Below are 144179 nucleotides of genomic sequence, written 5' to 3'. Positions count from 1 at the left end.
GATGTCCGCCAGTGTCGTCGTGTTTTAAGGCCAGTAGTGGCAGATCGCACAGCTTGAAACGTCCGCTTTGAAAAATTATGAATGACAGTGCTGGAAAAACTCCTACGTTATTTGATTTTCAAACAGCTCAGCAAAAATCAACGTACTCAGGCAGTTTTATCTTTACTTACTCTGATCATCACTAAACTGACACAATATTTTTTAGCGCAACGCAATCTGACTTTCAAAAATCCCTACAAAAGAATGGCCCTGACTAACAATAACCCATACTATTCATTAATTACTTACCTCACAAAAATCTTCGTTACTCGAACTATACATCGAGCGCCAATACTGCCAGCTAAATAAAAGATTCTAACTACTGAAGGCACTAACTACTGATAGGCATAGCTAGCAAATGAAAGATTTTGACAGAGAACAGACAATGTATTTACCTTAATAATGTTAAAAAGTGATCATATATGTATCAGTTCATGATATCCAGTCTTACAAATTTCCTCTTTCTGACGGACACACGTGCAGATCGTCCGCTCTCAAAACTCTGGCATCTCTCTCTCTCTCTCCCCACATCCACCACTGCTGGCGGCCCACCTCCAACTGCGCAACGCTACGCGCTGTTCACATCCAAATGCCCAGCACTACACAAGCGAATATTCCAACAATGAGTCCAACCAGCCACAGACTGCACACAGCACAGTCAGTGATTTTCATACAGAGCGATACGCGGTGTTACCAACATAAAAACCTAAACAGCCTACTTACAAGATACCACAGCACAGATAAGCGGACTTGTGAGCCCAGACGTGTTAACACGAACTGTTGCGAACCTGTTATTAGCAGAGGGGTTATGGACATGCACACCTCTAGCCCGTCTTCCACTCACGCCACAGCATCGACGAGCACGGCTCGATGGGTGCTGTCAGAGGATCACTTGGAATGGCGCGTCATGCTATTCGGCGATGAAAGCAATTTCTGTCTGGGTGTAAGTGATGGTCGTTTGTTCGTACGCCGTAGAGCTGCTGAGCGCTGTCTCGCATAGTGCATTCGTCCAAGACACACTGTTCCCACCCAGGCCTTATGGTCTGCCGTGCGATAAGCTACAACTCTCGTTCATCTTTGGTGCTTCTGGAGGGGACGCTAACCAGTGCTCGGTACGTACAATATGTTGCTAGACTCGTGTTTTTTTTTTTTTTAACTGGAAGGTGATGTGTTGTTCCAACTATAAATGTTCACCCGCACGCTGCCCGTGAAACTCGAAGTGCTCTGCAAGACATGAAGCAACTTCTCTGGTCAGCACGATTACCGGACTTGTCTCCAATCGAACACATGTGTGATATGATGGGTCGAGCAGTGACTCATGTGAGTCATCAGCCAAGAACTATTACGTAACTAGGTGAACAGGTCGAGCAGGCGTGGCACAACGTATCCCAGGACAGTATTCAGCATCTGTACGATCGAGTGGATGCCACCAGAGTCAGCATCTGCATTGGCGCCCGTGGCGGCTACACCACGTACTAATATCGGTATTTCAGCATCGGTCAATACCTGGTACCTCAGAACCGCTTGTGCTATTGGCTCTACAGCTGTAATAATTTCATGTTCTCCACATCACTGTTGCAACAATAAATCTTGGGTGCACTGCGCCTCTAAAAGGGAGTACAATTTTTTACACACCCACACACACCCACACCCACACACCCTATATATATATATATATATATATATATATATATATATATATATATATATATATATAGCTAGATTAGGCCCTGTTGGATCACGCAAAGCTTCTTGATTCTTTTCCTTTCTTTTCCACAGTGCTCTCATTTTTCTGCTTCAACTCTCTTCCTTTCCTCTGTCCATTTTCTCCCTGCTTTCTTCGGAGCTTCGTTGTCTGACTTAACTTCCCATCTGTCAACTTTCTGCTTGAATACCTTTCTGTCCAAAATATCTAAATAATTTATCTGATCTTTTTTGTAGGTCCGTTTTGACCTCTTGTATCCACGGTATTGTTTTAAGTCCTTCTATGTATTTAAGAATTTTGTGCGTACCTTTTGTTTTGGGAAGCCTATAGCCGTGCCCACAAAATTTAATCGCATTTTTCTAATGTCTGTTGCAAGGCTGGACAATTTCTCAGTTGTTTGACGAGATTATAGTCTGTAGCCTTCTTCTGTTTTCTTTGGCCCTAGTATGTTTGTGATGATTTTACGTCCTTACTTTAATAAGTTTCATAGGTCACTTTTTATGTGGACTGTCAGGGTTTCACTGCCATACAGAACTTCACGTTTTAATACTATATTATAGTGCCTAATTTTAGTGTTTTTGGATAAGCATTTTTTATTGTACACCTTGTAGGTTCTTCCATAGGCTCTCTTTAGTTTTTGGAGGCGAATGTTTTGTGCTATTTTCTCTCGCCCATTAGGTTCAAGGCCTTCAACTAAGTATTTAAAATATGGGACTCTATTGATATGACCCTATTTTGTAGTCAAGTTTTGGGTGTCACTTTTTGTGGCGGTGAACTCAGAATGTAGGAAAGATATTTGCTGACCAACTTTCTCTGCACATTCTTTAAGGGTTTCAACCTGTTCGATTGCTGTTATCTCATCACCCGCTAGTAAGGCTAAGTCGTGAGCAAAAGCTAAACATGAAATCCTTATGCCATCCTTGACTCGCCCTATCTGTACAGGTTTCCAGAAGTTTTTATTCCTCAATTCCTTTTCCATTTCGCAGATGACCTTGTCCAGCACAAGGTTGAATAGGAGAGGAGACAGGCCATAATTTTGTCAGACGCTAGTTCCGATCAGGAAGGGCTCGGATATTTCAACCATGAATCTCATCTTAGAGGTAATATCGGTCAATGTTTCTTTGATGAGGTTAAGGGTTTTTGGATCTAACCCTTGTTCTTCAAGGATATCAAAAAGTGTTTGTCGGTAAACTGAGTCGTATGCTTTTTTAAAGTCAACAAACGTGCAAGTTACTAGGCTGTTTCTGACTGCTTTCTATTTTAATAAGGTCTTTAGATTGAAAATTTGACTGTGCAGGACCTACTTGGACGAAGGCACCTTGGTATTCACCAATTTTGTTTTCCACTTGCACTTGTGCTGTTTGAAGAAGACAGACTGATAGTACTTTGTATGCGACCTGAAGTAGGGATATGCCTCGATAATTATTTACATCAGATTTGTCTCCTTTTTGTGTAATGGATGAATAAGCGCATATTTCCATTCCTGGGGTATTTTTTCTGTCTCCCAAATATATGCAATGTTTTGGGTTAACTCTCTCAGAGAATTTGGTCCTAAAGTTTTCAGTAGCTGAGAAATAATCTTCACCAGATGTTTTATTATTTTCTAATTGAATAATGTGTTTGTGGATTACTCCTTGTGTTGGTGTGGATGATTCACGGTGCGTATAAGTAGATCTTTCTTTAGGGAATCTCGAAGGTGGTTCCGGTCAATTGGAGTGTTGAAAAATAATGTGCCACTTCCTTACAGTTTTCCGTCAGATTTCTTGAAAAATAAATTTGTCGGCTGCATCCGCAAATTTTTTCTGCAAAAGTTCTGTAAAAATCTTGTGTACTGAAGTTGTGGAAGTTTTCTTCGATTAAATTCAGTTGGTTTTTCAGTATTTTCTTTTGGTCTGCCTAATAATTTTCGCCACTTGTTTCCTAGTTTCTTAAAAGTATTGACGATTTTCCGGTGTTTTCTTCCTGTTGTAGTTAAAAACCTTTTTCGTTTTTCCAAAGTTTTATCACAATCTGTATCCCACCGTGGTTATTTTGTGTTTTTCTTCAGGGGGACTAAATCTTTACCCTTCTGGATTATTTTACTGTGAAATTTTTTCTAAGTATCTGGACTTTTTCGAGTTCTTCAAGCTTAGTTTCTTTGATTCTTCTGGTGTCGAATTTCTACTGGTACACTTCCTTGCGATGGACTCTCTTTGGGGTAAATTTAATTTTTATCCGTGATAGGTAGTGGTCTGAATCTATATTTGCAACTCTACGAACTTCATTCTGTAGAGGATACGAGTTGCTAACATGATCAATCTGATATTCACGGAGCTCTTTTATTCGGGATTTCCTGGTCTTTTGTTTTCGAGGATTCTTCCTCAACGATGTTGACATGATTTTAAGATTGTTTTGTTGGCATAGTTCGATAAGCCTTTTTCCGTTTCTGTTGGTAAATTTATGGGCGGGATATTTTCCTGTAGTTTTCCAGTATTGGTTTTCTTTGCCTGTCTGAGCATTGAAATCACACAATAAGATTTTGATGTCCTGCTTTGGAATTTTAGCCATTACTTTCGCAAGATCGGTCCAGAATTTGTCCACAGTCTGTGGATCCTTTATGTTAGCAATGGTTGTGGAGGCATGAACATTAAGGAAGGTATATTTCTTGTTAGCGCAGCGCATGCGAATTGTCGTAAGGCGCTTGCTTATGGGGCATACATGTCTTATGGCGTCTGTTATATTTTTGTTATATTTTTATGTATGACAACAGCCATTCCCAGAAACGGGTTATATATATATATATATATATATATATATATATATATATATATATATATATATATATATATATAAGAGACTAATGTTTTTTTACGCACACACAAACGCAAGACATATACACTGACAGGAAAAAAGGCAACCCCAAAAAATGATTAATATAGAGTAATGAAGTTTCGGGAATACGTTTATCTAGCGCGAGATAAGCCACTGACAAGGTGAAATTCTAATACATTAATAACTGGTGTTATCACCAGAGTGTTGAATACAAGCATGCACACGTGCATGCGTTGTGTTGTTAGGTGCTGGTTGTCAGTTTGTGGGATGGAGCCTCATTGCTGTTACACTTAGTCGGTCAGTATAGGCAGGCTTAATGCTGATTGAGGATGATGCTGGAGTTATCGTCCGATGATATCCCATATGTGCTCAATGGGAGACAGATCTGTTGATCGAGCAGGCCAAGGCAACGTGTCGACACTCTGTGAAGCCCGTTGGGTTGAAACAGCGACAATTAGAGAGCGTTATCCTGTTGGAAAAAAACTAGCCGCACTACTGTTCACGAAAGGCAGCAAAACAGGTTCAATCACCGGATTGACAAACAAATTTACAGTCAGCGTGAGGGTGATAACGACGGTGTGTGCTACTCTCATACGAAATCGTTCCACAGACCATAACTCGAGGTGCAGGCCCACTGTGTATAGCTTGCCGACAGGTTGGCTGCAGGCCCTCAACTGGCCCCCTTCTAACCAGCACACGGCCATCACTGGCACCGAGGCAGAACCAGTTTTCATCGGAAAACACAACAGACCACCACCCTGCTGTGCAATGTGCTCTCGCTTGACTCCACTGAAGTCGAAAATTGTGGTGGTTTGGGGTAAGTGAAATGCACGTTACACGGCTTCTGCCTCGGAGCTGTCCTTGAAGTAATCGCTTTGTAACAGTTCGTTGCGTCACTGTGATGCCAACTTCTGCTCAATTTGATGCTGCAGATACGTCAGAGCCCTAAGCCGAACACGATGGCCTTCACTCTCGGTAGTGCCACGTGGCCATACGGATCCCGATCTTCCTGCGACCGTACATTCTCTACATCTACATATATACTCCGCTAGCCACCAAGCGGTGTGTGGCGGAGGGCACAATTCACGCCAAAGTCATATTCCCCCCCCCCCACCCCCCCTCCCTCTGTTCCACTCGCGGATCGCACTAGGGAAAAACGACTGTCTGAACGCCTCAGTACGAGCTCTAATTTCCTTTACCTTTGAACGGTGATCATTGAAACTTGCTCTACATCCTCGGCGAAGATCGGATTTCGGAATTTAGTGAGCAGCCCCTTCCGTTTAGCGCGTCGTCTATCTGCAAGTGTATCCCACTTAAAACTTTCTCGCGATGGCTATATGTACCAGTCACAAATCTTGCCGCTCTTCTTTGGACATTTTCAATCTCCTGAACGAGACCCAACTGGTAAGGGTCCCGTACATATGAACAATACCCTAAGACTGGACGAACTAACGTATTGTAAGCAATTTCCTTTGTTGAAGGACTGCATCGCTTCTGGATTCTACCAACAAACCGCAATCTAGCGTTCGCCTTGCCCGTTACTTGTGTAATCTGATCATTGTAATCTGATCATTCTATTTGAGATCATTTCGAATAGTCACACGCAGATACTTGACGGATGTTACCGCTTCCAAAGATTAGGCATTTATTTTGTACTCGTACATTAATGGGGATTTTCGCTTTGTTATACGCAGTAAGTTACACTTACTAATATTGAGAGATAACTGCCAGTCATTACAACACGCATTTATTTTCTGCAAATCCTCATTGATTTGTTCACAACTTTCGTGTGATACTACTTTCCCGTAGACAACAGCATCATCGGCCGCTGTCAATAACATCAACCAGATCGTTTATGTAAATCGTAAAAGCAGCGGATCTATTACGGTGCCCTGGAGCACACTTGAAGTTACCCTTGTTCCTGTTGAAGTCACCCCGTTCAGGACGACATACTGCTCTCTGTCTGTTAGAAAACTTTCTATCCAGCCACATATGTCATCGGATAGACCGTAAGCGTGCACTTTTTGGAGCAAGCGACAGTGCGGAACTGAGTCGAACGCCTTTCGAAAGTCGAGAAATATGGCATCAACCTGGGAGCCGGTATCTAGAGCCTGTTGTATATCATGCACAAAGCTGTGTATCGCATGACCGCTGTTTCCTAAAACCGTGCTGGTTTCTGCAGATGAGCCTCCCGGAGTCTAGAAAGGTCATTATGTCTGTACACAAAATATGTTCCATGATTCTACAACAAATCGATGTCACTGAAATTGGCCGGTAATTATGTGCATCCGATTTTCTACACTTTTTATAGATTGCTCTGACCTGGGTCTTCTTCCTGTCCCGTGGAACTTCCCGCTGTTCCAATGATCTCTGATAGATGATGGATAAGAATGGTGCTATATTTGTAGCATAGTCAGCATATGATCTTACGGGAATACCTTGTGGGCCAGATGCCTTCCTGGCGTCTAAGGATCTTAACTGATATGAAACTTCCTGGCAGATTAAGACTGTGTACCGGACCGAGACTCGAACTCGGGACCTTTGCCTTTCGCGGGCAAGTGCTCTACCAACTGAGCTACCCAAGCACGACTCACGACACGTCCTCACAGCTTTACTTCTGCCAGTACCTCGTCTCCTACCTTCCAAACTTTACAGAAGCTCTCCTGCGAGCCTTGCAGAACTAGCACTCCTGAAAGAAAGGATATTGCGGAGACATGGCTTAGCCACAGTCTTGGGGATGTTTCCAGAACGAGATTCTGACTCTGCAGCGGATTGTGCGCTGATATGAAACTTCCTGGCAGATTAAAACTGTGTGCCGGACCGAGACTCGAACTCGAGACCTTCGCGAGCAAGTGCTCTAACACTTCATATCGGCGCACACTCCGCTGCAGAGTGAAAATCTCATTCTGGATCTTAACTGTTTTACAATCCCAGATACACTGCAGCCAGCAGTCATGTACAGTGTCTAAATTACCGCCAAATCTTGCTGCAGTATCGCAGTTGGAATACTCAGCCTCTCGTAGCCGTATTAAGTGACCTCGCTCAAACTCAGTGAGGTGTTGAAAGTTGCCTCTTTGTCGCCTTAAAGGCGTTCTTGACTAAAGACAACTCACCGCGTCCAGTCTCAAAGATAATTAACACTCACGATCGTTACAGCGTGTGTTTAAAGCAAGCCTGATTTGCATCCTCATAATGGCACTACTAGCGCCACTCGTAAGCGATTGGCGCGAAATCTGAATAGACATCGTCTTTGAGATGCAGAAACCTGTCTTGGAATGGCGATGTTTTTCGTCCACTGCTAACGAATCAAGCATTATATTGATATATAAGAAATGTCATGTATAATAGTTGTTTATTTAGGCAGGTCGGACATTTTTTGACGTTTCAACTTGCACCTGAGAATGGCTATAAACCCAAAATCATGACTGTGTCCAGTAAACGAGTGGTAATGTACAGTCTAATCGCAGAAATTTCTTTCAGAGAAGTTGCGTGTATAGCGAGGACGCCGGAAGTCCGCAGTTATACTTGCGAACTTGTGTTCTCGTTGTCCTTTGCACCCGACGGCAGACGCAAGTGACAAGTGGGCAGCGGTGGAGGCTCACGACTCGGGTGGACGAGCACCCTAGGACGACGAGTACGAAGGACACGTAGGACCGCTGGCGAGCTTTAAGCCAGTATACGGAGCTCATTCCTGACCTCTCCTAGTGGGCAGCAACTCTACCATGACAGCAGGGGTTCTGAAGCACATGTTGGATGTAAACGTACAAGAAGTCTCAGCAGGAAACAGCACTTTCCAGAGGAGTGCTACTAGTGGGAGCGGGAGGTGAGCATTGGAATTGCCTGCGCTTGTTCCTCGGACTGACTGCCTGGAAATACTGAAAGAAGTTCTTATAGATGCAAGAGGTTCGCAACAGTTTGGTTGGGATAGCAGCCCTCTTACCTATAGGGAGCAAGTCGTATGACTTCCGCGGCAGATATGATGTTCAGTAGATTTTTCGGAAGCTAGGAATTAGTGTTCCTTAAAGATCAGAAAAGCTATTTTTTCACTTGAGAAAGCGTGTAAGAATTTTGAAGTGTCTTCCTGTGTGCCGACGTGAAATTACGATTAGACGTTTTCCAGCTTTCAAGGTGTGTGTTAAGGTTTCGTGGGGCAGTGGCTTTATATCATAGCGTGGAGACATTCGCTAACTGGAGGTGTTTAGTGAAAGAGACGGACTAGGCCAGGGATAACTGGAGCCAGGAGAAGGAGCAGCCTTAAACCACATATGTATTCGAAACTGGGGCATGCAGTGCATCGATAATAGTGGTCGATACTATACGGAGGAGTCTAGAAGCAAGTCGGCGTAAGAGACTACAGCATGTCCACTGCGGTTACCCACCTGATTAGTGGAGCAACGTTGGCAGCCCTCGCCGTGAGGTGTGAAGGGAACGCAAGGCCGTGTGCCAGCAGCTCGCTCTAGGTAGCCAATGAGTGAGCAGCAGGTAAACGACGTGTTTCATAGCAATGAGTGGAAGCAATAGCATAAAATGCTTGCGGCAACACAGAGACGAAATGCGCGATGACCTCGGAAAAGGAAAAGCTAGTGCCGTCCTAATAACATAAGTAAAAAAGATAATCATCATATAAAATAAATTTGTGACACACGGTATACGAGTACAACGGACATGACAATGCAACGTAATGTGACAAATAAGTAGTTTCTAATCACTGGTGCATTTTGAAGATTGGAAAGCTGCCAGACCAATATTCAAGAAAGGTAGTAAGGAGTAATCCTCGATATTAACATCGATACGCAGCACAATCCGGGAACATAAATTGTGTTCGGGCTTTATGAATTACCTCGAAGAGAACAATCTGTTGACACACAGTCAACATGGATTTAGAAAACATCGTTCTTGTGAAACCCAACTAATTCTTTACACCACGAAGTGTTGAGTGTTATTTACAATGGATTTCAAATTGATTCCATATTTCTAGATTTCCAAAACGCATTTGACACTGTACCACACAAGAGGCTTGTAATGAAAATGCATGCTTACGAAATATCATCTCAGTTATATGACAGAATTTGTTATTTACTGTCAGAGAGGTTTCATTTCGCAATAATTGGCGGAAAGTCAATGAGTAAAACATGTGATTTCTGGTAGTCCATTTTCACTGACGAACATAGGAATATGTAACGTTGCTGCAACCATGCCTATGTTCGTCGGTGAAAATGGACTAGCCGCGCGGGATTAGCCGAGCGGTCTAGGGCGCTGCAGTCATGGACTGTGTGGCTGGTCCCGGCGGAGGTTCGAGTCCTCCCTCGGGCATGGGTGTGTGTGTTTGTCCTTAGGATAATTTAGGTTAAGTAGTGTGTAAGCTTAGGGACTGATGACCTTAGCAGTTAAATCCCATAAGATTTCACACACATTTTTTTGAAAATGGACTTGATAAGCAACCAAGCTATCAGTAAATGGAATCTAACCTGCATAAAACTGTGTGCGTGTTGTATGAGTGCTAGTTTCACCGTCTTTTAAGCGCTCAAAAGAGCGTTACGTGAAAAACTTAGAATTAACATTGGATAAGCTATCTGACTGCGTATTTGAATATGGAAAATTGCAGGAACAAATGTACCTAACAATTTACAAGTGATATAGAATCCGACTTGTGCAACGGAATTTACTGAATTAGAGTACATGAATGTTGTGGTGTGTCAGCGTCTCTGTTTTGACCCAAAGTTCTGCACTCACCTCTTTAGATGACTCCCTTTTTCCATGTGGTTTACAGCAGCATGCAGCAGCAGCGGCTAAAGCTTATTGTTACTAACAATGATTTTAATAAAACGGAGTTTTCTTGGGTTCTGTTAACTACTAAATAACTTGTGAGAAGGGATTTCATAAGTTAAGTCTATTTAAAATGTCAGAAACATCATAACCCATAACCAGTGACAATTAAAATGACGTAGCTATCAATAATGGGTGAATGCCAGAGTAACAAGTTATTTCAATTTCAGAGTTACATTAACATTTAATTACCACAGCATATTTATTAATTAGATGTGGAGGATAATAATTATTATTTGGAGGATAAGGAGGCATCTTTAACTGACAAGCAAAATATGGGATTACTGCAAACTCGGAATAACAATCACGAGCCTAACCCTGCAATTGCTTTTGCACTATACTTGAGAATTTTACTTTGATTTCCATCTTCAAACGCAGTTAAGCCATCTAAATCTCTCCTGGCTATATAAATGAAATCAGGCCTTGAGTGTGGCCATCTGCCATGACCGACTTGAGGGTAGCGTGACACGTCTTCTGTCTCCGAGCTCTCCACCGACACTACTACTTCCACTGTCGCAGACAGACCACATCTCACAACAATGCTTAGAATCGCGCTCCCATGTTTCGCCCTCAGATTGTTACTATCGATATCTGAGTGCTTACACAATGCAAAGAATAGCCTTAGTTTGGATATATTGTTTTCAATGTAATGGAGATTTCTGACACACTCCTTACATCATCCACATGAGCACTAAAAGAAATCCGTTAAACTTCGGTTACACGATAAATCAGTCAAATCTAAAGGCCGTAAATTCAACTAAATACCTAGGAATTACAATTACGAACAGCTTAAATTGGGAGGAACACATAGAAATTCTTATGGAGAAGGCTAACTAAAGACTGAGATATATTGGCAGAATACTTAAAAAATGTAGCAGATCTCCGAAAGAAACTGCCTGCACTACATTTGTCGGTCCTCTTTTGGAGTACTGGTGCGGGGTGTGGAATCCTTACCAGATAAGAATAACGGAGTACATTGAGGAAGTTCAAAGAAGAGCCTTGAAATGGGGGAGAGAGTGTCACTGACATGATACAGGATTTAGGGTGGCCATTATCAAAGCAAAGGCCTTTTTCTTTGCGGTGGAATCTTCTCACGAAATTTCAATCACCTACTTTCTGCTGAGAATGGGATAAAATTTTGTTGTCACCGACTTACATTCGGTGAAACTATCATCATAACAAAATAAGGGAAATAAGAGCCTGCATGGAAAGATATAGGTGTTCGTTTTTCCTGTACGCTGTTCGAGATTGGAATAATAGAGAATTATTATGAAGGTGGTTCCATGACCCCTCTGCCAGGCACTTAAGTGTGATTTGCAGAGTACCCATGTAGCTGTAGACGTAGAATAAGTGGTTCCCCACATTGACTTGCGATTTATTGGCAGGCGAAATTGGCCCTGGTGGGTTCGCAGGGGATCTACAGTGGTACCAGAGAGGTGGCGGCGCGATTTTAGCGGAGTTACGTAAGGGCCAACAGTGCAACAAAATTTGTTGCGCTAGCACCACAGCTTGAAGACTTGTGAATGTCATAGAGAAATATATGTGTAGTCATTTGTAGTTATCCATCGTCTTCTGTTCACTGGTCAACAAAATTGTCACAAAGAATACGAAACATGTTCTTTTGAGCATACATGTGGTTCCTGTATCTATACTAAAAACAGATTCCCGCTAATCAGGCTCAGTTTTCTCTCGACACATTACCTCCTGTCTACGGATATTCTTGGAAAAACTTCACTTTGGTTATACTGACGGCACTTAATTTAATGATACTGCATGTGTAACTGTTGAAAAACCGTCGTATTATTTGCAAGGAATTTTCGTAATGATCTATTTTTCGGTAATCTATCTCCAGGAAATGGTGGAGGTTTTGCCTGTTTCCTGATTAATCACATTCATATGTTTTGTACCTCTGTAAATAGCGTAATGTCTTCTTTTATATATCAGTGGAGAGTTAACTCTTAGAAGAAAACTTAAATCTCTTCATTTTGGTCGTAAGGCTGGCGATCAGAAGTGATAAATGTTTCAGAAGGTCCAGGCCCGTGATGCCTTCGAGGGAATCATCTCATTGAGTCGTCTATTTCCGCGACGAGTTTAATTAAAATAGATGGAGGGGTAGGACTGATCATAGACGTACCTGCAGTTCGGTCACTCCTTCCAGCAGTTTCACAGGCAAATCAGACCTTACGTGCAATAATTCCTGTCTCTTTGACCGTCAGCGTTGGGTCTCGCAAAGGAAAACAGGAGTCTGAACCGAGATGTGATTAAATTATTATTTATTGGCAGGCGGATGGGCTACAGAAGTAACTGAGATTGCTGCAATTCAAACAAAACTCTTACACTGCTTAAGAACAATGAAGAAGCTGAGAAAACCTCTACAATATGGTAATAGCCAAGGACCCATACTTCCACAATGATACTGACACAAGCAATCTATTCGCGAAAAATTAATACAGGAGTTATATGAAGAAGTAATAATGAGAGTTTGTCCAGTCTTTCGATGGAAATTTTCTTAGTACTATGAGATAACCAGTCCCTTTGTAAGGCTGAGCGAAACGGATATTGGCGCTTCTCGGCATGGATGCGTGAGTATGTTTTGGAAAAGTCACTCATTTTAAAGGAGAAGATATGGGTCTCACACGTATGCTGTTTCTTCCGTGTCACATTTCTAACGGGCTGTATAAAATGCTCGTGTCTCTTGTTCACATACGTAACCATCATTTGGAGAGAGTCAACTGATCGCACAACAGGCTGCTGTTTTCGCGCTACAAAAAATTTGGAATAACCTCAAAGGCGAAACAAATGCTGTGGAGTTTACTAATTCCTCATCCCCTATGAGGCCTGTTTGTGACTGAATAACTGGCAGCAATGGCTATTGAGAATATGAAAGTAAATGAAAATGAATGCCATAATGAACATGCAAAAGAGAGAGAAGGATGTTTGCAGTATGGTCCAGTATTTGAAAACTGTAGCTGTCCGCAGAGACAGATACGATTACGGGCAGTGATGGCCTGTTAGGAATGAAATAATACCTGCGCACAAGAATTAATATTATAAACTCAACCAGAAAATGAATGAAGACAGGAGGGACTCATTTATATGTGACATGTTTGGTCTCAGATCAGAAACTATAGTCATCAAGCTAAAATATTATCTGTTAATGGCAAAAAATTCATCAAGGAAACATGCTGGTGGATGTGTGACAAATTTAGGATACCGGTATAAAATACATATGTTCCTCCACAGATTTATCAAGATGAAATGAAAAACGGTTTTCTATTTTTTATACTGGGTGAAACACCTAAACCTTTCACCGCAAATATTGCTGAAATGAAAATTGCTATTGATGTGCGGTTTTCACAGGTTGATTTGGTATTCAGGGGCTAGTATTGTTAGTTAATCAACAGATTGTAATAATACTCCGAAAGCGTATTTTTGTGCAGATATACACTTTTTAAACCGAACAATGTCTGTTGACGTTAACAAACTAAATGTAGGGTAAATCAGAATGTCAGTAGTGTTTATTGTAGGATTCTAGTGTGAGCCGTTTACGTGAAATGGTATTTTGAGAAGTTCCCACATCGAAACTTGTGCAATATCTATGGAAGTACATACTAAAGAACAACACAAATGCATACACTAGTTATATGTGGATTCTGACCTGTAACGAGACAACTGACCTTCACAGGCTGTGTTCAAATGGCCACCGGCAGCGGCAATACACGCTTCCAGCCTGCTACGAAACGACTGCTGCACACGTTCTAGCATTTCAGGGGAGATGTCCGGGTAGGCTGCAACAGTACATCGTTGCACATTATCGGGCGAAGTTGGTATGTTCTTCTAGACAGTGTCTTTCACTTTTCCCCACAGAAAGAAGTCTATAGGCGTCATATTCGGGGAACGGGCCAGCCAGTTCGACGATTTGGAAAAAAATCATGAAGACATGCAGTGATACTTCGTGCACTGCGAGCTGGACGGCCGTCGTGTTGCTACCAAAGGTTCCCCCTAGTCTGCAGAGGTGGAGTTGTAGCATCCGTGGAAGATGGTCTGTTGCGAGGCTGCGATACTTGTGCACGTTCTGTGTTTCGTCTACGAAAAACGGGCCTGTGAGCTGATGGTTCACTATCTCACTCCACACCTTTACACTCCAAGGACGCTGATGTTCCAGCTAACGAATCCGATTGGGATCATCAACTGACAAATAATTTATCTTTCGGTGGTTTACCTAGCAGTGATTGGTAAATGTGGCTTCATTACTAAGTAAGATACATGATATATCTGGAGTATACTCTCTTATGGTCCATGTGCAATAGTTGATACGATTCTCATAATCGGTTCCATGCAGCTCTTGCAGAGAGATGTGATAGGGATGGAACCTATGTCGATGAGGATGCGTAAGTCACTTGCCTGACTCGAGCCACTTCCTCGTGCGACTGCACTGGAGCTAACATGCCGATCAACTGCAACAGCAGCAGGAACATTAATCCCCCCCAGTTTCTGTCGTCACTTGGTTCCTTCTGTTTTGTTGCCTTGGTGCTACGCTACCACTTTCAGGTAACCGGTTGAAGGGGTTGATAAGTAACTGCCGAGATGGCTGACGTCTATTGCGGAATCTTGCCGCATGCACTGTATAAGAATGAAATGCATTATTCCTACACACTTCATACACCAAGAGCATGTAGATTTTTTCTGCATTGATAAATCCCATCGTCCACTCTCGACCTACTGCTTGGACTGTCACACACTGACTGGCTAGTAAGTCGCAGTGCACTCAAGGAACACACTGTAAGCGAACATAATAACGTCGTACCTAGCAACTAAGCTAGTGGAATGGAACAAAAAAGCGTCGGTGTGGAAACTTTTCAAAATTCGACGTCTCGTAAACGACTCGCACTACAATCCTGCAACGAACACCACTGACATTCTAATGTACCCTACTTTTAGTCTGGTAATTTCAGTAGGCATTGTTCCATTTAAAAAAGTGTATGTCTGCACAAGAAATTATTACTGTCTGTTTATTTGCTAACAATAATAGCCCCTTACTACCTATCCATTCTGTGAAAACGTGCTAGATTTTTGTACACAGTATTTTCACTGACTCTAAATATATTTACGTTTTCATGTTGCATAGGTCCAGTGCCATCTCCTAGTGGACGTACCCAACGTAAAAACGTGAATGTATTTCGTGTATATGGAAGTGCTGAGTACAAAAATCTAACAAGTATGTATAGAATAACGTTAAGAATGAATGATAACAAAATGCTTTAAAATAAAGCAAACCGCGTATGGTGTAAGTAAGACTTTTATTACTTTCGCCAAAGACGGTGTATATATTGTAGCTATTACTTGCATAACTGTGACTGTAGAAAAAGAGACTAAAATACAAAGAAGACAATAGGTTTTGAGCCAGTGTATGTAACGGCAGTGTACGTTTCCTTGCCGTGCCGCTGCTGTCCGGTAAGGCATGTAGTTTTGACAGCTTTCTTGATTGTTGGTGGTTCTTCTACTCTGGTGGTAGGTTCCTTTCTCGTTCCGGGCGCTCTAAACACAGTACTCTGGGGATGTAGTGCAGACCGCTGGTTCCGGCTTTGGCGTATTGTTCCATCGTTGGATTTGGTTTATTGGACGTCAAATGGTTCAAATGGCTCTGAGCACTATGGCACTTAACATCTGAAGTCATCAGTCCCCTAAAACTTGGAACTACTTAAACCTAACTAACCTAAGGACATCACACAGATCCATGCCCGAGGCAGGATTCGGACCTGCGACCGTAGCGGTAGACTGAAGCGCCTAGAACCGCTCGGCCACACCAGCCGGCTATTGGACGTCAGGTAGCTTCAGCAAGGTTATCGTTAGTAATTCGTTAGATTGCCGCTAGTCTGAGTTACCATCTTGTGAAGTGGCTGCAACTCTTGGCTGCCTATCTCATCACTCGCGAAAGTGTATGTTGCCGGCCCCTCTTAGAGGTCGATTCCTGGATCACCGTCTGTGGCCCCTCGGTTCTTGTAAGACATTTGTGTTCTAAAAGGAAGTCTGATGTTCAGTAGTTCAGTATAATGCTCCTTCAGTCCACGCCTTCTACGGGTATAATCTGCCTCAGTACCCTTTAAGGAACTTATGTACTGGTCCTTGTGCTTTATTATTGTGTTATTTATTACAATATCTTGTAACGCCTGCATTAAAGATTATATATGTCTAGTTAATCATTCTGGTCACCTTCTGGAATAAATCTAGCAGTGTCGTGTTCAGTGGATGTTAAGGGTTGTGTTACAAAGTTTACCATCATCTTATTTCACCCGTTGGGTGATCAATTGCTTGTTTTTTAATTAACCTTTGCTATTGTATTTGCTGTTCCGCAGCAGGTTTCTAAATTTTTTATATTTTGCCGTTCCTGGCGTGTAAGACCTTCAGCATGATTATAGTCATTTGCCTTAAAATTCTAATTTGATATTTGTATTTTAGCAGTAAGCCTTAAAACCATATTTACTGCCGTTCCTGGTGTCTGATGCCTTCTGCAGTGTTTGTGGCGACTTGTTTTTAATATTTCAACACCAGTAATTTGTAAGTTGCATCGAGTTTTAAACAATTCTTAATTTATCATCATTCCTGGCGTGTAAGGCCTCCTGCCCAGATCGCAGTGGCTTGCTTTGAAAACATTATCTGCTATAACTGTATTTAATGGTGGTTTAATAAATTGTAACTCACTGAAAACACTTTTATTTACACAATTGTTTATTCCTCCATTAATAACGTGTGGTATTTTTATTTATTGTTGAATCTGGAATTACTGGTTTAAAATAAATTGTGTGCAACTGTAAAAGGCAACCAATAGTAACTGATTACGGCCTCGTCCACTATCGTAACCGAATCCTACCTTCCCTTGACAATCAGGTTTCAAGTTTTATATTTACTTCAGAATGAGCTGCGATTGTTTTACTTCAGCTTAGAGTCTTGTTAAGAACGTTGTAAACAGAATGCAGATAAACATGATACAATTAGCCGTGAATCTATAGCCTAAAAACAATAAAAAAGAAACAAATGCATAAATGAACATTGCATCACTTTGAATTTCTATTACATCACTTACAAGGGGAGGCCGCCAATTGTAAAATTCAGATTCGATTCATACTGCGCATAATAAAAGCTCATGGCCAGAGATGTAATGTGGCAAAGTAGCAAGATGCACTTCTCAGCCGTTGTCGAGAAAATCGACAGTTAAAAGAAACCGTTGCGGTGAAATATTCTCTACGATTAATAGTTTTCCACAGCGTCGTGGCGCAGAGGTAAGCGCTCGGGTTTGAAATCCGAAGCTCGCCGGATCGAATCTCGCACCATGCAACTTTTTTTTTTGTATTTGTTTTTTGTAATTCAAATGTGTATGTATACACACACACACACACACACACACACACATATATATATATATATATATATATATATATATATATACAATTCCCGGCAATCAGTTGCAACAATTATGCATATAATAAGTTGTTGAAAGTCGTTTGTCGTGGAAAAACTGGCGACTTCGAACATCATTATCTTTTCCGCAAACAAAGTTGTATTTCACAAATGTTATTAATTGTCTTCATGATGTTAATCACGTATAGTTAACGGAAGACGTAGAAACGATATTCCGAAACGAATACTTATAGCGCAAGTCAAACGTTCGAATTAGAACAGAGACCCCACGAACACAAACTTGCTGTGGCAGGTATGAAATATAAACTCCGTTACTCGCTCGTTACACTTGAAGGACAGATGTTGAATGGGCCGAAACGAGCCGCCGCATAACAGCGTAATTGCCTGCTAACTTCGAAAGAAGGTAGATGCGGTCCCTAGCGCAACTTATAACATCGTCGAAAATCAGTGCGGACGGGAGAGCTTTGGTACACCCTGTTAAAAAAACGGAAAAATGGAGGCGGTACAATTGGAGAGCGATCCGCCTTCACCAACATGCATAAGCAATTCATCAATAGTTTATATATATATATATATAAAGACTGGAACAGCACATTACGTCCACATGCTAACACCTTTTTATTGGTCTTTTTCACTGACGCACTTGTACATTACCATGAGGGGTGAGATACACGTACACACATGGTTTCCGTTTTCAATTACGGAGTGGAATAGAGTGTGTGTACGTGTACCTCACCCCTCATGGTAATGTACATGTGCGTCAGTGAAAAAGACCAATAAAAAGGTGTTAGCATGTGGACGGCTCTTCTGTACCTAAGGTCCATCACCGTTCCCTTTGGATCCCTACGTAATTCGGTGCTCTCCGATACACACGATCGAACAGCGGAGGAGTGGTACTCAAGCGTCAACTTTAGGTTACAATATCTCCGGATTTAATTAACATTTTACAATGCAACAAACGGCACTGATCACGTATTTGTTTCTATGTTCAGATGTGCTAACAAAACTAACGGGATTCCATTTTAAAAAACGTAGGTTAGTGTTAAAAAACATACTTCCGTGCATTTTTATATGGTTTGTATTAACCAATTACACTAGCCCCTCTCCTCACGTTCGGTCTGTGGAATCGATTCGTCAGTATTTGATGTGGTTTACGAAATATATCCAGCGGTAATGTTAGGTGACTCACCCTGTATATATAGGGCCGTGTAACCTATGGAATATTTTCGTCTGCGTTGTCCTGTCCGTCACTTAAAAATAAACAGTATTTATAGCAAAACTGAAATTGTCAATACTTAATTGAAGTTTTACTCGAAAATCGTTCATTTGTAACGTGAAACAGAGGTACATTGTAGTAAAAATAAAGAAAACAATAGAGACTTATCATTTAGCGCTAGAAAAAGAAATTTTCTCAAAATTAAGGTACAATTAAAAAAAGAAACCAAAACAAAGACGTACCAAACATAGCTTCACTACCTCATCGAGCTTTCATGAAACATGTTTCTGTTATTCATAAACAAATTTCGCACTTATCACCAATAAGAGGAGACGCTTGCCTATGGTCATGATGAAGAAAATCTACCGAACTAAAAAAAAAAAAAAAAACCACACACACACACACAAATAATACAGATCTTTTTATGTTTGCGCACGTAAACTTACTTGCATCAAATGTAATTGCTTTGCTTATATAAAAGCGCGGAAATTACTTATAAAATGCAGCTTATATTTTGTAAGGATATAGAATACACAGTGGACCAACACTGAAGATGTGCGTTTCTAATTAAGTGCAAAACATACAAAGAATCAGAAAAGAGAAGTCGTCGGCGCCCAGTCTCTCTCTCACACACTCATTTACATTTCTTTCCCTATCGATGCTACCAGTAATACCAGTAATCCTACCATTTACTACGACATGTACGTATTGTATGAAAACCACTGAACAGTAATTTTGGAAAAGCGGAACTCGATTCCCATCTTGTCATAATACTATTATCATTGGCTTTGCAATCTCACAAACTATCGCCTTTCAACCTAAGCTAAATCACAAACTAATCTTTCAGCCAAACTTTTATAACAAAGAAGTAACTAGATGCCGAAGCTATGACAGCGAAAATTTAAAGGAACCACGAATACCATGCGAAACATATCGGTTACTTTCAATTTCTGCACTGGAAATACGTCTTCTCTTTCTTCGCGGCGCAGTGGTTAGCACACTGGACTCGCATTCGGGAGGACGACGGTTCAATCCCGTCTCCAGCCATCCTGATTTAGGTTTTCCGTGATTTCCCTAAATCGTTTCAGGCAAATGCCGGGATGGTTCCTTTGAAAGGGCACGGCCGATTTCCTTCCCAATCCTTCCCTAACCCGAGCTCGCGCTCCGTCTCTAATGACCTCGTTGTCGACGGGACGTTAAACACTAACCACCACCACCACCACCGTCTTTCTTCGCGTTGCCACAGGAAACGTACTATGGGTGCAATGAATTAATGCTAGAGCGTAAGATCGAGGTTATTAGCGACGGAACACTTCTTCAGATTGGCAGCGCTGGGAGAGGAATAGAGCACAGCATTTTTGAAATAATCGTTACGGCATGTGCCTCAAATGATTTGAGAGAAACGTAGGCCATCGTCGCTGATCGGAATTTAAACCTCGTCCTTCCTGTTTTTAAATCGAGCACTTCAACCACTGCGCCACCTCCCTCGACAGCCGGAAATGAATTCTTCGTTGTGGACAGTGAAAATTTCAGAAGTACGATAAGGGAATGTTTCATATAAATACCAGAGTGGATTAACAGATAAGACAGAAAGGAGCTGTGTGTATCCCGACAGGTTTGGTAACTCTCCACCATAGCTTTATGGATGTTGTTGTTGTAGTCTTCAGCCTAGAGACTGGTTTGATGCAGCCGTCCATGCTACTCTATCCTGTACAAGTTTCTTCATCTCCCAGTACCTACTGCAACCTACATCCTTCTGAATCTGCTTAGTGTATTCATCTCTTGGTCTCCCTCTACGAGTTTTACCTTCCACGCTGCCCTCCAAAATTAAATTGGTGGTCCCTTGATGCCTCACAACATGTTCTACCAAGCGATCCCTTCTTCTAGTTAAGTTGTGCAACAAATTTCTCTTCTCCCGAATTCTATTCAGTACCTCCTCATTACTTATGTGATCTACCCACCTAATCTTCAGCATTATTCTGTAGCACCACATTTCGAAAGCTTCTATTCTCTTCTTGTCTAAACTATTTATCGTCCATGTTTCAGTTCAAATGGTTCAAATGGCTCTGAGCACTATGCGACTTAACTGCTGAGGTCATCAGTCGCCTAGAACTTAGAACTAATTAAACCTAACTAACCTAAGGACATCACATACATCCATGCCCGAGGCAGGATTCCAACTTGCGACCGTAGCGGTCGCTCGGCTCCAGATGTTTCAGTTCTATACATCGCTACACTCCATACAAATACTTTCAGAAACGACTTCCTGACACTTAAATCTACACTCAATGTTAACAAACTTCTTTTCTTCAGAAACGCTTTCTTTGCCATTGCCAATCTACATTTTATATCCTCTCTACTTCGACCATCATCAGCTTTTTGCCCTCCAAATAGCAAAACTCATCTACTGTGTGTCATTTCCTAATCTAATTCGCTCAGCATCACCCGACTTAATTCGACTCCATTCCATCATACTCGTTTGCTTTTGTTGATATTCATCTTATATCCTCCCTTCAAGACACTGTCCATTCCGTTCAACTGCTCTTTCAGGTCCTTTGCTTTTTCTGACAGAATTACGATGTCGTCGGCAAACCTTAAAGTTTTTATTTCTTCTCCATGGATTTTAATTCCTACTCCGAATTTTTCTTTTGTTTCCTTTACTGCTTGCTCAATATACAGATTGAATAACATTGGAGATAGGCTACAACCCTGTCTCACTCCCTTCCCAACCACTGCTTCCCTTTCATGTTTCTCGACTCTTATAACGGCCGTCTGGTTTCTGTACAAATTGTTAATAGCATTTCGCTCCCTATATTTGACCCCTGCCACCTTCAGAATTTGAAAGAGAGTATTCCAGTGAACATTGTCAAAAGCTTTCTCTAAGTCTACAAATGCTAGAAACGTAGGTTTACCTCTCCTTACTCTATCTTCTAAGATCCGTCGTAGGGTCAGTATTGCCTCACGTGTTCCAATATTTCTACGGAATCCAAACTGATCTTCCCCAAGGTCGACTTCTATCAGTTTTTCCATTCGTCTGTAAACAATTCGCGTTAGTATTTTGCAGCTGTGACTTATTAAACTGTTCGTTCGGTAATTTTCACATCTGTCAACACCTGCTTTCTTTGGGATTGGAATTATTAAGTTGTTCTTGAAGTCTGAGCTTTATGGATATGTGCAGCAAATTCCAGTGTGAGACGCTACAGGATAGATGCTGATCATTTCAGACAGGATAGGTCTACTGCTGAGATTCTGGGCAAACATTCCAAGAAGAGTCAGGCAAGACATAATTTACTCCCACACATCCGCGATGAGGTAGTCAGACAAACCGTGTGCTATCCCCAAATGGAACAGGGAAGGGGTAAACGCTAGTGGTACTAAAGGTATGCTTCACCTAGCACCATTAGTTGACTCATGGGCTACAGGTGTAGAAGCAGCTGTTAATAATATATGTTTAGTGTCGAGAAAGGTCACAACTTCCTGCCGCGACTTACAGATCACGTTGATGACTAATGCTTGTCACTGTGTTAGTCTTTGTGACGATTTGGATTTATTCCACGTTAGCGGCGCGCACAGTCTCATGGTCTGAAGCTCCCTGTGTCTTTACCTTTCCTCTCCCTGCTCTCTGGTCATCTTTTCCTCTCCCCTCTCTCTGCCTATCTCCTTCCACAACCCCCTCTTCCTCTAGCCCCTCCAGTTTCTCTGTGCCAATCCACACATGTACGCTGCCCTGCAAAACAGGTTGATGAAGCAGCACAAGACACCAATCATTCCAGGCAGCCAACATGTCAGGGGTCAGGTGCTGGAAAACCGTTTCTTACCCCTGACATATGGCCTGCCTGCAAAGCAGGCCAATTAAGCAGGCCAATACTACCACCACATTACAGAACTGTCGTATGGGGCAGCATATATGGTAGGGCATAAAAGAAAAACACTTGTTTGCCATATCTCCACTCCTATTGGAGCTAGGATAAATTGCTACACCACGAAGATGACGGGCTACAGACGCGAAATTTAACCGACAGGAAGAAGATGCTATGATATGCAAATGATTAGCTTTTCAGAGCATTCACACAAGGTTGGCGCCAGTGGCGACATCTACAACGTGCTGACATGAGGAAAGTTTCCAACCGATTTCTCATACACAAACAGCAGTTGACCGGCGTTGCCTGGTAAAACGTTGTTGTGATGCCCCGTGTAAGGAGGAGAAATGCGTACCGTCACGTTTCCGACTTTGATAAAGGTCGGATTGTAGCCTATTGCAATTGCGGTTCATCGTATCACTACATTGCTGCTCGTGTTATCCAATGACTGTTAGCAGAATATGGAATCAGTGGGTTTAGGAGGGTAATACGGAATGCCGGCCTCGTATCACTAGCACTCGAGATGACAGGCATCTTATCCGCATGGCTGAAACGGATCGTGCAGCCACGTCTCGATCCCTGAGTCAACAGATGGGGACGTTTGCAAAACGACAACCATCTGCACGAACAGTTCGACGACTTTTGCAGCAGCATGGAGTATCAGCTCGGAGACCATGGCTGCGGTTACCCTTGATACTGCATCACAGACAGGAGCGCCTGCGATGCGATGGTGCATGAATGGCAAAACGTCATTTTTTCGGATGAATCCAAGTTCTGTTTACAGCATCATGATGGTCACAACCGTGTTTGACGACATTGCGGTGAACGCACATTGGAAGCGTGTATTCGTCATCGCCATACTGGCGTATCACCCGGCGTGATGGTATGGGGTGCCATTGGTTACACGTCTCGGTCACCTCTTATTCGCATTGACGGCACTTTGAACAGTGGATGCTACATTTTAGGTGTGTTATGACACGTGGCTCTACCCTTCATACGATCCCTGCGAAACCCTACGTTTCAGCAGGATAATGCACGACCGCATGTTGCAAGTGCTGTACGGGCCTTTGTGGATACAGAAAATGTTCAACTGCTGCCCTGGCCAGCACATTCTCCAGATCTCTCACCAATTGAAAAGGTCTGGTCAGTGGTGCCGAGCAACTGGCTCGTCACAACACGCTAGTCACTCCTCTTGTTGAACTGTGGTACGCTGTTGAAGCTGCACGGACAGCTGTACCTATACACGCCATCCAAGCTCTGTCTGACTCAATGCCCAGGCGTATCAAGGTCGTTATTATAGCCAGAGGTGGCTGTTCTGGGTACTGATTTCTCAGGATCTATGCACCCACATTGCGTGAAAATGTAATCACATGTCAGTTCTAGTATAATATATTTGTCCAATGAATACCCGTTTATCATCTGCATTTCTTCTTGGTGTAGCAATTTTAATGGCCAGTAGTGTATATGCAGGTGTGGAATTGACAGTAGACATTTGGCGGCCAATATGATTATTACAAATTTTGAACTATCAATTTTGTTTATTCATTCGGCCAAATAGTGGTGATAATGAATATTGGAATGGTTGAAACAGGTTTATCTCCGCTCGGCTAAGGGGATGTGTTCTGTGACAGGAAACAGAGGGACTACAGATAGATCGTCTCTGGTTTGTATGCCACCATAAAAAATCATTATGAATGAGCACACTGCAGTTGTTCGTATGTTTTTGGTTCTGAGAGTTAAACAGCTGGGGCTGTTGTTGTTGGATGCAACCACGATCAAGGAGTGTGAGCATGCCACCCAAGAGAGCACAAATGAGCTTCACACAATGTACACGGGCTGAGCTGCTGGGAGCAGCGCTGGCTGCCGGTCCAGCCGGCAGACGGCCAGGTGGCTTCGGCGCCGTCTCGGCGCCGCCCTCGACCCCGGGTCACGGGAAGCGGTCCGCCGCGGCCGAGCCCAGCCCAGTCCAGTCCCAGTGGCCGGGGTCTGGCGCGGCCGCATCGCTGCTGGCGATCAGCCCCCAGCCTCAGCCCCAGGCGAGACCGTCTCGCATGCCGAGCCGCGGGCGCCGCCGGCGCCACAGGCAGGCAAGGTCGGCGCTGGGCCCCCACTCCGCTCCGCACTGCCCCTTTTGGCACGACAGCCTGCCTGTCCCCGGGTAACACCCGTCTAAAAGTGACAGCGAGACACCTGTCCCACGGGCGTGTAACTCCGCTTCATCAAAGGGTTACCAGGTGACCAAACTGGGAACACACTCTAGCTGGCATGAGGTGGTGGCAGTGATAAGGTGGCAGAATAAGCTGCCCTGAGCAGATGGTGTCGTCGAAATTTAGTACATACTGCAGTATCACATTATTTTCAGTGGAAGAATACTGAGGTGGAACAGGGGTCAGTCGACCACACATGTATCCAGGTATAGACTTTTGTTCTCACTTGGCAATTGAATTGTCCTGATTGGCATGTGGTATTTTTAAGCTGAAAATTGCTCCACCTTATGGAATATACAAGCATATGAATATCTAACTAATGATGAATATACAAACACAGTGCACTAGCAATGAATTCAAATGGCTCTAAGCACTATGGGACTTAACATCTGAGGTCATCAGTCCCATAGTCGTAGAACTACTTAAAACTAGGCGGCCTAAGGACATCACACACATCCATGCCCGAGGCAGGATTCGAACCTGTGACCGTTGCAGCAGCGCGGTTGCGGACTGAAGCGCTTAGAACTGCTCTGCCACATAAGCCGACTAGTACTGAATATTCAAGTGTAACTGACTGATAATGATTTATGCAAGCATATCTGATTAATAACTTGCACAGCATCTGATTAATAATGCAAAATTAAGCGCTTCGGGAGTAATTTACCTTATTTAAACAACTTTATGCACCGGAAAAATTTCTTAAGGCACAAAGACAACTCATACCAACCGTCTTTTCTGTTGTTCTTTCTAACCACGCCTGCATCACCATAGCAGTCCTGTAGAGTTGTCGGAGAAACTGGCACCTAAATTTTGGAAATTTGTGGTTAAGTCTGATGGGACCTAACTGCTGAGCTCACCGGTCCCTAATCTTACTCACTACTTAATCTAAATTAAATTAATTAACGCTAAGGACGACACACACACACCCATGCCAGAGGCAGGACTCGAACCTCAAACGGGGGGAGCCGCCCGGGCAACTGGCACCTACCTATAACTCTCTTACGACCCTGCTTCACAGTTAAACACACATCTGAAAGAAAAGCGACGCTTCAGTATGCCTTCCGGCAACCGATTGTGCAGTGGGCATGTTTGGTCCTAAAATGGTGTTTTTTTAAAACCCTTGCTTATAATGTAAGTTTCTAGCAGAAACCATATATTGATTTTCAGACGAAATAATTATTGGTTATTTTCTAATATTGGTGATTTTCGGCTTTTTCCGTTTTCAGTGCTAATTGAAAAGCTATCGAGTCAGCAGAAAATGGTGGACGAACACAAAAATTACAACTGCTGCATACAATTCGTACAAAAACTGTATGAAAGTTGTAGCAGAAATGGTAACAGTGGAAAGTAAACAGCGATTACAATGGATGCCGCAGATTTTGTCATTTCATAAATTTTTTGCGAACGGTGTTTATGTCCAAAGAAAAGTAAACTTATCTGTTTGTTTATTTCTTTGTCCCTTGTAGACGTGCCCAACATGCACCTTCCATTGTTCAACGGGCATCCTCAATACTGGAGCTGGTTTGCACAGTTAACTTTTCGTTTAAAGCACACTGAATTTCTCAGATGAACTCTAAATCTCTTTTATTTTCCTATTTGTTTCATCAAGTGCGCATCCGCTTATTACTCTCAGCTGTAAAACAATTTAAAAATGTATTAATTATTTCCCTAAAATAATCATCATTACTATTTTCGTATCGGAATACTGTTTATATGTTATTTTGTTCTTGCACTAATTAATCTTCAGGCCTGCTCTCATACCGTAGAGTTGTCTTGTAGAGTTGGAGAGTCTTGTCAATTACTCCATCTTTTACTGTGGTTCTTCTGCACCCGAAAAATATAAATATTTTAACTGAAAATTGATGAGTAGTCCATCCATATATGTTCCTCGTAAAGCGATATAGTGTACTAAAAAGAATAAGGGAAGACATTTTAGTTGTATGTCATATTCCATTAAGCAATAATTGAGGACTCGGTATGTTACCAAATCATTGCTTTATCTTTCATAAATCAAGAACGTAACAAAACATTATTACATCTCGATAGTTTACATAAAAAGAATTAAAATGTCCTATAGGTGTTGAAAACAAAGTAGAAACAATCATCCGGCTCGTTACCTGGGCCTTTTCATTGGACTTTGAGAGTTTCAATAATGTGTATGACGTCCGTGAGCGTTTATCACTGCATGAGATCTACGTGGCATGCTTCGTATACGTCTACGGAGGTCACCCTGTGATATCCGTTCCCATTCTTCAATGAGAGCCTATGAGAGTTCTTGGAGAGTCTGTCATGGGATAGGACACCTTTGTCAACTATATCGCACATTTGCACGACGGGATTTATGTCGGGACTCACCGTCGGCCACTCCATTACTTCAATGTCCAGGCTTCACAAGAGATCCCTGCTGACGTCCGTCTCATGGGCCCTGGCATTAGAAGAAATTCATGGCCTTCACCGTACGCAGCAGCCACCACAAGGTCCAATATAATATGTTCAATGTACTGCCTGGTGTAAGGCGACTATGGACAACGACAAGATCCGTGCTGCCGTCTACACTGAATCTTCCTCGCAACATCACAGAAGCTTGGAAATACGTCGATTTCCTGTACAACATTTGGCAGGTATCGCTCATCATAGGTCTTCACACACGGATATGCCCATTAATTTGCGTCAAATGATATTTGGACTCGTCTGTGAATAACACCCTCCACCAGAGACGAAGTTATAATCGTACTTTGACGTGGGAACAGGATAACTGAAGGCGCGCTGCAAGATGTTGTTGCGTCAAGTGGGTTACTCTAACATTACGTCTGGATCGTACGGTCCTTTCTCGAAATCTGTTCATTACAGTCTGATCGGAGACAGACTTCTAGTGCTCGAGCGGTATGTACGAGGTGCATTCAAGTTCTAAGGCCTCCGATTTTTTTTCTCCGGACTGGAAAGAGATAGAAATATGCGCATTGTTTTAAAAGGAGGCCGCGTTCATTGCCAATACGTCCCAGAGATGGCACCACCGTACGGCAGATGGAATTTTACCGCCGGCGGCGAGAATGAGAACTGTTTTAAATACTTAAAATGGCGACGTTTTCCTTACTTGAACAGCGTGCAATCATCCGTTTTCTGAATTTGCGTGGTGTGAAACCAATTGAAATTCATCGACAGTTGAAGGAGACTTGTGGTGATGGAGTTATGGATGTGTCGAAAGTGCGTTCATGGGTGCGACAGTTTAATGAAGGCAGAACATCGTGTGACAACAAACCGAAACAACCTCGGGCTCGCACAAGCCGGTCTGACGACATGATCGAGAAAGTGGAGAGAATTGTTTTGGGGGATTGCCGAATGACTGTTGAACAGATCGCCTCCAGAGTTAGCATTTCTGTGGGTTCTGTGCACACAATCCTGCATGACGACCTGAAAATGCGAAAAGTGTCATCCAGGTGGGTGCCACGAATGCTGACAGACGACCACATGGCTGCCCGTGTGGCATGTTGCCAAGCAATGTTGACGCACAACGACAGCACGAATGGGACTTTCTTTTCGTCGGTTGTGACAATGGATGAGACGTGGATGCCATTTTACAATCCAGAAACAAAGCGCCAGTCAGCTCAATGGAAGCACACAGATTCACCGCCACCAAAAAAATTTCGGGTAACCGCCAGTGCTGAAAAAATGATGGTGCCCATGTTCTGGGACAGCGAGGGCGTAATCCTTACCCATTGCGTTACAAAGGGCACTACGGTAACAGGTGCATCCTACGAAAATGTTTTGAAGAACAACGTCCGGGAAGGGCTGCGCGTGTGCTGTTTCACCAAGACAACGCACCCGCACATCGAGCTAACGTTACGCAACAGTTTCTTCGTGATAACAACTTTGAAGTGATTCCTCATGCTCCCTACTCACCTGACCTGGCTCCTAGTGACTTTTGGCTTTTTCCAACAATGAAAGACACTCTCCGTGGCCGCACATTCACCAGCCGTGCTGCTATTGCCTCAGCGATTTTCCAGTGGTCAAAACAGACTCCTAAAGAAGCCTTCGCCGCTGCCATGGAATCATGGCGTCAGCGTTGTGAAAAATGTGTACGTCTGCAGGGCGATTACGTCGAGAAGTAACGCCAGTTTCATCGATTTCGGATGAGTAGTTAATTAGAAAAAAAATCGGAGGCCTTAGAACTTGAATGCACCTCCTATAGGACTCCACCATGCAGAGAAAGCCAGATATCGTTCTTCACGTGGGGTTGTAACGCGTCGGTTACCTCGTCCAACTCGCCTTTGTACTGACCTATCTTCCTGTAGTGTGTCCACAATCTGTGGATGACACGTGCAGAGCACTGGCATCTGCAGTAACACGACCGAAAGCCGGCCCTTTCTTGATCAAATAGACCGCCTGTAACGTCGCGAGTCAAACCGCAATAGTGTTTTAATGCAGAAGGGGCTCGTAGCTTTGGAGCCGGTGGTGGTGACAGCCGCATGTATCTCAGCGTGATTCACTCGCACCTGTCGCTAGCACGGCCGTGGGGAGCGCTACTTGTGTCAGTTCCAGCGACAGAATGTTCAAGTCCCTAAGAATCTAAATAAATGATACCAAATGTTATTCAATTTTGATAAAACTTAATATGTAGCCTTTTGTTATTAAAAAGAAGCTGGTTGTAAAATCTCATATTTCTGGCTGGGATACTTTCAAAGTTAGAGCAAATTACCAAAAACCGACACTAGTAAGATTGAAGTCAGTTCGGATGCATAACAGTTTTGTCCTTTGCTATCAGTTGGAATCACTACTGAAGTTTGCAAAACGTCAGTAAGTTTGAATTTTTATGCTTAAATAACGTACACTATTTTTCGTTTTCGTAATAGAGAATTCAGTAAGAATTAATATTCATTTAATAACTATTTGTTTTGTTGTGTAAATAAATGAGAGTAAATGAGAGCATGTGTGAGGGACATGCGTCAAGATTCAATATTACCTCATGTTAAACATTGTGTAACTTGGTCATGGGAAAGTGTGCAACGAAGGCTGTAATTCTCCCTACTTGCTGATGACGTATGTCCAAGTGTGCTTGTTTTCATAAGAAGGTAGCCAGAGTAGTTATTTGTAATGTTTTTCAAAAGTTATTTCAAGATTAGTTTTCGTTTGGTTTGGTTTGGTGGAACATTTTATTAATATTTGCAGCATAAAATGGCGTTAATGCATCCTTGAATGTTGACTGGAGTAAAACAGTTTAGGCGCGAATATGATCTTGAAACATCAACCAATCAGAGTGAAGTCTTTCCCGCGCTCTATCAAGTAGTATATGCACTGTGAGCAACACAATTGAGGCAGTCATGGTCTCGCTGTCGGACGTGCAGGTCATGTTGAATGCATTTACGGACAGATTGTGAAAATTTGAGCTTTGTGAAGGAATTAGTTGGAGAGATAAACGCGTGTGAACTCTTGGCCTTCGTGTAGTGAAATACCGCGTGGCACGTTCAGTATTCAAATACGGAAAAATTTTTGGCGCGCTACTTCTTTTAAAGAATCCACTGAAAGGTACCGAATGTAAACTCACGGACAGAATACAGACTGTGAAATCGCGTAACAATTCGGGTAGAACTGGAGTACATTTCTGGCTGTCTTGCGTGTGTACGAAACTGTATTAACAGTGTGCTGAGGATCAGTGATATTAGCTAGTAGTGTAAATGTGAGCAGATGGTACGTTTTTATTTTTGCTTCTCAAGGCAATAAAGAAATTTTGCTACATCTTGACATTTTTCTAAAAAGATAAAGCAATCGTCCTCCACCCTTCAGAAGAACACGCATTGTCTCCAACAATGAATGGGACGTAGTTGTTTGCGTACACATTCAGTATGTGATTATGTCTTAAGAGTCATTCTAAGCTTACACTAAGTACGCATTGCCACTTTATGAGAAAGAAGATTGCTAGCATGGGAACTTTCCCTCTGAACTGCTGTACACCTCAGCGACGTCTTTTGAACATTTGGCTGCTGTTATGAGATTTTTTGAAAACCTACCTTGTAGTTGTTGCCTGTGGTCAATAACTCCAGCCAGTGGCTGCATTTCCTTTGTGGAGGTAACAAAGGGACTACTGTTGACAAAGACAGTGTGCATCTCTCTCTACATAATTGTTATAAGATATTACAGGAGATATAGCTACTTAGTTTGTGCGGACTCTACAAACGTAAGTACGGACGATGGTATTTTTCAACGCTGCTTTTAACATCATCTGGACAGTACCTACGTTGCAGAGAAGCGGGATGGTGACTAGACGCTGTGCTGAGGTAGATGGAACAATTGCTATTGACAGTACGCCGGTTGACAGTACGGTGTAAGTAGTTATGCGAAATTTTAACCCAGCTCCGCCGCACGTTCTTGCAACTTACAGTGCGTTAAGTTGTCGCACAGCATGTGCTTCATTAAGTGCAGCGTCCACGAATGACAAGTGTCACCTACATACCCCACTAGAAATCTCAGGGACACCTCTAGGCACCTCCTTATGGGGCGTCACCTAACACTGTAAGGCATGACACATTTAATTTTTGCCTACACTGAAAATGAAGACCTCAAGCCATGCAATAAGAGCACAGGTACCACCTTAATCAAAATAGATTTAACATACCGGACTTTGATACTCGTGTTCCCCTAATTCTTTCCAACAGTGTATTTTGATTGATACTAACAGGTGCAAGAGGTGAACGTCTGTATTCTACGTGGTATGGACCTAGGTCGGTTTCCTTAATTATAAGATCTAATTATTGGCTATTTCCTTAGCGGGAGGCTATTAGTAGAATCACCTTTTGAACCGCTCAGCTTGCAATCTCTTTAGCTCTCCATAAGTGTCAGGGTTTACTATACCTTCACTACCCCACACGTGTTTTATGACAGCAACAGATTTTAGTTCCGTACCAGCTCCCATTATCGACAAATAGCTCGCACACGTCACTCGTCGCTCAAAATGTGCGTTGGTATCGTGTTCGCCGGATATTCTGCAGCTGCTGCGCTCGCCCTTCATGTAACACGGCGATGCAAGATATTAACATAAACTGTGAAAATAGAAAACGTGTGGGGCGTGTCTAGGCGCGGCCACTCACGATCCTCTATGGTGGCGGGTTAGCGAAGGCTCACACCGGCCGAAGCCAGCACTCAGACCGGCCCGTGTATTCGTGAAGGCTGGAACATGGTCTAGTTTAAAACTGAAATTTTCTGCTGTCTTTCGTAAATACACGCAGGAGACAGACTGAGGCCACTATAGGTCGTGAACTGGAAACGGAATATCTACGTGCAGCAACTGCTGCTGGATATCTGATGGTAGATAACGTCCGAAACGCATTGTATGAGCGTAGAGTTAGTTATTCCTTGCCTGGTGCCTGACTTTTACCATTGCAACCTAGTGAGCCTGAACGCAGAGCTATTGACTTTTATAATAACGGTCTCCTGAATCCCGCATGTCTTTATGTCTCATTTATTTTACCGCAACAGATGGCCAGCCTCTAGTTGCCATCAGGGTTATAAACCCCTTACGTCATAATAATGGGCAATCCGGTGTGGTTTTCTTGATTATGCCAATTTTAGATCAGATCGTACCATTGACTCATATAATTCTATTTACACGAAATCTTTCGGAGATATTCGTCATAAGGTCTTGCTAATTAAATGAAAGAAACGTAAACTGTGGATAAAACAGCCGCCATGGTGATTTCCATAATGCTCCTCTTCATCTTTGAAAACAGTTTTATTTAGCTTGTTGTCTGATGAGGAAAAAATTTGTCAATGCAAGGTACGAATTTCAAGTATGATTGTTTTCTTGCTTGTTATTTCACGCCGATTTATTTCATTTGTAATATCTGGTGACAGCTGTATGCCGAAACATATTATGTAACTGGAATTAAATAAATTAGTAGATCGACTACATGGAAATAGAAATGAAGAGTATAAAAATAATCGTATACTCATAATAGGGATAGTGAAATAATGAAATATCTACATCTACACACATATATACTGTGCATGCAACATTTATCTCAAATAATGCGTACCGACTACTTCATAATGTTGTGCAATGTGTTACCAGCCTTTTGTGTGTGAGAGAGGGGCGGTAGCTTCAGATGATGTGGAACTTGACGTCATTGTTTGCAACCGGAATAAAATAATAAATAGATCCTTTTACCAACCTCCCAATTAAGAGGATACAGTTGTTGAAAGGTTCAAAGAGAACTTGAGTCTGATTTCAGACACGTACTCGACTCATACGATAATAGTTGGTGGTGACTTTAATTTACCCTCGATATGTTGGCGAAAGTCCGCAGTTCGTGGTCGTGCGGTAGCGTTCTCGCTTCCCGCGCCCGGGTTCCCGGGTTCGATTCCCGGTGGGGTCAGGGCTTTTCTCTGCCTCGTGATGACTGGGTGTTGTGTGATGTCATTAGGTTAGTTAGGTTTAAGTAGTTCTAAGTTCTAGGGGACTGATGACCATAGATGTTAAGTCCCATAGTGCTCAGAGCCATTTGTTGGCGAAAATACATGTTTAATTCCGGAGGTACGCATAAAATATCATCCGAAATTGTGCTAAATGCATTCTCTGAAAATTATTTCGAGCAGTTAGTTCATGAGCCCACGCGAATAGTAAACGGTTGTGAAAACACATTTGACTTCTTAGCAACAAATAATCCTGAGTTAATAACGAGCATCAGAATCGATTCAGGGATTAGTGAACACAGGGTTGACGTAGCGAGATTCAGTACTGTAATCCCCAAATCCTCGAAAAACAAGCGAAAAATATACCTATCCAAAAAAGCAGATAAACTTACACTTGACGGCTTCCTCGGAGACTCATTCCAAAGTAATAATATAAGTGTAGACCACATGTGGCTAAAATTCAAATAAATAGTATCGGCAGCAATTGAGAAATTTATACTAAATAAATTAACAAACGACGGAGCTGATCCTCCTTGTTACACAAAACGGGTTAGAACACTGTTGCAGAAACAACGAAACAAACATGCCAAATTTAAACAGAAGCAAAATCCCCAAGATTGGCGGTCTTTTACAGAAGCTCGAAATTTAGTACGGAATTCAATGCGAGATGCCTATAACAGTTTCCACAACGAAACTTTGTCTCGGCACCTGGCAGAAAATGCAAAGAGATTCTAGTCGTATGTGAAGCATGTTAGTGGCAAGAAACAATCAATGCCTTCTCTGCACGATAGCAATGGAGATACTGTCGAAGGCAGTGCTACCAAAGCAGAGTTACTAAACACAGCCTTCCGAAATGCCTTCACAGAAGAAGACGAAGTAAATATTGCAGAATTCGAATCGAAAACAGCAGCCAACATGAGTAACGTAGAAGTAAATATCCTCGGAGTAGAGAAGCAACTTAAATAACTTAATAAAAGCAAGTCTTCTGATCCAGACTGTTTATCAATTAGGTTCCTTTCGGAGTATGCTGATGCGTTAGCTCCATACTTAACAATAACATACAACCGTTCTCTCGACGAAAGATCCGTACCCAAAAACTGGAAAGTTGCACGGGTCACACCAATATTCAAGAAAGGTAGTAGGAGTAATCCACTAAATTATAGGCCCATATCGTTAACGTCGATATGCAGCAGGATTTTGGAACATATATTGTGTTCAACAATTATGAATTATCTCGAAGAAAACGGTCTATTGACACACAGTCAACATGGGCTTAGAAAACATTGTTCCTGTGAAACACAACAATTCACATGAAGTATTGAGTGCTATTGACAAGGGATTTTAGATCGGATCCATATTTCTGGATTTCCGGAAGGCTTTTGGCACTGTACCGCACAAGCGGCTCGTAGTCAAATTGAGTGTTTATTGAATATCTACTCAGTTATGTGACTGGATTTGTGATTTCCTGTCAGAGAGGTCACAGTTCGTAGTAATTGACGGAAAGTCATCGAGTAAAACAGAAGTGATTTCTGGGGTTCCCCAAGGTAGTGTTATGGGCCCTTTCCTGTTCCTTATCTATATAAACGATTTTGGAGACAATCTGAGCAGGCGTCTTCGGTTGTTTGCAGATGACGCTGTCGTTTATCGACTAATGAAGTCATCAGAAGACCAAAACAAGCTGCAAACCGATTTAGAAAAGATATCTGAATGGTGCTAAAAGTGGCAGTTGATCCTAAATACCGGAAAGTGTGAGGAACACGTTAAATTTCGGTTAAACTATAAATCAGTCTAATCTAAAAGCCGTAAATTCAGCTAAATACCTAGGTATTACAATAACGAACAACTTAAATTGGAAGGAGCACATTGAAAATATTGTGGGGAAGACTAACCAAAGACTGCGTTTTATTGGCAGGATACTTAGAAAATGTAACAGACCTACTAAGGAAACTGCCTACACTACGCTTGTCCGTCCTCGTTTAGAATACTGCTGCGCGGTGTGGGATCCTTACCAGGTAGGACTGACCGAGTACATCGAAAAAGTTCAAAGAAAGGTAGCACGTTTTGTATTATCGCGAAATATAGTAGAGAGTGTGCCAGAAATGATACAGGATTTGGGCTGGACATCATTAAAAGCCTCCCCCCATGAACCATGGACCTTGCCGTTGGTGGGGAGGCTTGCGTGCCTCAGCGATACAGATAGCCGTACCGTAGGTGCAACCACAACGGAGGGGTATCTGTTGAGAGGCCAGACAAACGTGTGATTCCTGAAGACGGGCAGCAGCCTTTTCAGTAGTTGCGAAGGCAACAATCTGGATGATTGACTGATCTGGCCTTGTAACAATAACCAAACCGGCCTTGCTGTGCTGGTACTGCGAACGGCTGAAAGCAAGGGGAAACTACGGCCGTAATTTTTCCCGAGGGCATGCAGCTTTACTGTATCATTAATTGATGATGGCGTCCTCTTGGGTAAAATATTCCAGAGATAAAATAGTCCCCCATTCGGATCTCCGGGCGGGGACTACTCAAGAGGATGTCGTTATCAGGAGAAAGAAAACTGGCGTTCTGCGGATCGGAGCTTGGAATGTCAGATCCCGTAATCGGGTAGGTAGGTTAGAAAATTTAAAAGGGGAAATGGATACGTTAAAGCTAGATATAGTGGGAATTAGTGAAGTTCGGTGGCAGGAGGAACAAGACTTCTGGTCAGGTGACTACAGGGTTATAAACACAAAAACAAATAGGGGTAATGAAGGTTAGGTTCAATAATGAATAGGAAAATAGGAATGCGGGTAAGCTACTACAAACAGCATAGTGAACGCATTATTGTGGACAAGATAGACACGAAGCCCACACCTACTACAGTAGTACAAGTTTATTGCCAACTACCTCTGCAGATGACGAAGAAATTGAAGAAATGTATGATGAAATAAAAGAAAATATTCAGACAGTGAAGGGTGACGAAAATTTAATAGTCATGGGTGACTGGAATTCGGTAGTAGGAAAAGGGAGAGAAGGCAACGTAGTAGGTGAATATGGATTGGGGGACAGAAATGAAAGAGGAAGCCGCCTGGTAGAATTTTGCACAGAGCAGAACTTAATCAAAGCTAACACTTGGTTCAAGACTCATAAAAGAAAGCTGTATACATGGAAGAAGCCTGGAGATACTGACAGGTTTCAGATAGATTATATAATGGTAAGACAGAGATTTAGGAACCAGGTTTTAAATTGTAAGACGTTTCCTGGGGCAGATGTGGACTCTGACCACAATCTATTGGTTATGACCCATAGATTAAAACTGAAGAAACTGCAAAAAGGTGGGAATTTAAGGAAATGGGACCTGGATAAACTGAAAGAACCAGAGGTTGTACAGAGTTTCAGGGAGAGCATAAGGGAACAATTGACAGGAATGGGGGAAAGAAATACAGTAGAAGAAGCATGGGTAGCTTTGAGGGATGAAGTAGTGAAGGCAGCAGAGGATCAAGTAGGTAAAAAGACGAGGGCTGGTACAAATCCTTGGGTAACAGAATAAATATTGAAATTAATTGATGAAAGGAGAAAATATAAAAATGCAGTAAATGAAGCAGGCAAAAAGGAATACAAACGTCTCAAAAATGAGATCGACAGGAAGTGCAAAATGGTTAAGCAGGGATGGCTAGAGGACAAATTTAAGGATGTAGAGGCTTATCTCACTAGGGGTAAGATAGATACTGCCTACAGGAAAATTAAAGAGACCTTTGGAGATAAGAGAACCACTTGTATGAACATGAAAAGCTCAGATGGAAACCCAGTTCTAAGCAAAGAAGGGAAATCAGAAAGGTGGAAGGAGTATATAGAGGGTCTATACAAGGGCGATGTACTTGAGGACAATATTATGGAATGGAAGAGGATGTAGATGAGGATGAAATGGGAGATACGACACTGCGTGAAGAGTTTGACAGAGCACTGAAAGACCTGAATCGAAACAAGGCCCCCGGAGTAGACAACATTCCATTGGAACTACTGACGGCCTTGGGAGAGCCAGTCTTGACAAAACTCTACCATCTGGTGAGCAAGATGTATGAGACAGGCGAAATACCCTCAGACTTCAAGAAGAATATAATAATTCCAATCCCAAAGAAAGCAGGTGTTGACAGATGTGAAAATTACCGAACTATCAGTTTAATAAGTCACAGCTGCAAAATACTGACGCGAATTCTTTACAGACGAATGGAAAGACTAGTAGAAGCTGACATCGGGGAAGACCAGTTTGGATTCCGTAGAAATGTTGGAACACGTGAGGCAATACTGACCCTACGACTTATCTTAGAAGCTAGATTAAGGAAGGGCAAATTTCCGTTTCTAGCATTTGTAGACTTAGAGAAAGCTTTTGACAATGTTGACTGTAATACTCTCTTTCAAATTCTGAATGTGGCAGGGGTAAAATACAGGGAGCGAAAGGCTATTTACAATTTGTACAGAAACCAGATGGCAGTTATAAGAGTCGAGGGACATGAAAGGGAAGCAGAGGTTGGGAAGGGAGTGAGACAGGGTTGTAGCCTCTCCCCGATGTTATTCAATCTGTATATTGAGCAAGCAGTGAAGGAAACAAAAGAAAAATTCGAAGTAGGTATTAAAATCCATGGAGAAGAAATAAAAACTTTAAGGTTCGCCGATGACATCGTAATTCTGTCAGAGACAGCAAAGGACTTGTAAGAGCAGTTGAACGGAATGGATAGTGTCTTGAAAGGAGGATATAAGATGAACATCAACAAAAGCAAAACTAGGATAATGGAATGTAGTCGAATTAAGTCGGGTGATGCTGAGGGAATTAGATTAGGAAATGAGACACTTAAAGTAGTAAAGAAGTTTTGCTATTTGCGGAGCAAAATAACTGATGATGGTCGAAGTAGAGAGGATATAAAATGTAGACTGGCAATGGCAAGGAAAGCGTTTCTGAAGAAGAGAAATTTGTTAACATCGAGTATAGATTTAAGTGTCAGGAAGTAATTTTGGAAAGAATTTGTATGGAGTGTAGCCATGTATGGAAGTGAAACATGGACGTTAAATAGCTTGGACAAGAAGAGAATAGAAGCTTTCGAAATGTGGTGCTATAGAAGAATGCTGAAGATTAGATGGGTAGACGACATAACTAATGAGGAAGTATTGAATAGGATTGGGGAGAAGAGAAGTTTGTGGCACAACTTGACCAGAAGAAGGGATCGGTTGGTAGGACATGTTCTGAGGCATCAAAGGATCACCAGTTTAGTATTGGAGGGCAGCGTGGAGGGTAAAATCATAGAGGGAGACCAAGAGATGAATACACTAAGCAGATTCAGAAGGATGTAGGTTGCAGTAGGTACTGGGAGATGAAGAAGCTTGCACAGGATAGAGTAGCATGGAGAGCTGCATCAAACCAGTCTCAGGACTGAAGACCACAACAACAACATCATTAAAAGAAAGGCGTTTTTCGTTGCGACGGAATCTTCTCACGGTATTCAATCACCAACATTCTACTCCGAATGTGAAAATATTTTACTGACACCTACTTTCATAGGGAGGAACGATCACCAAGATAAAATAAGGGAAATCAGAGGTCGTACGGAAAGATACAGGTGTTCATTCTTTCCGCGCGCTATACGAGATTGGAATAATAAGAATAGTGAAGGTGGTTCGATGAACCTTCTGCCAGGCAAATGTGATTTCCAGAGTATCCTTGCAGATGTAGATGTAGAACTTAACAGCGTGACACCTTGGTGACGTTTCTTGGCGTGAGCCACGTAAGAGAACGCCATTAGCAGAGCTACACAGCAATATACGTAGTCAGATTAAATTTCTGGGGCGTTCATTGGCCGAAAAAGACTGCTGCAGATCGCTACCCAGTGGAAAGGCAGTCAAGAGGAGGAGGCCTCCACGAGCACGCGTGTCTCTGTCGTTGCTCTGGCTCATTAAGCTCTAATTAAAGATAGTCATCAGCAGTGGTCTCCTTAGTCAACATATCTAAAGGTCTTTTCACTGATTAGAGTTGCTCAAATTGCATGTTCGCAATCCATACGTGTGAGATCGTGTATGTAGATCATAGAAGTGCGTTTTGGATAACCTGACTACAGCTGCAGACTGGTTATAAATGTGTAATGAAGTGAAAGTGCAGAGTAATTGATGACACCATTGGATAACTGGAATTATAAACCATCTCTTACTAGGTTGTGTATGTTCTCTTCCGACTAAACAGGTAGAAGAGAATTCCATTCGCAGTTCACAATTGAAGGTATATCGCCATAACTAGATACGGCGAGTGCATGACTAGCGATCCCACGGCAGCGAAAAGGGAAAGTTAGTGAATTTCAGATCAACAACAGCGAGGTGTGGCGGACCCGCATGTCTCCAACGACGGGCTCCCCGTGTACAATGGCTCTGATTCAAACATGGACTGATACCGGTCTTGCAAACGGAAGACGAGCGTTGTAAATACATGACTTAATTTGTGGGTGATTTAAGAGGGTCTATCAGTTTAATAAGTCACAGCTGCAACATTCTAACACGAATTCTTTACAGACGAATGGAAAAACTAGTAGAAGCCAACCTCGGGGAAGATCAGTTTGGATTCCCGAGAAACACTGGAACACGTGAGGCAATACTGACCTTACGACTTATCTTAGAAGAAAGATTAAGGAAAGGCAAACCTACGTTTCTAGCATTTGTAGACTTAGAGAAAGCTTTTGACAATGTTGACTGGAATACTCTCTTTCAAATTCTAAAGGTGGCAGGGATAAAATACAGGGAGCGAAAGGCTATTTACAATTTGTACAGAAACCAGATGGCAGTTATAAGAGTCGAGGGGCATGAAAGGGAAGCAGTGGTTGGGAAAGGAGTGAGACAGGGTTGTAGCCTCTCCCCGATGTTATTCAATCTGTATATTGAGCAAGCAGTAAAGGAAACAAAAGAAAACTTTGGAGTAGGTATTAAAATCCAGGGAGAAGAAATAAAAACTTTGAGGTTCGCCGATGACATTGTAATTCTGTCAGAGACAGCAAAGGACTTGGAAGAGCAGTTGAATGGAATGGACAGTGTCTTGAAAGGAGGATATAAGATGAACATCAACAAAAGCAAAACGAGAATAATGGAATGGAGTCGAATTAAGTCGGGTGATGCTGAGGGAATTAGATTAGGAAATGAGACACTTAAAACAGTAAAGGAGTTTTGCTATTTGGGGAGCAAAATAACTGATGATGGTCGAAGTATAGAGGATATAAAATGTAGACTGGCAATGGCAAGGAAAGCGTTTCTGAAGAAGAGAAATTTGTTAACATCGAGTATAGATTTAAGTGTCAGGAAGTCATTTCTGAAAGTATTTGTATGGAGTGTAGCCATGTATGGAAGTGAAACATGGACGATAAATAGCTTGGACAAGAGGAGAATAGAAGCTTTCGAAATGTGGTGCTACAGAAGAATGCTAAAGATTAGATGGGTAGATGACATAACTAATGAGGAAGTATTGAATAGGATTGGGGAGAAGAGAAGTTTGTGGCACAACTTGACCAGAAGAAGGGATCGGTTGGTAGGACATGTTCTGAGGCATCAAGGGATCACCAATTTAGTATTGGAGGGCAGCGTGGAGGGTAAAAATCGTAGAGGGAGACCAAGAGATGAATAAACTAAGCAGATTCAGAAGGATGTAGGTTGCAGTAGGTACTGGGAGATGAAGAAGCTTGCACAGGATAGAGTAGCATGGAGAGCTGCATCAAACCAGTCTCAAGACTGAAGACCACAACAACAAAATCATTAAAAGAAATTCCAATCACCAACATTCTACTCCGAATGTGAAAATATTTTACTGACACCGACCTTCATAGGGAAGAACGATCACCAAGATAAAATAAGGGAAATCAGAGCTCGTACGGAAAGATACAGGTGTTCATTCTTTCCGCGCGCTATACGAGATTGGAATAATGAGAATTGTGAAGGTGGTTCGATGAACCTTCTGCCAGGCAAATGTGATTTCCAGAGTATCCTTGCAGATATAGATGTAGAACTTAACAGCGTGACACCTTAGTGACGTTTCTTGACGTGAGCCACGTAAGAGAACGCCATTAGCAGAGCTACACAGCAATATACGTAGTCAGATTAAATTTCTGGGGCGTTCATTGGCCGAAAAAGACAGCTGCATATCGCTACCCAGTGGAAAGGCAGTCACGAGGAGGAGGCCCCCACGAGCACGCGTGTCTCTGTCGTTGCTCTGGCTCATTACGCTCTAATTAAAGATAGAGTCATCAGCGGTGGTCTCCTTAGTCAACGTATCGAAAGGTCTTTTCACTGATTAGAGTTGCTCAAATTGCATGTTCGCAATCCATACGTGTGAGATCGTGTACGTAGATCATAGAAGTGCGTTTTGGATAACCTGACTGCAGTTGCAGACTGGTTATAAATGTGTAATGAAGTGAAAGTGCAGAGTAATTGATGACACCATTGGATAACTGGAATTATAAACCATCTCTTACTAGGTTGTGTATGTTCTCTTCTGACTAAACAGGTAGAAGAGAATTCCATTCGCAGTTCACAATTGAAGGTATATCGCCATAACTAGATCCGACGAGTGCATGACTAGCGATCCCACGGCAGCGAAAAGGGAAAGTTAGTGAATTTCAGATCAACAACAGCGAGGTGTGGCGGACCCGCATGTCCCCAACGACGGGCTCCCCGTGTATAGTGGCTCTGATACAAACATGGACTGATACCGATCTTGCAAACGGAAGACGAGCGTTATAAATACATGACTTAATTTGTGGGTGATTTACGAGGGTATACAGGGAGAAAAAGTACACAGAGCAGTCACCACTGGCAGCAACCATGGATCTAATCAGTAAATGTAACCCCATCTTGGGTTCAGGAGCATCGGACACCGGCTGGGCGATGGAATGCAGTAATACTGTACAGAAAGCCGTTATTTTTATGATTTATTAGGCAACCAGTTTCGACGTTCCAGTCAGTCATCTTCAGGCCCGTCGCATGAATGACACCAATTACCACTTCTGCATGTACACTGAAGCTCCAAAGAAACGGGTATGGACATGAGTATACGCATATAGAAATATGTAAGCAGGTAGAATACGGCGCTGCGGTCGGCAACGCCTATCTAAGACAATAAGTGTCTGGCTCAGTTGTTATACCGGTTACTTCTGGTACAGTGGCAGGTTATCAAGATTTAACTGAGTTTGAACATGGTGTTATAATCGGCGCACGAGTGATGGGACACGGCATCTCCGAGGTAGTGATGAAGTGGGGATTTTCCCGTAGTATCAAGAATCAGGTAAAACATCAAATCTCAGACATCGCTGCAACCGGGAAAAGATCCTGCGAGAACGGAACCAACGACGACTGAAGAGAATCATACAACGTGACAGAAGTGCAACCCTTCAGCAAATTGCTGCAGATTTCAATGCTGGGCCATCAAAAAGTGTTAGCGTGCGAACCATTCAACGAAACATCATCTATATGGGCTTTCGGAGCTGAAGGCCCACTCGTGTACCTTTTATTATTGCACGACACAAAGCTTTACGCCTCACCTGGACCCATCAGCACCTACGTTGAACTGTTGATGACTGGAAACATTTTGCATGGGCGGACGAGTCTCGTTTCAAATTGTATCGAGCGGATGGACGCGTACGGGTATGGAGATAACCTCATGAATCCATGGACATTGCATCCCAGCAGGGGACTGTTCAATCTGGTGGAGGCTCTGTAATGGTGTGAGGCGGCGAGTGTGCAGTTGGACTGATATGGGACCCCTGATATGTCTAGATAAGACTCTGACAGGTGACACGTACTTAGGCATCCTGTCTCATCAGCTGCATCCATTCATGTCCACTGTGCATTCCGGCGGACTTGGTCAATTCTAGCAAGGCAATGCGGCACCCGACATGTCCGGAAGTGCTGCAGAGTGGCACCTGGAACACTCTTCTGAGTTTAAACACTTCCGCTGGTCACCAAACTCCCCAAACATGAACATCATTGAGCAATGTGAGACCTGAGTTTCTCCTGGCGTATACAACTTTCAAATAACTTCCGGGAATTCAGCCAGGTAACACTTTCAGCGACCGCCGATATTTCGGCGGGAGAACACCCCGCCATTTTCAAGGCAAACTGCAACGGACAGGCAGCGTACGTGCAAATTTAATACCTCGGTTCTCGGACAGAAGCAGGAAAGATAACACACACTGAACACTAGTGCCACCAAAGATGACCAAAGTCAGAGCTATCGATAGTGAGACTATGAATTCGCAGGTGAGGCAGCATTGACTCTGTTCCTCTGTTTTTTGACAAGGGAGAGAGCCGGATTCCAAACAGAGTTTAAACAGAAACCTCCATCCCTGTTAACGAGGTTGCTCGCTAATTTAATCTCAACTGCCTCCCTAATGACACTGTCCCAATAGCTGGACGTGCATGCCAATATCTCGGTGTTATTATATAACATGTGGTGACCAGTATCCAAGCAATGTTCGGCAATAGCAGATCTATTTGGCAGCTGTAATCGTGTGTGCCGTTTATGCTCAGTACATCTATCCTCCACGGTCCTGATAGTTTGACCAATATATGCCATGCCGCAGCTACAAGGAATACGATATACACCCGCCTTACGCAGTCCAAGATCATCCTTAACGGAACTCAAAAGTGCTCTAATTTTAGATGGAGGTCGGAAAACACATTTCACATCGTATTCCCGTAAGATACGACCGATCTTATTGGACGTGTTTCCTACGTAAGGCAAAAAGGCAGTAGACGTAGGTGTTGAATCAGAATTATCATCAATCACCCGATGTACAGTTGGTCGATAGCGCAACGCTCGTTCAATCTGTCTATCACTATAACCATTTTGACGAAATGTAACTTCAAGATGGGACAGCTCAGCTCGCAAAGTCTCAGCGTCAGAAACGACATGTGCCCTGTGTACCAAGGTACGAAGTACCCCTTCACGCTGAGCCGAATGGTGACAACTATTAGCTTGTAAGTACAAGTCGGTGTGAGTACGTTTCCTGTAGACTGCATGTCCCAATGATCCATCATCCTTCCTCCTAACCAACACGTCGAGAAAGGGAAGGCAACCATCCTCTTCCACCTCCATCGTAAAACGAATGTTCGGGTGGATCGAGTTCAGATATTCTAGAAAGACATTCAAATTCTCCCTACCGTGAGGCCAAACAACGAAGGATTCGTCAACGTATCTAAAGAAACAGGCGGGTTTTAAAGGCGCCGACTCCAATGCACGTTCCTCGAAGTCTTCCATAAACAAATTTGCGATCACAGGAGACAACGGACTACCCATCGCAACTCCATCTGTCTGCTCGTAATACTGGTCATTAAATAAAAAGTAAGTCGATGTCAACACATGCCTAAAGAGATTAGTTAAATCAGCACCAAACCTGGCTTCAATTAACCGCAACGAAACAGACAGAGGAACACGAGTGAAGAGAGAGACCACATCGAAACTCACTAAAATATCAGAGTCATTCAGCCTCAGTCCCTCCAAATGACGTAAAAAATCAGCTGAGGTCCTGATATGATGTTCACACCGTCCTACTTGTGGACTCAACAGAGAAGCAAGATGCTTGGATACACGATATGTCGGAAAGGAACCCCTTCCTTATGAACCTTTGGAAGGCCATATAACCTAGGGGGTTAGATCATTGAGCATCTCTGGGATGTCTTGCCACGTGCTGTTCAAAAGAGATCTCCACCCCCTCGTATTCTTACGGATTTATGGACAGCCGTGCAAGATTTATGGCGTACGTTCTGTGCAACACCACTTCAGTTGAGTCCATGCCACGTCATGTTGCGGCACTGCTGCGTGCTCGAGGGGGGCCTACACGATGTTAGGCTGGTGTACCAGTTTCTTTAGTTCTTCAGTGTATAAGACAAGGCACCAGTTGCTGTCACATGTATGAAGAGCAAATGTGCTCATGAAGTTCGGATATTTACGGAACTGGATACGAATATTGGTGACTTGTTTTATATATGAGCGAGTGGTAGTTGGTGTCATTCACGTGTCAGGCGTGAACATGACATGACGGGAAAGTTGAAACTGGTTGCCTAATGAAACATCAAAATAATGACTATTGCTACAATATGACTGTATTTGGTCTAACCAGGTTGAGCTTCGCAGAGAACTGACCTACAATGACAAATACCAGTACGTCTTTCTATGCTGCTTCAACTTTATGCCAGATTTCACCAATAGTAGTGTCTGGTGAGTGGTGGCGAGCCAGTCTCTCACAACGCATGACCGGATATAGTCAGTGGGTGAGAGATCTGGATAACGTGCTGGCCAGGATGACATTTCAACACCCTTTATATCCAGGTAGATTATGACAGCGCAGGACAGCGCGGGTAAATGCCTTCTTGTGTTGTCTTGCTTGAGAAAAACGTCCCAGAGTCATCAAAAGTATGGTATAGCCACTGGCACAAAGCATCAGAAACATAACGCCAGCTAAGCCGTTATCAATCAATCAATCAAACTCTCCGAATTCGAAACTTGATTGTAGTACTCCGTTCCTCTCGCGCCAACATAGTCGCCTTCCACACCACCACGTTAAACGTTACAATTCAGATCCTTCTGGCGGCAGAAGGTTGCAGACATCTAGACATGAAGAATAAAGATGTAGAATGTTAATAACGTTCGTTTTATTTTAAAAAAAGCATGACGAGTTTCCACATATTGCTGTTTAAAACGGAAATTTGAAAGTTATTTAATAAGTTTCAGCCACATGTGGCACGGTAACAGGTAAAATAATAAATGTGGGGTCTATAAAAAACAGTGATAATAAAGCTCACAGCGGCGAACGTGCTGATCCGGTTGATAATGTAGAACGTTCAACTGACGAAATAGTATCGCAGGCTGAAAGTGAGGAGTTCATTCCACAAACTGGCCATTCTGTAGATTCGTTCGTGGAATTGTATAAAAATTTAGAAGCAATGATGAAGACAAATTTCGACCGCTGATTATTAAATCAGGACCCCTTTTAGTTCACACTGGTTGCCCTAAGATCCGAAATTTCGCAATCAAAAGGTGCTTACCAGCGCACTCCTGATGCTATAAAAATTAACAGAGAATATGGGTTCAGTATAATGAGAGCAATCCAACCTAAAACGAATTGTTCAGCAGCTAAGAAAAGTTAGTAACTGCTTCTGAAATGAACTTAGAGCATTTTGTGTCCGTATTGATTTCGATCGTCTTGATACACGAGAATCCCAAAGCGAATAATGTCAGTGGCACTGGCCACCAACCTACTTCGCCGGGTAACCATTTTAACAGTCAAGGCTGAATAAATGATTGCTGTGACAACTGTGTCGCACTATCGGTAAGATCTTTAAAAAATAACTACACAGAGAAAATACCAGAGTTCATCGAACGTAAAAAAGAAGAACAGATAGCAGTTATTATCGTGGATACCTTTCTTAACAGAGGATATCAGTGGTGTAATCATCACCACAACCGCTGGAACCTCACTTTAGGAAATAATGGTCAGCTAAGTGTAAATAAAACTCAGCAGGGTAATAATCAAGTGCCAAACTGCATTCCCGAAACGAGCAGGCGCACTCAGAATCCAACATTTAGTGTGATTGAGGTGGTGGAAGATAACCGCCCTATAAACAACATTCAAAAACTAAAAGAGACCACTTTATGCCCTCAAATGTAGATCGTTGGATGAGGTGAGTGCAATGATCTGAAGTCTGTTAACCTGGAGCGATAAAGCGGTGGAATGGTTTCAGAGGTAAGTCATGTACTGATTTTAACGGGGAATGTAATGGATCTTGGTCCAAAAAATTTTTCAAAAAGATTATTTTCTTGATCTACGCAGTTTAATCTATGTTGTGTGTGAATTTTATCGTGACAGCAGCTTTAGAAATACCTATAATTGTTAAACTGATTAACTCTGCACTGGCGGCCACTCCCACCTTTTCCGCCATTAGGGAATTTTTGTCAGCGTGAAGGCTATTTTCTCTCGATATCTTTGGCTGACATCTCGATCTCTGGCTGACATCTATATCTTTACCTGAAAACTTTCTTGCATGTGGTTTATTTACGTTTTGACAATACTAACACATATTAGTGGTTGGAAGGTTGAATTCCCAAACCTTTACGTAGGAGTAAAGATTTATGCATAATTTGTGGTGGAAAAATGTGTTTAGGAAACGGAGGTTTCATGGAACTCGGTTTACCAACAAAAAAGGGGAAGCAGCTCGAAATGAAGAACATAAGCTCTCAGCTTCAGCATCGAAACTTGGAACAGCAGCACTATACAGGTGCGTGAATGATGTTGATATGGATTCCACTGGATTCAGACTTATTGATTTAGAACTTCTCTATCAGGCTGTAAAGTTTTCATGTTCACGTGTTAGCTGTAAAAATACGGAATGCATGACTGATGTTGAAGAAAGAAGCGTGGGAATAGCTTGTGATTTTAAGTTAATTTGTAATTCGTGTGGCTATGAATTTTCATTTTCCTCCTACAAAAAAACTGATACTGGTGCCTAAGAAAGCAATTTTAGGTTAGCATAAGCTCTGAGACGCCTTGGACAGGACAGGGAAATAGGTACTTTATTGCGTGGTTTTCTGAACATGCTTCCACCTTATGCAAGGTTTGAAAAAATACATAAAGAAATGTCTGATCCTGCATGCGATACTGCCAAAGTTTCTATGGAGAAAGCAGTGGAGGAATTGTTGGAAATAAACCAGAAAGAAGCAGATCCTGGGGTAGATATTCATGACAGTGAATCTCCTACAAATGTTAGTGACCTGTGTATGTCTGTAGATGGGACCTGGATGAAAATGGGTCACATATCTCTGTATGGAGTTGCATCTGATTTTGTTATTGATTCAGGTAAAGTTTTAGGTGTAGCAATTATGTCAAAATACTGCCATCAGTGTGCAAAAAGGAAAATGTCCAACAATGAAGACAGTGAGAAACTGTGGCAAGAAAAGCATGCAGTAGCTTGGTCTAAAAATTTTACTGGCTCAAGTGGGGGCAGGGAGGCTGCTGCAGTTGTCAGTTCTCCAGATCTGAGGACCAGTATGGTGTTAGATATACTAAATACCTTGGTGGTGGACACTCCTCTTTGTTCAAAGCTATAACAGATAAAAATCCGTACAATACAACAATAGAAAAGTTGGAATTTGTTGGCCACATCCAAAAGAGGCTTGGTGGTAGGCTTCGTCGCTTGGTGAAAGAGAAAAAAGGTGTAACACTTGAGGATGGAAAATCAGTATGAGGAGAAGGCAGGCGTACCCTGAAAGAAATTGATTCTGTTCAGTTATTTTATGGGAGAGCTATCAGGAAAAACACACATAATTTACAGGCAATGAGGCGTGCTGTGTGGGCAATTTTTTTCCACAAACTATCCACTGACCAAACACCAATGCACAATCTGTGTCGGGAAGACGATTAGTATAAGTTCAACAACAGAAATGAGACGTATTCACATAAACACTCATTACCAGAACCTGTTATGATTGCAATTAAGCCCACATTCAGGTTTTTTGCAAACCCTGATTTATTGAGGAAGTATCTTCACGGAAAGACACAAAATGCAAATGAAAGCCTCAGTAATTTAATTTGGATTAGATGCTCAAGAAGGACATTCTGTGGACTTGAAGTACTCAAAATAGGTGTCTATGTTCCAGTTTTATGTTACAATAAGGGAAATAATAGCAGAATTGAAGTGCTGAAGAGAGATGGTATAGATCTTGGTGTGTTTACAACAAAAGAATTATACACCATCGACGAGACCAGGGTCAAGAAAGCAGTTCTTACCTGCAAATACAGGCCAGACAGATTCGAAGAGGAAAGAAGATAAACCTGGAGAATGAGGAGTATCAGTATAGACGATTTTAAAATTGAAGTAAGCTTATTACTTGTAGAAGTATGAGAAGAAAATCTTTGTACCTCGTTCGTTTCCTCTGTTTCACATTTTTACGTTATAAGAAGCCTTTTTTCAAAAAGAATAAGGGCTAATGCTATGAAATTTTCAGAAACTGTTCGCAACGTGTTGGTGTCTCACTGGAACTAAAAGATACGAGATCAAGCAATTACATTCTGATTTTTAGATGATTGTGTGTAGAAATAAGCTAATTTTGGATGTACAAAATTAAAAACTCTGTTAATGACACAATTTTTACCATAAATTAATAACTGTAGTTCAGTGGTCTTATAACCTTCACAGGGCACTACAATAAAATTTTCAGATTAATTACATGATTAGAATTTGAATTAAAAATTAAAATTTCTGGCAAAATATTAATCCTGTATATTTTATTATATTTTTCCGTCAAAAGACAGCTTTGCACATGCAAAATTTTAGATTTGTTCATTAATAGATATAGCTGTAACGATTCTTTAAACAAATGTTTACATTTTCCGTTACATCCCCCCTTAACATGTGTAATGAGCAGTACGAAGATCTATTTTTAGGCTGTGGTTAAAGGTGTAGTGGCAGGAGAAGCATCTATGATTATACTACATACTGCCAATGTGTTGTCCACTAATTAGTGCAATAGAAATAACGAGATTACTTAGGTGCCTACACTGCCAGTTCAGAGCCATAAGTTCATAGGTTTGGTCAGTACTAGGCTGCACAGTGTCAAGGTGCAAACACAACTGCCTTTAACTCAAGGTTATATAGTTATTACATTCACATTTCTAATTGCAGTAGGTTTGATCGTGAAATGTCCAACGGCCTTTCCGCAGTGGTAACACCGATTTCCGTTAGATCACGATAGTTAAGCGCTCTTGGGCTTGGCTAGCTCTTGGATGGGTCACGGTTTGGTCTGCCGAGCGCTGTTCGCAAGCAGGATGCACTAAGCCCTTTTGAGGCAAACTGAGGAGTTAGTTCACTGAGAAGTAGCGGCTCTGGTCACGAAAACTGACAACGGACGGGGGAGTGGTGTGCTGACCGCATGCCCCTCCATATCCGCATCCAGTAACGCCTGTGGGCTGAGGATAACACAGCGGTCGGTCGGTACCATAGGGCTTCCACGGCCTGTTCGGACGGAGTTTAGCTCAGTTTAGTTGGATCGTGAACTGAGTACTTGGTATTGAGTTTTTAGAGGGACGCCAAATTAGACTTCTGTAATAATAAATGCTACCTGTGTATTGATGGAAAGCCGGCCTGTTGTTGCTATTTTTTCCGTCAGTGTACATGTAAATTCTAAAGTTATTTGGTATGTAGTTCAAAGAATTATCTTCTGTCAATTAACCTCTAATCCCACGAGGTGACTTTTCTGTAATGTATACTACGAGGTGGTGTCTCTAAGACGCCTATGTTTAAACTGAGATTTGGATCACACATCATTATAAATTTTTAATTTACGTTGTATAACATTTATTTTTAAGCTGTTTAGATGTTGCTTAAATGCTGCTTGTTTATTTTATTGCACTAATAAAGCCCGGAACATTTTGTTATTTATCACAATAAATTATATATTCCTGTGTGGTTTTTTAAATAGTACACATAAAGGGCTGTCATAGAACTGAATTTTACGTTCAGAAAAATTACACTATCTCTATAGGAAGTAAAATACGTCATAAAACTGAATTCCAGGGTTTAAATTTGCACATAAAAATTCCACTCGATAGGTACAAGAAGGAAATCCGCGAAATTGACATTCAGGCTGGGCTTTACATTTTTCTTATCGCCACTCAGAACGATTTGATTTTAGCAAACACTTTAAGCATTTTACTGGAGAGACATACAGATTCCCAACATAACAGTGCTGAAGTTCTTCCTCTGAATAATGCTCTTGTTCGATAGAAAAATTACTATGATCACTGGCTATTCTAAAATTTTCGTATTTTTCGTCTATTTCTTTACTGTATCACTGACACCTTCCTCCACCCACGGATCAATAATTCCATCAAACTCGGGAAAATTAAAATAGACACGTTCCAGCTAACTCATATTGTGCTGCACGGTACTACACTGAAGAAAACTGGTGCGTAGCTCACGAGACGCGGTCTATGAGACCCTAACACCTATCAGTAACACGTACCAATAACAAACAAAGAAGGTGGTAACGCAACCAATAGCAAAACATTGTAGGGTTGGCAATTTACGGAGAGTAGGAGGAGTATAGAAGCATTCCTCCAAAACTGAGCTTGGAGAGCGAGTTGGAACATTTTCGCTCGTTCTGAGAGATTACACCCCGTGAGTTAAGGGTTAAATGAGTTAAATGGCTTTTACACACAAATATAGTTCAGCTGTGAAACAGTATAAGTGAATAACTAGTTAAGCCCTTCATGTATGTTGTCTTTATATATGTGTACATGGCAGTAACTAAGCACGTAGAGTGAAGTGCACTTAATTTTTTTTAAAAGTATTTCAGGCAGGAACAGGATCGCTCCACTAAAAATGACTTAAAGTGGTATTGAAAATTTTCTATGCCGATAATTATTACTAATTCACTGAACTATGGGTATTAATAATATTTCGAAGAAATAGTCTGTGCAATACACAGATTAAAAACATACTCATTTGTTCAATTAGAAAAGCGTGAACGATTGCTAAGACAAAGGACAGTAAACTATACTTCGCAAACTTTCAGATAGTTTTAAGAATTAGATATATTGTTCATAATACAGAGATTGAAACAACTTAGTTGTCGATGCAGTGTAGACGTGAGAGCAATCTATACAGCGTACGTGATATAATAGTCGTGCTCCATCAGTAACCGTTGACACACAGCAAAAAGAATATTTGTGCTGGGGTGTTGGAAATAATTGGCGCATTAGGAATATGCAAGTGTAATATTCTACCCAAAGATTCTTCATGTTTGTATATATGTATCTATACATGATAATTTAGGACTCCAGTGTAGCAAAATACCTGTGAATGAAACTTCCTGGCAGATTAAAACTGTGTGCCCGACCGAGACTCGAACTCGGGACCTTTGACTTTCGCGGGCAAGTGCTCTACCATCTGAGCTACCGAAACACGACTCACGCCCGGTGCTCACAGCTTTACTCCTGCCAGTATCTCAGTAGTGAAAGAAGATGTGTACCACCCGCCCACTACTGGGTGATGGCAACGGCGATCGACGGCGACGGACAGCGGCCAATTGCACTGACGTTTTCAAAACACGTGACGTCACGCCGCGGCGTGGGAGTGCGCGGACACGGAATTTAGCGGCAGACAGTAGCGAGCCTGTGGGTGTGTTGGACCTTCCATTGAGTTACGGACCCCCTTGAAGATGTCTCCCGCAGTCGGAGATGAAACGTTGGGAATCGACACAGAATTCATCAACCGGCCACGGCATAACAGCCCGGATAATTACAATGAACATGATATTTCCGGCCGTGAAAGTCTACATTTTAGTATATTTTAGTATACATGGGCACTGAACAATCTACAACGGAATTGATATTAGTTCATAGTAAGGAAATTTTTGTTACAGTCATTCTTGAGTTCAGCTTTTTTTTCCTTTCCTGCTAAATGGTGTCTCCTTCTCATATTCAGATGCAGGTGCCGTGCGCACAGAGATTCATACTTTTAAAAATAAACAATGATGTCGTAAATCTTCAGTAGACATAATAAGTTCACGATGGTGCCCATGTCTGCAAAGTTCAGGAGTGGGGATAGTGATGCAATTTGTTTATGTAATTTTAGCTAGATGTTTAATACAGGATATCGATGTATCTGATTAAATATCACACTCTTACAAATGTATGGATTGTTGTGGATTGGAGGTCTTGTTTTCATTGAAACGTGTAAATACGATGTAAATATTTTTAGTTATACTTTGTATCATGAAAGATTGCGATTCGTGGGGACAATATAAAAGTTTCACATAAAACGAGAAATGAAATACGTCGGTGGTACCAACTCTATATGGAAGTGCTTGTATTTAAACTTACAAAGTGAGTGGTTGAGAAACTCCTCCCAGGTATGCTACCAAGTGTTGACAGGGGTAGCAAATTAGTTGTATGAATAAATAAACTGTGATATTTCTCCCGTCTTATTCAAGTTTGAAGTAAGACTTGTTCACATCTTTGGTCCAGTGAGAGGCCTCAGCTCCAGATGAGTTTGATGAACTGCTTTATGTAAGCTACCACACGCAAGGTCACTGTGGGAAAATAGTAAACGGCCACTGTATTCACGCTACTGCCTGTTCTGCCTGTGCAGTACCAAATTGTCGACGTGGAACGTTGGGTTTATAACGGGTATCGACTCAAACTGTGCAGCGACAATTTTGAAACTTAGCTCTACGAGGACACTCATCAGGTGCACATAGTGGTCGTCAACATTTATAAGACTTACCTGTGAAAATGCTACAGGTCGTGGATAATGGACGATAATTTATGTCAGTATATAAAAATGTGTGTGTCACTGGACAGTAAACAGACTTGCAAGGCTAAAAGAAAAGTAAACGGGTTTCCCATTAAACTAGGCTCTATTTAATGTAGTCAAATAATTAACAATTTTTTATGTACGTATATAAATTTTATGTATGTGTTAACAGGATTTTTATTACAGAACAACCTAATGTAAGTCTTATGTTAAGTATTACGTTAGGTGTTACTCATACCAACATAAAACTATTTCACTTCATCCGTCTCTGACGAGCTGCCTGACGTCTCTTTGAGATGAAAGAAACACATCGCGAGGCCTGTGACTTTCTACCACTACATCGGCCTGACCGCCCGGGTCTCTGCCCTTCTATAACAGGTCGTGTCGCAGACGACCAACACATGCTTCCTACAGGGGGTTCAGCTCATCTCTTGTCAATATGGAAGACCGTACGTCGAAAGCTACTATTCAAAATGTCCATACTTCTGAAATCAGTCGTCGGAAGATACAGACTAACATGTGTTCCTCGTTTACATAAATTGACAAATTATTGTGAAATAGGGAACAAACAAAAGTACATGTCTCTTTTAAAACCTGTACATATCTCTTCTCTGAAGGAAAAGGAATTATTCTTTTACACTGTGCACGAGCAAGCTGTGGTTATAATGACTATCATGATTTAATGAAATTTGTAGAATTTCGTTACCTGTTCTGAGACAAAATATGTTGAACACAACTTATGTTCTCTGCTCATGGATTAAATTCAAAATTTATTAGATGCTATATTCACAGAAATTTCTGTACATTTAATAATCTTGTCTGAGGCATATGAATTTCATCTAAAAGCTATTTATTTAAACTGGTTTTTGAGGACATTAAATTCGTTATCAATTACATCAACTTTGCCTGGATAGAAGGGCAAACATGTTAGCTATGATACTGAGCGTAGGTAAAGTAATTCAGATTTTAACAATACTGTAGGGGCACCACCATTTAGGATAGGGAAAGTTAGTTTTGTGCGATATTGTGAGCCAGGTGAGGGCCGGACTGCAGCGGGTTATGCATACCACCAGTTGCGAAGGCAAATAGAGGCCACAGGGGCGTAAAACTGCCAGAGAAGGAGCACACAGCAGTTTTCGTGGCCTAAGTCACAGGCAGAAAGGGGCTACTGGCCAACCTACGTGTCATGCATGTATGACACAAAACAGTGCGTTAGCAAAACAAAGGCGTACAGCCGAGTATAAGTAGGTGCCGTTTTCTAACGAGATTCATTCAAGTGTGGCAGCTCTCCTGGACAGCGGGGCGTGTCACACCGCAAGCTACACACAGCAACAGATGGGGCGCCAGCTTCCCAGTCCACGGTGGGTCTTCGGTTCGACCCTCTGAGGCCGACTCGGAGTCCGCAGCCAACCAGCGGCGGACCACTCTTTGGCTCGCTACCACCGGCAGTCGTCTCGGCTCCCGACACACACTGGAGACATCTCGAGGCGAGGGCCGCAGAATCGGACGCAGGTGCTCGTTGTCACCGCGTTCTTAGCCACGCTGGCGAGAAGGACGCAGCTGGCAGCCTGCATCTCACACCGAGTGGCACTGAGTGAGCAGGGACGCAGACCGCTGAGCCAACTCCCGGCATCCTGACGACGCCACAACTCTGCTGGCGTGCAAGGCCGGCTCGACACAGCATTGCATTATACAGGTCGCTGGGGTCTTCCTCAGCACTGCGGGGCCCTGTGACACAGATCAAGAGGAACGAGGGCACTGTAGCTAAAAAACAATAAATCACTTGGAAACTTCTCGCCGAGTATTAATATGGCACCTTCTGGCACTCACTACATTTTGCACCATCTACCACAATACGCTATGGTCTTTAACTACCTAGCGTAGACTTGATCAGATGATATGAGTGCGATGCTATGGAAAGACTCTGATAACAACATTTGTTTCTTAAAGCCTCATTAAACGACTGCCAATATAATTCGGTCAAATCATTCCCTCATCACGAATACTGTGTAATCAGTTACAATAGCTGAGTGATTAATATTTACCGTACCTTTCTAAAGTTTTTGATAACAAGTGAAATGAATAAAATGTAGTTGGATGGTGGAAGTCAGGTTACACTAGTGAACACCGCCTTAACCTTTCCATTTGGCTATATGACACTTATTTGATAGAGATGCAAGGGTGAACTCTTGTGTCTAATCAAATAGTCCTGAAGGTACACGGATGTAATAATGTCAAATGATATTTTAGCTTGTGGATTTCCATGTAACAACTACTAACATTATTTCAGTAAAAATGTTTGCAGGTTTAGGTCAACTCTATTGAATAAACAGTAGAAAACTATTTATTTTGGTTGAACCTACATAAAAGCAAAGTCTTACAGAAATCAATGTCTTTAACGCACTGATGTTACACTAGTCTTTGTTCTCTGACAGTTAGTCTGTGCGAGAAATATGCAACACTAGACTGTCTTTTTCTTCGTGTTCTGGCATTGACACAATATGGATGTAAGTTGTTCTAGAGCTATCCTTTTGCCTATAATAATTTAAACCCCTTTTATTCTATAAACGACAAACCTCTTAGTTCTCATTTTCTAACTAAATCAGTCAGTCAGTTTCTGGCCATTTAAATTAAGAACGATGTGTCTTAGTAGATGACGCAACGTTGGAAGGTCTTAAGCACTCTAACGTTAATTATTTTGTTGTTAAAAATCGAGTTTGCCTATTAATTCAAAGTCCGATTAAATTTTTAGAAATAATAATTTTGTATGAACGTCAACTGCTCACACAGTAATTTGTCACCAAATGCGCTTGTAACGCCGGAAATGCATATCCTCCTATTTCCATCTATTGCACTGCAAATTTTTTCCTTATTTTGTTACCTGAAGATATAACATTTCTGTGTCTTTGTATATTGTAATTGTTTTACTATTTGTATATACAGGGTGTTTCAAAAATGACCGGTATATTTGAAACGGCAATAAAAACTAAACGAGCAGCGATAGAAATACACCGTTTGTTGCAATATGCTTGGGACAACAGTACATTTTCAGGCGGACAAACTTTCGAAGTTACAGTAGTTACAATTTTCAACAACAGATGGCGCTGCAAGTGATGTGAAAGATATAGAAGACAACGCAGTCTGTGGGTGCGCCATTCTGTACGTCGTCTTTCTGCTGTAAGCGTGTGCTGTTCACAACGTGCAAGTGTGCTGTAGACAACATGGTTTATTCCTTAGAACAGAGGATTTTTCTGGTGTTGGAATTCCACCACCTAGAACACAGTGTTGTTGCAACAAGATGAAGTTTTCAATGGAGGTTTAATGTAACCAAAGGACCGAAAAGCGATACAATAAAGGATCTGTTTGAAAAATTTCAACGGACTGGGAACGTGACGGATGAACGTGCTGGAAAGGTAGGGCGACCGCGTACGGCAACCACAGAGGGCAACGCACAGCTAGTGCAGCAGGTGATCCAACAGCGGCCTCGGGTTTCCGTTCGCCGTGTTGCAACAGCGGTCCAAATGACGCCAACGTCCACGTATCGTCTCATGCGCCAGAGTTTACACCTCTATCCATACAAAATTCAAATGCGGCAACCCCTCAGATCCGCTACCATTGCTGCACGAGAGACATTCGCTAACGATATAGTGCACAGGATTGATGACGGCGATATGCATGTGGGCAGCATTTGGTTTACTGACGAAGCTTATTTTTACCTGGACGGCTTTGTCAATAAACAGAACTGGCGCATATGGTGAACCAAAAAGCCCCATGTTGCAGTCCCATCGTCCCTGCATCCTCAAAAAGTACTGGTCTGGGCCGCCATTTCTTCCAAAGGAATCATTGGCCCATTTTTCAGATCCGAAACGATTACTGCATCATGCTATCTGGACATTCTTCGTGGATTTGTGGCGGTACAAACTGCCTTAGATGACACTGCGAACACCTCGTGGTTTATGCAAGATGGTGCCCGGCCACATCGCACGGCCGACGTCTTTAATTTCCTGAATGAATATTTCGATGATCGTGTGATTGCTTTGGGCTATCCGAAACATACAGGAGGCGGCGTGGCTTGGCCTCCCTATTCGCCAGACATGAACCCCTGTGACTTCTTTCTGTGGGGACACTTGAAAGACCAGGTGTACCGCCAGAATCCAGAAACAATTGAACAGCTGAAGCAGTACATCTCATCTGCATGTGAAGCCATTCCGCCAGACACGTTGTCAAAGGTTTCGGGTAATTTCATGCAGAGACTACGCCATATTATTGCTATGCATGGTGGATATGTGGAAAATATCGTACTATAGAGTTTCCCAGACCGCAGTGCCATCTGTTGTTGAAAATTGTAACTACTGTAATTTCGAAAGTTTGTCTGCCTGAAAATGTACTGTTGTCCCAAGCATATTGCAACAAACAGTGTATTTCTATCGCTGCTCGTTTAGTTTTTATTGCCGTTTCAAATATACCGGTCATTTTTGAAACACCCTGTATTTATGCATTTATGTCGATGTATAATTGGTTTGTTTGTGAATATTATTTATATTTTTACGCTGGGTCTGGCCTAGGGAAAACTATGCTATCGAACGATTACATCGATAGGTCGTGTGGAGAACCAAAGTGTTTTGGATCCTTGGTAGTGTTATCTCTGCCGCGTGGAGCACGGGTAGAAGAGAGAGAGTCTGGCTGGGGTGGTGCAGTGGAGCAGGTGTGTTGTGTGAAGCGCCCGCGAGTTGCCGCGCTTTCGGGGTTTGGCAGGATGTAATTGCGCGCGACTTGCGATGATAGTTTCTGACATGGTGTCGCGGATGGGAAGCATTAGCTGGCGCACATCAAGAGCCCGTTTCGTCTGGTGACCGTGTCGAGAAGAAGGCGCGCCAACATCCAGCTTCTTCAACAGCGATGGCCGACAATGAGTGACTGTCGCCACCTCCTCGATCGACCGCTTCAAACCTTCAATCAACCAACAAGGAAAACTGGAAGCACGTAAGGTTTTAGAACTGTATGGCAGACCTCAGCTTTTCAAACTTTTAAAATTGTTGCATCACAAAATTACAGCAACGTAGCATGAACCTTTGTTGCTCAATGTCCCAATTGCATTGCCAAGCAGGGTCCCTTTCTTTTCCGAAATGAACCTGAGTGTCATTGAAATTCAAACGCCAGCATTAAAGTAATATAATACGATTTCACTGCTTTAATTTCAAAGTTCAGTTAAGGCATTCATAGCTGGCTACAATATTTAGATTACACAAGCACAAATTAAGAGTGCAAGTTTTGTTACCATATTTTAGCTTACCTGTGACTGCAGCTCAGCTTGGTACGTACTAAATTTTACTATTGTTAATTGTTCAGAATCATTTAATTCAAGTTCAAAGTTAAATCTCTTATTTCTAAATTGCATAGATTCAAGTAGCTTTTGAAATGATTGTTGAGGTAGTCCAAGACTAACCGTATTTTACTGAATTTCGATGTGCTTCAGAAAGAATGCTCACTATTAACTTCAGTCATAAAATTAACTTTCGATTTTCCGGTTTTATTAATTCTTTTACTAAATTAAGTCAGAGTGTAGCGAAATTTATTACTTCTGACAAACTTTCAGTTTTCACACTACACGTGTCAACCTTCAGTTGTCACACTTCTAGTGCTAATTATATGTGTAATAACCTTTCTTTTTCAGTTACTATAGTAATTGTCCTTAGGACTGGCGACCGTAATTTCCCCCAAATCTCAAATATCTAATTATTGCTAGTTAATTGTTAACGTAACGGCCGCACATTCACTTTCTTTATTAACTTTACCCCTTTTTAAAATTAATTTCCACCAGTTTCATTAGCATTTTTCCTTTCATTTAGATGTAACCCTTTCCTCTCTCTTTACCGACAAATTAACTTCGGTGACAATTGCTTTTCCCAAATTTCCATTAGGTACACGCGGTTTAATTTTTCACTGTTATTAAGGTCGATAAGTGAGGAGGAGGTTACACGTGGCGACCGTGACAGGACAATCTTCGGATTTGAGGTTGTTCTAGACACGAATTTTGCATTGTGCAAATCTCGTAACAAAGTACTGGTTACGAACAAGTCGTTACGTCAGCGAGATTAAGTAGTGGGAGGAATCCTAATCAGATTTGAGATTTGTCATTTATATGAAAATTATTAAAATGAGTGAAGGCAACAATTACCAACATTTGGTAGACTTGGATACGAAACAATCGGTCGAACTGTGGGAAACGCCCAGCGCGGTACCCATTGTTCAGGGGCAGGCGTCTAGCATGAAAGACGCGACCGCCGAAACGCAACAAAGAGCAGAAATGGAATTCCGAACTTTAGAAAATGTTTCAGAATCGGAAGTGAAAATCAAATGTGAATCCCTTGATGACGAATGCGGGGGACAATTAAAGAGGAAGACACTACGGAAGTAAAACCGGTAGTTTCCGGGAATTTAACTGATTTATTGAATGTTTTGATTAGCGAAATCACGAGTCAGTGTGAAAAAATTGAATGGAAGCTAGACAATCAGAACAAAGCTATTAATGTTGTTAACAACAATGTTGGAGTTGTTAACACAAAAGTTGATAAAATCAAAGAAGATATTGTTGTGATTATTACCGAAATCGGTAATCTTAAACAGGAAATGATAGGCGCTCAGGCGGAAGTCGCGAGCATAAATATTCGTTTTTATTCCGAAATTAGCAGAATCGAGAATAGTGTAGGAGGAGCAGTTGTTCCGATCATCGAGGATAAGGTGACGGAACAAATTCAATTAGTGAAAAAAGAGGATCAACAGAAGGTGGAAACTTTAAAGGCTTTAGTGTCCGAAGTAGATATTAAAGTGAGAAAGCAGGCTAATACCTGCGAAGAGAAAAAGAGGGAAGTAGAAACGCTTGCGACAATCACTTGCCAAGTAATTACGAGAGTGTCGGAATTAGAAAAGAAACTTGACGAAAAACTGAGCTACGTGCCAATCTGTGCACATAGTTCGGAATTGTTGACGAAAGAGGAGCGGTTCGACCCCTTGAAAAAAGGCGGTATACACCCGACGGATTTCATTAAAAATTGTGAAAGAGTTTTACCCAGATCATGGACTAAAGAGAGAAAAATTAATGCGGTTATTGATGTGTTGGCTGGTGATGCCTAGCGTTGGGGCTTAAACCTCAACATTACCAACCTGACTTTTGACGAGTTTAAAAATTAGTTTCTGGCTGAATACCGGTCAGAGCAAAAACAGCAATGTGTCTGGCGCGAATTTGTCGTATCGAGGCCTTTCGATGCGAATTCGCGCGGCTCGATGAAGGAGTTTTGTGAGGGCTGGATCCGCAAGTTGGAATATTTGCGTGATCGCCGCACGGAATCCGAAATAGTCTGGGAACTCTACAAGGAGCTTCCAGATGATACAAAACGCTACGTAGGAAGCAATTACAGGACAATCATTGATTTCCTGGAAAGAGTTGAGGACGAGGATAATTGGCGCAATAATCGAGATACTGGTAGAGGCCGTGGTAATAACAACGGGTACCACAGCAACCACAACAATGATAACTATGGGAATAATGCATACCGCAATCTTGGCAGCAATAACAATAATGGTTCAGACCGTAATAACAATCGGTACAATGCAAATAATAACAGGAATGACGGAAACCAGTATCATACTAACGTGATACGGGCTTCACAGGATAGTAATAACGCCAGAGGGTGCGATAAGCCGTCTCAGCAGCATCCGGGGAGCACATCTGCTGGGACGAGACAGGGAAACCATTAGCCGCGCCGGTGAGGGGCCCACCGGGCGTGGAGAAATTTTGGAGGCCCAATAACAGGAGAAAACCCAGGTGTCGTCGTTATGAAAATTCCGTATGGAATATTCAACGGCGGGAGAGTGTGCCAGTGTTAGGAGAACCGAGTGCGCCCACAAGTAGTAGATCAGCTGTAGACACGGCAGTAGAAAATACATTCACTGTAAGTGAGAACAATTTAAGTAGTGTTCCGGAAAACGATTATAAAGTGGCAGCTGTAACACCCACAGCGGAACTGGAGATTGGGTTTAAGAATGATTCGCAATTGTTGAGAGAAGACCAAATGTCGGATAACACGTCCGTCATCGAGCGAGGGGATGCAGAGAGGGATGAGGTCTGGTTAAGGCAGTTCGGTCGCTTATACGACGAACTAAGAGATTATAGGGGCCTGTATGGGAGAAGTGTTTATGGGGAGCGCGGGCAGGATTTGCCGCGTCTCGTCCCGCAGGAAGATAGTATTTGTGAAGTGATGGAAAGTTCTGGCCCTAACCGGCAGACTTTACCAGAAATAGTTGATGTTAATGGGGAGCACGAGCAAGATTCGTCGTGTTTCGTCCCGCAGGAGTTAGATGTTGAAGTAGTAACGGAAAGTTCTGGCCCTAACCGGCAGACTTTACCGAAAGTTATAGTGGGAGAAGTGGCCGACCCTCCGACGCAAAACTCCAGTTTAAACATTGCGAAAGTATTAAGGAGAAAGATTGGTAGAAAAGCACGTAGATTACAACGTGTATGAGGTTAGAGCTGACGATAGCAGTGTGGGTTGCGCAGATCCAGAGGAAGTAATTGCAGATACTACTGGGCACATTCCTCCAGGTAGATTGGCAGATGAGATCAATCTGACCAAAGAGGACTCAACGAAGGTGACAATTAGTGAATTGATAGCAAAGCAACACTCAATAGTTGACGAGTTACAGGAAAAGGTTTCGGTATTGGAGGCGAAGCTACAGACTAAGCCTCAGGACAAACGTGTTGAAAATAAAACTGTGTGTGAACAGAGGCTGAAAAGGCCGCCAGATAAGCCGGATTTAGGATCAAAGCCGGATGGTTTTTTCTGGAATGACCTGAATATAGACGAGGATTTACTGTGGGAAAATAAAGAAACAGTCGAGGACAAGAGTAGACAGATAGTCGTGTCTGTTAATATGCACGACCTGCAACTAAACGTGTTGATTGACACCGGTGCAGAATTGAGTGCTGTATCTGGGAAAATATTTGAGTTACTGAAAGACAGACCTGGCATCGTAGTTAGGTCAGTAACAGGAGTGAAAATTATCGGTGCTACTGGGAAGGCCAGTAAACCGGTCACAAAACAGAGTTTTGTCAACTTCGGGATATGTGGGGCACGATTTGAACAAACGTTTGTCGTCGTGCCAGACTTAACTGCAGAAGTAATTATCGGGTTAGATTGGCTACTAAAGTACCGTGTGGTGATTAATTGCGAAAGCAAAACTTTGACATGTGCGTCACAAGATAAAACAATAGTACTTAGCTCTGACGAGGCAGGAGACGGTGTGCATAGGCAATACCAGCCTATACACATTGTTAAGTGGCCGATTCCATTGACTTAGGTCTGAATTTGAACTACTGTAACGTGAGGAATCTCGGCATTGACAATAGTGTAGAAAGTGAATTGGGAAGTATTGTAGACGGTGTGTCAAACGTAACACACGGACAAAGATGAGGCCTGTATGAAGTAATAATGAGAAATGAGAGTGTTTTTTCAGACAAACCGGGACTTGTGGAAGAGATAATCAAATTCCCTCCACAGATTGACATTAATATTGGTGTGAAAAAAGATCGTTTGCGAGAAGTAATGAAGCTAAGAGCCGATGCACGCATACGTCGTCATGGCGGTAAAGCGCGTTTTGCTAAGTTTGCAATCGGAGATTTAGTACTTGTAAAAGCTCATGAGAAATCGAGCGAGATAGACAATGAAATCTCTAAATTTAAGTTTGTTTATAATGGACCATATAAAGTCATTGGTATACCTCACACAAATGCTTATTGCTTAGAGTATCCAAGCCCTGGAAAACTATTAGGTACATGGAACATTGTAGACTTGAAATTGTACCAACCTAGGATTGATTAATACCACAGAATGGGTAATTTGTACAGTATGTAAATATAGAGTGTAAGATTTAAACGATTTGCTAGATTGCCATGCTTTTGCCTGACCAAGAGGACATTAAAGAAGTTGTAATTAATAAGTAATTAATTTTTACTAAATTATTTAAGAGGGAGTGATTATTTATCAACTGAAAAATCCAAGCTGCTAGTTTAAGTTTTCAGCTGAGTCACAGTAGATTAAGCAATGGAAATATGATTTTGTAACAAGCTGTAAGATTTCATGAATATGTGTTTTACTAGTCATTGCCGATGTACTTAGACGATGTTTTAAGTTTCAGGCTAGTACATGTGTGATGATGGACAGTGTTGAGTTATCCACTGTGATAGTATTAATGGACTCCTTGAGATTACTCGGGAGTGAGTTTTTCCGAAAGAATTCAGTGAAACGGACGTTCTGGAAATGCCGTTACACAGGCGAGTGAGATCAAGCGTGCCGCACAGGCGGGCGCAACAATACCGGCGAGGCGGAGCCGCTGTCGGCTCTTGTGCCGCTGTCGGCATTCTTTGTACTTGCGGGTACGGAAGGCAGAGTTGTTTTTCTTCCCGGACAGCCTATGTGAAAGAATTCTGATGTCAATATTTATGTTTTTTTCGATCTGCTGTATATTATTTTCTTGTTTAGGGTTAAGTGGACTCTCATGACGAGAATATTAATTGTGAAAAGGTTATATAAAATGTGTATTCTATGTAATTAATTATTAATTTGCGTATTTTAATATACCTGTTTTTTATGACCATGTACTCTGGTTAATATTGTAAATAGAATTACATTTCTTGATACTGTTAGGAAATTGGATGATTTTAGAATAGCTAAACCATTTTCTATGTTTTCTATGAATTTTAATATGTTGTCAACCTGTTTTTCTTTTGTGTAAGATGACAGAGTGGAATAAGATTAGGAGTGTCTCCCTTCAATTATTATGGTCTAAAAATTGGTTTATGGTTAATTAGACGAATGCTAAATTTTGATGATGTTTTGAGCATATGCATTTCCGCTGTTTCTTTTTTGGGACATTTTCTGAGTCTGTTTAGGTTACACGAACATCCTCAGACAATGTGAGGCACGTGTAACGCTGAAAATGAATATCCTCCTATTTCCATCTATTGCACTGCAAATTTTTTGCTTATTTTGTTACCTGAAGATATAACATTTCTGTGTCTTTGTATATTGTAATTGTTTTACTATTTGTATATATTTATTGCATTTATGTCGATGTATAATTGGTTTGTTTTGTGAATATTATTTATATTTTTACGCTGGGTCTTGCCTAGGGAAAACTATGCTATCGAACGATTACATCGATAGGTCGTGTGGAAAACCAAAGTGTGTAGGATCTTCGGGAGTGTTAACTCTGCCGTGTGGAGCGCGGGCAGAGCAGAGACAGTCTGTCTGGGGTGGTGCAGTGGAGCAGGTGTGTTGTGTGAAGCTCCTGCGAGTTGCCGTGCTTTCAGGCTTTGGCAGCATGTAATTGCGCTTGACTTGTGATGATAGTTTCTGACATGGTGTCGCGGAAGCATTAGCTGGCGCACATCAAGAGCCCGTTTCGTCTGGTGACCGTGTCGAGAAGAAGGTGCGCCAACATCCAGCTTCTTCAACAGCGACGGCCGACAATGAGTGACTGTCACCACCTCCTCGATCGACAGCTTCAAACCTTCAATCAACCAACAAGGAAGACTGGAAGCACGTAAAGTTTTAGAACTGTATGGCAGACCTCAGCTTTTCAAACTGTTCAAATCACAAAATTACAGCAACGTAGCATGAACCTTTGTTGCTCATTGTCCCAATTGCATTACCCAGCAGGGTCCCTTCCTTTTCCGAAATGAACCTGAGTGTCGTTGAAATTCAAACGCCAGCATTAAAGTAATATAATTCGATTTCACTGCTTTAATTTCAAAGTTCAGTTAAGGCATTCATAGCTGGCTACAATATTTAGATTACACAAGCACAAATTAAGAGTGCGAGTTTTGTTACCATATTTTAGCTTACCTGTGACTGCAGCTCAGCTTGGTACGTACTAAATTTTACTATTGTTAATTGTTCAGAATCATTTAATTCAAGTTCAAAGTTAAATCTCTTATTTCTAAATTGCATAGATTCAAGTAGCTTTTGAAATGATTGTTGAGGTAGTCCAAGACTAACCGTATTTTACTGAATTTCGATGTGCTTCAGAAAGAATGCTCACTATTAACTTCAGCCACAAAATTAACTTTCGATTTTCCGGTTTTATTAATTCTTTTACTAAATTAAGTCAGAGTGTAGCGAAATTTATTACTTCTGACAAACTTTCAGTTTTCACACTACACGTGTCAACCTTCAGTTGCCACACTTCTAGTGCTAATTATATGTGTAATAACCTTTCTTTTTCAGTTACTATAGTAATTGTCCTTAGGACTGGCGACCGTAATTTCCCCCAAATCTCAAATATCTAATTACCACTAGTTAATTGTTTCAAAATTAATTTCCACCAGTTTCATTAGAATTTTTCCTTTCATTTAGGTGTAACCCTTTCCTCCCTCTTTACCGACAAATTAACTTCGGTGACAATTGCTTTTCCCAAATTTCCATTAGCTATACGCGGTTTAATTTTTCACTGTCATTAAGGTCGATAAGTGAGGGGGAGGTTACACGATGTTAGCTAACAATGACCATTTGAGCTGTAGCTAATTTTCATTTAGTATATTAAAGTCAATGAAAGTCATATGAAGCAAAAATAATCATCTTTTACAATTATTTCAATTATGAATGAGAATAATTGCACTTCCCCTTTTTTGTCACCTTTGGAGTGGATCCTTTCGTTTGAATCATTATAATACCTTGTAAAATGGAAAATTCATTAATTTGTGCTGAAGAAACCATTTAAATTTCTACAACATTTGAACTCCGTTACGCAGATAGATATAGAAGGACCTGCAGTTTAATGTAGGCTCTCATCCACATGCATTTATCACAGTAACTGGACACAGATGAAAATGCGGTAACGTACAGAAAAACCGAGACCATTGGGTTTGAAACCGTCTCTTATCAAAATAGTTTAACGATGGTTAAAATTTTTTCTAACTTCTATTTCCCGAGTTTTTAATACGTCGCCTTCTTGCCTGTCTTTCTGTTCCAACTGCTTTTAAACTAATTTTCGAAGGAGCTAGAAACTTGAGGTTGTAAAGACAGCTCAGAACTGGATCACAATGCAATATAATCTCGCTTTCTTGTGAGACGTGTGGCGAAGAATGCTTTGTTTACCATTGTCATTTCCCAGTGAACTATAGATTTGAAACTCTCAAAATATCTGAGAACTGGATAATAATGCAGTATTACCTCCATTCTTTGTCTGGTGCGTGGCGGATACTTTAGGTATCACTGCCATTTCCCCCTCTTCCTGTTCCAATTATGAATGGTTCGTGAGAAGAATGACTGATGGTAAGATTCCGTTCAAACTGAAATCTCTCTAATTTTTATCTTCACGGTCTTCTTGCAACATATTGATAGGCGGAAGCAATATATTGGTATTGTTATGTGAAGAGAAACTGAAATAAACCTGAAATTTAACACATGTCGCTGTTGTAATCTCATGAAATTTTTTGAAATCGTTTGAAAAATTTGCACGTCCAAAGTAAGAGGCAGGAAATAATTATTTAAATAAAAATGAATTTCTGATATACCACGTTTTTAAATTGGACTAAAAAGTATAAAATAATTTCTCCTGGTCCCATACAATTCCTAACCCCATAGAGATATTCCTGAATATTTGTGATGGCGAATCTTTAATAGACGTGAAAAAACTTGTAAGATTTAAATACCTTCTTGCTGTTATCTGTATAGGGTTGCATAGCACACACCGTGACGACGGTATGTGTAACGCAACTGTACATAGTGGCTCAAAACAGGTTTTAATGTTCTACACTCTGATAAACCTGAAATTAGAACCATTCTATGATACAGTCACAGGCTGTTAGTTTTAGTTTTAATCTTTACGGGGTGCTTTCAGAACTTGATTTAACAGTGATGTGTCTGGCTCTTCTAATATAAAAGACGGTAAATGAACAGCAGATTGGTATTGTAAACAATATTAGCTGATGAGTTTTGTGTTGCAAATTCAGTTTATATCACATCAACCATATGTTTAGACATCATAGTGACAGACAGTAGTAATCATTTCGTCACTGTATGCAAATTGAAGGATGCAGAGGTTGTGGAGAAATTCAAGAATGCAACAGTGGAATCAGACAGGCAAGAAAGTAGTTGGGATAACAACAAGTCAAATTTAACAAACGCAGCCACTGACACTTTCCGAATAAGAAAGATAGAACCTAGAAGATGAAATACTAATTGATGAAAACGATGAGGGAACACTGATAATAAAGGAAGAGTACTGCCTTCCACTGAATAAGTTAAAATGAAATAAGCAACGGACATAGATGACGTTCCTCCACAAAAAAAGAGCACTGAAAACGTCAAAAGTAAATTGTTTACTATGATATTTAAAGCTGTGGAGGTGGTATGACACCATCTGATTTCACACAAAGTAGATGAAGTTCATTAGCCAAGAGGCCACATGCAAAGGATTACGGAACACCAGCCCTCGTGTCATATGAATAAAGAATTATTCTGTCGATATCTAAAGATACGATTTAAAAAAATAAACTGTGCCAATCATCAATTTGTCTTCAGATCAGAGAAACGAATGAGGGGAGCAATATTAGAAAGAAGATTAGAAATAAACAGAAGAAAAATCAAAATTAATGTTACGTATGTTCACTGCATCAGATTTGCCTCATAGTGGCAGGCATATAGAAGGAACACAATAAAATGCTTCAGGTCTTAAATCAAAGGGTAACAAAGGTAAAACTAAACACAAGTGCCAAGAAGACAAGTCATGGCTATATACAAGAAAAGAGGTGCAGGTAACACTGGCTAAAGAATGGGGAGTGAGCAACTCAAGCAAGTAACTTAAGTACACTATGTCGGCAGCATTGTGAAGAAAAAAATAGATGTCTCAAGCAAATCAAGAACAGAATACCAATAGCAAAGGGATCATTAAAAAACATGAAGCACCTTCCGTTGAACAACACATAGGCATCCACATGAAGAACCTGGATGTTAGCAAAGCAGGAGAGAGCTCACCTCGGAATTGCGGAAATGTTCTCGAGCACAATTAAAAGTCATAGCTGGACTGAAAGATAAATGATTGAGAAGATTCTACAAGAAACAGGGAAAAGAAAGAACTGCTGAAAGTTGTGGGCCAGAGCAAAGAAAAATTCATTAGACTCTTAATTAGACACAATATACTTTTACAATAGTCTGCGAATCCAAGACAAAGGGAAGAAAAGAAACATACTACTTAACATTATGATCAGTGAGATGGGATGTTCTTCACACATAGGGATGAAGAGGACTGTTGAAGAGCGGAGTGAGTGGTTGCAGAGACAAGGTTTAACCTTTTGAAGGAAGAGATATGTACCCATTGAGTAAACAGAAATTCAAAATTTCATTCTCTATGGATGCATGAAGCATATTTTTTTCGATTTCAAGAACTGAAAATAGCTTATGGTACGTCTAACTGAAGGAACAACACAAAAAACAGCTGTAAATTGAAAACAATTGGTTCTGGGAAGCTGAAACTAATGTTACTGCAAAGTCTTGGTTTTAACTTTAATTTTACATATAACACAATATTGCTGTAGTTTTTGTTTCAGTTCACTAAAATCCAATAATTTTATTTCAAAAACCTCAAAAACAATCTGTCTCTTCCACTAAAAATGTTATTTTTCAAATGTTAAGAAATATGATTAAAAACATTCGTCCACGAGACTCAGAGGGCCATAGACACGGGTTCCCAGGTAGATGCCGTATTTCTTGACTTCCGCCAGGCGTTTGATACAGTTCCCCACATTCGTTTGATGAGCAAAGTAAGAGCATATGGACTATCAGACTAATTGTGTCATTGGATTGAAGAGTTCCTAGATAACAGAACGCAGCATGTCATTCTCAATAGAGAGACGTCTTCCGAAGTAAGAGTGATTCAGGTGTGCCGCAGGGGAGTGTCGTAGGACCGTTGCTATTCACAATATACATAAATGATCTTGTGGATGACATCGGAAGTTCACTGAGGCTTTTTGCGGATGATGCTGTGGTATGTCGAGAGGTTGTATCAACGGAAAATTGTACTGAAATGCAGGAGGATCTGCAGCGAATTGACGTATGGTTCAGGGAATGGCAACTGAATCTCAATGTAGACAAGAGTAATGTGCTGCGAATACAAAGAAAGAAAGATCCTTTATCATTTAGCTACAATACAGCAGGTCAGCAACTGGAAGCAGTTAATTCCATAAATTATCTGGGTGTAGGCATTAGGAGTGATCTAAAATGGAATGGCCATATAAAATTAATCGTCGGTAAAGCAGATGCCAGACTGAGATTCATTGGAAGAATACTAAGGAAATGCAGTCCGAAAACAAAGGGAGCAGGTTACAGTACACTTGCTTGCCCACTGCTTGAATACTGCTCACCGGTGTGGGATCCGTACCAGATAGGGTTGATGGAAGAGATAGAGTAGATCCAACGGAGAGAGGCGCGCTTCGTTACAGGATCATTTAGTAATCGCGTAAGCGTTACGGAGATGATAAAGATAGACTCCAGTGGAAGACTTTGCAAGAGAGATGCTCAGTAGCTTGGTTCGGGCTTTTGTTGAAGTTTCGAGAGCATACCTTCACCGGGGAGTCAAACAGTACATTGCTCCCTCCTACGTATATCTCGCGAAGAGACCATGAGGATAAAATCAGAGAGATTAGAGCCCACACAGAGGCATATCGACGATCTTACTTTCCACGAACAATACGAGACTGGAATAGAAGGGAGAACCGCTAGAGGTACTCAAGGTACCCTCCGCCACACACACCGTCAGGTGGCTTGCGGAGTATAGATGTAGATGTAGATGTAGATACTGCATAAAGGAACTATGGGATTTTAGTAAGAAACTTCCCCTAAAAATAAGCGATTTAGATTACTAATTACAAGCTGAATCCACTATTTGTTATTTCTATAGTGTGTGCCTGATACACTATGTGATCAAAAGTATCCGGACATCTGGCTGAAAATGACTTACAAGTTCGTGGCGCCCTCCATCGGTAATGTTGCAATTTAATATGGAGTTGGTCAACCCTTAGACTTGATGACAGCTTCCACTCTCGCCGGAACACGTTCAATCAGGTGCTGGAAGGTTTCCTGGGGAATGGCAGCCCATTCTTCACGGAGTGCTGCACTGAGGAGAGGTATCGACGTCGGTCGGTGAGGCCTGGCACGAAGTCGGCGTTCCAAAATATCCCAAAGGTGATCTATAGGAATCAGGTCAGTACTCTGTGCAGGCCAGTCCATTACAGGGATGTTATTGTTGTGTAACCACTCCACCACAGGTCGTGCATTCCGAACAGGTGCTCGATAGTGTTTAAGATGCAATCGCCATCACCGAATTGCTCTTCAACAGTCTAACATTCTGCGTGGTGTCTGTCTGTTCTAAGTCGTGTCTCCCTACCACTTTCGCGCAACGACGATCTGAGCGTGTTTTTTAGGGAATTCAGTAGTTTGAACCTGGGACCTGTTGCTGGTAAGGAGACGCCAGACCACACACGACATGTAGAGTTCAGAAGAGTTCAGTGAGACTAGCGATGATATAACCAAATACTTAATGATTTCAGCGTCAACTCCACTGCACTCCCTGTAAAAGAATCTTAATACTAACTAAATTTAGTGGAAGAGGTTCAAGGCTTTCTTATTTTTAGTTAGCTGGTAAAATAACGTCGAAAAAGCAGTTAAGTTTACCATTGGAAATTTTATTCTACTCACAAAACATTGTTTATAAATTGCACTATTGATAAAAGGAAATATTTTAATACAGGATGATAAAAACCAACTGCGTTCAACAAAAATGTGAACGAATATTCCCTGAATGGGTTTCCAAGTTCTACAATGTATCGAAGGATGACCTACGCCATATCACATCTATAATGTGGGTTTAAATTAAGTTTCACAAAAGAGAAAACTATCAAAATGGTCTACAGTGACCCTCAATTATCTTCAATTACAGGGCTATTACAAATGATTGAAGCGATTTCATAAATTCACTGTAGCTCCATTCATTGACAAATGGTCACGACACACTACAGATACGTAGAAAAACTCATAAAGTTTTGTTCGGCTGAAGCCGCACTTCAGGTTTCTGCCGCCAGAGCGCTCGAGAGCGCAGTGAAACAAAATGGCGACAGAAGCCGAGAAAGCGTATGTCGTGCTTGAAATGCACTCGCATCAGTCAGTCATAACAGTGCAACGACACTTCAGGACGAAGTTCAACAAAGATCCACCAACTGCTAACTCCATTCGGCGATGGTATGCGCAGTTTAAAGCTTCTGGATGCCTCTGTAAGGGGAAATCAACGGGTCGGCCTGTAGTGAGCGAAGAAACGGTTGAACGCGTGCGGGCAAGTTTCACGCGTAGCCCGCGGAAGTCGACGAATAAAGCAAGCAGGGAGCTAAACGTACCACAGCCGACGGTTTGGAAAATCTTACGGAAAAGGCTAAAGCAGAAGCCTTACCGTTTACAATTGCTACAAGCCCTGACATCCGATGACAAAGCCAAACGCTTTGAATTTTCGGCGCGGTTGCAACAGCTCATGGAAGAGGATGCGTTCAGTGGGAAACTTGTTTTCAGTGATGAAGCAACATTTTTCCTTAATGGTGAAGTGAACAGACACAATGTGCGAATCTGGGCGGTAGAGAATCCTCACGCATTCGTGCAGCAAATTCGCAATTCACCAAAAGTTAACGCGTTTTGTGCAATCTCACGGTTTAAAGTTTACAGCCCCTTTTTATTCTGCAAAAAAAAACGTTACAGGACACGTGTATCTGGACATGCTGGAAAATTGGCTCATGCCACAACTGGAGACCGACAGCGCCGACTTCATCTTTCAACAGGATGGTGCTCCACCGCACTTCCATCATGATGTTCGGCATTTCTTAAACAGGAGATTGGAAAAGCGATGGATCGGTCGTGGTGGAGATCATGATCAGCAATTCATGTCATGGCCTCCACGCTCTCCCGACTTAACCCGATGCGATTTCTTTCTGTGGGGTTATGGGAAAGATTCAGTGTTTAAACCTTCTCTACCAAGAAACGTGCCAGAATTGCGAGCTCGCATCAACGATGCTTTCGAACTCATTGATGGGGAAATGCTGCGCCGAGTGTGGGAGGAACTTGATTATCGGCTTGATGTCTGCCGAATCACTAAAGGGGCACATATCGAACATTTGTGAATGCCTAAAAAATCTTGTTGAGTTTTTGTATGTGTGTGCAAAGCATTGTGAAAATATCTCAAATAATAAAGTTATTGTAGAGCTGTGAAATCGCTTCAATCATTTGTAATAACCCTGTACTTATCTAACTTGTCGTAAATTACAGTGGCTGATGTGGCTTCTCAATAATAATATAACAGAAAAATCATCGCGTTTCAGATTTTAACTTATGTAGCAAATGTGAATACCATGATATTGAATTGATGATCGACACTAGTATTACGTAAAAAGGGTGTGTAACAGATAAGACTTCTGCAGTTCTGAGTGAAGCCTTATGCGCTCAAAAATGCGGCATAGCGTGCGTTCATTACCTTGTCGGTGTTTGTCAGGGGGCGGCGGCCGGCGCAGCTCCATACAGCTCGCCGTCTCGGAAGCAACACTCTCCTAACTTCTCCTTACTACAGTTAACCGAAGTTGGTTTAAAAAAAACTATTTGGCTGTGTTTTCATCTGACCAATCAGGGTCTCAATGTTAACCTTAAGCTCCGCCTACAAAAATTCTGTCTATCCAATGAGAAACGTTATACTTTTCGTGGTGGGGCAATGTTTTTAAAGTTTGCAACGTAACAGAGACGCGAAAAAGTCTCACGCTAAAACTTGCAGCTGGTGTGGCCCTCTTAGCGTTATCGTAAGATCTATACTGTTCTTCTGGAGGGCTCTAGCTTTTAACATGGGCTGGGGGTGGTCCTGCTGGTTAGCTGGCACGTGGGTGTCCGTCCCTTATCGTAGGGCCTTCTAGCTTAACACGGTTCTGCTCTCGCCTTCTGTTCTCGTTTCTCCCCTCGGAACTGCGTCTGTCTCACGGTGGGAAGGTATGACATGCATTTAGGCATTCTTGTGTTAGTCTGTAGTATTCCATTTGCTCACTCGTTACTCGTATTACTCTGGTTAATTTAATGTCACGATTTATTCAGAGCTATGTGACATACTACTGGATTTGCTTATCGTGTCAGGGTTTTCATGGAAGGTGTTGGATTTGCCTAACACCTTACAACAGTGAGAAGCAAGAAGGTACTTAAAACGTCAATGTAGGCCTGTGTTGTGGTAGTGCCACGCAAAACATCAAGGGATGCAAGCCCCCTCCATGAAAAACACGACCACACCATACACCTCCGCCTCCGAATTTTACTGTTGGCATTACACACGCTGGCAGATGACGTTCACGGGAATTCGCCATACTCCCACCACGTTATGTATCTAGCAAATGTGTCCAGTACACTAATTAAAATTAAACATGAAATAGCGGAAAAAGTGAATCAATATCATTTTAAGTTCGTAGGTTTCCAAGGCAGGTGTAATTTTGTGTAAAATAAGTGTACCGTGATTCGTCACTTCACACAACGTTTTTCCACTGTTCAATCTTCCAATCTTTACGCTCCTTACATCAAGGGAGGCATCGTTTGCCATTTACCGGCGTGACGTTATGCATCTAGCAAATGTGTCCAGTACACTAATTAAAATTAACCATGAAATAGCGGAAAAAGTGAAACAATATCATTTTAAGTTCGTAGGTTTCCAAGGCAGGTGTAATATTGTGTAAAATAATTGTGGATATTTCACTACAGCAGTAGAGCAACTAAATCGCCAACGTTTCGACCGACTTGCTGCGGTTCTCTTCAGGGCGGTTAACTGCTGGACACTAGTGGACGTCTTTCACTATACAGGGTGGTCCATTGATCGTGACCTGGCCAAATATCTCACGAAATAAGCGCCAAACGAAAAAACTACAAAGAACGTAACTTGTCTAGCTTGAAGGGGGAAACCAGATGGCGCTATGGTTGGCCCGCTAGATGGCGCTGCCATAGGTAAAACGGATATCAACTACGTTTTTTTAAAATAGGAACACCCTTTTTTATTACATATTGGTGTAGTACGTAAAGAAATATGAGTGTTTTAGTTGGACCACTTTTTTCGCTTTGTGATTTATGGCGCTGTAATAGCTACAAACATATGGCTCACAATTTTAGAGGAACAGTTGGTAACGGGTAGGTTTTTTAAATTAAAATACAGAACGTAGGTACGTTTGAACATTTTATTTCGGTTGTTCCAATGTGATACATGTACCTTTGTGAACTTATCACTTCTGAGAACGCATGCTGTTACAGCGTAATTACCTGTAAATACAACATTAATGCAATAAATGCTCAAAATGATATCCGTCAATCCCAGTTCATTTGGCAATACGTGTAACGACATTCCTCTCAACAGCGAGTAGTTCGCCTTCCGTAATGTTCGCACATGCATTGAAGATGCTCTGACGCACGTTGTCAGGCGTTGTCGGTGGATCATGATAGCAAATATCCTTCAACTTTCCCCACAGAAGGAAATCCGGAGACGTCAAATCCGGTGAACGTGCGGGCCGTGGTATGGTGCTTCGACGACCAATCCACCTGTCATGAAATACGCTGCTCAGTACCGCTTCAACAGCACGCGAGCTATGTGCCGGACATCCGTCGTGTTGGAAGTAAATCGCCATTCTGTCATGCAGTGAAACATCTTGTAGTGACATCAGTAGAACATTACGTGGGAAATCAGCATACATTGCACCATTTAGATTGCCATCGATAAAATGGGGGCCAGTTATCCTTCCTCTCATAATGCCGCACCATATATTAACCCGCCAAGGTCGCTGATGTTTTACTTGTCGCAGCCATCGTGGATTTTTCGTTGCCCAATAGTGCATATTATGCCTGTTTACGTTACCGCTGTTGGTGAATGACGTTTCGTCGCTAAATAGAACAGGTGCAAAAAATCTGTCATCGTCCCGTAATTTCTCTTGTGCCCAGTGGCAGAACTGTACACGATGTTCAAAGTCGTGTCCATTCAATTCCTGGTGCATAGAAATATGTTACGGGTGTAATCGATGTTGATGTAGCATTCTCAACACCGACGTTTTTTGAGAGTCCAGATTCTCACGCAATTTGTCTGCTACTGATGTGCGGATTAGTCGCGACAGCAGCTAAAACACGTATCTGGGCAACATCATTTGTTGCAGGTCGTGGTTGACGTTTCACATGTGGCTGAACACTTCCTGTTTCCTTAAATAACGTAACTATCCGGCGAACGGTGCGGACACTTGGATGATGTCGTCCAGGATACCGAACAGCATACATAGCACACGCCAGTTGGGCATTTTGATCACAATAGCCATACATAAACACGATATCGACCTTTTCCGCAATTTTTTTTTTCTTTATTGTAATTTTAAGCACCTCATACAAGGCGGGCTGCAGCAGCATAATACGCTGCTCTTCAGCCTTAAGGGGTACAATAAGACGATATGTAGGTGACACAGACAATACAAAAAAATGGCGGGCAAATAATGTAGATACAAAAACAAGAAACATGAAGCCGTTCACGCTGGACGAAAAACACTAACACTTGTTGACACGGCGCACAGAAGACGGACGACGGCGACGGCACACGTGAACAGATGAGGCGTGACGACGAAAGAACACTAATCGCAGACGAAGGCACACACACGAGACACTGATGACGATGATCTCCGGCGCGCGAATGTTCACTGAGCGTGTGCGAGTCCAGGGACCTGCCAAGGGAGGAGGAGGAGGAAGGGGAGTGGGAGAGGGAGAGGGGAGAGCAGAGCAGAGCAGAGATGCCAGGGACACGGGAGAGAGGGGGAGGGTGGAAGGGGAGGGGATGCCCGGGGGAAGAGGGGTGGAGGGAGGGGAAGGGGGAAAGGAAAGAGAAGGGAGGGAGGGTGCCGAAAGGAAAGGACATCGGAAGTGGGGAGGCAGGGTCAAAGTTGATAGGAGGGGTAGATGGAGGGGAGGAGGACATCATCAGGGAGGGGGAGCTGGCGGAAGCCACCTTGGGAGAGGGTAAGGAGGGTGGAGATATGGAGACCGGGTGGGATGTGGGAATACAGGCGCGGCAGCGGGCGGGGGTGGGAGAGGATCGGGGAGACGAGCGGGTGAGGAGGATCGAGTTTACGGGAGGTGTACAGGATCCGTATCCTTTCAAGGAAAAGGAGGAGGTGGGGGAAGGGGATGAGATCATACAGGATCCGCATAGGGGAGGGGAGACGGATGCGATAGGCGAGGCGGAGAGCATAGCGTTCAAGGATTTGGAGGGATTTATAAAAGGTAGGGGAGGCGGAGATCCAAGCCGGATGGGCATAACAAAGGATAGGGCGGATGAGGGATTTATAGGTGTGGAGGATGGTGGAGAGGTCCAGACCCCACGTACGGCCGGAGAGGAGCTTGAGGAGACTAAGTCGGGAGCGTGCCTTGGCTTGGATTGTCCGGAGGTGGGGAGTCCAGTAGAGGCGACGGTCGAGGGTGATGCCAAGGTACTTAAGGGTGGGAGTGAGGGCGATAGGATGGCCATAGATGGTGATGTAGAAATCAAGGAGGCGGAAGGAAGGAGTGGTTTTGCCTACAATGATCGCCTGGGTTTTGGAAGGATTGACCTTGAGCAACCACTGGTTGCACCAAGCGGTGAACCAGTCAAGATGGGATTGGAGAAGGTGTTGGGAGCGCTGCAGGGTGGGGGCAAGGGCAAGGAAGGTGGTGTCATCGGCAAACTGGAGAAGGTGGACGGGGGGTGACGGCAGCGGCATGTCCGCCGTGTACAAAAGGTACAGAAGGGGGGAGAGGACGGAGCCTTGGGACACACCGGCAGAGGGGAAAAAGGTGTAGGAATCGGTGTTATGGATGGTGACATAGGAAGGACGGCGGGAGAGAAAGGAGCCGATCAGACGGACGTAGTTAATGGGAAGGGCGAAGGTTTGAACCTTGAAGAGGAGACTGGAATGCCATATGCGGTCATAGGCACGTTCGAGGTCCAGGGAGAGGAAGATTGCGGAGCGACGGGAATTAAGCTGTTCGGAAAGGAGATGGGTGAGGTGAAGGAGAAGGTCGTCGGAAGAGAAGGACGGCCGAAAGCCACACTGGGTAATGGGAAGGAGGCGGTGCTGGCGAAGATGCTGGTGGATGCGTCAGGTGAGGATAGATTCCAGGACCTTGCTGAAGACCGAGGTAACGCTGATGGGATGGTAGGAGGAGACGGCGGACGGCAGTTTGCCAGGTTTAAGGAACATGAGGATACGGGAGGTTTTCCACAGGTTGGGGTAGTAACCGGTGGACAGGACTACATTGTAGAGCCTGGCCAGGGTGGATAGGAAAGAGACAGGAGCTTCACGAAGGTGACGGTAGGTGACACGATCGTGACCAGGAGCGGTGTTGCGTTTTGTGCGGAGTGTAGCAATGAGATCCTGTATAGTGATAGGGGCATTGAGTTCCGTGTGTGCAATGTTGTCCAAGTACTGAAAACCAGGAGCGAGGGGAGGGACGGAGGTGTCAGTTCGATCGCAGACATCCGGGAAGAGGGAGTAATCGAACTGGGGATCATTGGGGATGGAAAATACATCGGAGAGATAGGAGGCAAAGTGATTGGCCTTACTAAGGGTGTCAGGGAAAGGGTGATCATCATGGAGAAGAGGATAATAGGGGGAGGGTTTAGTTCCGGTAAGGCGATGGAAGGCCGACCAGTACTTGGACGAGTTGATTGGTAGGGTAGCATTTAAACGGGTGCATGTCTGTTGCCAGTCCTGGCGTTTCTTAGCCTTGAGCAAATTACGAATGTGTCGCTGGAGTTGCCGGTGGCGTCGTAGTGTGTCCGGGTCACGCGTTTGGAGGAAGGCACGGTAGAGACGACGGGATTCATGGAGGAGGAGGACGGCCTGTGGGGTTAAGGTAGGACGGTGGGGGTGGATGGCGACAGTAGGGACGTGGGCCTCCGCGGCCTCAGACAAGGTCTGCTGGAGAAAGGAGGCGGCATGGGTGACATCGTCAGGGTGGTGGTAGGTGAAGGGGTGGCTGTCGACCTGGGTGGAAAGGGTATCCCGGTAGGCACTCCAGTCGGCACGGGAATAGTCATGGACATACTTAGGGGGAGGGTCATTACGAGGGTCGGGGCAGGGGCGACGACCGTCTGAAATGGTGAGGAGGACAGGGAGATGGTCGCTACCAATAGGCTCCAGGACATCCACCGTTATGCGGCCAAGGAGGTTGGGGGAGGAGAGGATAACACCAGGAGTGGAGTTGGATTCGGGACGGGTGTGCTGGGGGATGGGGCGAGGTCGCCTTGAAGGGAGGAGAGGAACCGATGCCACCGCCGTAACTGGGCGGCGGAACGACTATGGATGTTGAGGTCGGCGGCGATCACGTAGGAGGAGAAGGTATGGTCAATGTGGGAGAGGAAGTCGAAGGGAATAGGGGCATTAGGGCGGACATAGATGGTGGCGCAGGTAACGGTAAGGCCGGGGAAGAAGAGACTAAGGATCTGGTGTTCGGTGGGGTCGGGAAGGAGAGGTTGGAGCCGAACGGGGATCTGGCGATGGTGCCCAATGGCAACTCCGCCACGCGCAATTGGGAGGGGATTATCGGAGCGGTGGAGGAGGTAGGGCGAAGTGTGGACGGTGTGGTGGGGTTGGAGGAAGGTTTCATTAAGGAGGAAGGCGTCCACGCTGTGGGTGGCAAGGGTGTGTAGGAAGAGGTTCTTGTTGGCGGGAAGGGAGCAGATGTTGTTGAAAAGGATATGGTGCTGCCGTGCCATGACAGGGATTTAAACAAGGGTGTCAAGACGGGAGAAGGTGAAATGGGCCTGGTTGTTCGAGTAGGTGGCGTACATTTTGAGGTGGAAAACGGAACGGGCGGCGAGGGAGATCTGTTGGAGGGTGTGTGGGCGCTGAAAAGGATGAACATTCTGCAGGACAATGGTGAGGAATCTGATGATGTCCTCAGCGGTAGGGGGTGGGCGAAGGGATTTGCCAGGAGGGGTGGGGGCGTCCAGAGGGCTGACAGGAACGGTGAGTTCAGGAGTGGTAGGAGGGGGTCGGGCCTTACACTTCTGGGAGTAGGTGGGATGAGGGAGGTTACAGGTATTACAGGAGGAGGGGGACTGGAGATTGGGGCACTGCCGTAAAAAGTGGGCTTGCCTACAGTGCGGGCAGGTGGGGGCCTCGCGGCACTCAGATGTTGGGTGCGCATTATACCACAAGCACCTTTGGCAGCGGAGGGATTGAGGAGGGGAACGGGAGGGCGGCGGCGGCGGCGGCGGCGACCAGGCGGCGGCGGTGGCGAGCACCGGCTGGCGGCGACGAGCACCGGCTGGCGGCGATGGCGGCGACGGCGGCGGCGGCGAACAGACGGACGGACGGACAGCTGGCAGCAGAGGTAGCGGCGGAGACGGACAGCGAGCAGGCAGGCGGACGGACGGACGGACGAACGAACGAACGAACGAACAGCTACAGCAGTAAGCGGTGGGCAGATGGGCAGACAGACAGACAGACGGACACAATCTTCGAAGACGGAGATTCCAACCTGAGAGTAGCCCAGGCTTTGCAATCTGACGCCTTCCAATGAGGGAATCCAACCCGCTGTCTTTCCGCAATTGGTAAACGGTCCATTTTAACACTGGTAATGTATCACGAAGCAAATACCGTCCGCACTGGCGTAATGTTACGTAATACCACGTACTTATACGTTTGTAACTATTACAGCGTCATCTATCACAAAGCGAAATCAGTGGTTCAACTAAAACATTCATATTTCTTTACGTACTACACGAATATGTAATAGAAAATCGGTGTTCCTATTTTAAAAAACGCAGTTGATATCCGTTTGACCTATGGCAGCGCCATCTAGCGAGCCAACCATAACGCCATCTGGTTTCCCCCTTCAAGCTAGATGAGTTTCGTTGTTTGTAGTTTTTTCGTTTGATGCTTATTTCGTGAGATATTTGGCCCGGTCACCATCAATGGACCACCCAGTGTACTGTCTATTTCAATTACCTGGTGACTACCGCTGTCACATATCTGGGATGTCACTGGACAGTTTAGAGAAAGGTACCTATGCAGGGGGATGACTGTACGGAAGGATATTGCCTGCGCTACTCTGATGGAAGATCGGACGGCAACTCCAGTAGGTGACTAGTAGGAAATAGCGTAACGTCAGGAAGGCTGTTGCCCTGCCAGTCGGGTAAGTGATTGGTAGCCGACTCTCCTCGGTGACGGGAGGCAACAGCAAATCTGCAGCTCGTATCTGGAGGTAGCATTTTCCTGTAGCGAAGCTTTAACGCTGCACGGCAGACCTCTCGTGGCCGTTGTTTATGTTGTTGAAACGATCGTATGGCATTTTTAGCCGAATGACCCCATGGGGTTGTTCAGCCGACTATTCCAGATCTTTTAATTTCACTCCACTTCGGCGGCTTGCTTCCCTTTTATGCTGTTAAACTAGGGTGAAGTGGTCATTTTGGTTGGCGAACACACGCGGTCCACCGGGCTTCTATCGCTGCCAGCAAGGCCGCAGGTAACTTGTAGCCGGCCGCAGGTAACTTGTAGCCATCCTCACCGTTCATTCTGTTAGGGCGTCTGGTTCTTTCTGTAGTCTATCTTATTTTTCACTGCTACATGCACTGCTGTCGAGCAAAGCACGCAGTGTTCTAGAAAAGTGATAGAAAATCCATGTTCCTGGTAGTGTTAGCTACAGTTGACTTGTTGTTCTGTCCAAATCGTACTTAACGTTGATGTAATGGGTTTTCCGGTTTCATCAATCTAGATTTCGACTTATTCACACCGAAGTTCGTAGACGCTGCAGTGTGGAGAGCGTACACGCGATCCTTAGTGGACCTCAACAGATCTCGGATCTTGCAGTATAGCATAGCCTCCGGTAAAAAAGGAGTATAAATAAGTTACCGATACTCAACAATGGAAGCGTAATCTGCGCTCTCAGAATAGCAAATTGTATTATGATCTTTGTCCTTTTGTAGAAGAATGAGCGTATTTTTTTGTTTCAGTGTCTTATCGATTCTGATGTTCTAGCTGATGGACACTTATTGTTCACGGTCTGTAACTGATACAACTATCTGTAGTCATAATAGCTTTTTGTTCAATATATATGAAATTAACTATGATAATATGTGTTTTTGTCAGTAGCAAGTACCTATCCTGCGTATGATTCAGTTACTTAATAATTAAATGTTGCCCTGGCCATTTTGTGTAGGCTCATTATTGTAGCGACGCCATTGATGACAAAAATCATATAAGTTCTTTCAACAGTTATTTAAGGCTAAAAGTATTAAAAAGAATAATCTCAATAAACTGAAAACGGCCTCTTGTAATATTTTTCAATTCATATTAGGCCAGAGGTACAGTTTTTCGTTAATACTAGGGGCGTTCGAAAAATCCGTGCAAAAATAAAAACTACTTACCTACGTGTTTGGGGTAAATCTTTTTTATTTTTCGACATAGTCTCCTTTCAGACTTATACACTTCGTCCAACGCTGTTCTAATTTCTTGATCCCTTCCAAATAATACGAATTGTCCAAGTCTGCAAAATAGCTATTAGTTGCTGCAATCAACTCCTCGTTTGAATAAAATCTTTGTGCCACCAGCCATTTCTTCAAATTGGGGAACAAATGGTAGTCCGAGGGAGCCAAGTCTGGAGAATAGGGGGGATGTGAAACGAGCTGGAATCCTATTTCCATTAATTTTGTGACCACAACTGCTGAGATTTGTGCTGGTGCACTGTCGTGATGGATAAGGACTTCTTTGCCGTCCAATCGCCGGCTTTTTTCTTGTAACTCGGTTTCCAAACGGTCCAATAAGAATGAAAAATATACGCCTGTAATAGTTTTGCCCTTTTCCAGATAGTCGATGAAGTTTATTCCTTGCGAATCCCAAAAGACGGTCGCCATAAGCTTTCCGGCCGAAGGAATGGCTTCACCATTTTTGGTGCAGATTCTCCCTTGCTAACCCATTCTTTAGATTGCTGTTTGGTCTCAGGAGTATAGTAATCTATCCATGTTCCATCCACAGTAACCAAACGACACTTAAAATCCTGCGGATTCTTCCTGAACGACTGCAAACCATCTTTGCAACACTTAACACGATCCCCTTTTTGGTCAAGCGTGAGAAATCGCGGAACCCATCTTGTGTATAGCTTTCTCGTGTCCAAATGTTTATGCAAAATATTATATACCCGTTCATTCGAGATGCCCATAGCACAAGCAGTCTCACGCACCTTAACTCTTTTGTCATCCATCACCATATCATGGATATTATCAATGATTTCTGGAGTCGTAACCTCCACAGGGCGTCCAGAACGTTCAGTCACTTGTGCCCATATGGCCACTCCAAAAATTTTGAAACCGCTTATAAACTGTTCTAATCGAAGGCGCAGAGTCACCATAATGTTTATCAAGCTTCTATTTAGTCTCCTAATCACCGCACGAAATTCTTTTTCGTCCATTTTTTGACAATCACTCAACTTCCTTGGTTCACACGAATGCCAAACACAAAGAAATAGACCAATATGGCTGAAACTTGGTGTGCGTTCTTTCCAAAGATGCTACTAACTAAACATGATCTCGATACGCGTAAGTGGTGCCAACTCTCGGACTTTGCACGGGGTTTTCAGACGCCCCTCGTAGTAATATTTATAAATGTGTACGCTACCATTGCACATAGGCAGCTATTCTAGAGCATTAAGCCCCACAGAAAAAATAATTAAGCATTGTGTTTAATGGATTACCACGTAATGTTAAAGAAAGTCTTTTAATCCATCGTGACTAAGACGGATGTCTTCACGTTGGGATACGTATGGTATTTCTGCCGATAGCGCCATGAGAAAAAATAGCCGTGGCTTTTAACAGTCATTTCATACAATAGGAATAACGGCACAGTTATCGTTGTATGAAGTCATTCTAATTTAACTGATTTTCAAAATAAAAAAAAATTACGCGATAGCAGCCACCTGGAATATCGGTCTGATATCCCCGTAACACAGAATCTTACCTGCATGGACGCTGACGCCTCTGTATTTGAGCAACAAGAAGAGTTTCTCGTGTACCCTTGTCTGTTTTGTTCTCGATTTGGCCCAAAGATGGCTCTATGTCTCTTACTTTGTATTCAGTCGCAGGAATATTGTCTTGCGTTCGTTCAGTTCATATTGTATGTGGTTAGCGTCATTAAACCGATGAGGTCGGGCTGTCAGCGTACTTAGCATAGCTTCCTTTTGTGTTGGATGTTGGTGCGAATCCGCATACAAATTACGCGGGCTGGTTGGCCACAGGGACTCTTATGTTAAAGGTTCCTCGCATTTCATCCAGCTTATATACGAACAGCAAGTACTAGCAGCGGATCTTATGGTTAGTTTGAAATAAAATCGTTGTTTGCTAATGTGCCTTTAGCTGAAACCAAACCTGCTGCAATTGTGTTTGCCTTCAAAGTATTTTAGTTGATTAGGCAAATTTTGTGAGCAGATAGACAAAATGGCAATCACCTCTTTCACGTGTAGCAGCTGACATATTCATGGAAACTTTCGAACAGACTACGACAAATTCCGCGCTACTGTCCCCAAGCTCCTGACTGAGGACTACAAGTTTGTCATATGGACGCATGGAGAAGCAGAGCTCGTAGATTTCATGAGCACCTCAACAGTTTACTTTTAAAAATCAGATTGGAATAAATTCGCGAAAGCACTGGATGAGTCAGTAGAAGAGATTGCTGCCCTACCGTACTCAAAGTATGAGAGGGCTTCACATCTACTACCAAACTCAGCATACCCAGAGGGTGTCATAAAGAGTATATTTCTGGAAAGGACCAAGACATCAACCAGCTATTTAATAATTTCAAGGTAAGTGGAGATCTAGAAATAGTTACGAATTTGTTTAATTCCTTGAATAAGCGAAGCAGAGAAAAATGGCACAAAGAAATCAGGTACTTTGACTTCATACATTACTGCAGAAAGCTTGGACTCCCATCCAGACGCTGGGAGAAGAGCCTTCCCACAATGCAAAGAAGTCAACGGTCTCATCCGTCACAATCGCCAGTCACCCAGTGAGAGTTTCCGAGGTTGCAGCAAATGTTCGGCGTGTAAAGGAAGAACTTACTGAAGTCCAGAAATCTCTACAATATACCCCAGAATTCTCTTCTGCATTTACAACCACTGGACTGGAGTCAGCCTGAAGAAATGCTGCAGAAGCCGATGCGCTCTGCCTTGATATTTGGTGTACAGTGGACCTGCAGCGCGAAAGTTGTTAGTTCACCTTTTTAACGAATCCTTCTTACAAGAACATTACCAGCAAAGTTTAAGAGAGCTAAAATTATTGCAATCAAAAAGCCATGGAAAGAAGGAATAGCTGCAGAACACTTTTGCCCAGTGTCTTCACGTATCTGTGCTTATAAACTCCTGGAAAGGATAGTACTAAAACGAGTAAAGGACAAAATTAATTCTGTGATACTAGCTGAAGAAGCTGGATTTACAGCTCATAGAAGCTGCAGTGGACAAGTGATCTCCTTGTTTACCCACATAGAAACTGGCTGTCAGAAGAAACTAATGACTGGGGTAATTTCCATTGACATGTCAGCAGCTTATGACATGGTGTGGCGAGGGGTTCTAATACTGAAATTTCTGAAGTAATACATTGTAAAAGTGTAGGTAACCTCTTAAGAAACACGTTAAAGTACACCAAGGTGAAAATAAGCAGATGGCATATACTCAATGAAGGGTTACCTAAAGGCTCTGTTCTCGCTCCAATGCTATTCAATCCCTACATAACAGACCTGCAGACCTGTCGAACTTGACCTGCTGGAAATTCCAATCTGAAGATGACGTTGAAATTTTGTATTAGAGGGAGATCTTTCTGAATGCGAAGAACACCTAACAAACAGTCTCACTAAACGTTACGAATGTTTTCAGACGTGGTGACCTAGACCTATTATTTTCCACCTCTCTAATTTTCTAGCATCAGAAAAGGTCACCCGACAATCCTGTCCTGTTTTGGTAGTCAAATACAACAATAAGCTAGTATTCCTTGGTGTCACATTAGACAGATCGCTGACATATCGTGAATATCTTTCCAATACAGATAAGAGGTACAAAAACGATGAACCTGGCGAGGAAGCTAATAGGTAGCACATGGTATGGTGAGGAAATACATCAGTTCTCCGTGGAGCATCCCTTGCGCTGGTATACTCTGCAGTGTAATATTTCGTAGCAGTTTAGCTCTACAGCGCTCATGTGGAGGAAGCTGACTACATTTGAACGCACTATGAGAACCATTAGTGGCACAGTCAGATCTACATCTACATGCTAGCTGCCAATACTAACGAACATCTGTCCAGCTCATCTTTGTCGAAAAGCGGCTCTCCACAAGTTTTGCCAGCAAGTTTCTAAAAACGAGTCAATTCCTTTTTATAAGAGTTGCTTTTGCTGTCTAGGAACCGTCTAAAATCCAGAACACTAGGATCTGAAGAATGCTCTCTACTGAGCTCAGCCATGACACAGAGTGGAGATGTGAGCGGTAAGCGATGGAAACCCAGAAACACAATCTTATTGACAACCTAACTGTTGAAGTTTCAGACTTCTATCATCCAAGACAGATGTGGGTATAGTTTAACAGATATCAGACGGAAGCACCGTATATGCAAATACAGCAGACACAAGTGGGGCTTTTGCACTGACAGTATGTGTGAGTGCAGTAACATTCAGATGATGTAAATGAGTGTCCTAACAAACATTTCCCCAGTGCCATCAAGAGTGCATCCAATGAGGTGCTCCACTAATTTAAGTCTTCCGCCATTTGCCATTTGTATGTATTGTATTGACCGTATTCATGTGCCAGTGCAGTATTAAGCTGCAACAGAGCCAGCCACAGGCAGACAAGAGTGTTATTCATTGCGAAGCAAAACGCGGCTGACAGGCATTGCGAAGCAGAGCCAAATGAGCAGGGTACAGCAACAGCCAATGCTGCAATACACAACAGAAGGACGGAAGCCTTTCCTCCCTTGCCACCATGGAAGTGTTTCGACTACGTGCCTTAAGCCCTAAGCGAACATAATCTGGAGGATATAAGTACTTAGCCATTCGTGAACTAAAATATTTTCACCCCGTCATAACAGCCTACACCTTTAGAATGCGATACTCAGAGTGACATACCGGAATGCAGTATGGGGTCCACTGTTCAACCACGGGATAGGGCTGCCTGCCCTGAGTCATGAAGGCAGCCACCGCTGGAGCAGGGAGTTACCTGCTTGCTGAAGGGAGGTCACAGCCACCTCTGCGGTATCGCCATTCCGTGTGATACCACACTCAGCACCGCTCTTTGCGCTGTCAACAGTGCTTGTTTCACATGAGAGGCAAGTTGGTGCCTCCACTCAGCTGTTCCTGATATGATACGGCCGAGGGAAGGAATGAATAATTACACAAAAAATACTATCATCCTCATGTCTCACTTCACTCTCAGTGGATGATAATCCTAGGGTCATCTAACACTGGTGTCAGATCATTGATGTCACCTTCTTAGAGCAATGTCACAACCTACAGCATACTGTATTGCGAGTCTAAAAATTTGATTGTGCACTACTGGCCATTAAAATTGCTACACCAAGAAGAAAGGCAGATGATAAACGAGTATTCATTGCACAAATATATTATACTAGAACTGACATGTGATTACATTTTCACGCAATTTGGGTGCATAGATCCTGAGAAATCAGTACCCAGAACAACCACCTCTGGCCGTAATAACAGCCTTCATACGCCTGAGCATTGAGTCAAACAGAGCCTGGATGGCGTGTACAGGTACAGCTGCCCATGCAGCTTCAACACGGTACCACAGTTCATCAAGAGTAGTGACTGCCGTATTGTGACGAGCCAGTTACTCGGCCACCATTGACCAGACGTTTTAAATTGGTGAGGGATCTGGAGAATGTGCTGTCCAGGGCAGCAGTCGAACATTTTCTGTATCCAGAAAGGTCCGTACAGGACCTGTAACATGCGGTCGTTCATTATCCTGCTGAAATGTAGGGTTTCCCAGGGATCGAATGAAGGGTAGAGCCGCGAGTCGTAACACATCTGAAATGTAACATCCACTGTTCAAAGCGCCGTCAATGCGAACAAGAGGTGACCGAGACGTGTAACCAATTGCACCCCATACCATCACGCTGGGTGATACGCCAGTATGGCGATGACGAATAAACACTACCAATGTGCGTTCACCGCGATGTCGCCAAACACGGATACGACCATCATGATGCTGTAAACAGAACCTAGATTCATCCGAAAAAATGACGTTTTGCCATTCGTGCACGCAGGTTCGTCGTTGAGTACACCATCACAGGCGCTCCTGCAGCGTCAAGGGTAACCGCAGCCATGGTCTCCGAGCTGATAGTCCATGTTACTCCACCGCCCTCGAACTGTTCGTGCATATAGTTGATGTCTTGCAAACGTCCCCATCTGTTGAATCAGGGATCGAGACGCGGCTGCACGATCCGTTACGGCCATGCAGATAAGATGCCTGTCATCTCGACTGCTAGTGATGCGAGGCCGTTAGGATCCAGCACGGCGTTCCGTATTACCCTCCTGAACCCACCGATTCCAGATTCTGCTAACAGCCATTGTATTTCGACCAACGCGAGCAACAATATCGCGATACGATAAACCGCAATCGCGATAGGCTACAATCCGACCCGTACCAAAGTTGGAAACGTGATGGTACGCATTTCTCCTCCTTACAAGAGGCATCACAACAACGTTTCACCAGGCAACGCCGGCCAACTGCTGTTTGTGTATGAGAAATCGGTTGGAAACTTTCCTCATGTCAGCACGTTGTAGCTGTCGCCACCGGCGCCAACCTTGTGTGAATGCTCTGAAGAGCTAATCATTTGCACATCACAGCATCTTCTACCTGTCGGGTTAAATTTCGCGTCTGTAGCACGTCATCTTCGTGGTGTAGCAATTTTAATGGCCAGTAGTGTATTTTGGTCATGTAGAAAATGTTTGAAGGTCAGGCGTTTTGCAAAGTAGATTTTATTGCGAGTAGAGAACCAGTGGATTTATCTAGTTTTAGAGGTAATGGAAGTCACGATTGGTTAGTGCCTGATAGGTGTGCACAGAGTAACCTTGAGGAATAAGTTCGTGTAAAATATTATACATGTCATCGTTGGGGGCATATGGCTAGGCAATGCCAGGAGTCGAGATGGCTCATGATAAGACGTAAGAATTAGGTTAATGTATTTTGTTTCCTTGTATTGTGACTGTCAGTTCGCAAAATGAGTGTTGTCAAGGAATAAACTTTGGCGGAACCAGAGACGCAAGGTATGTCAGAGCCAGTGGCAGTACGCACATTGTTATAAAACGTAGCACAATTAACAGCCTATAGTACATAACTGCATGAGTTGGTAGAAATGCAATTGTCACAATGTGATGTAGATTTGTCAGCCATAAGTTTAATTGATTTTTCTGGTAAGGCAGCTCAAGGTGTGCAGGTCTTTGAGGGAGACACTGGAAATCTGGCTCAAATGGGAGGTTGGTGTGGTAAGAAATTGCTGAGTGTTGCAAAATTGAGACTAACAGGGGACGCTAAAACTTATGTAGGATATACAGAAGGTCTTGAAGGAGCCAAAAAATTTGAAGAATTTAAAGAAGGATTAATTCATAGATATCCAAAACAAAATAGTACCAGACACTAAAGGGAACAATTAGTGGTAATAAGTAAGAGAAATACGGAAGCCATGGAACAATTCGTGGATAGGATAAGGAAAAGTAATGGATATATCTATGAATTAGGACAGCATGCTGCAGCCAAAGGAATTATTTTTCAACAAGCTGACCACATGGCGCTCGATACTTTTTTAAGTGGGCTGCATGCAGAAATGTCTTGATGTTTGTGGTTGGTGTTCTGATGGATTTGTACACAGGAGCGCGATGAGCTGTAGAGTGTAAGATCGATTAGTTGACTGGAATGTAGGATAAAAGGACAGTGTTTGCAGCCAGCATAAAATGTTTTAGATGTGTACGGACCGGGTATGTAATGAGGCAGTGTCGCCAGCCTCAGGATGATGTGAATAAAGTAAGAGGAAGTAATAGCTTTAGAAGTAGAGGACCAAGGAAGAATAAGGTGTTAAATGCCAGCAAGAACCCCAGGTCTACCTACTGTCATTCCCAGTAAAATTGAATGGAGAAGTAGATTGTGCTGTAAGACGAATAGTAGGAAAATAGGGCTATTATTGGGCACAAGGGCAAGTGCGTCGGTCGCCAGTAGTGATGTGTTGAAACGCAAACAATGGGACCCACCACCGTAAAGACTGCATGGAGTGGGGGATAAAGACGTCACACCATTGGGAATGGTGGACACAAACTTTTGCCTTGATATAGTTCAATTTAAATAATGTGTAGAGATTGCGCCACACGTGAGTGATGGCTGTGACATAGTCCTGGGATTAGATTTGTTATATCAGCATTGTGCCATAATCGATATTCGGCAACATAAAGTGGAACTTGATGGAAAAATGTTTCAATTGGTCGAAGCCATTGCCATTGTAGCGATGTCGTGAGGGAGGTCCGCCACGAAAGACGAACCGATTAAACCGTGAGGATCACACTAAGCCTTGATTCGCACATTTGTTTCCCTAAGGGTACTGGGAAATCACTTTGGGTCAGTGCTGAGTCTTGCCGGTATGAATTTTGTCTGTGGTGGAACCGTTAGAAAAGAATTAAGTATTAGATCAGGCAGGTTGCCCAGTTAAAAGAGGTATAAGAAATAAAGAGTGAAAAGAAGAGAACTGTTTCTACAGATAATTTTAGCACAGAGGATTTAGGATTAACGAAGGGGTTGTTAATCGCTAATATGGATAGTCTGGAGGAGGAAGAATGAGACACGAGCGGTGCAATCCACGGACAATCGCCGTACGCCATTGAAATTGCATTACAAGGAAAAGTTAATCACCTAGAGGGAAGCAATAGGGAACGAATGGAAAAATTACGTTTGAAATTTAGGAATTTGTATTTTACAAAAGAGCCATTACCAGCTACGCATGTTACACAACACCACGTACCAGTGGGAAATGAATCACCAGTGTGTAAGGTGTCAGGCAAATCCAACACCTTCCATGAAAACCCTGACATGATAAGTAAATCCAGTAGTATGTCACATAGCTCTGAATAAATCGTGACATTAAATTAACCAAAGTAATACGAGTAACGAGTGAGCAAATGGAATACCACAGACTAACACAAGAATGCCTAAATGCATGTCATACCTTCCCACCGTGAGACAGACGCAGTTCCGAGTGGTGAAATGAGAACAGAAGCCGAGAGCAGAACCGTGTTAAGCTGGAAGGCCCTACGATAAGGGACGGACGGACACCCACGTCGCTAGCTAACTGCTAGGACCACACCACCCGCAAGTTTTAGCGTGAGACTTTTTCGCGACTCTGTTACGTTAGGACCACCCCCCAGCCCATGTTAAAAGCTAGAGCCCTCCAGAAGAACAGTATAGATCTTACGATTACACAAAAAGGGCTACACCACCCGCAAGTTTTAGCGTGAGACTTTTTCGGGTCTCTGTTACGTTAGGACCACCCCCTAGCCCATGTTAAAAGATAGAGCCCACCAAAAGAACAGTATAGATCTTACGATAACGCTAAAAGGACCACACCAGCTGCAAGTTTTAGCGTGAGACTTTTTCACTTCTCTGTTACGTTGCAAACTTTAAAAATTTTGCCCCCACCACGAAAAGTATAACGTTTCTCATTGGATAGACAGAATTTTTGTATGCGGAGCTTAAGGTTAACATTGAGACCCTGATTGGTCAGATGAAAACACAGCCAGATAGTTTTTTTTAAACCAACTTCGGTAAATTATAGTAAGGAGAAGTTAGGAGAGAGTTGCTGAAGAGTTGCTTCGGAGATGGCGGGGTGAGCGGAGTGTGCTGCTCGCCGCCCTCTGACGAACACCGACAAGGTAATGAATGCAAGCGATGCCGTATTTTTGAGCGCATAAGGCTTCACTCAGAACTGCAGAAGTCTCATCTGCTACATCCCCTTTTTGCGTAATACTAGTGTCGATCGTCAATTAAAGCTCATGGTGTTCACATTTGCCACTTGAAGTAAAAATCTGAAACGCAATGATTTTTCTGTTATATAGTTATTGAGAAACACATCAGCCACTGTAATTTACGACACGTTAGATAAGTAATTAAAGATAATTGAGGGTCACTGTAGACCATTTTGATAGTTTTCCCTTTTGTGAAACTTAATTTAAACCTAGATTATAGATGTGATATGGCATAGGTCAGCCTTCGATCCATTGTAGAACTTGGAAACCCATTCAGGGAATATTCGTTCACATTTTTGTTGAACGCAGTTGGTTTTTAGCATCCTGTATTAAAACATTTCCTTTTATGAATAGTGCAATTCATAAACGATGTTTTGTGAGTAGAATAAAATTTCCAATGGTAAACTTAACTGCTTTTTCGACGTTATTTTACCAGCTAACTAAAAATAGGAAAGCCTTGAACCCCTTCCACTAAATTTAGTTAGTATTAAGGTTCTTTTACAGGGAGTGCAGTGGAGCTGACGCCATTAAGTATTTGGTTATATCACCGCTAGTCTCACTGAACTCTTCTGAACTCTACATGTCATGTGTGGTCTGGCGTCTCCTTACCAGCAACAGGTCCCAGGTTCAAACTAGTCAATTCCCTAAAAAACACGCTCAGAGCGTCATTGCGCGAAAGTGGTAGGGAGAACCGATATAGAACAAACAGACACCATGCAGAATGTTTAGAAAATGGCGACCCTGCCAGGATGGTAAAATACCATGATTGAAGGTCGATCACATGCCTAACTAGGTCAGAAAAATATCCTGTTGAAAAATTTTTGTAGTAAAAAAAAATTTTTTTTCCTTAAGTTTAAAACACTTGAAAACAGTAGTTGCAGCGATAGATAGTAAGAAAAAGTCGGAAACAATAGCATAATTAAGTTGTGAATTTTAATATTGTTACAATTAAGTTTTCTCTCCAATGCAAGTGCACAGGTGGCGGATACATCGTTGACAAGTTGGTTCTGACCCAACAAGTAAGTGAATTGATTGTCAAGTCGTGTGAACAAAAAGTTTATGAAAAACTCGTATGAGCGCATGTTGACTCGAAGTAGGGCGCGTGAATTGCTTTTAAAACAGAAAATAAGGGATTCGGAAAGATTAGCAATGGCAGAGCGAGACCTTGACCGAATTGAGGTAGAGACCCAGCATGAAAATGGACAGAGAATAGAGGACAGTACAACAGACGACGCAGTATCGCGAGAAATAGGAGATATAACGCACCATAACGAGGATAATGTACGCCAAGGCACAGAAAACGTAAGTCAGCAAACGACAGAGGAGCAGGAAAGTAGAGAGACACTCGATGAGGATTCTAACTTGCGTCTTGAATACGTAGAACCCATAGTACAAGGAATCAGAGCTCCCTCACCACAGAGTACAAGGAATGCGAGCAGAAACGTGTCACAGCACAGTTCAATGCAATCGGTTGCGAACCAACACTTGGGCGAAAACACAGAGCGTAGGACGTTGGAAGAAAACGCAATAGGACCCACCAATCTGGCAGAATTACTACAACAAATTACGGAAACCATGACGAGACAAAATAAAGGGATAGCGAACCAAATTCAAATTCTGAATGCAGAAACCACGAGACAAATGCGTGAGATTAAAGAACAAAACAAAAAAAGTTCAGTTACACCTAAGTCATATTGAAGACGAGGCAAAAGAATCTTGAGAAGTGATAGGAGACTTAATAACAGGTTACAATCAATTGAGAACAGACATTGACAAGGTACAAGTGGACGTACAAACATTGCGTAATGACACTCAGGACGAGATCAAAACATTACGTAACAACACCCAGGGAGAAGTCAAGAAACTAGAGAAACGGATAAACGTAATTGCTAGACAAGCAGCAGATACAGCGCGTGAAGTTGTTGAAAACAGTGTGTTACACAAACGTATCACAAAAGCAGCGCTGAAAAGATATGATAACCGCATAGTCAAAATAGAAGCGCAAACGAAGCGACAATTTCAGAAATTGCGAACAGAATTGTTGCAAACCATTGAAGAGCGTAGTGAACAGGACCGAACAAGCACAGAGTCTGCAACCACATCCGTATCTGTAACAGCACCGGAAAAACAAGCAATTAACGAAGATATCATGCATTTGCGATTCCAATCACAGGCGGAAAGTAACATACGTGACAATGGAAAGCCAGGTCGCGAAGAGTGCAGTGCAATGCATTCAGCTACACGTTCACAACTGATGGAGGAAAATTATTGCGTACCACTCCAACGATACCACGCAAGGGTAGACGAAAGTTACAGTGGAAATATCCAATGGATCTACCACAACCGGAAAGAACGACGGGAGAAATGATCAGAAACAAAAGTGGCGAAGAATCGCGAATTTCACATGGAACTATGACGAAGTACGACAACGATCATTTCCTCACAGTCAGGAAATTTCAACACTTTCGAGAAGGAAACTCATTACATCCACGAACTTTTATTGATCAATTCCGAGTAGGATTACCAGAACACTGGACGCTAGCACACAAATTAGACTTTATACGTGCACACATGTCAGGAACAGTCGCAGACACCACGCAGAGTGTTGCAGCGACATGCCGATCGTACGAAGATTTCAGAGAGAAGTTTCTCTCACGATATTGGTCCAGCGAAGCACAGAACAGAGTGAAGTACGAATTATTACAGAACCCATATTTTGAAAATTCAAGAGAGAAGAGTCCCGTGAAATTTTTCGAATTAATGGCAAAGAAAAATCAATGCTTGGATGTACCATACAGTGACGGAGAGTTGATTAAATTATGCGCGATGAAGCTACCATTGAAATACCAGCAATCATTAGGAGGTCGCGGAGGCAATGACGTCGAAGCATTTAAAGGTATTCTAAGGGAACTAGAGTTAATATTTTCGGAAGATGACGCAAGAAAAAGACGAAGCGCACGTAAAAACGAAAGCAAAAAGCAGTGGAATCCACAAGACACAGTACGAAGAAACAATAATTACGAACCATGTGATAATTTCGCAACAAGAAAAAACAATAATTACGAACCATGTGATAATTTCGCACCAAGAAACGACAACAGATATCAACAAAAAACCAGTTATGGATTTAGAAGAGAATATGGCAATAACTATAATTCACCCAGGAACGGCAACAACTATTCCAGAATGAATAATGACAACTGGAACGGGTACTGGAGAACCAATAGACCGACAAATTATCAACAAAGAAACCGCTATCAACAAGCTGAACAAGAAAAGAGAATAAAGATAGAAGAGGTGGAGGTAAGACCACCAAACCCCGAGAAACGTTCGAATTGACAGCTAAGCGCCCATGCCAAAGAGAATGACGCACCAACCCAGGACAATTGCAGCACCTTGAACAGAGAAGTAAAAATCTTATCACGAGAAGAGAAGAAGGAAGAAACAAATCCGCAGGGACCAGATGAAAACGAAGACAAGAAAATAACAATATCGTGTTGGGACGAAATTAATTGGGAGAATACTGACGAGGAAGATGAATTACCAGAGGCATGCACAACGAATATAGGAGGAAAGCACGAAGTAATGAGTATTGCAGAGCTATCTGAGATGGAAACCAGGGAAAGCGAATTCAATGAGGATAATGCGCAGTCGACAGAAGTTGAAAATAAGTTACTAGTGGGCACACAACCCAATGTATATAATGAAGGAAGTTATGAAACCCAACGTATATACTGAAGGAAGTTATGAAGCGATAATTAGAGCATTTAGATGCGATTATGTGGAAGTAGCGACGAAGAAGGAGAAGATGGACGAGGATGAGGAAAAAGTAGAGGATGTTGAAGAAAGCATAAATGAAGGAAGAAATAGAGAAGAGGAAATAAAAGAGAGAGAAGTAGCAGTTGAAGCTTATCCTACAGAAAGTTCGAATTCATAAGGGAAATTCCTAAAAAGACTCATGTATGATTCAGTGGAGGATTCGTTGATGCAAGAAGAAGAAGAACAGAACCAACCCTTTCAATTTCAACCAATTGCGAAGGCCATGGTAAAGCATATCCCAGTCAATATTGTAATTGATAGCGGAAGTGAACTGACTGCGATCTCAGAAAATTTATTTATGCAGTGTAATGCCAATGAGGAATTGCCAGTTCTGAAAATATGTAAGATTAAAGTAAGAGGTCCTATTAGAAACAATGCTGCGGAAGTTATGAGACAAACAAGATTAACTCTTTCGTGTCAAGGTCAAAAGATCGAAGCCAACTTCGTGATTATACCTAAACTAACTGTAGATTTGATTATAGGTGCAGACGAGCGATAATAGATACGGGGGAAGGTAGCGTAACATTCGGGAATGTCACACTTCTCTTTGAGCAAAAGCTAAAATTAGAAGAAATACCAGTTATAAACAAACTATTAAGAATGATGCGATATAAAGAGGATGAAGAATTAGAATGGTATGCAAAAAAGGGGGAATCGCCTCAACTCATGTTAGAAGTCCATAAAGAAATCGACGAAAAATTGCAAGAAGTTCAAGGTATTTCGGAACACAGTAAAAGAGAATTAGAGGGTATTTTACGAGATAAAGCAGGGGTATTTTTACCAAGACTGGCAGTATTAAGCACTTTCAGTACAAGTTTGAAGATTAATTTTATTACTGGTAAATAATCAGCACAATATTTCAAGATTATGTTGCAGATAAGATCGTCAGGAGAAAGAAGAATGAAGAGAGAGGAAGGTGGGAAAAAGAAAGTAGTTTCAATAAAAACAAAACCAAAAATAGCACCAATAGTACCATAGACTAAGGTGAAGGGATAAAGTGTAGATAGTCTAACAGCATGAAATACTAAAATGCTATACACCACAACACTACACAAAAATAAAAAACGAATTTGAGGATTCTTCTAGAAGTTAAGACTCAAAATATCTTAGAATTGTAACAGGGAAAGGGCGCCGAAATTTGTAAAGCTTTTAAGAAGGCGTAAAACAATATAGGTACTAGATGTATGTTAGATGATTATAAGTAAAACTTTTTGTAAGAACTATTGTAAAAACTCCAGCAAAGACCAGATGCAACGACCCACAAGTTGCAACGCAAAAAGTATCAAGAAAGAAAAGGACGTAATTAGCAAGACACGATTCCTACAAGGCAGAAGTGTCGAGAGAAGGGAAAGGACAGCGAGACCAACAGAAGGCCCTTGTAACTGAAGTGAGCAATAAATTTAACCACTAGGTGGAACCCTGCAGGGACGGAACACCCTGCAGTGACGCGACGCAACGCCAAACGCCGGAAGGGTCTCCAGGCGCCCCCACTCAGCGGAGCGAGCAAAAAAAAAAAAAAGAAATCGGCCCGACAAGAAGACCGCTTGGACAAGCCACCACTGGCAAAAAATATGTGTAAAAGCCAAACTACCACTATTAAACAGCACGCTGATGCACGAAACTTAAGAAAACGTCCACAAAGAAAAAATGACACGCCGAAACAATTTATGAAACTGTTACTAGGAGGAGAACTTCAAAGCGACTAGTTATCAATAAATATTTCCGTATCCTGCCCAGAGAAGAACCAAGAATCAAGTAAGAAGCAGAGGAAAAGCAGGAAGAAGTTGAAGATTTGCAAGATTGAGACCAAGAAAAAAGATGGGTGAAGAATAGACGACATACCTTCCCAAATCCCTATCCTATTGTAAACTAGTCGTCTGCGAAGTATTACAACGAAAAACGACCGCTTTCAGCGACACATAATGATGACTTTTACTCATACAAAGCCAGTAAACCACGAGATTCTGCACTCACAGCTCCATTCCATTATGGGACCTCCACAACAGCAACACACACTTGTAAAACCAACAAGGAACGACGAACGAAGCTGTACATCAAATAATTGCCCACATCCATCTCGCTCAAGTCCATCACCTTTGTGCAAAAACATTCGCCAACCTCATGCTTAAACATTCATAGGATTGTGTGAATGTGTGAAATCAAATTATGTGATGTAGGAATTGTGCAAAAGAAATGTGTGATAAACTAAATAAGTTAAGCACACCAGACAGCTAATAAACTACAAAATAACAGTCATTGACTATGGACTTAAATAAAAAATAGACTATCGATAAAAATAAGCCATTAGTTCTGAAATGGACAGTAAATAAAGAACAAAAGTAAGGCATAATAAACACTAAAACTATATGCCACTTATTTTCTCCTCATAAAAATAAAAGAATAACTATATTTAATTATTTTCTCCTCTTCTAGTAGATAGTGTCGGAAGTTCCATGCGGCTTTTCGCGGATGATGCTGTAGTCTACAGAGAAGTTGCAGCATTAGAAAATTGTAGCGAAATGCAGGAAGATCTGCAGCGGATAGGCACTTGATGCAGGGAGTGGCAACTGACCCTTAACATAGACAAATGTAATGTATTGCGAATACATAGAAAGAAGGATGCTTTATTGTATGATTATATGATAGCGGAACAAACACTCGTAGCAGTTACTTCTGTAAAATATCTGGGAGTATGCGTGCGGAACGATTTGAAGTGCAATGATCATATAAAATTAATTGTTGGTAAGGCGGGTACTAGGTTGAGATTAATTGGGAGAGTGCTTGAAAAATGTAGTCCATCAACAAAGGAGGTGGCTTACAAAACACTCGTTCGACCTATACTTCAGTATTGCTCATCAGTGTGGGATCCGTACCAGATCGGTTTGACGAAGGAGATAGAGAAGATCCAAAGAAGAGCAGCGCGTTTCGTCACAGGGTTATTTGGTAACCGTGATAGCGTTACGGAGATGTTTAATAAACTCAAGTGGCAGACTCTGCAAGAGAGGCGCTCTGCATCGCGGTGTAGCTTGCTCGCCAGGTTTCGAGAGGGTGCGTTTCTGGATGAGGTATCGAATATATTGCTTCCCCGTACTGAAACGTACCCTTTGAACAATAATACAGGACTGTGCTTAACCTGACACACAATACTTTGTTAGCGCAACGCAATCTGACTTTCAAAATTTCCTACTAAAGAATGGCCCTGACAAACATTAAACTATACCTTTCACAAATCACTAAATCACTTACCTCACAATAATCTTCGTTTCTCCCACTACTGCAATACAGCAAGCGCCACTACTGCCAGCTAAATAAAAGATTCAAACTACTAAAGGCACTAACTAGTTAGCAAATGAAAGATATTAATAGAGAGCAAACAATGTATTTACCTTAATATCATCACATGCCATAATATATATATCAGTTCATGAAAAATTACAAAACTCCGCCATCTCTCTCCCCACATCCACCACTGCTGGCGGCTCACCTCCAACTGCGCAACGCTACGCGCTGTTCACAGCCAGCTGCCTAACACTACAATGCCGAGTATTACAACAATGCAAAGCAGCCACAGACTGCACACAGCACAGCCAGTGATTTTCATATTGAGCGCTACGTAACGGTGCCAATAAGAAAACATAAACAGCCTACTTACATAGAGAAAACATAAACAGCCTACTTACATAGAGAAAACATAAACAGCCTACTTACATAGAGAAAACATAAACAGCCTACTTACATAGCCCCCATGCTCCCCACAAAAATTTTTTACAAATGGTGTTGGGCACTGGCCAATACAGATTTGACAAAAATTTTTCACAATTACAGTAACAAAGATATAAAATGCGCACACTTATTGATACAACGTTGGTCAAAAGCTCAAATTTTCTCACAGTCCCTAAAGACAGTCCTAATCGTACATAACAGGAGAATAGCAGTGTTTGTCTCAAAGTCTGAGCAGTAAAAGAAAATGCACACGGAAGTAGTGGATTTCCATGCAGTCTTGAAGAAGTAGTGTTGTCCTTCCAATGGAAAGACAGTGCTGACTCTCGACATGCTGACAGGTAATGGGCCACAACAGAGCAAACCCACAGCAGAGTCATTCGAAGTTTGGAAGAATATTGGTAGGTAGGTCATCACAGAGCAGACCCACTGGAGTCCTGGTAGAGATTGTGGTATTGGTGGGCCACCAGAGGTGCAGACCCACTGCAGTCCTTGTAGAAATATTGGTATTGATGGATCATCAAAGATGTAGACCCACTGTAGTCCTTGAAGAGATGGCCAGCAGACATCTGTTGTGACTGTGCAGGTGCACAATCACCATTGAAGAGTCTTGCGGATAATATAGCAAGTCCATAAACCACCACTTGTGCACTCACAACGTTTTTGGAATTGTCCTTAGAACGAGCAATGCTGTTATCCAGTCCCTTGCTGAATTAGTAACACACGTGCAGACACTAACAGTCCCTACTTCTCACATATTGTCCATATACTATGACCAACAGAAACGTGTGCAGTGAAATGTAACTTAATTTGAAGAACTGGTAACAATTACAATTTGGTAACATAAAAATACAATTACAAAGACACAGAAAACATCATTAAAAACATAATAATACAGATAACATTTGTAGTACAGGCTTTACAAAAGAATAGAAATAAACATATACATCAGTGGAATTATGACATGAGTACATACATAATTTTTGAAACATCAACTTCACACATGAGCATTAAACAGAATAAATAATGTGTAAGCATATTTATAAGGTAAATAACATATTATTAATGCCAATTGTATTTGAGGATAAAAGTATTCCTCATCATAGTGAATGTAGCTTAATATTAAAAGAAAAAAAATTCTATGAAACTACACAGAGACAGGAAGAAAACAAATACACAAGGGTACACACACACATAGTGGGATAACACCAATAGGAAAGGACAGGGGTCGTTTTCAGTGTAACATGTGGTACTGCAGTCCAACCCAAAACTTCATATATCTTTCCTCTTATTTCATCCTTTGTTTCCACCAAAAAAATCCTATCCAAGCATGCTTTCTGTATTTATTTCACATATTTCTTACCTCATTATTTATTTCCAAGAAAATCCTACCTATACCTGCTTTCTGTACGGTTTTCGTATAGATTCTCAATGCATTTCTTCCAATTCATCGCAACTCATTCTCTTCTATAGACTACCCCCTCTTAAGCTAACTTAAATCTACTGAGCTCAGATGCTAAACTAAGGGACGAGGCAATGCAGCAGCACAAAACAATTAATACAAACAGCAATGAAAAGAATTCAAAATGGCAAAGCCAGCAGCAGTAAATCTAATTTACAGATAAAATGCAAAATTACAACTAATATGAGCCAATGTGCAGCAACATGAAAAATCAATGAGTAGTAAAATTGGCTTAGCAGAGTAATGTAATGTGAAATTTAGTAGCACTATGCCTGGCAAACAGCAACAGCAAATGCAATAACTTATATCTAAACATGACATAGCTCAAGCAGAAAAAATATTACAGTAAAAACAACAATGCAGATAAGGGAAATGTATAATCACATCTTAATGTCTATGTAATTAAAGTGGTGCACCACAACAACTGATTGTAAAAAGAAATATTACCATGTACTTGAAAAGAAAATTATAGATGCAGTTACTGGTATTAGTCCCTTCTTATTGTTCTTTCCTTTCCAAGTGCTCCTTTTTTAAAGAATGTGGATCATAAAATAATTATTTAATAGATCTGTTGACAGAAAGTGTTCCCATTAGCAAATGCATTTTATTTTATAAAAGCAATGCTGCAACACAGCTGGAAACCAGATATCAAATGAAATAAGCAACTACGAAAAGCAAAGCATAAAAATATCATTCAATAGTCATGTGACATTTCATAAATTAGTAGAAATTCTCTCAACTCTCGTAGAAAGACGCTTGTGGTAATCAGGTGTGCAGATGTAAAAATATTTCTCGTCATTTCATTAGGCATTTCAGTAAATATAATAAATTGCGAGCTCCACAGTACGCTTTCGACAAGGATCAATAGCGAGCATAATGGCCTCCCTTTTTTTTTTTTTCTACCTGTGCTTCCGGAAAGGCACACCCTAATGGCTTGTTCTCCAGGTGTCTGACACAGCGGTGTACCGACGACGCACGTGCAGGTGGTCACTTAACTTTCTTACGGAAATATTTACGACAGCAGTTTCCGCTACTGTGACAGTCTCATATACAAAATTTCACGGGTCGAGAATTTGCGTTGCAAATGTGTAGAAACAAAACCCTATAAATATAAGTGTCCAAATAAAATATTCATCAGCACTGTGATACAGTCACGCATTTACGCACATTTCATAACTCTTAAAGTACGCTTCTTGGTTTCCAACATACTTCTTATTCCTCATATACGGTAGCATCATCTTATTGATCATAAACATATCTCAACAGCATAGTACACATCGTCGTCGTAATAATATCATAACATCTCAGTCAATTCTCAAAATCGTCGTAGCTTCCTCCAATAATTTCAAAACCTAAAAAAAATTCTCTGCTCATTTCAATAGTGTCATCTACCTCAAACGTACTTTAAAATCATGCTCCCTTACCAAATATATCATTCAAAGCTCTCATAGTATCACAATGGCTCCGAAAAAATATGAGCATTTCACAAAGTACAGACAAAATACAATTTCGTAAGTGTGAAGTTATCCAACGGTGTAATTATGTAAACACCTGTCACTGATGTAGTAAAAAAAAGTTTCTTTCTCTGTTAAATGATCAGATAGCTGTGTAATTTGTGTGTTAGAGAAATATGGTACCGATGTGTAGAGTTGTATAAGCAAATACCATATTAGCTAGGGTTCCTTGTGGTTGCCACACACATGGTACACAAAGTAAGCGTGTACCCCCCTGAGGATAAATGTAATTATACCCTCAGGTGTTACAAATTACAGCAATGGAATGAAATGTATCACGGAAAACTTTCTTTGTAATTAAAAAATCTTTGAAAATAAGTGTTTTAAGTATAAGATTAATCACTCAAATGCGTGTCCTGTAGCGCTAAATGCGCGTCTTGCTGTAAGATAATTCTGTGGAACTGTCGTAGTTATCGTTCTCTGTAAGCAAGGTTCTGCTAAAGTCAATGTACTTACCTCATGAAACACAAAAGTGAAATGCTTTGCGTATAGATATCTTAGTTATTACGCTTATTGCCGTGATGAGGAAAGTACTGTACAGTAACGTATTGTTATGCCACGAAAAAGGCTGTCTCATTGTTGCTATACCACAAAAGTTACTACTAAAACATGTTTTTCTTCCTAGAAGAATTCAGAAAACTGTGCAGATATAAAACAGATACACTGCAAAAGCAACATTGTAAATTGTCACTCATTAGTAGCGTCGTGATAAAAATCGTGTAGCTGTCACATAAACTAACCTCTGTGTCATCTGGTATCTCTCAGAAAGTACTTTAAATCCGGAATGTATTTTCAAGTAAACCAAAATATTGCATTAAAATCTCATGAGCAGTACCAGTACATGTTCTATGTATGCAAGCCTGATAGTCGTTACGTAATCGTGCAACTAGCAAGCAAGAACGTACAAATACAACACTGTGTCGTCTGTTCACTATAACAATGCATTCGTAATTTCTGTTTAAATAAGTTCTCATGGTTCTTGGCTGGATATTTAACTTCAAACATTGTTGCATGGTAACAGTTTCTAAAGCATACTAGTAACGTGAAGTGAAACGTTTTATGGCAAAGACAAAGTTAAAAGGCAGATTATCTGTTAATAAATGGTTTTACATGAGAAATGTGGTGTAAACCTTTACTCTTCCTAGTACGCAGAATTTCAACTTGAATGCAATTATCATGCGGTATTCGTCCGTAAAGAATACTGGAATTTTGCTCAAGGTTAGCGTCAATGTTATTTTTCTCTGAGCCAGCCGGCGCACGCGGCTGCCTGCGGTGTGAGTCATTGTCTGTTTCTTTGTTGGCGCGCGTCGTTACTGGGATTAGGAGGCCTAACTTCCACAAATTCGCCTTGCCGAGAGGGCCCAGCTCTGTTTAAAGCTCGCCAGTTCTGATGAAATTGACGTCTGTCGTTATGATCATATCGTCTGTCGTCATGTCGGTAGATTCCGTAGTTTCTTCCTTGTCCGTCACGTGGTGGAGAATTTCTCCCTGAATCGTAACTGTGCGCCGAACTGTTGCGTCTGAAGTTATTCTGCCTCCCTTGATAATATTTATTTTGGTTCCCGTATTGTCTGTTTCTCTGATTGTCTCTGTGATAGTCATTACTACGGAAATGCGATCTTTCTCTGTAACTGTTACTCTGCCAATGGTTGTCATATGGGTGGTGTCTGTTTTGGTCACGATTTGCGTTGTAAGAATAGCCTTGTCGTGTCAAGTTATTACTTCTTTCATCGCGGAATTGCGACGGATGTGACCTGTAATTGTTGTGTTCCTGGTTTCGCGTTCCGCGATTGTCAGTGTCAATTTCTAATTCTTGTAAAAGTCCCTGAAATGCTTCAATGTCGTCTTTGCAACGCCCTGCCAAAATAATATGTCGTAAATGTTCAGGTAATTTGATTAAGCAAATGCGGATGAGTTCTGAGGGGCTGTATGGGTTTGACAGGTACTGATTCTTGTGCAACATGTCTTCAAAATATTTCACAAGACTGGAGAATTCAGATTGTTCGAAATGTTTCATCATTATGATGCCATGTTTTACGCGGTCTTGTGTGGCTTGAGACCAATATGCTGAGAGGAAGGCATGGTAAAATTCTCCTTCACTGTGGCAATCGTGAATTACCGATCGCATTCTTACAGCTGGTTCATTCTCCAAGTAGCCACACATAAATTCTAATCTGTGCTCCAATGACCAGTTGGGAGGAAAACAATGAGAGAATTGATGGAGCCATGCTTGTGGATGAATGTCGTTGCCAGAATTCTTAAATGTTTTGAATTTACGTGTAGTAATGAACAGCTTATAGTCAAAATCATCATGTCGTCGAGTCGCATATCGGTCATTGTTAGGTCGTGTCGGCCGTTCCATCTCAAAATTCGGTGCACATTGCCAATTTCTTTCATAACTTCCGAAATGCCCTGTGTTATTATTTTGTGGCTGTTCCGTATTTCTGTGTCCCTCTTCCCGTATTGGGGCGCGAGTATCCTCTGAAATACGTAATTCTTGTATTAACTGTGTCAGCTGATCTTGTACTTCCCGGATTTCTCTTTGGTGTTGCGTATTAATCTGATTCTGATTTTGTTTGAATTTCCTAATTTGTTCGCACTCTTCAGTGTCAGTGAAGGCTACAGGTCTTGTGTCATTCAGATCATCATCTACCTTTGTAGATAAGTTAGTGACCTGATCCGAAAGTTCGGCTACTTTCTCCGATAGTGAACACATTTCCTCAGTGTGTTTTTCTGAACCAAGTTTCAGAATGTCCATTTGTGTTGAAATCGAATCTACTGTGTCCTTTAAGTTTTCCTGAGTTATTGCAAGTTGCGTAACCGAATCGGTAGATGCAACTGAGTCAATTTTAGCTTGCAAGGTGTTGTGATTTTCATGAAAAATAGTTTGCAGTTCTTTTATGGCTGCTTCATGATTCTGTAATGCATTTTCATGCCGCGAAAAAATAGGTTGGAAATGCTCACAAATTTGTGATTTTACGTCATTACAGACTTTTTGACATTTCGATTCAATGTTATGTAACTCACTAGTTAAATCTTCACGTGTTTGTTCAAGTGTGGTGTCTAACTTTTGAAGATTTTGTTCCATTGTGTCTAACTTTTTGAGATTTTGTTCCACTGTGTCTAACTGTTGCTGTGTTTGTCTCTGGTGTTGTTCCATTGTGTCTAACTTTTCAAGCTTTTGCTGTGTTTGTCTCTGATTTTGTTCAAGTGTTGTGTCTAACTTTTGTAGCTTTTGTCCCATTTGTTGCATTAACTGTAATAACAATGCACTGGTGTCTGAAACATGTTCCTCAGTGCTTTTCGGCAGTGAATTTGCACCGGCAACATTGACATTTTGACATGCAGAAAATGTGTCTTGACTTATTTGAGAAAACGGCGAGAACCCAAAACCTGAGTCTACAGTATTCGCAAAATTGTGTCCTGTCATTTCGGATTCCTGAGGCAAGCTGTTGCCGACCGATCGATCGATAATGCTTCCCTGTTCACTAATTGTTTCACTGTCTACACCATTGTTTGCCGCCCGCTCCATTTCCCTATGCACAATTATCAAATTACTACTTTGAACATCAGTTAATTCATTACTCGGTGGCGCTAACACACTGCTTTCATTTTCACTGTCATTTCTCAGTTTACTTTGGAGCCTAGTATTACGTTTTTCACACGCCATTATTGTCACAGTATTTCACACGACAACACAGAAAAACACAATTTGAAGATCAAAAATAAGAGAACACATTAAAATAGCACTGAAAATAATATCTAGTTAATGGCAGCTGCGAAATACTTGGTGCAAATCTACATGCATGCCACAACTGTTTTACTGTACAACAATGAAAGACTGCAACTACAAAGGAGATTCTCTCTACAGTTACGCGCTAGCAATAAACAAAATCTACACTAATTACACAAACTACAAGAAAAAATCAGAAGATTCCAGTGAGGTATCCTAGGCTAAGGGTCGACATATGAAACGTACCCTTTGAACAATAATACAGGACTGTGCTTAACCTGACACACAATACTTTGTTAGCGCAACGCAATCTGACTTTCAAAATTTCCTACTAAAGAATGGCCCTGACAAACATTAAACTATACCTTTCACAAATCACTAAATCACTTACCTCACAATAATCTTCGTTTCTCCCACTACTGCAATACAGCAAGCGCCACTACTGCCAGCTAAATAAAAGATTCAAACTACTAAAGGCACTAACTACTGATAGGGATAGTTAGCAAATGAAAGATATTAATAGAGAGCAAACAATGTATTTACCTTAATATCATCACATGCCATAATATATATATCAGTTCATGAAAAATTACAAAACTCCGCCATCTCTCTCCCCACATCCACCACTGCTGGCGGCTCACCTCCAACTGCGCAACGCTACGCGCTGTTCACAGCCAGCTGCCTAACACTACAATGCCGAGTATTACAACAATGCAAAGCAGCCACAGACTGCACACAGCACAGCCAGTGATTTTCATATTGAGCGCTACGTAACGGTGCCAATAAGAAAACATAAACAGCCTACTTACATAGAGAAAACATAAACAGCCTACTTACATAGAGAAAACATAAACAGCCTACTTACATAGAGAAAACATAAACAGCCTACTTACAGTACTTATACCTCCCAAGGAGATCACGAATGTAAAATTAGAGAGATTAGAGCGCCACAGAGGCTTTCAGACTGTCGTTCTTCCCGCGAACCATACGCGACTGGAACAGGAAAGGGAGGTAATGACAGTGGCACGTAAAGTGCCCTCCGCCACACACCATTGGGTGGCTTGCGGAGTATAAATGTAGATGTAGATGTAGATATAAAAACAAAGAATAAAAAATTATCTTGTTGGATGTTTTCCCTTTTTTTAACATTTGTACCATTTGTTAGGATAATATCTCAATACTTGTGTATGTATATTTCTTTGTGAAAGCAATTCTTGGAAATAATTCTTATTTGTTAGTGTAACAATGTTGAAATGAGTGTCTAGAAACAAAAACATTTTACTTGTACATGATATTTAGAAAATGTGTTAGGAATAGCTTTTACTTAATTACTACATTTATAAAAACATTATTTCTAAGAAAATCGATGTGAAAGACTCCTCACTTTAGATAACAAACTTCTTAAAAAACAAACTTCACACTTAAATAAAGAAAGAAAATAATTAAAAATTAATAACAGCATAAAAATATTCTTCACTTGTTATTTTTAAGAATAATGTGGAAGAATATAAACATATAAATTAGCAATACAAACTAGCATAGAACCATAATAACATGGCTGAACAGTAGGCAACAAAATGTAGATAAAGCAATAATTTTTGACTGACTTAGACAACGATTCAATCGTTGCCTAACTTCAGTGCAAAAATTAAGTTCGAAGGGTGGTGATATGTAAGGTGTCAGGTAAATCCAACACCTTCCATAAAACCCTGACATGATAAGTAAATCCATTAGTATGTCACATAGCTTTGAATAAATCGTGACATTAAATTAACCAAAGTAATACGAGTAACGAGTGAGAAAATGGAATACCACAGAGTAACACAAGAATGCTTAAATGCATGTCATACCTTCCCACCATGAGACAGACGCAGTTCCGAGTGGAGAAACGAGAACAGAAGCTGAGAGCAGAACCGTGTTAAGCTGGAAGGCCCTACGATAAGGGACGAACGGACACCCACGTCGCCAGCTAGCTGCTAGGACCACACCAGCTGCAGGTTTTAGCGTGAGACTTTTTCGCTTCTCTGTTACGTTGCAAACTTTAAAAACATTGCCCCCACCATAAAAAGTATAACGTTTCTCATTGGATAGACAGAATTTTTGTAGGCGGAGCTTAAGGTTAACATTGAGACCCTGATTGGTCAGATGAAAACACAGCCAGATAGTTTTTCTTAAACCAACTTCGGTAAATTATAGTAAGGAGAAGTTAGGAGAGAGTTGCTGAAGAGTTGCTTCGGAGATGGCGAGGTGAGCGGAGCTGTGCTGCCAGCCGCCCCCTGACGAACACCGCCAAGGTAGTGAATGCACGCGATGCCGCATTTTTGAGCGCATAAGGCTTCACTCAGAACTGCAGAAGTCTCATCTGTTACATCCCCTTTTTGCGTAATACTAGTGTCGATCGTCAATTAAAGCTCATGGTGTTCACATTTGCCACTTGAAGTAAAAATCTGAAACGCAATGATTTTTCTGTTATATAGTTATTGAGAACCACATCAGCCACTGTAATTTACGACAAGTTAGATAAGTAATTGAATATAATTGAGGGTCACTGTAGACCATTTTGATAGTTTTCTCTTTTGTGACACTTAATTTAAACCTAGATTATAGATGTGATATGGCATAGGTCATCCTTCGATCCATTGTAGAACTTGGAAACCCATTCAGGGAATATTCGTTCACATTTTTGTTGAACGCAGTTGGTTTTTAGCATCCTGTATTAAAACATTTCCTTTTATCAATAGTGCAATTTATAAACGATGTTTTGTGAGTAGAATAAAATTTCCAATGGTAAACTTAACTGCTTTTTCGACGTTATTTTACCAGCTAACTAAAAATAGGAAAGCCTTGAACCCCTTCCACTAAATTTAGTTAGTATTAAGATTCTTTTACAGGGAGTGCAGTGGAGCTGACGCTGACATCATTAAGTATTTGGTTATATCATCGCTAGTCTCACTGAACTCTTCTGAATTCTACATGTCATGTGTGGTCTGACGTCTCGTTACCAGCAACAGGTCCCAGGTGAAAACTAGTCAATTCCCTAAAAAACACGCTCAGAGCGTTGTTGCGCGAAAGTGGTAGGGAGACACGACATAGAACAACAGACACCATGCAGAATGTTTAGAAGTGTACCGCAAGTCATACAGAGTACCTATGTACTTACAGCCAATTTTGGAGGAATTTATAGATCAACAGCTGAAAGATAATTTATAGATCAACAGCTGAAAGATGGGATTATTGAAGAAAGTAATAGTGTATGGGGGGGGGGGGGGGGAGGAGGAGACAGAAATTAGTCTTCGTGCCAAAAAAATCGATAGACAGAACACGAAAATGTAGATTTTGTTTTGTTAACAGACATCTAAATGCGAAAACCATAACTTACGCCAACCATTTGTCAAACATAACAGAAACCTTGGGTCATTTATGGCAATGTAAATATTTTTCAGCGGTGGATTCGAAGAGTGGTTATCACCACATAGAGGTTGCACGGCAGGATCGACGCAAAACAACGTTTTCGGCACCATGGTGACACGACGAACTCAGAAGAATGCCATTCAGATTAAAAAATGCATCTGGAACGTTTCTGAAATTGTTGGACGGAGCACTCAGAGTTTTAAAACCACTGCAAAGCTTAGTGTATCTCAGTGATACGGAACAGCATATGCAGCGATTAATGGAAATATTCCGAAGGTTAAAAGCAGCGAAGTTGACACTGAGTACAGAAAAGTATTATTCTGTGGTGGAAGAGGTAGCATACTAAGGTCACATCATAAGTAAAGATGTGGTTAAGACAGGCCCAAAATTAATTTGCTGTACCAGATTTGCAATCGAGCCTAGGAATTGCGAAATATTACCGCAGGTTCGTAAATGGCTGGGGACAGAAGAGTGCCAGCGCGCTTTAAAGTTGCCAAAAAAAGTTTTAACATCGAGTCCGATATTGGTATTCTCAGATTTTGATGGAGTATTTGTTTTATCATGTGATGCATCAAACCATGCACCTGGCTCTTTGTTGCCACAAGAGGTAGAAGGCATAAAACATTTGGTAGCTTACGCTTCAAGACAACGAAAGTCTGCAGAAAAAAATCATTCCGCAATGGAGAAGGAGATGTTATGCCTTATTTATGGAATCACATGTTTCAAATGTTACCTGTACGGTAGAAAGTTTAGAGTAATAACAGATCGTGCGGCTTTAAAATGATTGCTGGGGTTAAAGGATCCTTCCGGTAGGCTGATGCGATGGGCAGTAAGACTAAATGAATTTGATTTCGAAGTCACGCACAAACCTGGAAAGAAACGGGTGGTTTATGTAGAAAAGTAGCAGTATTACATATTGGGGGTGTGAGCATTAAGGAATGCCAAAATGCCCAGAGAGCAGATGACGAATGTGATCAGTATTTTAAGCAGTCACAGTTTTGTGTACAGGAGGTGTTGCGTACAGAAACCAAGCTGGGACAGCAGGTAGTGGTACCAGCGAAGCTGAGGAATACAGTGCTACAAAAAGTTTATGGTCACATGTTAGCGGATCATCGAGATTGCAGATCTACCAACAGAAGAGTAACAGAAACGTATTGTTGGAGGAATAGGCATGCGGACGTAAACCAGTATTTGCAGAATTGCACACAGTGCGCACAGAGAGCGGATTTGTACCGAACAAGAGTACCGTTGCAAAGGTTACCTGCACCATTAGCACCATTCGAATGTCAGGGAATTGGTGTTTTAGGTCCATTCAGTAAAACACCTGCAGGGAATAAATATGTACTCACAACCATAGATCATTTTTCAAGATACGTGGACATGGTTGCGATGCCAAAACCAGCAGGTAGCAGCAATGGCACAACCACTTCTGAATAATTGGATACTGAAGTTTGGAGTGCCTGAAGCAATAATATCGGACCAGGGAACGAAGTTCATGTCAGATCTATTCAAGGAATTGTGTAAGTTTTAGAATTTCATCCACAAGCCAATGGAAGAACTGGAAGAGCTCATAGGATAATCAGGAAGATGCCTGAATACTAAGTTGACTCACATCATAGCAACTGATATGTCTACTTAAAGTACGTCATCTTCGCCTACAACTCACAATAGCATATGAATAAAGGATTATCGCCAAACGAAATAGTATATGGTCGTAAAATCCCGTCAGCATTCGACATAGTGAAAACGAAGAATGGGAAAACTGGAGAACTGGAGAGTCTGTTAAGGAATTTGACAAAGTGATTAGGGAAATTTGGAATAGAGTACGGGGGGCAAATACATGAGCACTGGAGAAACAGGAAGAAGCAGTGGGGCATACGGCAAGTGTGCCACAGTTTAAGGTTGGTCGGTGGGAGATGCTATCAACTTCTTACAAGCAGAAGGGAAAGACAAGTTTTTTTTGCAGAGTATCAGAAGCCATACCAAGTGGTAGAGACTACGTTGTCAGTAAACGTCAAGATTCAATTGCTGACGAGAACGACAACTGGGCATCGGAAAGGGAGAGTGAGGAGAAACGTATCGGAAGAAAAAGAAGAGGCAGTGAATGCAAAGGTAACGAGGAACCCGTATGGATTAAGGCCTAGGGGATAGTCATTTAATATTTTTTTGGTTATGTTCAGATGTAGTGTAATTAGTATGAGTAGCTGCAGAGCAAGAATGGATTTAAGGGGGAGTAAAGTAAAAGGTATTCCTGCCTGTAGATGAGGTGCCGAGAGGGCGAGATGATGCGGAACTACTGAACTTTGTCAGGGTGGAAGCATTACCGAACCAGCATACGGAAAAGGGGGTTATGTTCTCCAAGCAGGAAGACATAATGATTACCACTCATCGCTGGGGAATACACGTGGTATTCAATGCACGAGAGATGCGTAACGAAGTGAGAAGATTGGAAGAAGCATTCGACAAATCCCGTCAGGGAACGGCAATACACGGGATACTCAAAAGAAGTGCCGGCGTATGTGCGAGAGTACATGGAGCGTACCAGAAATTAAGGAGCGAGATGAGCCAGGAACTGGGGTTATTCCACATACGAGAAGGGAGAGGGCTCGGATCGACGCTGGAGGTCGGCTAATGAAAACAATATTTGGCACTGCTGACGAGGAAGAAGTTCAAAGGATGAACGACACCGTAGAAGAGATCAAGCAGTCGGCAAAAGGGAACAAGGCAGAGAGCGACAGGCATTCTACGCAGACTGCAGGTTTACAGAAAGACGTATTGAGTAACATTGTTGGTTGGTTGACTTTGGGCAGGAGACCAAACAGTGAGGTCACTTGTCCCATAGAATCAGGGAAGGATGTGGAAGGAAATCGGTTGTGCCCTTTTCAAAGCAACCATCCGGGCATTTGCCTGAAGCGATTTAGGGAAGTCACGGAAAACCTATATCAGGATGACCGGACGCGGGTTTGAACTGTCGTCCTCCAGAATGCGAGTTCCGTGTGCCAATCACTGCGCCACCTCGCTCGGCGTATTGAATAACACACGACTACCACGACAACTAACTGGAGAAGCAATGTGGTATGTCAGAGCTGCAGAAGAGACAATTAATCAGAATATCATGGAACTACAAACCGAAGTAGAAGTCTTACAAGGGGAGGCCGCCAATTATGAAATTCAGATTCAATTCATACTGCGCATAATAAAAGCTCATGGCCAAAGGTGTAATGTGGCAAAGCACCAGGATGCACTTCTCAGCCGTTGTCGAGAAAATCGACAGTTAAAAGAAACCGTTGCGGTGAAATACTCTCTACGATTAATAATTTTCTACAGCGTTGTGGCGCAGCGGTAAGCGCTCGGGTTCGTAATCCGAAGGTCGTCGGATCGAATCTCGCGCCATGCAACTTTTTTTTTATTATTAGTTTTTTGTAATTCAATATATATATATATATATATATATATATATATATATATATATATATATAAACTATTGATGAATTGCTTATGCATGTTGGTGAAGGCGGATCGCTCTCCAATTGTACCGCCTCCATTTTTCCCTTTTTTTTAACAGGGTGTACCAAAGCTCTCCCGTCCGCACTGATTTTCGACGATGTTATAAGTTGCGCTAGGGACCGCATCTACCTTCTTTCGAAGTTAGCACGCAACTACGCTGTTATGCGGCGGCTCGTTTCGGCCCATTCAACATCTGTCCTTCAAGTGTAACGAGCGAGTAACGGAGTTTATATTTCATACCTGCCACAGCAAATTTGTGTTCGTGGTGTCTCTATTCTAATTCGAACGTTTGACTTATGCTATACGTATTCGTTTCGGAATATCGTTTCTACGTCTTCCGTTAACTATACGTGGATAACATTATGAAGGTAATTAATAACATTTGTGAAATACAACTTTGTTTTGCGGAAAACATAATGATGTTCGAAGTCGCCAGTTTTTCCACGACAAACGACTTTCAACAACTTATTATATGCATAATTGTTGCAACTGATTGCCAGGAATTATATATATATATATATATATATATATATATATATATATATATATATATATTTGAATTACAAAAAACAAATACTAAGAAAAAAGGTTGCATGGCGCGAGATTCGATGCGACGACCTTCGGATTACGAACCCGAGCGCTTACCGCTGCGCCACGACGCTGTAGAAAATTATTAATCGTAGAGAGTATTTCACCGCAACGGTTTCTTTTAACTGTCGATTATCTCGACAACGGCTGAGAAGTGCATCTTGGTGCTTTGCCACATTACACCTTTGGCCATGAGCTTTTATTATGCGCAGTATGAATCGAATCTGAATTTCACAATTGGAGGCCTCCCCTTGTTAGACAGGGAAGTGGTAATGACAAAATGGTTGCAGTCTGTAGAAGATAGTATTTGGGATGCACAAGGGAAAGTAACAGAACTACAGGAGGCGACGTAACAGTCTGTAAGCGATCAGCTACGTGTAAACTTGTTGTCGCCAGAGTAGTATTTAGAGGCTCTAAGGAAAGTACAAAAGAAACTACTGCCGGAGTTCGGGTTTGTTTTAGAACCCGAGCTCAAAAGCTCACCTTTTTATTTAAATGTTGCCACCGTATCGGTGAGAACTGATCGAGCGAGGTTTAACCATCCGTTTCTATACCAGTAACAGGGAAACAGGAACATTACGAGTGTTACATCGTTCATCCATGTGCTGTCAGGTGGGGGATAAGGAATAAATTTGTAAGAGTAAACACACATCGTCTTTTATTAATTGCATAAGAAAAGGGAAGGTATGTAGAAATGGAGGAATCAAAGAAATGGAGGAAGCAAAGTTACAAAAATGCTACCGAGGGGAAATCAGAGTCGGTTCGAATGTGATAATAAATTACTAATGAGAGAAGGAGGTAAGACAAAACAATTAAGAAGTGATCGAGTCTGAATTATACTAATTGGCAGTAATGGCTCGTTGTTTCGAGCACGGGAAGCTTCCTCAGCAAAGAGGCTAGAGTTAAACGGGAGTGATTTTGTATTAAGTGGAACAGCGTGCGAAATAATGGGGCCACCTCCCATATGTCCGCGATTTCAAGGACAACTCGCCTGAGTATTCTGCAGGCTCGTTTGTATTGGCCAGCGGAGCCCAAAGAAATGCTACATACCGCAGATATAACCAGCTTAAATGAAACTCTAGAGCCTGAATTTATGCAGTGTTTAAACACGCTTCTGAACATTCTAGAGGGACGAGTCTTCCTGAAAACCTCACTGCAGCACGGATCGAGAAAAACAGAACCGAAAAGAGACAACATTGACTATGTCATACCAACTATTGCAGCAGCACTTATTCTGGTATGTAGAAGACAAAGCACAGGACTGAGTTCAGAGCCAGCCGTCGTTAAGATTCCAGTGGAGTGGATACCGCAAGCATAAAAGTAGCAGAAGACAGATGAACACACAGGGGGGGGTGGTGTTAAGGATAACTGATTTATTTTAACTTGTAAGTTTGAGATAGAGCGCTAGACGTTATTGTGCAAGAAGACCAGCAATGAAATAAGTTCCAGGGTGAAACTTCCCCCTAGCCCTGACCCTTAACTCAAACACCATGGAACTTCCATAATGAGATTCTCACTCTGCAGTGGATAGTGCCCTGATATGAAAGTTCCTGGCAGATTAAAACTGTGTGCCGGACCGAGACTCGAACTCGGTACCTTTGCCTTTCGCGGGCAAGTGCTCTACTATCTCTCTCTCTCTCTCTCTGTCTCTCTCTCTCTCTTTTTAGTTGGTCTCATATTGTTCCAAATTGTTCGTTGAATTTGTTCGGGGCGCACATCCGATGACACCCGTTCAGGTTCTTTGTTTATCCGTTCACTCAGTTTTTTATTACAGAGGGTAACTCCATCTGAGCTATTGAAGCACGACTCGCGACCCGTCCTCACAGCTTGAATTCTGCCAGTACCTCCTTTCCTACCTTCCAAAATTGACAGAAGCTCTTCTGCGAACCTTGCAGAACTAGCACTCCTGGAAGAAAGGATATTGCGGAGACATGGAAACGTCCCGAGTTCGAGTCTCGGTCCGGCACACAGTTTTAAGCTGCCAGGAAGTTTCATATCAGGGCACACTCCGCTGCAGAGTGAAAATATCATTATGGAAGTTCCATGGTGTTTCAGTTAAGGGTCAGGGCTAGGGGCCCTGTAGAAATGAGTAAGGTAAGTAATGCGGTTAAGGAAACCTATTGTCAGAATAATTATTAAGACCCGAAGGAGGACTGGTCGGCAGGATAATCTTCACTGGTGTCCAAAATTAAAGCTACAAAGTGCTATTTCCGCATCCTATGTCTAATTCACGATATAATCATACAAACTGTCAACAGATGTCGTTACTATCGTTTTCTACACGGAAAATGGCATTCCGATCAACGACGCCAGGGCACCCATCAACTGGGGTAGTGTCTGAAGGTAGCCACACAACCACAATCGCTGTGTACATAGTCACAGACGATGCAGTATGGCACAGACAAGACGCCTACAGACTCCCTGCTGTAGACGGTCATAGGAAGAATGGAAGCGGTAGAGTCGCATGTGGCCCGATGGCTTAATATGAATCGTTCTGTTTTGTTTCTCGGATGAGGCGACAGTTTATAGAGACCGAAACTGTATCCCGGAGACCAGGACAGGGCCGACCACGTGTGAAATCAGGAAGAGTGGACCGTTATTTGGCTGTATGGGCACGACGGTACCGCCTTAGTACTGCATTGCAACTGGCATCCGACCTCACAGCATCCCCATCCCCTGGATGTGGTTTAAGGCAAACGGTGCACAGAAGGCTTCAGCAGAGTGGCCTTTATTGTTGGAGACTGCTGTCTGTTTACCTGTCGCGTGTCTTAACAGAAGAGAACGTCTAGAGTGGAGCCATCAACATGACAGCTGGACAGTCGAAGGGTGGGTCAATGTCCTTTTCACAGATTAGTCTCGATTTGGTCTGGAGAGTGATTCTCGACGGATTTACATCTGGAGGGCACGTGGAACACTATTTCGGGACCCAAACATGGTCGAAAGAGATCGATATAGAGGAAGATTCCTAGTGGTGTGGGTAGGATATTGTTGACCACTCGAACACCTCTTCATCAAGTTGTATGGGTGAATCAGTGAGATTTAACAGCTGTCAGGTACCGTTAGGATACCTTGGGATCTCATGCGCGGTTGTTGCGAGGTGCTGTGGTCCCAGACTTCGTATTGATGGACGATAATGCTCGACGTCATAGAGCACGGGTGGTGCACTAGGGAGAGGGTTTGCAGCACCTCAGCATCCACCAGCCACTATCCAAGACTTGTGAGCAGCTCTGCAGGAAGATTGGCATTATTGCCTCAACATGAGACTGATTACATCATTCACTGCACGTCTTGTCGTTGGCAGTCCTGTATTGGTGCCAGAGGTGGTCACGCACCATATGGTCACACCCCATACTCAGCACCTTAACCAGTTGTCATAATGTGTGTGCAAATCCGTGAAGTTGGAAAAAAAACGAAGAAGATTTTTGTCTACCTTATGCACGTTGCAGTTGATTACGTTGTGTATTCTTTACATTGTTTCTACTTTACTGCCACATGTTCATACTGTTTTGTGGCAAAATAAACGCAACCTTGCAAAATTTCCGGTTGTTATTTTAGCTTTGGATACCTGAAGGACTGGGTGATGATAAAAAGGAGGGCAGTGTAGCATGTCAACAGTATTCGGTCAAAAAGTATGCCAGCATGGAAGTGAGTTACAACAGAGCCAGCCACGGCATGCAAGAGTACTATTACCCATGGCGAATCAGAACACGACCAACAGACATTGCGAAGCAGAGTCTTTTATTAGGTTAAAATTAACAGACGAGATCGAAATGATTTTAACTTAACCTAGCACCAGATAACTGGATTCCACAGGGAATGTTGTCTAGATATATGAAGTAGAGCCTGCTGCTCACATTATAGCAACAGCTGACACTGCAATACGTTACCGGAAGGTTGGAAGCCATTCGTCACTTGCCACCATGGATGTGTTTAGAGTACTTGCCTTAAGCCCTAAACAAACATAGTGCGTCCGACTACGGGACAGGGTAGAACGGGCTCCATCCTGTTTGTGAATGAAGTCGTTCAAATCAGTCCCCAACTGTGAAAAAGAAAGTTGTCAAGCATATCGAGATACATGCTTCCTGTAACAGTGTTCTTCGCAAAGAAAAATGGACCATACACCTTTTTCCGGGAAAATGCACGAAACACATTAAATTTTGGAAAGTCTCTCTCATGTTGCACAACTTCATGTAGTTGTTCCGTACCCCATATTCTCACATTATCGCTATTCACCTTTCCATTTACATGGAATGTTACCTCGTCACTAAACACTAAGCGTGGAAGAAAACTGTCATCCTCCATCTTGCCAAGAATGAAATTACACAACGCCATACATTGTTGTTTGTCACCTTCAAGAAGAGGTAGCAATAGAAAAATTTGGTGTGGTTTTTATGTGTAAACGTCGATGCAACACACGTTGGACGGTTATCGGGGGCGTGTCGAGCTGTCGATCTGCACGGTGAACGAATTTCTGCGGACTCCTTGTGAAACTATGGCGGCTGTGTTCGATGTCTGTGTCAGACACTTGGGAACGGTCCGGCGATTTGCCTCTACACTAACAACCTGTTTCTCGGAATTATTCATGCCGTCGCCTAATACTCTGCGCTGTAGGAAGGTCTATACCATACCTAGTACGAAAGGCACGCTGAACGGTTATTACAGACCCGAACTGCGCAAAACGTAGAACATAAAGCGCTCTCTGTTGTCCCGACATCATTTTTACTAGTACTGAAATGGGCGCACACTGCTGCTACCTAGCGGAAACATGTGAAACTCGAGAGTTTGCTCTTTCCAACAGTACACTGTTCACACACATATCTCAAATAACATTCCAGTCATGATTTTTTTATCGGGTAATTCTTTTAGATACATTCTGTATTATGAGATGGAGTTTGACACCTGAAGCCTCTTTGTATCAAATCATTCAATTTTTTCCAGAGAAATAACCTTTCACGGCATTGTCATTACTTACTGTTACTTCATCATCACTATGAATGACGTTATCTTCATTATATTCCTCTTCCTGTTCCATTATATCACTGCTTCCCTATTCTTCGCTATCTGAGGGCAAGAATTTGTCATCATTCAGGTCAAAAATACTTTCATTATCGACATCAGCATCATCCCACATCTTCAAAATGGTTCAAATGGCTCTTAGCACTATGGGACTTAACATCTGAGGTCATCAGTCCCCTAGAACTTAGAACTACTTAAACCAAACTAACCTAAGGATATCACACACATCCATGCCCGAGGCAGGATCGAACCTGCGACCATAGCGGTGGCGCGGTTCCAGATTGAAGCGCCTAGAACCGCTCGGCCACAACGGCCGGCCCATATCTTCAGCCCGAACAAGTTTTTCATGAACCCCACACAAAAAATTAATCCTAATATAAATTCTAACTTATCAGACAATAGTTTTCCCTACAGTTCCCATAATTTAAATAACTTATGACTTACTTGCATCATAAGAAACACATTTCTTTCTTTTTATGAATAGTACCACACATGTACGAAAAACTGTAAGAGTTGAAAACAAATACTGTGCATACCTAACAAAGACACCGATCATCTGCTTCCCTCACATCAACAATGCCTCAACAATACTTTCTGAAACTCAAAATGCTTCGAGTGAGATGTCAGGGATCATGAGCGTTGCAGAATCAGTAAGTAATGAAGAGTAAGAAGTGTAAGTGGTATGGGGTCTCAAAGACAGCGGAGGATTAAAATTTTTTTGACATTTCTGTTCCACTCTCTCAGCGGTGTGCTGACCACATGCCCCACCATATCCGCATCCAGCGATGACTGTGGGAGGAGGATGACACGGCGGCCGGTCGGTAACGTTGGGCCTTCGTGGCCTGTTCGGACGGAGTTAAGTTTTTAGTTTTAGTTCCACTCTCTCGCCAATCAAACAAACATATGATGATCCATACCATCCTCTTCCTATTAATAGTATTTACCAAACGGGATAACGATGCCATACTTTGAAACTCGCGTTTGATTCCCTCCGTTGATTCCATGCGATTTTTTATAGCCATCCTCAGCAGTGCTCCTCCTAGGTCCTCATACTTCAGTACATGAGGTCTGGCGGGTCTTGGTTTACTAGTGGTTGTTCCTTAATGTTTGCGCTTCACAGTCACATCATCAACAGTCGACTTGGGCCGCTAAACAAGGAATGAAATGTCCCTGTTGGATTTGTTACTCAGATGACATTCAGTGACTAGTCCAAGTTCGACGTCATTGACATCACGTGGCCGAACTTTTTTTGCTGTTACTGCTTCTCTAGTGACAACATAATACTACCCGCCTCCATGTACACTCTAAGATAAAAAATCGACGCACCACGAAGGAAGTATCGGAATGGGACAGACATTGATACATGTGATCTACACGTACAGGCAAACAAACGATTGCAAGATGAAATCAGCTACATTTCGATGAGTGTCATTCTCATCATCTTCTGGCGAAGAAGTACACTTCGCCAGAAGATGATGAGAATGACACTCATCGAAACGTCGCGGGTTTTCGACGCAGCTACCCGGATGGAAGCCCGAGAAGATTTCATCATCGGTATACACCGGAGAAGCCTACATTAATAAATGACTACAATTTGAGAAAAATTACACGATTTATTTGAGAGGAAAAGCTTCCTATACTGAGAAAATCAATAACGCGTTAGAATTATGTATTAATACCTCCAGCTGCTGACGGGCGTTGATATATATCAATGGGGCCAGGTGAAAATGGGTGCCCCGACCAGGACTCGAACCCGGGATCTCCTTTTTACAGGGCAGACGCTCTATACACGGGAGCCACCGAGGGCACAGTGGATAGTGCGACTGCAGGGGCTATCTCGTGCACGACTCCCGCGAGACCCACATTCTCACCTTGTATGTGCACACACCACAATCGTAGTGTCCCTACCCAACACACTCATAATTCGTGGAAGACACTCTTAACAAATCCCGTAAGAGTTCGGGGAATATGTGTGCATCCGCACAAAAGAGGAAGGTCATGGCCGATATTGCCAGAACTATATACTTATATGGATATGGTGTCTGTTTTTTCGGACATGGCCGATAGAACAGACACCATATCCATATAAGTATACAATAACACGTTGGTTCACCTTTGGCCGTTATGCAAGCAGTAATTCTCTTTGGCATTGATTCATAGAGTTGGTTGTGGGAGGTCTTTCTGAGAAATATCGTGCCACATTCTGTCCAGCTGGCGCGTTTTTTTTTTTTTTTTTTTTTTTTTTTTTTTTGGTCATCAGTCTACTGACTGGTTTGATGCGGCCCGCCACGAATTCCTTTCCTGTGCTAACCTCTTCATCTCAGAGAAGCACTTGCAACCTACGTCCTCAATTATTTGCTTGACGTATTCCAATCTCTGTCTTCCTCTACAGTTTTTGCCCTCTACAGCTCCCTCTAGTACCATGGAAGTCATTCCCTCATGTCTTAGCAGATGTCCTATCATCCTGTCCCTTCTCCTTATCAGTGTTTTCCACATATTCCTTTCCTCTCCGATTCTGCGTAGAACTTCTTCATTCCTTACCTTATCAGTCCACCTAATTTTCAACATTCGTCTATAGCACCACATCTCAAATGCTTCGATTCTCTTCTGTTCCGGTTTTCCCACAGTCCATGTTTCACTACCATACAATGCTGTACTCCAGACGTACATCCTCAGAAATTTCTTCCTCAAATTAAGGCCGGTATTTGATATTAGTAGACTTCTCTTGGCCAGAAATACCTTTTTTGCCATAGCGAGTCTGCTTTTGATGTCCTCCTTGCTCCGTCCGTCGTTGGTTATTTTACTGCCTAGGTAGCAGAATTCTTTAACTTCATTGACTTCGTGACCATCATTCCTGATGTTAAGTTACTCGCTGTTCTCATTTCTACTACTTCTCATTACCTTCGCCTTTCTCCGATTTACTCTCAAACCATACTGTGTACTCATTAGACTGTTCATTCCGTTCAGCAGATCATTTAATTCTTCTTCACTTTCACTCAGGATAGCAATGTCATCAGCGAATCGTATCATTGATATCCTTTCACCTTGTATTTTAATTCCACTCCTGAACCTTTCTTTTATTTCCATCATTGCTTCCTCGATGTACAGATTGAAGAGTAGGGGCGAAAGGCTACAGCCTTGTCTTACACCCTTCTTAATACGAGCACTTCGTTCTTGATCGTCCACTCTTATTATTCCCTCTTGGTTGTTGTACATATTATATATGACCCGTCTCTCCCTGGCGCGTTACATCGTCAAAATCCCGAGCAGGTTGGAGAACCCTGCCAATAATGCTGGAAACGTTCTGAATTACGGAGAGATCCGGCGACTTTGCTCGCCAAGGTAGGGTTTGACATGCGCGAAGACAAGTACAGAAGTAGAAGAAGTAGTAGAAGCTCTCGCCATTTGCGGGCGGGCATTATCTTCCTGAGATGTAAAACCAGTTTGACTTTCCGTGAAGGGCAATTAAATGTGACGTAGAAATGTCCTGGAGTCCCATTGACTGGAGTCATTCTCCAAATGGGGACACACAATGAGGTCCATTTGAAACTGTCAACCATTCAATATCTAACGTGGTTCACTCCCCATACCCTACCAGGCCTGTAACAGCACTAATGCACACTGGAGGCCATTACGTCCGTTACAGAGAACTGCAGCTCTAATGATTTACAAACCGCCGATGTTCTGTACGTGGACGAAGTTACGTTGACATCTTTGTTGTTTTGTTAGGTGATGCAAACTCTAAGTTCGGTACATCACATCGGCCTGGAATCTTACTGACTGGAGTAGAACTGCCTTCAGTGATGAGTCAGACATCGAAATGAGCCCCGATGTCACCGAAGACGTGTCTGGGGACGCTCCTACAGAGGTAGATAACCAACCTGATTGTTGCCCGCCAGCCGGCCGCTGTGGCCGAGCGGATCTAGGCGCTTCAGTCCGGAACCGCGCTGCTGCTACGTTCGCAGGTTCGAATCCTGCCTCGGGCATGGATGTGTGTGCTGTCTTTAGGTTAGTTAGGTTTAAGTAGTTCTAAGTGTAGGGGACTGACGACCTCAGATGTTAAGTCCCATAGTGCTCAGAGCCATTTGCACCATTTTGTTGCCCGCCATACGGCGCGACAGTCAGGAGTGTTCGTCTGGGATGCCATTTTATTTCATGGCAGGACCTATTTGGTTGTCTTCTCTGTCAGGGGACTGGGTGTTTGTGTTGTCCTCATCAATTCATCATCATTGTTCGTGACAGTGGCTACATTGGACTGTGTAAAAAATTATACTTTGTAAAAATTGGGACTTTGTACGGGCGCTGATGACCGCGCAAATAAACATCATCAACATCATAATCTTCTTTGGTTGTCATCCGCGGCACCGTTACAGCACAGCGGCACGTGACGATGTTCTACCGCCCCCCCCCCCCCCCCCCCCAGCCCATTTTTCTTACGCTTCGTGGCAAGCCATCCACGACTTAGATTTCAGCAAGATAATGCCCACCCGCACACGACCAAAGTTCCTGTTGCTGTCTTCGTGTTTGCGAACCCTATCTTGGCCAGCGAGGTAGACGGTTCTCTCCCCAACTGAGAATATTTGGAGCATTAAGTGCAGGGCTCTCCAACCAGCACGGGAGTTTGACGACCTAACGAACCAGTTGGACTGAATTTGACTCGATATCGCTCAGAAAGACATTCAACAACTCTAATGAGCAATTCCCAGTCGAACAGCTGCTTGCATAAGGGCCAGAGGTGGACCAACGTGCTATTAACTTGCTCAGTCGGTGAAATTAGTTCTCTTGAATAAATCATGCAACTTTTATGAACATGTAACCATTTGTTCGTCTGTACACGAACATCACATCTATCGATTCCCGTCCGATTTGCTTTGTGATGTATCGTTTTCTTTGCCTTAGACCATATACTGTTGGACCCGCCGCCTCTCGTGACATTTAACGGTCAGTTCCGCATCTGGTTGCTGTTGATCACTTGCTGTATGTTAGTGTCACTGCTCGTCGGTTATAATCAGAGGTAATCTCGTTTCTGATGGTAGCTGCTGAACAATAACAGTTGGAGTTATTTCGTAGCTACACTACTGGCCATTAAAATTGCTACACCAAAGAGATGACGCGCTACAGACGCGAACTTTAACCGAGAGGAAGAAGATGCTGTGATCTGCAAATGATTAGCTTTTCAGAGCATTCACACAAGGTTGGCGCCGGTGGCGACACCTGCAACGTGCTGACATGAGGAAAGTTTCCAACCGATTTCTCATACACAAACAGCAGTTGACCGGCGTTGCCTGGTGAAACGTTGTTGTGATGCCTGGTGTAAGGAGGAGAAATGCGTATCAGCACGTTTCCGACTTTGATGAAGGTCGGATTGTCGCCTATCGCGATTGCGATTTATCGTATCGCGACATTGCTGCTCGCGTTGGTCGAGATCCAATGACCGTTAGCAGAATATGGAATCCGTGGGTTCAGGAGGATAATACGAAGCGTCGTGCTGAATCCCAACGGCCTCGTATCACTAGCAGTCGAGATGACAGGCATCTTAACCGCATGGCTGTAACGGATCATGCAGCCACGTCTCGATCCCTGAGTCAACAGATGGGGACGTTTGCAAGACAACAACCATCTGCACGAACAGTTCGAAGACGTTTGCAGCAGCATGGACTATCACCTCGGAAACTATGGCTGCGGTTACCCCTGACGCTGCATCACAGACAGGAGCGCCTGAGATGGTGTACTCAACGACGAAACTGTGCGGCTGATCTCGGAAGAGGTTCGAGTCCTCCCTCGGGCATGGGTGTGTGTGTTTGTCCTTACGATAATTTAGGTTAAGTAGTGTGTAAGCTTAGGAACAGATGACCTTAGCAGTTAAGTCCCATAAGATTTCACACAAATTTGAACATTTTTTTCAACGACGAACCTGGGTGCACGAATGGCAAACCGTCATTTTTTCGGATGAATCCAGGTTCTGATTACAGCATCATGATGGTCGCATCCGTGTTTGGCGACATCGCGGTGAACGCACATTGGAAGCGTGTATTCGTCATCGCCATACTGGCGTATCACCCGGCGTGATGATATGGGGTGCCATTGGTTACACGTCTCGGTCACCTCATGTCCGCATTGACGGCACTTTGAACAGTGGACGTTACATTTCAGATGTGTTACGACCAGTGGCTCTACCCTTCATTCGATCCCTGGGAAACCCTACATTTCAGCAGGATAATGCACGACCGCGTGTTGGAGGTCCTGTACGGGCCTTTCTGGATACAGAAAATGTTCGACTGCTGCCGTGGCCAGCACATTCTCCAGATCTCTCACCAATTGAAAACACCTGGTCAATGGTGGCCGAGCAACTGGCTCGTCACAATACGCCAGTCACTACTCTTGATGAACTGTGGTATTGTGTTGAAGCTGCATGGGGAGCTGTATCTGTACACGCCATCCAAGCTCTGTTTGACTCAATGGCCAAGCCTACCAAGGCCGTTATTACGGCCAGAGGTGGTTGTTCTGGGTACTTATTTCTCAGGATCTATGCATCCAAATTGCGTGTAAATGTAATCGCATGTCAGTTATAGTATAATATATTTGTGCAATGAATACTCGTTTATCATCTGCCTTTCTTCTTGGTGTAGCAATTTTAACGGCCAGTAGTGTATTTACACCTTGGCTGTTACCAGCCGCCGGTCGGAGTGGCCGTGCCGTTCTAGGCGCTACAGTCTGGAGCCGCGCGACCGCTACAGTCGCAGGTTCGAATCCTGCCTCGGGCATGGATGTGTGTGATGTCCTTAGGTTGGTTAGGTTTAATTAGTTCTAAGTTCTAGGCGACTGATGACCTCAGAAGTTAAGTCGCATAGTGCTCAGAGCCATTTGAAGCATTTTTTGCTACCAGCCTACACCAGACTCCTTCGTTTTGATGACGTGGCGGAGGGTTGTTCAGTTTGCTTCATTGTGGCCACGCTGAGGCTACCCTGTGGTATATTTTACCTCTTTGGGAGGAACAGAGGTGCAACGGTGCACTCGCCCGCCACGCCACGGAGTGTGCGGCAGAGCGCGTCTCGGCAGATTGGGCAGCAGCTTTGGCGTGCCGCAGGAGGCGTCGACCCGCCGCCCCGGACACGCCCCTCGCCGCTCGCCTCACGCCTCACGCCTCACGCCTCGCGCCGGGGTCGGGTCACGCGGCCACAAATCCTCGTCGAGTGGCGCCGGCGCCAGACTCCAGACCGCAGCCTGTTGTCGCCTCGCCTCTCATCGCCTCGCCTCGTTCACAGCCGGCGGTCAGGCGAGACGCCGTAAAAACGCAGGCCAGACAAAGCACGCCGGGCCACGCCGCCTGTTCACAGGGCGTCACCTAGCCAGCAGGAGGGCAACTAGCTGCCACGGCATCTGCAGCTAGATCCTCTCGATTTCGGTTTCTCACTTACCAGGAGAACACCTCGTGTACCATAGCCTGATTTCCCAGAAGCTTTGCTCAAGTGTCAAAATAAGCGAACACGTGTCTCGGCTTATCCGTAGGTACTCGACCGTTTCTGCGAAATCTACCGCCGAAGCTTAAAAGCCACTTTATATACCTTTTAGCGAGTAAGAAATTCATCCAAACCAGTATCTGATTGACTAAGGTCGCGGCTTCATTCTTCTACACCCGTGTTCGAAACATGATTATTATTTTATTGTTAATTTTTACTTTTCATTTATCTGCCGATGTCCACAGAAAATTACTTCACGAATGTTTTCCAATGTACACTGAAATAACGCTATCCTTATTCGTCTACTAACTGCATGGTGAATGAATTAAAAAAAAAGGACAATAAGTGAACGGAAAAGTTATTTGAAATAGTTTTCGGTGAAATTTTTGTAGCGTACCTTGATTCATAATCACCTGCAAGCGCTAGTTTTCGGCAAATTAATCATTTATGCAAGTGTGGGAACGATGTTTTTCGCGACGGCGCTTAAATTTAAAACATTTTCGGTATTCTTACCGCGTCAGTTCTGGACAAAATCTCGAGCTTTCGGCGATTACCTCCGTCGCCATCGTCAGGAGCAACTGACGGTCTCCTTGACCGCCCAGGTTGTACGGACTACCGAAGATCCAGAAGGATAATGTTCCCATGAGATCTATTGTCAGCGCAATTGGTTCTCCTACTTATAAGCTGGCCAAATACCTAACAAAGTTGATGACTCCTATAGTTGGCTGGTGTGAACATCACATCAAAAACTCCCAGATGTTCATTGAGAAAATCAGATTAGAGTTGGTCCAAATGAAATTTTAGTCAGCCTGGACGTGGTATCGCTGTTCACAAAAGTTCCTGTGGAGGACACTTTGAAAATGCTTGCGGATCTTTTCCCTCCTGCAACTATAAAGTTGTTCCGGCACGTGATGACGACCACCTACTTCTTGTACGGTAACAAATTTTACGAAAAGACGGACGGTATGGCGATGGGCTCTCCGTTGTCTCCATCACTGGCAAACTTTTTTATGGAGAATTTTGTGGAACGTGCATTAAATTCGGCTCCCCTCCGTCCATCCTTATTTTATCGTTAGGTTGACGATACATTTATCATCTGGCCACACGGCGCAGAAACTCTCGAACAATTCATGGAACACATGAACACAACGACAGACGGACGGGCGTCTTGGCCTTCTGTATATCGTAAGCTGAATGCACAGAGTTTCCATCATCCTGCTCAGAAGAGAGCCGTTTTGTACACGTTGGTATATAGAGCAAAAACTGTTTCACACGAAGACCACTCAAGGTCCGAGATTAACCATCTGAAGTACATCTACCGAAAGAATGGCTATGGCGCACGAGATATAAAGACAGCGTTCTCCAAAAAAAGGAAACGTAAAAATGCAGCTCACTCACAACATAAAACACCGATTACGGTTCTTCCTTTTTGTGGTGCGATTTTCACCAAAGTAGGAATATATATATTATATATTTGTATATATATGCATTTATGTCGATGTATAATTGGTTTGTTTTATGAATATTATTTGTATTTATACGCTGGGTCTGGCCTAGGGAAAACTATGCTATCGAACGAATACATCGATAGGTCGTGTGGAGAACCAAAGTGTTTAAGATCTTTGGTAGTGTTAACCCTACCGCGTGGAGAGCGGGCAGAGCAGAGGGAGTCTGGCTGGAGTAGTGGAGTGGAGCAGGTGTGTTGTGTGAAGCTCCCGCGAGTTGCCGCGCTTTCGGGGTTTGGCAGCATGTAATTGCGCTCGACTTGCGATGATAGTTTCTGACATGGTGTCGCGGACGGGAAGGATTAGCTGGCGCACATCAAGAGCCCGTTTCGTCTGGTGACCGTGTCAACAAGAAGGCGCGCCAACATCCAACTTCTGCAACAGCGACGGCCGACAATGAGTGACTGTCGCCACCTCCTCGATCGACGGCTTCAAACCTTCAATCAGCCAACAAGGAAGACTGGAAGCACGTAAAGTTTTAGAACTGTATGGCAGACTTCAGCTTTTCAAACTTTTAAAATTGTTGCATCACAAAATTACAGGAACTTAGCATGAACCTTTGTTGCTCATTGTCCCAATTGCATTGCCAAGCAGGGTCCCTTCCTTTTCCGGAGTGAACCCGAGTGTCGTTGAAATTCAAACGCCAGCATCATTCGATTTCATTGCTTTATTTTCAAAGTTCAGTCAAGGTATTCATAACTGGCCACAATATTTAGATTGCACAAGAACAAATTAAGAGTGCGAGTTTTGTTACTGTATTTTAGCTTACCTGTGACTGCAGCTCAGCTTGGTACGTACTAAATTTTACTATTGTTAATTGTTCAGAATCATTTAATTCAAGTTCAAAGTTATATCTCTTATTTCTATATGGCGTAGATTCAAGTAGCTTTTGAAACGTTTGTTGAGGTAGCCCAAGACTAAGTGTATTTTACTGAATTTCGATATGCTTCAGAAACAAAGTTCACTATTAAGCTCAGTCACTAAATTAACTTTCAATTTTCCGGTTTTATTAATTCTTTTGCTAAATTAAGTCAGAGTGTAGCGAAATTTATTACTTCTGACAAACTTTCAGTTTTCACACTACACGTGTCAACCTTCAGTTGCCACGCTTCTAGTGCTAATTATATGTGTAATAACCTTTCTTTTTCAGTTACTATAGTGATTGTCCTTAGGACTGGTAACCGTAATTTCCCCCAAATCTCAAATATCTAATTACCGCTAGTTAATTGTTGACGTAACGGCCGCACATTTACTTTCTTTCTTAACTTCACCCCTTTTCAAAATTAATTTCCACCAGTTTCATTAGCATTTTTCCTTTCATTTAGATGTAACCCTTTCCTCCCTCTTTACCGACATATTCACTTCGGTGACGATTTGCTTTTCCCAAATTTCCATTAGGTACACGCGGTTTAATTTTTCACTGTCATTAAGGTCGATAAGTGAGGGGGAGGTTACACACTTTCACTCAGGATAGCAAAGTCATCAGCGAATCGTATCATTGATATCCTTTCACCTTGTATTTTAATTCCACTCCTGAACCTTTCTTTTATTTCCATCATTGCTTCCTCGATGTACAGATTGAAGAGTAGGGGCGAAAGGCTACAGCCTTGTCTTACACCCTTCTTAATACGAGCACTTCGTTCTTGATCGTCCACTCTTATTACTCCCTCTTGGTTGTTGTACATATTGTATATGACCCGTCTCTCCCTATAGCTTACCCCTACGTTTTTCAGAATCTCGAACAGCTTGCACCATTCTATATTGTCGAACGCTTTTTCCAAGTCGACAAATCCTATGAAAGTGTCTTGATTTTTCTTTAGCCTTGCTTCCATTATTAGCCGTAACGTCAGAATTGCCTCTCTCGTCCCTTTACTTTTCCTAAAGCCAAACTGATCGTCACCTGGCGCATTCTCAATTTTCTTTTCCATTCTTCTGTATATTATTCTGGTAAGCAGCTTCGATGCATGAGCTGTTAAGCTGATTGTGCGATAATTCTCGCACTTGTCAGCTCTTGCCGTCTTCGGAATTGTGTGGATGATGCTTTTCCGAAAGTCAGATGGTATATCGCCAGACTCATATATTCTACACACCAACGTGAATAGTCGTTTTGTTGCCACTTCTCCCAATGATTTTAGAAATTCTGATGGAATGTTATGTATCCCTTCTGCCTTATTTGACCGTAAGTCCTCCAAAGTTCTTTTAAGTTCCGATTCTAATACTGGATCCCCTATCTCTTCTAAATCGACTCCTGTTTCTTCTTCTATCACATCAGACAAATCTTCATCCTCATAGAGGCTTTCAATGTATTCTTTCCACCTATCTGCTCTCTCCTCTGCATTTAACAGTGGAATTCCCGTTGCACTCTTAATGTTACCACCGTTGCTTTTAATGTCACCAAAGGTTGTTTTGACTTTCCTGTATGCTGAGTCTGTCCGTCCGACAGTCATATCTTTTTCGATGTCTTCACATTTTTCCTGCAGCCATTTCGTCTTAGCTTCCCTGCTCTTCCTATTTATTTCATTCCTCAGCGACTTGTATTTCTGTATTCGTGATTTTCCCGGAACATGTTTGTACTTCCTCCTTTCATCAATCAACTGAAGTATTTCTTCTGTTACCCATGGTTTCTTCGCAGCTACCATCTTTGTACCTATGTTTTCCTTCCCAACTTCTGTGATGGCCCTTTTTAGAGATGTCCATTCCTCTTCAACTGTACTGCCTACTGCGCTATTCCTTATTGCTGTATCTATAGCGTTAGAGAACTTCAAACGTATCTCGTCATTCCTTAGTACTTCCGTATCCCACTTCTTTGCGTGTTGATTCTTCCTGACTAATGTCTTTGACTTCAGCCTACTCTTCATCACTTCTATATTGTGATCTGAGTCTATATCTGCTCCTGAGTACGCCTTACAATCCAGATCTGATTTCGGAATCTCTGTCTGACCATGATGTAATCTAATTGAAATCTTCCCGCATCTCCCGGCCTTTTCCAAGTATACCTCCTCCTCTAGTGATTCTTGAACAGGGTATTCGCTATTACTAGCTGAAACTTGTTACAGAACTCAATTAGTCTTTCTCCTCTTTCATTCCTCGTCCCAATCCCATATTCTCCTGTCACCTTTTCTTCTAATCCTTCCCCTACAACTGCATTCCAGTCGCCCATGACTATTAGATTTTCGTCCCCCTTTACATACTGCATTACCCTTTCAAAATCCTCATACACTTTCTCTATCTGTTCATCTTCAGCTTGCGACGTCGGCATGTATACCTGAACTATCGTTGTCGGTGTTGGTCTGCTGTCGATTCTGATAAGAACAACCCGGTCACTGAACTGTTCACAGTAACACACCCTCTGCCCTACCTTCCTATTCATAACGAATCCTACACCTGTTATACCATTTTCTGCTGCTGTTAATATTACCCGATACTCATCTGACCAGAAATCCTTGTCTTCCTTTCACTTCACTTCACTGACCCCTACTATATCTAGATTGAGCCTTTGCATTTCCCTTTTCAGATTTTCTAGTTTCCCTACCACGTTCAAGCTTCTGACATTCCGCGCCCCGACTCGTAGAACACCTACGCCATATTAAAAATAGAGAACTGGAGAAATCGGCAATTGCAATATTGTTCAATGAAACAAAAATTCTATCCCATGCCTCCACGTACTGGGATTCTGTTATTAAGGAGGCTGTTGAAATAAGAATGAGCCAAAAGACCTTTAACCGCGGTAGCGCATACCATCTGAGCTGTGCGGGAAACGAGCGCTTGATGCAGAGAAGCAGCAGAGACGTTCCTTCCAAGGTTTACGTTCTCACGGAAGTGGTGGCGCCACCGGCGCACACATTGACACCGTCTGCGACAGCAGTTCGTAATCGCCGACCAATCACAAGCCGACCAATCACAAGCCGACCACGGGCTATAAAAAGGCTGCCATAGCAGCAGTGAAGACAGTCAGCTCCTGACGATGAGGATGGAGGTAATCGTCGAAAGCTGGAGATTTTGTCCAGCACTGACGCGGCAAGAATACCGAGAATGTTTTACATACAGTTATGCAAGGTTTGACGTGAAATTATTGCCAATGCGGGAAATCTTCACCCACGTTAACAACGTTTCTTTACCGAGTGAGCTTCATGCTAAGAAATAACACTGTACCAAACTAGCCTTCACGTACTTCTCGTGGGATTTCTATGTTCCGAATGTTTCTACGATCGGTATCATCCAAGGGAAAGCACCAAATCTTCCAGAAGAATGAACATACGAATAAAATTTAGTATTCTATCCATCTTCAGCAACTGTAGTTGTATATTCGAAATAATCAGCAACCAGCTACATAAAAGCAATTTAATTTCTTAACCGGTTTCGAGCACTTAGTGCCCTTCTTCAGAAGGCTGTGCAGGAAAATACACCACAAATAAGCAGAAGTCAGATAAGAATATTAAAATTAAGGACGACAAGCATAGTGCAAAATGCCGTGGTCGTAGACAATAGAAGAGCATTAAGTAATACATACTGAATCCATTAATAAAATAAGCGGTCGTAGAATTAATATAAGGACTGACATGTTTATCAGATATGAAAATATGATGATTTAAAACGGCTGCAACCCGTCAGCGTACCATACACTCACGTAGCAAATTATGGCACATTGTGAAATCCATTTCTGATTTTACAATTGATATAACGTCCTTGTATCCCATAATCTGGTAAGAAACATTCGTGTAGTGACCTGCTACGAACATCGGTAGATAAACGAAAAACAATAAAAATAAAATAAACAAAAACAATAATGAGGTTCCGAACACGGGCGCAAAGTTGTACTTCGAAAATATCTCGAAAACTTTGACCATTTTTTTTTTTTCAGAAACGGTCAAATGTGTACGGATAACCCGACACGTGTTCGCTTATTCTGACTCCTCTACCACTGAGGGAAGTTACTGGGAAATCGGGTGATGCCGCTTGTCGTGTTCTCCTCTTCAGCCGAGGCAGATTTTTGCCTCGTTGAGAGGAACGTGGCCAATGAGATACGACATCGTTGTACGTTACAAGCAGAACGTAGGAGCCGCCGTATTGTATGGCGTTAAACATCGTATTTGCTGGGTTTTCTTTATCAGAGAGAACGTAATATGAATGTAAGCTTTATAAAAGTATCAGAAAACTGAGGATTTCTCAAAAATGCGTCGTCTGATCTACGATTTATTATAATAAAATGACTGGAAACTACATATCGCTAGGTAAAAGCCTTCCTGTAGTTGATGTTCTTGGGTTTATAATTCGTGTCCTACGAAAGTATACCGTTCAGTGCTACGGGACACTGATGCTTTATCAAATTCGCGTCTGTGCGGTACAATTTGCATACTAAGTGTCAAATAATGAAATTTGTAGATACATTCTTGAGACAGAGTGTACGATAACGGAAATGCAGTTGTGTTGTACAAGTTAGAGCGCAGTTGATCACGTAGTCAAAAATACAGTTGTGAAAGAAAAGTAGTAAGTTTGCGTCCACAAGCTTCTAATTTTTTTCTTTATTTTTAAATTTTTAACCTTTTGTTCTTTAACAGGTTCCGGGTTTTTCTTATTCATTTAATAGAAGTATTATCGTAAAAGCCCGTCGTATTTATTACAAATAATGTCTTTTTTCCAATTCTTGTTGCAAAGTCCGACGACTGGAACGTTTCCCCAGTGGAAGAATTTGACTGCCAGTCTACGTCCGAAAGTAAACCCAAGTTCTTCACTGGAAGTTTTCACTGCTGTTAAACTTTCTGTAAAATATGTATGCTTATCACTGCGTTCATGATCTGGTTCAAGTTTGTATCTTGCTGTATCAAGTTTGTAAAATATCTTTTACAATGATAGTGAGAAACTTAAAAAAAAAATCTTCTCATCCATTCTAATGAAATTACAAAACAAATCTGTCTTGAAATCTATGTTACGTAGTACATTATTTCATACTGTTGGTATGGAACATCGAGAATATGGATATTACGCAAGCCCAAAATGACATTAGATAGTATATATTTTTTTCCTTTATTGTTATTTCCACTCTCCATCACTGGCGGGCTGGCAGCAGCGTAAGCGCTGCTCTTTAGCCAAGAGACATTACAAGTAGATAGGAAGACATTTAAAACAATATAAAGAAGAAAACATGACAGAATATAGAAACAAAAAAGGCGGAACATAAGAAAAGAAAGCAAACAAAGCGGTGACTGTAAATCGGAGATAAAAATCTAAAAAAGTAAGTTACACAAATGACACACACTAGATTAAAAGGCACCAGGCAAAGTACGGCTGGAGCAGAAAAGTTGGAGAGCAATTAAAGCAGCCACGTGATGGACAGTGTAGCATGGAACAGTCATGGACCGTAAACAGGTCGAGCACACTATTAAAACCACATCACTTGATGACTCTGTAGAATGGCACCAAAACACAACACTAACGCAGCACACTGATAACTGATAAAAACCTGGGAGGATTTGCCAAGGAGCGGGGCAAGAGAAAAGGAAAAAAGGGAAAAGGAGGAGAGAGAAAAGGGGAGGGAGGTGGAGGCCGCACCAGAGGAGGGCTGGGGAGGGAAGGGATGGGGGAGAAAAACAGCCGAGGAGAGGGTGCAGGGACTAAGGGAGGGGAGGAGGAAAATCTGCTCTAGGATAAAGAGGGGAGAGCAAAAGGGGGCCCCTGGGCAGGGGGGGGGGGGACAAGGGCAGGTTACAGTTGGAAGGAAGGGTATATATCATCTGGGAGGGAGAGGTGCTGGAAATTGCTCTGATGAAGGAGATGGAGGGTGTGGAGATAGGGAGGGATACAGCAATAGAGGCACGGCAATGGGCGGGGGGTGGAGAGGAAGGAGGAATCTAGGGGGTGGGGGGATGAAGCCTGCGGACAATGTAAAGGATGCAGAGATGTTGGAGGAAGAGGAGAAGGGGAGGGAAGGGAATGAGGTCATACAGGAGCCGTGTGGGGGAGGAAGGCGGATACAGAAGGCAATGCAGAGCACGTGGCGTTCTAGGATTTGGAGGGCCTTATAGAAGCGGGGAGGAGTGGAGATCCAGGCAACGCTGGTATAACAGAGGATAGGACAGATGAGGGATTTGTAAGTGTGGAGGATGGTGGAAGGATCTCCGGCTGGAGAGGAGTTTCAGGAGGTGGAGGCAGGAGTGGGCCTTGTGCTGGATGGTCAGGAGATGAGAGGTCCAGGTGAAGTGCCAGTCAAGGGTGAGTCTAAGGTATCTCAGCATTGGGGGTGAGCTGGATGGGACGGCCATAAATGGTGAGGTAGAAATCGTGGAGACAGAAGGAGCGGGTGGTGTGGCTTATGATGATTGCCTGGGTTTTGGAAGGATTGATATGAAGGAACCACTGGTTACACCAAGTGGTGAACTAGTCAACATGGGTTTGGAGGGTGCGTTGGGACCGCTGCAGGCTAGGATAGAGGGCGAGGAATGCGGTGTTATCAGTATATTGGAGGAGGTGGACAGGTGGGGGTGGCCTGGGCCTATATCTTTTTTTCCCTTTATTGTATTTCAATTCCCCATCGGAGCGGACTTGCAGCAGCATAAGCGCTGCTCTTCAGCCGACAGTTACTATATCTTAACTACATTGAATTTAAAATCGAAAATGGGATGCAAATTCAGTTGAATTAACGAATAAATTGAACTAGTATGTTTCTCAGATCGTTGCACAGCATTTGTAGTTTTCCTTTACCAGGAATACGCAGTCCAAACCAACGAATAATCCGGAATCATTCTCGCAATTTTCTTCGCTCTTCTTCGACAATCGCTAACACAGTTAACGCAGCTATTTTACAAGCGTCGATTTTCGTTAAGGAACTCCACGGTCTGCGAGCCGAAGAAATCTGACAACGGCCGGTGGAGAGCGCTGAGAGCGCAAATCACGCTAAACAGCTCGTTTCGCGTGGCCGCGGCGCCCTCTCTCGTGATGCCGGATGTCCAGTCCGCGCCCACGTCAAAGTTAGCCGCCTCTTCCCGCGGGAGGATGCCTTAACAACCTCCTGGGCGATGGTATTCGTCACAGAGGTAGCCGGTTCGAAACCTATTGATGGAGGAAATTTCCACCAACAATATTTCGCTGGCAACGGGAGGAGAGTTAATGGTTTGAATTTCCTAATTACTGATCTTGCGTCAACGTTCTGTATAAAATTCTAAACCTCTCCGCAGTGCTCCATTATCCAAGAGCATGTGACATTGTTGGTGGTGAACCATCTTTCCGATGAGGACGTTATGCTCGATCAGCTCATTGATTTTATTAGAGACGAGTAAATATGTGCCGCAATTAATTTTCACCTTCTTTCTTCCCCCATCATCACATAATTCAAAAACGGGACCACACTAAATACACACCCATTAATCACCAACACTCAAGATGTAACTCTCAAACATCACGTAGAAAGAGACCACTGTGCGTGGAAGAAGAACTCCCTTTATATTTGGTGGCTCAACAACCTCTAGCTGTGTCCTGCTAACAATGCCATACGACTCTTCCTGTCTTCGTCAGATACCGGAACCGCGAATGAAATAATTCTACCTGAACTTTATTAAGATACACTGTTGGGAAGGACGCGTAATAAACAATAACGATAACCAGGAAGGATCAGTAAGAGTCTAAGAGCAAGAGAGGACTGTTCGAAATGAAAAAGGCATAAAGAAGCAGAGATGGAGTCTCTCAAACTGTATATGGGTGAAGCAGTGAGGGAAATAAAGGCAGACTACAATAAAAAGTCTTGACTATTACATATTATGTCCCTCTTCAATTGTCGGCGGTCTCTGTCAGTCGACAGACGAGGTCGGCCTGTACGCTTTTGTGCTGTACGTGTCCCTTCACGTTTCCACTTAGCTATCACATTGGAAACAGTGGTCCTAGGGATATTTAGAAGTGTGGGGAAAAAATGGTTCAAATGGCTCTGAGCACTATGGGACTTAATTTCTAAGGGCATCAGTCCCCCAGAACTTAGAACTACTTAAACCTAACTAACCTAAGGAGATCACACACATCCATGCCCGAGGCAGGATTCGAACCTGCGACCGTAGCGGTCTCGCGGTTCCAGACTGAAGCGCCTAGAACCGCTTAGCCACTCCGGCCGGCGGCAGACTACAGCCTGAGATTAACATTCGGGGTGAAAGGATGTGATGATTCGCTGATGACATTCGTACCCTTTGTGGAAATGAAGAGGAATTACGGGATCTGTTACATGGTGCATAGAATATGGATTTACAGTAACCCAAAGAAAGATGTATTGAGGAGGCGCAGATAAGACATTAGCGACAAGGCACAAAACTGGGAAGCACTTAGAATACGAAGTGAAGAAATTCTGCTACCTCTGAAGCAGACGATGCTAAGAGCTTGTAATGATGAGACAAGCTAAGACAAAGAGCGATTTTCAGTGGTAAACGAAGCTACTAGTATCAGATACAGACTTCAGTGTTGGAAAGGAGTTTCTGAGAATGAACGTCTGGAGTACATAATTATATGGACGTATGTCATCGACTGTGGGAAAGCTGGGAAAGAAGACACTCGTAAAGATTCATACGTGCTTCGTGAAGGGTGTTAAAAACTAAGTGGACTGACAAGCTGACGAGATAAGAAATGACGATGTTCTTCGCTGTAAAGGCGAGAAAAGGAGTTTGTGGATAACATTAATTAGAAAGTGGGACAAGACGACGTTTTAAGAAATCAGCCAACAACTTCCATGGGGCTAGAGGGAGCTGTAGAGGGTAAAAGCTCTTCAGAAGACAGAGATTTGAATATATAAAACAAATAATTGAGGACGTAGTGTGAACGTGCTACTCTAAGATGAACAAATTGCCACAGAAAAAGAAAGCACGGCGGGCCGCATGAAACCAGTCAGAGGACTGACGACACATTTACGAATGGATGTTCTCAACGCATGGTACCACGTAGTTTTCAATAGCATTGAAAGAAAAAAAATGGCTTAGATGTCCCACTGGTTACATGTCCGTAGCTACACTCGGAAGGAAATGACTCAAATAACAATTCAGCTACTTTGTTTTAGGTGTCAAAGTTTCGATATATATATATCTCTCTCTATTCGTTTAGTCGGTTCCGACTCTTCGTGACCCCATGAACCAAATCACGCCACTTTTTCCTGTCGTGCACTTTCTCCCTTAGACCTTCCAGGTTGGAACACTTTGCTTCTGTGATGCCATTGATCCATCTCATCCTCTGACGTCCTCTTCTTCTAGTTCCTTCAATCTTCCCCAGCATTAATGTTTTTTCCAGCGAGGCATGCCTTCGCATTATGTGTCCAAAGTAGGTCAGCTTTTGTTTTAAGATTAGACCTTCCAGGGAGAAATCTGGTTTAATTTTCTCCAATATTGATCTGTTGGTTCTCTTTGCCGTCCATGGAACTTTCCTCCAACACCACAATTCGAAGGAGTCAATTCTTCGCCGTTCAGCCTTTCTAATGGTCCAGGTCTCACATCCATACATCACAACTGGAAAGACCATAGCCCTCACAATACGGATCTTTGTTGCTAGTGTTATATCTCTGGACCTTATAACCTTGTCAAGGTTTGACATCGCCTGTCTACCGAGCAACAGGCGTCTCCGGATTTCATGGCTGCAGTCACCGTCAGCAGAGATCTGGGAACCGAGATAACTGAATGTGGTCACTACCTCCATGGTTTCTCCTGCTATATCCCATGAATTGGTAGGTGTAGTTGCCATAATTTTCGTTTTCTTCACATTCAGCATAAGACCAGCCTTTTCACTTTCGTCTTTCACCTTCAGTAAGAGTGTTCTCAATTCTTCTTCACTTTCTGCCAACAGGATCGTATCATCTGCGTACCTGAGGTTGTTTACATTTATTCCAGCTATTTTAATTCCTGTTTCTCCTTCATCTAGCCTCGCATTCCTCATGACATGTTCTGCATACAGATTGAATAAGTACGGTGACAGTATGCAGCCTTGCCGGACCCCTTTCTGAATCTTTATCCATTTCGTTGTTCCATACATAGTTCTCACCGTGGCTTCTTGGTCAAGGTATAAACTCCGTATCAGATGAATGAGGTGATCTGGTACACCCATGTTTTTCAGTACGTTCCATAATTTGTTGTGATCGACGCAGTCAAAGGCTTTGGCGTAGTCAATAAAGCAGAGGTACACATCTTTCTGGAATTCTCTCGCTTTTTCCATAATCCACCGAATGTTAGCAATTTGATCTCTAGTTCCTCTTCCTTTCCTAAATCCAGCTTGTTCTTCTGGCAGCTCTCGACCTAGATATTGGCGAAGTCTATTTTGTAAGATTTTCAACATAACTTTGCTAGCATGTGAAATAAGCGCGATTGTTCGGTAATCTGAGCATTCTTTAGAACTTTTCTTCTTTGGAATGGGGATGAATACTGAACTTTTCCAGTCTTCTGGCCACTGCTGCGTGATCCATATTTTTTGACATATTGAGTGCAGCACTTTCACTGCATCCTTTCCAGTGACTTTAAACAATTCCGCTGGTATTTCATCATGTCCACTAGTTTTGTTATCAGCCATATTTTCGAGGGCCCACTGGATTTCGCTCTCCAAAATATCTAGCTCTAGTTCTAAATTAACATTAACATCAGCAGTAGGAGCCCTGTCATGATGCAGTTCTTTCTTGTATAGGTCTTCTACATATTCTGCCCATTTTTCCTTAACATCCTCTGCTTCACTCAGATCTTTCCCGTTTCTATCTTTTATCATTCCAATTTTTGCCTGGAATTTTCCTTTAATTTCTCTAATTTTCTTATAAAGATCTCTTGTCTTCCCCATTACGTTACTATCTTCAACTTCCTTGCACTGTTCATTAAAGAATATATTTTTATCTCTTCTAGCTAATTTCTGAAAATCTTTATTTAATTCAAACATAGCTGATCTATCTCCCTTGATTTTTGCTTTCCTTCGTTCTTCTGCAACTTGCAGTGCCTCAACTGATAGCCATCTAGCCTTCTTACTGTTCCTATTCTTGGGAATGTGTTTCTCTGCGGCCTCCTTGACAGTATTAGCTACTTCTTTCCACATCTCTTGCGAGCTTTTGTCCTCCAGCTGTAATACATTAAATCTGTTTTGTACCTCTACAGCATAGTCGGAGGGTATAGAGTTAAGGTCGTATCTGCAAGCTGGGATACTTTTTGCTACATTCTGAAGTTTCAGCCGAAATTTTGCAATCAGGAGCTCATGATCTGATCCGCAGTCAGCCCCAGATCTTGTTGTAGCTGACTGAACCGCGCTCTTCCACCTCTTATTACAAAGTATGTAATCAATTCCCAATATTTGCATCCCATCCCTGGCGAAGTCCAAGTATATAGGCGTCGTTTTGGTAGTTGAAACAGTGTATTAGTAATTATCAATGAATTTTCTTGGCAGAATTCTAGGAGTCTCTGTCCAGCTTCATTTATTGTACCAAGACCATATTTCCCTGTTATACCTTCTACAGCTTCATTTCCCACTTTTGCATTCCAATCTCCAACTATGAAGACGATATCCTTTTTTGGTGTTGACAGTAGTAATTCTTGTAAATCTCCATAGAACTGGTCAATAATTTCCTTTTCAGCATCGGTTGTTGGTGCATAAACTTGAATTACTGTGATGTTGAGGGGTTGACCTTGAAGTCTGATGGACATCATTCTATCATTTTTATATTTGCATCCCATCACAGCTTTTCTCACTTTATCACTAACTATGAAGGCTACTCCATTACTTCTGTTGTTATCGTGCCCAGAATAATACACCATATGGCCATCCGAAGCAAATTCTCCCATGCCAGTCCACCTCATTTCACTTATTCCCAATATGTCGATATTAATTTCCTCCATTTCTCTTTTCACTATGTCTAGTTTTCCTTCATACATGGATCTTACATTCCATGTTCCTATGCAGTGCTTCTCTTTGCACCATCTTACTCTTCGTGAAGCTCCTCTCAACCTGGTTCCCCCCCGAGGATCCGATCGGGGAACTTGAAACTCCGGAACATTTTGAGCTGAGCGAAGCCATGGGGTTTTCTTGGGATAGTTCAGTGGTGGTTTCCCGTTGCCTTCCACTGTCCTCCAACTCCTATCTGCTCACCGACTTAGTTTCCCGCTGGGGTTGGTTACCCAACCTTCCGCTGAGTTGCTCGGCTTAACAGGGGCACCACGTGTAGGTAGGAAGTTGGAGAATTGAGGTGACAGAGGCTGTGAGAACTCTCTTGCTGAGTTCTTGTAATCGCGTATCACCCCCATTTTATGCCAGAGTCTCATGATGTCTGCAGAGACCCCCCCAGGTCATTTCCTGGGCCCTTCGATATATCAATTAAGGTTAATGCTGGATTGGTTCTTTGGAATAGATACCACTTTTTTCTGTTCCCGTTTGGTACCTGACGTTCAGCTCATATTATTGGTGTTTTTAGTTTTACCGTGCTAAGTTTGCCATACACATACATTTTCGATGTGTTCTGTCACTCTGCAGTATACAAACCCTAACACACTTTTAATGATAAGATATTAGTGTAAAACATTCATGGTACTAGAAGGAGAAATACAGGGCAAAAAAAAATAGTTGGAAAGACAGAGACTGAAATATATACAGCAAATATGAACGAAGCCCGACGTGGTCAGGAGGGCGGGCGGGGGGGGGGGGGGGGGGGGGCGGATCTTGTTGTCACATCGATGCTCAGGATTCTGAATTGCTTCAATCTTTTCCGCTGAACTACAAGAAAATTGCACAGGCCACCAACGCAGATCCAGATTTGAACATTTGGCTCAACTACATTCGCACATCATGGCCTCGTTCCTTTCGTTGCATAAAGAACTCTGTAGTTCGCCGATACTTTGCTCGTCGGCATAGCCTCATTGTAAGAAAGGTGTGATTCTTGTTCAGAATGACCGTGGAGAATCACGTGTGTTGATCCCTAAAGCTTTTCAAAAAGAACTGGCGCAGTTACTTCACCAAGGACACTGGGGGATTGATCGTACGAAACTGTTAGCGTGTCGACACTGTATTGGCAGGGAATGGACACCAAAATAGAACAGGTGACGTCACAGTGTCAAGCATGTGCAGAAAATCAGTCCGCTCCACCACATAAATTCTTTGTATAGCCTAAGTCGCAACCACCATAGCAATGTGCGCACATAGACTTTACGGGACTTTTTTGGAACACTCGTTGGCTGATCGTGGTTGACTCGTACAGCAAGTCCCCTTTTGCTGTGCCAATGAACTCGAAAACGTCACGTATCACAATTAAGGTGTTGTCATCGATTTTTTGCTTCGAAGGTTGACCTGAAGTAATAGTGTCAGACAACGGACCTCAGTTCACATCAAACGAATTTAAAACATTCTGTGAACGCAATGGCATACAGCTTCCAACAAGTGCACCGGTCCGTCCACAGACAAACGGCGAAGCGGAACGTTTTTTCAGAACCTTCAAGCAGCAGATGGACAAATTTCGCGCTTCACACACCAGGGATCAAGCAGTGCAACTGGTTCTCGCCTCATATGGTTCGAATCCAGCTGATGGACCATGGCTGGCGGAATTGCTTCACGGCCGCGGCCATCGGACACTGCTTCACCTGATCCACCCTCCCCAGCATCCAGCGGTGAAGGAAGGCCACAAGTATCGCTTGGCGCAGCATGATATTACTTTTTACAGGGTATTTATTGGCCGCATGTAACCTCCACCTCACTTATCGACCTTAATGACAGTGAAAAATTAAACCGCGTGTACCTAATGCAAATTTGGGAAAAGCAAATCGTCACCGAAGTTAATCTGTCGGTAAAGAGGGAGGAAAGGGTTACATCTAAATTAAAGGAAAAATGCAAATGAAACTGGTGGAAATTAATTTTGAAAAGGGGGAAAGATAGAAAAGAAAGAAAAAGTGCGGCCGTTACGTCAACAATTAACTAGCGGTAATTAGATATTTGAGATTTGGGGGAAATCACGGTCGCCAGTCCTAAGGACAATTACTACAGTAACTGAAAAAGAAAGGTTATTACACATATAATTAGCACTAGAAGCGTGGCAACTGAAGGTTGACACGTGTAGTGTGAAAACTGAAAGTTTGTCAGAAGTAATAAATTTCGCTGCACTCTGACTTAATTTAGCAAAAGAATGAATAAAACCGGAAAATTGAAAGTTAATTTTGTGACTGAAATTAATAGTGAACTTTGTTTCTGAAACATATCGAAATTCAGTAAAATACAGTTAGTCTTGGGCTACCTCAACAATCATTTCAAAAGCTACTTGAATCTACGCAATTTAGAAATAAGAGATTTAACTTTGAACTTGAATTAAATGATTCTGAGCAATTAACAATAGTAAAATTTAGTACGTACCAAGCTGACTGCAGTCACAGGTAAGGTAAAATACTGTAACAAAACTCGCACTCATAATTTGTGCTTGTGTAATCTAAATATTGTAGCCAGCTATGAATACTTTAACTGAACTTTGAAATTAAAGCAGTGAAATAGAATAATATTGCTTTAATGCTGGTTTGAATTTCAACGACACTCGGGTTCATTCCGGAAAAGGAAGGGACCCTGCTTGGTAATGCAATTGGGACAATGAGCAACAAAGCTTCATGTTACGTTGCTGCAATTTTGTGATTTGAACAGTTTCAAAAGCTGAGGTCTGCCATACAGTTCTAAAACTTTACGTGCTACCAGTCTTCCTTCTTGGTTGACTGAAGGTTTGGAGCCGTCGATCGAGGAGGTGGCGACAGTCACTCATTGTCGGCCGTCGCTGTTGCAGAAGCTGGATGTTGGCGCGCCTCCTTCTCGACACGGTCACCAGGCGAAACGGGCTCTTGATGTGCGCCAGCTAATGCTTCCCGTCCGCGACACCGTGTCAGAAACTATCATAGCAAGTCGAGCGCAATTACATGCTGCCAAACCCCGAAAGCGCGGCAACTCGCGGGAGCGTCACACAACACACCTGACCCATTTCACTACCCCAGCCAGACTCTCTCTCTGCGAAAGAGCTGCTGGGCTCAGCTAAAGACCCACTCAAACTAAACACACCTGGTATCTACAACATTGCCTGCCAATGTGGTGTGCAGTACATTGGTCAAACGCAGCGCTGCATCTCTAAAAGGTGCGAGGAACACATCACGCATGTTCGACTTGGACAGATAGAGAAATCTGCTATAGCTGAACATAGCATCAAAGAAAACCACACCTTTGATTACGAAAACACCAGGGTGCTGTGCCGAGCCGGGAGCTATTGGGATAGCGTCATTAAAGAATCAATAGAAATACGGGTCCACGAGAATCTTGTGAACAGGGACGAAGGCTATCAACTGAGCGCGGCCTGGAATCCAGCATTAGCCGCAATACGCCAGGAACGCAACAAGAACTGTCCAGCTCACGAGACGCGATCAGAATGCTCTGACGGAGACACGAACGGCGCACCCGCTTCCCCCTCCACCCCGCCCGTCGGCTCCTCTGGACCCAGCCTCCCGCGGCCAGGTGGTGGGGGGCACACCGCAGGTATAAAGGGACCGGCATCCGCAAAGTCTCGGCACTTCGCCAGAAGATGATGAGTGTGTCACTCGTCGAAACG

At 42.6% G+C, this 144179-nt stretch overlaps 1 protein-coding gene across 1 annotated transcript; it reads left to right on the top strand.

The window, feature by feature from the left end:
* The first annotated feature begins 24666 nt into the window (after positions 1-24666).
* Positions 24667-126026, top strand: LOC124606570 (transcriptional regulatory protein AlgP-like). The gene is made up of 2 exons (XM_047138555.1): positions 24667-25034; positions 125765-126026. The coding sequence occupies exons 1-2, from the start codon at positions 24667-24669 to the stop codon at positions 126024-126026; spliced, it is 630 nt and encodes a 209-aa protein (XP_046994511.1).
* The last annotated feature ends 18153 nt before the right edge of the window (positions 126027-144179 follow it).

The sequence above is a fragment of the Schistocerca americana genome, chromosome 3, assembly GCF_021461395.2.
Source record: "Schistocerca americana isolate TAMUIC-IGC-003095 chromosome 3, iqSchAmer2.1, whole genome shotgun sequence".
Lineage (NCBI taxonomy): Eukaryota > Metazoa > Arthropoda > Insecta > Orthoptera > Acrididae > Schistocerca > Schistocerca americana.
Note: the sequence above shows the minus strand (reverse complement) of the source record. Positions and strands in the feature narration are given on the sequence as shown.

Bases quoted from the DNA above. Each gene is read 5' to 3' on its own strand.
- LOC124606570 (XM_047138555.1), top strand. From the start codon at position 24,667: ATGCCACCCAAGAGAGCACAAATGAGCTTCACACAATGTACACGGGCT. The intron at 25,035-125,764 runs GTAACACCCGTC...GGCGTGCCGCAG, and splicing joins GACAGCCTGCCTGTCCCCGG to GAGGCGTCGACCCGCCGCCC.